The sequence below is a fragment of the Chiloscyllium punctatum genome, chromosome 36, assembly GCF_047496795.1.
Source record: "Chiloscyllium punctatum isolate Juve2018m chromosome 36, sChiPun1.3, whole genome shotgun sequence".
Taxonomy (NCBI): Eukaryota; Metazoa; Chordata; class Chondrichthyes; order Orectolobiformes; family Hemiscylliidae; genus Chiloscyllium; species Chiloscyllium punctatum.
In genome coordinates this window covers 20,995,302-21,112,918 of record NC_092774.1, presented here as the reverse complement: position 1 = coordinate 21,112,918, position 117,617 = coordinate 20,995,302, and the positions used below count along the sequence as shown (strand labels likewise).

The 117,617-nt window shown below is 46.8% G+C and overlaps 2 protein-coding genes and 1 non-coding gene across 7 annotated transcripts in view; 2 read left to right on the top strand and 1 right to left on the bottom strand.

Moving 5' to 3' along the window:
• The first annotated feature begins 44,308 nt into the window (after window positions 1-44,308).
• On the top strand, window positions 44,309-44,380 carry trnam-cau (transfer RNA methionine (anticodon CAU)). The gene has a single exon. It is a non-coding gene; the product is annotated as a tRNA-Met (tRNA).
• A 7,896-nt stretch (window positions 44,381-52,276) lies between these two features.
• Window positions 52,277-85,582, top strand: LOC140460850 (uncharacterized). 3 transcript variants are annotated; one of them, XM_072555542.1, is made up of 2 exons: window positions 52,277-52,355; window positions 81,382-85,582. In XM_072555542.1, the coding sequence occupies exon 2, from the start codon at window positions 81,733-81,735 to the stop codon at window positions 83,074-83,076; it is 1,344 nt and encodes a 447-aa protein (XP_072411643.1). In that variant the 5' UTR covers window positions 52,277-52,355; window positions 81,382-81,732; the 3' UTR covers window positions 83,077-85,582. The 3 variants fall into 3 exon arrangements, with proteins under 3 accessions (XP_072411643.1, XP_072411641.1, XP_072411642.1); XM_072555540.1 differs by lacking the exon at window positions 52,277-52,355 and adding an exon at window positions 67,127-67,283; XM_072555541.1 differs by lacking the exon at window positions 52,277-52,355 and adding an exon at window positions 79,888-80,031.
• Window positions 85,583-112,670: 27,088 nt separating this feature from the next.
• The window catches only part of LOC140460859 (uncharacterized), an 8,847-nt gene continuing 3,900 nt past the window's right edge, over window positions 112,671-117,617 (bottom strand). For all 3 annotated transcript variants that reach the window (XM_072555554.1, XM_072555555.1, XM_072555556.1), the window contains exon 2: window positions 112,671-117,617. This exon is cut by the window's right edge and continues 547 nt beyond it. In XM_072555554.1, the coding sequence (XP_072411655.1) occupies window positions 116,834-117,617 (784 nt within the window). In that variant the 3' untranslated portion in view covers window positions 112,671-116,833.

The window sequence follows — 117,617 nt, the reverse complement described above, 5'->3', positions numbered from 1 at the left end:
TTCACAATTTATACAGTTTAATTGAGTCTCTTTCAGTACTTCCCCATTTACTTCATTGGCCTAGCATATTACGTGTCAAACCTATCACTATTCCTTACTGTATTCTGCCCTGCCTAGCTGTGCTCCGCCCTTGTTTACTTCTCCCACTACTCTAAGCCTGGTGCTCCTCACTCTTGTTTGTTTTATCCCTTATTTGCAACTAACTTGGCTCGTTCTGGTGCCTACGTGAGGGCAATCTGCTTAGCTGGTATGGCTTAGTGTTCTTTTTCCTCCTTATCTACTTGTCCATAACATATTCCACCCTAATCTTAACTTTTGCATGCAAGTTTTAGCTAACTCAGCTCTTTGTAACTTAAGCTCTTTGCTGAAACAATTATACAATTGTGTAAGTTAGTTCATCACCTTGCAGAAGCAACACTGCTTTACCTATATTTCACAATTTTCCCCTTTTTTAAAATTAACATTTGTTGTCTTCTGCATTTTCCTTATATGCCGCCTCCAAGTTGGCGAGCATCATCCCGAGATTTCACTTATTTTGGAAATCTTCCCGAGGTCACTTCTTCCCCCTTCTCCCCGATTGTTCTTAAGGGACATTTGTGAGGCCAAAGCTGTTTCAATCAACCTTTGGATTAGCCCCCGTGTGCAAGGTATGATACAGCATCCTTACTGCGGTCAGTATTCCTACCACCACGATCAAAGAGGTAAGGACTGAAACCACCACAGCCTTCCACTTCCCAAACCACAATTCTAGCCACCCGGTGAGTGATGTGTTGATTCCTGAGTTTTCGGCTAGTTCTTCCACCAGGGTTGTTAGGCCTTGCAGGGCCGGAGTAATAGGCCCATCTGGGGCTGTGTTATTTGGAATAAAGGTACAACAGCTCCCTCCTAACATTACACACACACACACACCCTTTTTCTGCGAGGATCATATCTAGGGCCATTCTATTCTCCCAGGCCATTCTGCTAGTTGCATCAAGTTGTTCGGCTAGACCCTTAATTGTGTCTCTGGTGTAATTGATAAACCTTTGCTGATTATAGAAAATATAATTTATCCAGTCCACATTTTTGTTGACTCTTACCCACTAGAAAAGGCTGATTCAAAACCTGCTGTGATCTGGTTACGAGCCTTGAACTCATCGGGTACCCCTCTTGGGACTCCTATAGAGCCTAGATATACCTGATCATCAAACGAAGTATCCAATAGTGATTCTTACTCCGTCCCCCTTTCTTTACCATCTCTTTCTTTTCAAATGCCAGGCTGAACAGGATTGCCAATTGCACAATCGCACGCATGCCCCTCCAATCTGGAGGTTGGCTGGGTCTCAATATTTTCCCTCTGCAGTACCACCACAGATGGTTAGCACCGCTGCCTCACAGCGCCAGAGACCTGGGTTCAATTCCCACCTCAGGCGACTCTCTGTGTGGAGTTTGCACATTCTCCCCGAGTCTGCGTGGGTTTCCTCCGGGTGCTCCAGTTTCCTCCTACACTCCAAAGATGTGCAGGTCAGGTGAATTGGCCATGCTAAATTACCCGTAGTTAGGTAGATGTAGGGGTATGGGTGGGTTGCGCTTCGGCGGGGCGGTGTGGACTTGTTGGGCTGAAGGGCCTGTTTCCACACTGTAAGTAATCTAATCTAATCTAATCTAATCTAATCTAATCTAGATCCGCTCGGGAGAATTCCTAATGCTGAGTAGTTCCCTCCCTTTTGCACCACATACTCAATTTCGGTACATGGTTTCAGCTCCCCCAAATATCTGGACCTCGCCTGTTTACACACGATGTGTGATTTCTGACCACGGCAGAAAACATGGGGGGCGTTTTTAAATCTTCCTTCTTTAAGGGAGGGAACATTAATAAGAAGGGACATACAATCTTTATTACTCCATGCAGTCTCATCCTGCATGGGGGGCTATCATGAATGTCATGCCCCTACTGTCTTGCTTCAACCCAAGCAGAAAGGGGACTACTTGGGCCATCGATCTCCCAGAGGCACATACATAACATTGCTTTTATTCAAACTTTTCACCGTGTACTTTATCCATTCAGCCCAGGCATTTGTATCCCCATATCCTGTTTCTACTTCAATGGTCTGCTTTAAGTCCTTTACCGCTACAGTTTTTATCACCTTATTACTATTCATTTCTTCTACTCAGGTTCCATCTTTTACCTGTATATTGAAACAACATCCCAAGAAATCCTTCCCGTCTGCTTTCATCTCAATCCCAAATGTTTTGTTTAATTGGACCTGATAGGTTTCTCCCCCCAAAACCACTTCATACCATGAGGTTTTCTTTATTGTTAAATATATCGGGTTACACTTTTTATCGGGACAGTCAAGAGCTGGCCGGAAGGGACCCCGGTGTACTGTAACGAGTGGATTAATCAAGAGATCACCTTCACGGTCTTCCTGCTTCCGCCATCCTTTACATCTTCCATCCCAAAGATACCCCCTTACACTGCTCTCTCCAAGACACTTCCTTCCCGTCAACCCCACCCCGTGCCCCCCTTCTGGGCCTTTTTCATAGAACTTAAGGTGTATCTCTGAGTTACTTTATTGCCTCTGACTTCTTACATCCCCGCAATCCACTAAACGCAATCCATCTGTTTCTATGACTTGTGGATTTGTACTCTCTGGAACTGTTATTACTAAGTAAGACAACCACACCAGGGTCTGACAAAATCCTAGGACTAGAAGAGCTAATATAGTGTACCTGAACATTCCCCCCATTCTACAATGGTACTGAAGCACCAAGAGACTTAGCATACATACTACAGAAACTATCCTGCATTTGCGCTCGCACTGCCACTGTATAATCAGTTGTTTAAAGTCTTTTTAACTTGAGTTTAAGTGGTTCTTTTGTCGATTCGGTTGTCCAGACTTCTCTCTCAACCAGAGATTCCACTGGCCCCTTAATCCGAGTGTAGTGAATCCAGCCTTTCTCTGCCGTTCTTATCACTGTTTCAGTAGTTAGGAATGCCTGGTATGGCCCCTCCTAGTCCGGTTGCAATTTGGTCTCTGTCCCATGATTTGACTAGGACCCAATTCCCTGGTTGGATCGGATGGACAGTGAGTTCAAGGGGTAGAGTCTGTGCCAACAAACTCTGTTTCCTGAGGAAAGATAAGGAGGAAGACAAGCCCAGTATATACTTCTTTAAGAACAGATCTTTAGTTTCCAGGGTCAGCTGTTCCCCTTTTGTTCCCAGATAGGGAAGGCCAAACAATATCTCATAAGGGGACAGCACCAAATCTTTCCTTGGGGCCGTACGCACTCACAAAAGGGCTATAGGTAAACACCTAGTCCAAGGGAGTCTGGTTTTTATTACTAGTTTAGATAACTGCTTCTTGAGTGTCTGGTTCATTCTCTCAACCTTCCCTGATGAAGGGGGGTGCCAAGGAGTGTGGAACTCCCAGGACATTCCTAACCCCTTCATCACTCCCTGGAGTACACTGCAAGTAAAATGAGTTCCCTGATCCAAATCTATACACTCTACTATCCCGTATCTGGGGATTTTGTGTTCAAGTATTATCTTGGACACCCCACTTGCGGTGGCAGTGGCTAAAGGATATGCCTCCAGCCATCCAGATCGGTGATCAACCATTACCAGCATATAACTCAGTCTTCCCACTCGGGGTAATTTGGTATAATCTACCTGGATGTTCTGAAATGGTCTTAGCCCACTTTCTCTCCCTCCTGGGACTTGTTTCCTTAACACCTTCTTGTTTACTTTTTTGCATGTTCCCTTTGCATCTATATTTCCTTCAGACTAAATCACACATTGCTTGCACTCCCCAGTGACTCCCCTGATGTAAGACAGCCATAATCTCTCACATCATCATTTTATTCAACATCTCCCCCCATTGGGTAACATCCAGGACCCATCCGTTGTCTTTGCAGCTCCTAAATCTTTAAGTTCCTTTTCCTCCTTTGCAGTAAACAACGGAGCACCCTGAAGATCTGGAATTGCAGGTATTAGGGAGTATATCGCTGCTCCTTGTGGATTCAGGGCTGCTTCTTTAGCTCCCTCATCGGTCGGTTTATTACCTCTTACTTCCGGTTCATTCCCCTTCTGATGTCCGTTTATATGAACTACTGCTATTTCTCTCGGGAGTAACAGAGATTCCGGCGTTTGTTTTATCAATTCCTCATGAGCTAGTTCTTTTCCTCTGCTATTTATCAGTCCTCTTTCTTGCCAAATTTTTCTGAAGGTGTGTACTACTCCAAACACATATTTGGAGTCTGCGTACACCGTTCCTTCCTTGTCTTCTAAGGCTCTGAGAGCTCTTTCTAGGGCATAGAGTTCACAAGTTTGGGCTGACCAGCCACTAGGCAGTCTTTCAGCCTCAATAACGCTTCCCTCTGTCCCATCTACTACACCATATCCATTGTGCCTTTACCCTCAATCACCCAGGAGGACCCGTCGATAAACAACCGAGCTCCCACATGTAACGGTACGTCCCTTAGGTCCATCCGCACATTAGTCTGATATTCAATAATATCAAGGCAATCGTGTTCTAGATTGCCAAGAGCCACCCCCTCTCCCCGCCACAGAAATGCAGCTGGATTTAAGCAACTGCCTGTGACTAATGCAAGGTCATTCTGCTCGATTAAGATCGCCTCATATTTCAAGATCCTAGACTCTGTGAGCCATTGTCCTGCTTTCTGATTTAGTATGGGTCCGTACCTGGTGTGGGGTGCTGACTATAAAGGCTCCCCCAAAAGTAAGTTTCTGACTTTCCTCCACCAATAAGGCTGTTGCTGCCTGTACACACTCTGGCCAGTAATGTAGCTTTCCATTCTTTAATTAACAATGAATTAATGTAGTCATGTTTTAAGTTAGCTATGAATCAATATGACAGGTCACTGAGAATGTGTGAAGGAATCCTGCCAATTAATATCGAATTAGGCTAATACAATTGATTTATTATAAATATTAATAATATAAGATTAGATTACTTACAGTGTGGAAACAGGCCCTTCGGCCCAACAAGTCCACACCGCCCCGCCGAAGCGTAACCCACCCATACCCCTACATCTACATTTACCCCTTACCTAACACTATGGGAATTTAGCATGGCCAATTCACCTGGCCTGCACATCTTTGGACTGTGGGAGGAAACCGGAGCACCCGGAGGAAACCCACGCAGACACGGGGAGAACGTGCAAACTCCACACAGTCAGTCGCCTGAGGCGGGAATTGAACCCGGGTCTCAGGCGCTGTGAGACAGCAGTGCTAACCACTGTGCCACCGTGCCGCCCATAAAGAATAATATATCTAATTAATAATAAATATCTATAATAATAAATAAAATAATCATTATCTGTATTTCAGGGTGGAAACCCAACAAGTAACTAAAACATTTTTAAAAGTGTGCTCTGCTGCTTTATCCTTCTTATTGCATCATTCTCTTCCCTTCTGTAATTGATCTTCTTGCCTTTATTTTCATTTTAACGTCATTTAACCAATTTATCAATTTATGCTTGTCTAACTTTAAACCTATTCCTAACTATACATTTTGGAATCTTACTTGTCATAATCTGAAAGCTAATTTTAGGACGTGAATTTTCAGCTAATCAAAAATTGCAAGAGGAGAATAAATAAATAGGTGATTTGTCTCGTTCATGTGTCTACAAAAGAAATAATGATTGATATACCACCCTATTCCTCGATATGTTTGGCTGTCCCTATTTTCCAAAGGTTGGAATGCTGGGTGACAGCAGTGCCTGTTTAACTCAGGCAGTAGACCTTTTTCATCGTTAGGAACGACCCAGAGTTGGAGGTGCTACCATAGCTGATGTCAGGGGGTTTGGGAGAAACTGTTTATTTTATGAACCATTTCAATTCAACCTCATCCTTGCCGTTCAAATACTAATTTTCCACAGAGGGTGATTCATGTGTGGAATGAACTTTCTGAGGAAGTGGTGGATGAGGGTATAGTTAAAAGCCATTTGGAAGGTGCTGAGATTGGAAAGGGTGTTGCCCCGTGTTATTAAAGAGGACCAGACAGGCTTTATAAGGGGCCATAGGTCCTCTAATAATATTAGAAGGTTGCTGAATGTGGTCCAAGTTTGTCAGCAACGATCGATTCAGAGGTTGGTGATTTCCTTAGATGCAGAGGAAGCGTTTGACTGGGTGGAATGGTCTTATCATTTTTATGTCTTAGAACAGTTCGGGTTGGGTGGAGTCTTTGCTCAGTGGGTGGAGGTTTTATATCACCACCCTCTGGCCGTAGTCATCACCAACGGGGTGAAGTCTGGGAATTTTACAATTGGTAGGGGTAGTCGGCCCCCTCTTGCCATTGTTGTTTACGTTGGTGATGGAACCGCTGGCAGAGGCTATTCGTCAGAACGTCCACATGTTAGGGTTAGGGTTAGGGTTTGTTTTGTCTGTGGGCGGCACAGTGGCTCAGTGGTTAGCACTGCTGCCTCACAGAGACCCGGGTTCAATTCCCACCTCAGGCGACTAATTGTTTGGAGTTTGCACGTCCTCCCCGTGTCTGCATGGGTTTCCTCCGGGTGCTCCGGTTTCCTCCCACAGTCCAAAGATGTGCAGGTCAGGGTGAATTGGCCATGCTAAAATTGCCCGTAGTGTTAGGTAAGGGGTAAATGTAGGGGTATGGGTGGGTTGCGCTTCGGCAGGGCGGTGTGGACTAGTTGGGCCGAAGGGCCTGTTTCCACACTAAGTAATCTAATAACCGCTCCGGAAGTGGGATCGAAGGCACACAAGATTACACTGTATGCGGATGATGTCCTTCTGTTTTTATCAAACCCAATGACCTCCGTACCCCATTCGATACAATGTATCAATTCATTTGGGGCTATATTTCAGGATGTAAGATTAACTTTGCATAATTGGAGGCTATGCCTTTGGAGATCTTTTCTGGTTTTTTTTCAGGTTAGGGATTTCATCCAGAACGAGACTACGCTTCTCATTAAGCCCTACAAGCCCGATACAGAGAGGTTGTTGCTACGTTCCACAAGCACTCTTTCGATTAGTGCCCTTCTATCACCTGCTGGGTGGCAGGGCCTGGCAGGATATTAACCGTTCATGTGAGGTCTGGGACAAGAGCTAGGAGTGGAGATCTCGTCTGAAACATAGGAAAATATATGGCAGAATACTTGAAAGATAATCTGTAATAGGACATGCACTACGCAGTTAAAAGTTCTACACAGGGCTCATCTGGCACCAGACCGTCTGGCAAAGTTTAAAAAAGGGGCATCTTCAGTGTGCGCCAAATGTATAATCAGTGTAGGTACTCTTACCCACTGCTTCTGGACATGGCACAGGCTACTGGAGCACTGAGGCAGGAGAGATAGGGAGGGTATTGAGGACTGAGGTCAAAGTAGACCCAATATCTCTCCTCTTAGGTCTACCGAATTTACAATCTTAGATGGGCATGGGAAGAAACTATTTAATATTCTTGCATACTGTGCACGGAAGAATATTCTGATGAATTGGGTGTCTGAGAACCTGCCGGGCTTGCTGGGATGGCAGAAATTAATTATGGAACACATTCCCTTGGACATTTTTACAAACATGGTGCACCACACAACAGATCATTTTTATAAGACATGGCAGCCCTTCTTGAGTTATTGGAGATAGATTCGTCAGTTGTCTTAACTAGGGCGTTTGTTTAACCAGGATGGTTAGATTTGGGAAGCCCTGGGCCCTGGAGGGGGTCTCCTGAGTTAATATGGGTACATATACAATGCTCCCATTCCTTTGTTTGGAACCATTGCGCTGAGCATAGTTGTTCTGTATTTTGTGGTTTTTTTTGTTTGTTTTTTGCTTTTGTTTCTTTTTTTTGGTGTTGCTTTGCACAGTGTTAGGGTTTGTCTTGTATTAAACAGTAGGTTAATAGTTAGGGAGACAGTAATTGTATCGTAATTTGTGTTTTTGTCTTTTTATTGTATTGATATTTGTTATTGACTGTATTTTTCAATAATTTTATATGTTTGGAAAGTTAAAAAAAATTTGCTAATAAATTTATTTACAAAAAAAAGCCATTTGGATAAGTACAGGAATAGGAAAGTTTGGAGGGATACAGGTCAGAAGCAGGCTGGAGAGATTAATTTAACTTGGGATTATGGTTAGCATGGACTGGTTGGACTGAAGGTCTGTTTTCATGCTGTATGACTCTATGGCAGGTTCATAATTCCTTGAAAGTAGAGTCGCAAAGTAGACAGAATAGTGAAGGTGGTTGGTACACTTTGCTTTATTGGTCATGTTGTGGCTGTACAAGAAATGAGTTAGGCTTCCTTTGGAGCATAGCAAGCAATCTTGGTACCAGTGATCCCACCCTGACACCCCATACACCAAAGATCCTGACTAAAATCGACTGGGACACAGGACAAAATCATAAAATCCTTGCAGTGCAGAAAGAGGCTCTTTGTCCCATCGATTGCATTGGGTACAAGAGTTGGGAGGTCAGGCTGCAGCCGTACAGGACTTTCGTGAGGCCACTTTTGGAATATTTCATTTGATACTGGTCTCCCTGCTAGAGGATAGGAAGGATGTTGTGAAATTTGAAAGAGTGCAGAAGAGATTGAGAAGGAGGGCACCAGGGTTGGAGGGTTGTGGTATAAGGAGAGGCTGAATATGAAAGAGCTGTTTTCCTGGAGCATCAGAGGTGGAGAGGTGACCTTATAGTTTTATGAAATCATAAGGGGCATGGATAAGGTAAATAGGCAAGGTCTTTTCTCCAGGGTGGGGGTGTCCAAAACCAGAGGGCATAGGTTTAGGCGAGGGAGGGGAACCATTTAAAAGGGATCTAAGTGGCAACGGTTTCACGCAGAGGGTGGTGCGTGTATGGAATGAGCTGCCAGAGGAAGTGGCTGGTACAATTACATTTAAAAGTCATCTGGATGGGTATGTGAATAGGAAGGGTTATACAGATATGGGCCAAATGCTGGCGAATGTAACTAGATTTCCACAGGATATCTTGTCAGCATGGATATGTTGGATCGAAAAGTCTATTTCAGTGCTGTATATCTCGATGTATGTTTGATAACAGATGATGCATTTCTGTTAATGTAAATACTGTATTGTTATAAATCATAGCTGGGTACTATTACTTAGATGTAAGGGAGAGAGAATTCCTCACATTGGGCACTATAAGAATGCTGGGAAACCCCTATTTCTGGTTTACTTTCTAATGAATAAACATTAACCACAAACACCAACTGAGCAGTTATTTCTAATTTTGTTTCACTTTTCTTGTTTTATTCCCCACCACAATGACACTGTGTCTGGATCGTTGACAGGCTGGGAGACTGTGGGTTGAGTCCTGACCGACTAAATGTTTTATTGTTCTGGAAGGTGTAAAGGGGGTCAAAGCTTCAGCAGAAATCCAACAGAGCTGAGAACAGACTCTGTGGGAACAGGGAGATCAACAAAGGACAGAGAAATCAGGACCTGAAATCCGAGCTGACACCAGACGACCATGTTATCAGTGCTTTGATTAACAGTGCCAATCCTCTACCTTTACCCAGCTTCCCATTTGACTTGAATGACACGTAACCCCTCGATATTCAGGATCCAATCCTTGTCATCCTGAATCCATGTCTTTGTAAGGATTCTCATCATAATTATTCTTTTCAATGTGTTGCAGTCAATTCATTCACTTTTGTTACAATGCAGCACACATTCAGACACACAGTCTTCCGTTTCAACTTTTGAGTTTTAGAATCCAGTTTTGATTGCTGGTACGTTTACTCTCCTTGCCCCTTTCGATCATTCTCTGATGTTCATTTTCCACATCACCACATTGCTCACCTGCCTTGATTTGGATTGGCCATGCTAAATTGCCCAGTGTCCAGGGATGTGCAGGTTAAGTGGGTTAGACAATGGGAAGTGCAGGGTTTTAGTTTCATTGTAATAGAAGCAGGAGTAGGCCATTTGGCCCATCGAATCTGTTCTGCCATTCATTAAGCTCATGGCTGATCGATTCATCTCAGCTCCTCCTACCCACATTATCCCAACTACCCTTCATTCCCCTACCATGCAAAAACCCATTCAACTGTGTCTTGAATCTATTTAATGAAGCTGCTTCTACTGCTTCCATGGGCAGATATGGATTCACTGGTCTCTGGAAAAAGCAGATCCTCCTTATCTCTGTCTGAAATCTACTCCCCCTAAATCTTGAGGCCATGTCCCCTCATCCTAGTTTCACTCACCAGCAGAAATGACTGGATGTGGGTGGGGGGTTTATATGGCATGCTCTGAGGGGTCGGTGTGGACCTGATGAGCCGAATGGCCTGCTTCCACACCGTAGGGCTTCTGAGATTTACCGCAGTTGTACTTGCCCTGGATCACAGCACCCAGAACCACCCACCTTCTGCAAATCAATCGACAAGTCCTGAAGATCTGGGCTCCCCTGGCAGGCAGCTCTCTCTCTGTTCCGCGATCAGTCAAAAAACACTAGCAATTCAGACTGGTTCTGTAAGATTTCACACTTTACTTTACAGCCAGGTACTGGTTGTCTAGCAACAGAGGTTAAACACTTCTGTGTCCCTCAGAGAAACTGCGCACATGGCTCAAGACAAAGACATTTTTATATCTTTTTTGAAAAGAAGTACAGCCACAGTTACACAGTAGATTCAAACAATTACCAATCAAATTTAATAAAATGACATTATTGACAGCAACTTAACCCAATGATATTTCCTGGGAACCAACCTTGCTTTACACATCCAAGCACCTTTATCTCCCGACACTATGTTCCACATCTGCACTTGCAAGGTCAGTTAGGATGGCTAGTAATATCTTATCTAGTCTAGTTATTTCTATGCTGCAAAGGAAACATTATCTGCTAACCTTTGTTAAAGCACACAATGGTCAAATCCGGAATGTAGCTTTTAAAATGTAGCCACTTTATACAGCTTTTAAGCAGAATTGTCAATTTCAGCCATATTGTCATGTTGTTGTCTATGTTAGTAAGAGCTCCTGACAACAGCCTGTATTCAGATTTCAGATCTTCAGTCCTACCCTGCCCTCTCATATGTGTGTTATCTAACTGCTTCATCGTTTTGAGTGAATACAACCCACACCATCCGCTGCTGCCAGTAAACTTTACAACGCTGATGGAACAATAGTAGCTGCAGTACCTTCAGGACCTGCAGTACTGAAAATCGTAAGGCTTCTAACGATACCAGTTACTGATTCACCGCTCCTTCTGACGCACAGCATTGGAAACACAGTGTTGGAGGCTGACAGAAATAAGTAGTTTTAAACAAAGACCCACCTAACACTTCACTGGGCTCCCCACTCAGCACACTTTGCTTACTGTTGGTAAACCTTAGAGCACTTCATCCTTATAGCCCAAGCAGTGGTCCATATAAGCACCAACAACATACACAGGAAGAGTGATGGGGATTTAAGGCAGAAATTCAGGGAGCTGGGCTGTAAGCTGAGATATAGGACAAAACAGAGTTGTTATCTCTGGTTTGTTGCCCGTACCACATGCTAGCGAGGTGAGGAGAGAGAGGAGTTGGACATGTGGCTACAGGAGTGGGGCAGGAGAGGAGGGTTTTGGATTCCTCGATAATTGGGGCTCTTTCTGGGTAGGTGAAACCTCTATAAACAGGATGATCTTCACCTGAACCAGAGGGGTACCAATATCCTTGGAGGGGGGAGGTGGGGGGGGGAAGTGGAACTTGCTATTGCTGTTCAGGTGGGTTTAAACTAATTCAACAGGGGCATGGGAACCTAAATTGTAGTTTGATTATAGAGGAGGTTGAAAGTAGGAAGGTCAGAAATAAGGTTTCAGGGGTCATAAGAGGACCAAGTTGGTTTGAAATGTGTCTATTTCAACACCAGGAGTGTCCGGTATAAGGTGGGTGAACTTGCAGCATGGGTCGGTACCTGAGATTTCAATATTGTGGCCATTTCAGAGACATGGGTAGAGCAAAGACAGGAATGGCTGTTGCAGGTTCCGGGATTTAGATGTTTCAGTAAGAACACAGAAGATGGTAAAGGGGGTGTGACATTGTTAGTCAAGGACGGTATTATGGCTGCAGAGAGGATGTTTGAGGACTCGTCAACTGAGGTAGTATGGGCTGAGATTAGAAAATAGAAAGGAGAGATCACCCTTTTGGGGAGTTTTCTATAGGCCTCCAAATAGTTCCAGAGATTTAGAGGAAAGGATGGCAAAGATGGTTCTGGATAAGAGCAAGAGTGACAGGGTAGTTGTTATGAGAGACTTCAACTTCCCAAATATTGACTGGGAATACTATAGTTCAAGTACTTTAGATGGGTCAGTGTTTGGCCATTGTGTGCAGGAGGGTTTTCTGATACAGTATGTAGACAGGCCAACAAGGGGCAAGGCCACATTAGATTTGGTACTGGGTAATGAACCCAGCCAAGTGTTAGATTTGGAGGTTGGTGAGCAATTACAGAAGATTTAGGATGCAGAGGATGGGGAAGGAAACTGCAGGAGATGGGCACAATAGAAATATGGAGATTACTTAAGGAACAGCTACTGTGCATGTACCTGTCAAACAGGGAGAAGTTGTCAAGCGCAGGAGCCATGGTTTACTAAGGAAGTTGAATCTCTTGTCAAGACGAGGAAGAAAGCTTATGTTAGGATGAGATATGAAGGCTCAGATGGGGCAATTGAGAGTTACAAGATAGCCAGGAAAGACCTAAAGAGAGAGCTAAGACGAGTAAGGGGGGGACATGAGAAGTTGTTGGTGGATAGGATCAGGGAAAAACCAAAAGCTTTCTATAGATATATAAGGGATAAAGAATGATTAGAGTAAGATTAGGGGCAATCAAGGGCAGTGGTGGGAAGTTGTCCGTGAAGGCTCAGGAGACAGAGGAAGCACTAAATGAATATTTTTCATCAGTATTCACACTGGAAAAAGACAATGTTGTCGAGGAGAATACTGAGAAACAGATTAGAGACTAGATGGGATTGAGGTTCACAAAGAGGAGGTGTTAGAAATTCTGGAAAGTGTGAAAATAGATAAATCCCCTGAGCCGGATGGGATTAATCCGAGGATTCTCTTGGATGCCAGGGAGGAGATGGCCGAGCCTTTGGCTTTGATCTTTATGTTGTCATTATCTACAGGAGTAGTACCAGAAGACTGAAGGATAGCAAATGTGGTTCCGTTGTTCAAGAAGGGGAGCAGAGACAATCCTGGTAATTATAGACCAGTGGACCTTAGTTCAGTTGTGGGTAAAGTATTGGAAAAGGTTATAAGAGATAGGATTTATAATCATTCCGATAGGAATAAGTTGATTAGGGATAGTCAACACAGTTTTGTGAAGGGGAAATTGTGTCTCACAAACCTTATTGAGTTCTTTGAGAAGGTGACAAACAGGTAGATGAGGGTAAAGCTGTTGATGTGGTGTATATGGATTTCAGTAAGGTGTTTTTTTTTGTAGATTACTTACAGTGAGGAAACAGGCCCTTCGGCCCAACAAGTCCACACTGACCCTCCGAACAGCAACCCACCCAGACCCATCCCCTTACACTTACCCCTTCACCTAACACTATGGGCAATTTCGCATGGCCAATTCACCTAACCTGCACATCTTTTGGACTGTGGGAGGAAACCGGAGCACCCAGAGGAAACCCACGCAGACATGGGGAGAATGTGCAAACTCCACACAGACAGTTGCCCGAGACAGGAATTGAATCCGGGTCTCTGGTGCTGTGAGGCAGCAGTGCTAACCACTATGCCACCGTACCATTTGATTAGGCTCCACATGCTAGGCTACTGCACAAAATACGAAGGCATGGGATTGAAAGCAATTTAGCAGTTTGGATCAGAAACTGGCTAGCTGAAAGGAGACAGAGGATAGTGGTTAATGGGAGATGTTCGTCCTGGAGTTCAGGTATTAGTGGTGTACTGCAAGGATCTGTTTTGGGTCCACTGATGTTTGTCATTTTTATAAACAAATTGGATGAGGTTGTAGAAGGATGGGTTAGTAAATTTGCGGAAGACATGAAGGTTGGTACAGTTGTGGATAGTGCCGAAGGGTGTTGTAGGTTACAGAGGGACATAGATAAGCTGCAGAGCTTGGCTGAGAGGTGTCAAATAGAATTTAACGCAGAAAAGTGTGAGGTGATTCACTTTGGAAGGAGTAACAGGAATTCAGAGTACAGGGCAAATGGTAAGATTCTTGGTGGTGTAGATGAGCAGAGAGATCTCAGTGTCCATGTGCATAGATCCATCAAAGTTGCCGCTTGGGTTGATAGGGCTATTAAGAAGGCATATGGTGTGTTAGCTTTTATCAGTAGAGGGTTTGAGTTTTGGTACCATGTGGTCATGTGGCAGCTGTACAAAACTCTGCTGTCAATGCAGTCGCACTTGGAATACTGCATACAGTTCTGGTCACCGCATTATAGGAAGGATATAGAAGCTTTAGAAAGGGTTCAGAAGAGATTTACTAGGATGTTGCCTGGTGTGGAGGGAAGGTCTACGAGGAAAGGTTGAGGGAGTTGAGGTTGTTTTTGTTACAGAGAATAAAGTTGAGAGATGACTTAATTCAGACATAAGACAATCAGAGGGTTAAATCGCTTGGACAGTGAGAACCTTTTTCCTAGGTTGATGATGGCTAGCACAAGGGAACATAGCTTCAAATTGAGGGGCGATAGATATAGGACAGATGTCAGAGGTAGTTTCTTTACTCAGAGAATAGTGGGGTGTGGAACGCACTGCCTGCAACAGTTGTAAGCTCGCCAATTTTACAGGCATTTAAACGGTCATTGGATAAACATATGGACGAGAATGGAATGGTGTAGGTTAGATGGGCTTCAGGTTGGTTTCACAGGGTGGTGCAAAGAGGGCAGGAGGGCCTGTACTATGCTGTAATGTTCTATGCTCAAGATATCACCATTTAAACAATGCACCTCCTTCCTAATTTTTTCACAGTAAAGCCTATAACTTCACCTTGTGTATTAGATTTGCCGTGTCTTTGCCAATTGGGACAGCTCCTTGGATACTGCCTGGCCTGCTGTGTTTTTTCAGCATCACATTTTTCAACTCTGGTCTCTAAGCATCTGCAGTCCTCACTTTCTCCTTGAATGTAGATTTCTCCAGTTTCCTCATTTCCCCTCCCCTCTCCTTATCTCAGTCCCAACCCCCGGATTCGGCACCACCCTCTTGACCTGTAATCTTCTTCCTGACCTCTCCGCCCCCACCCCCTCTCCAACCTATCACCCTCACCTCCTTCCACCTATTCCCAGTGCCCCTCCCCCAAATCCCCTCCCCCCTAACTTTTATCTCAGCCCGCCTGGCACACCAGCCTCATTCCTGAAGAAGGGATTACGCCCGAAATGTCGATTCTCCTGCTCCTCGGATGCTGCCTGGCCTGATGTGTTTTTTCCAGCATCTCACTTTCTCCCAATTGGGACACAGACCAGGACCAACTTTTCCAGAATCTGTCCTCTCCTGGATTCACTCCCATTCCATTCAGTTGCTGCGAGTCAACAATTAAACCCCAGAATGAAAAAAAAGTAAAACGGGGAGGGTGAGAAAAGAGAATGTTGTCCTCACAGATGTTGGACAGAGGAAGGAAGTTGCAATCTGGGGTGAAGCTCAATCTTCATTCAGAGAGAGAGGGGAGGAGCAGCTTCAGAAGCTCATGGTCCAACTTCCGCATCTAGACAATAGAGAGCTCTGATTGGCTTCTCGGCCTTTTGGCTAAGATCAAGTGTCTGTTCTTATCAGGACAGGTGTCGAGTTGCGAGTCATCAGAGCTAGTGAAGAGATCATTGCTGGATCGTGATTGGACGTTGGAGGATCGTTTGGTTGTGCTGACCTGCTCTTGGTGGATCTTCATGCTGGCTTCGGCCTAATGCCAATTCAGGGACCAGCCAACCTCAGAGCTATGGCCTCGACAGCTGCCCGCAGCCCTGGGCAGGGGGTTCGAAACACAGTCAGGGTGACTGTGAAGAAGATTGAGGATCGTACACCACTCGACCGCACCCTGTTTATCAAGAAGGTACTGTTGGGATGCTGTGGGTTCACTGCAGCGGACGTGTATTGTCTGCAGGATTTCCCTGGGGCAGGCTACTTCGATGTGACCTTCAGAAGCGTGAAGCAGTGTGAACAGCTCCTGAAGGTCTTCAAGGAGAGCCACTGTTTTCCATCTTGTCAGTGACCCCACTGTGTGTGCTTCCTGCACAGAGGAATTGGGTTGTTACAATCCATATGTACAACCCCTACATTCCAGCGGCTGATGTCCTGACCTTCCTGGGAAGGTACGTCCAAGTTGAGGGAGAAGCCACTGATGTGATCGACCCCTTTGGGATCTGGACCAGTAAGCGGCAGGTCAGGGTAAGTCTGAGGGCCGATGATAGTGGGAACATCCTCCACCCACCCTCGAGCTTCGCAATTGGAGGGAGCAGAGGCTACCTGACATATGCAGGGCAGTCGAAAGTGTGCCGAACCTGCGGGAAGTCGGGACACGTGGCGGTGGATTGCAAAGTGACCATCTACAGGAACTGCAAACAGGAGGGTCACTTGACTAAGGACTGCCAGGAAGAAAAGAGCTGCAACCTGTGCGGAGAGGCGGGCCACATGTATAAGACCTGCCCAAGACGGGGGGGCCCCACTTACACACAGATGGCTGGAGGTGGCAATGTGAGCCGTGGACCCCCAAAGACCAGTAAGGTCCACCCGGAGAGCAAGGAAACGGAGTCTGGTGGCACCCAGAAAGAAGAACAGGCTGGAGTGGAGGAGGCGGCAGCCAGCGGAGAGACACAGCAGCTGATCCTAGCTCTAGCCGGGCAGATGGAAGAAATGGAGGAGGAGGTAATCAAGCAGGCAGATGAGTGGATACCTGTTAAAAACAGGAAGAGGAAATCTTGCCAGGTCCCCAAAGCCTCCCAGCAAAAGGGGAAAAGACAGCTGCACGAGGGAGGGACGGCCAGCTCTTCGGAGGGGGAAGATGGACGCAAAGAAGGCCATCACCACCAGAAGAAGAGACAGAACGCCGTCGGTAAAGAGGAGGGCATTTCCTCCCAACCAGGAAACAACGGACCCCCCGAAGTCCACCCTCCACCCAGTGAGCACCAGGAGGTACCCACTGGCCCACAACTACAGGCAACCGAGATCTGTGATCCTCTGACAGTCCCATTGTCAGACACAGAACTGGACAGGGAGGACCCTTGCCTTGGCTCAATGACACCAGAGCGGGTAAATGACCCCAGTGAGGAGCTGGATAGCTACCTCAGCCCAGCGAAGGTCCAGCAGTTCGTGCTTACCTTGGGGATGTAGACAGCCACCCCAGAGGCAGGACAGTCAAATGGACAATGGTAACCCCATAAACTGGGGGTTAAAGAAGTTTCATTTGCTTTCATATAACAGGGCACCCACTCAGTAGGTGGGTTCCGCTGAAGCCACAGCTAAATACCAAGAGACTGGATAGTTAATAAAGGTAACTGTTAATAGGATAACTGTGAATTCGATTGATTCAATCTGTGCTTTGTAATGTTAAGACATGCAATGTATATAACTATGAACGACATGGAAAATTGTACAAGTACCAAAGATTTATTTATATGAATAAAGTATATTTTGAAATTTAAAAAAATAGAGAGCTCTGGTTGGCTTCCGATTGGCCCATGGAAAGACGGTCGCGAGCCATTTCTGCGGACACCCAAGGCGCATGTGCATTGCTTTGCTGACACCGGCGAACATGCGCAGTCCTTACTGACACCGAGGAGCATGCTCAGTGTGTTTTGCTGAGAGACTGGTGTTATTGACAAATTTTAAGTGTCCGATCGCCAATCGGATAGAAAAAGCTGGAGCCACAAATTTCTCCCCCCTTTGGCTCGACATTTTATTCCTTTTGCATGTTGGCTGGCTGCCCAACCTTTGTATGTCTTTTCCCCCCAGGATACGGGAGTCCCAACCTAGAGGGGCAGAGGTTTAGGGGCAAGAGGGAAAAGGTTTGAAAGGGGGACCTCAGAGGCAACTTTTTCAAGCAGAGGGCAGTGCGTGTATTGAACAAACTGGCGAAGGAATCTGTCAAGGCTGGTGCAATTGCAACATTGAAAAGGCATCTGGATGGGTACATGAACAGGAAGGTTTAGGGTAAGAGGGGAAAAATAAATATGTGGACCTTTCCACACTGTAGGTAATCTAATCTAATGCTGGCAAATGGGTCACCAGATTAATTTAGGATATCTGGTCGTCGCGGACCGAAGGGTTTGTTTCCATGCTCTACAACTCTATGACTCTCTTTCTATACAATTGAAACCAATTCCACAAGACTAGGAAAAGGCCATTCACACTTTACAGTCTATCCTGAACTGTGCCCTAACTGCGCATACTTCCATGAAAGTTTCAGAAAGATTTCTGCAGCTTTTTTTAAAAAAAACATGCTTTCAGACTTAAATGATATATTCAGAAATATCATTAAAGAAATTCTCAATTTTAAAAATCAGCCATTTGGTGGGTGTGTGTGTGTCAGGGAGAGAAAGGAGGGGCTGCAGAGTGTGAGGAGAGAGACAATGGGGGGGATGCAGAGTGGGGAGAGAGAGAGAGTGGGCGGGGGCAATGGGTAGGGAGAGAATAGATGGGAGGGGAGACACAGTACAAATCCAACCTTCCCCCTGGACCGCTGTCATTGTCCCACGAAGTGGAACCCACTCCTCCCACAGTAGTTTTGGGGCAATCATTTCTCAATATACACATGGCTAAGGCAGTAGGATCATAGAATCTTGACAGGCCTTTTGGCCCATCGAATTCACACTGACCCTCCAAACAGCATCTCACCCAGACCCACCCTATTACCCTACAGCCCTTCAGTTGCCCATGGCTAACATACCAGAGGCTGCACATCCTTGGACACATTAGCATAGCCGATCCCACCCTAAGCTGCAGATATTTCGACTGTGGGAGGAAAATGGAGCACCTGGAGGTAAACCATGCAGACACAAGGGCAGAATGTTCCAAATTCCACACAGACAGTCCCCTGAGGATGGAATCGAACCCAGGTCCCTGGCCCTGTGAGGTTAACCTGCCCCTTTACGCCCAACGTGTCTCACCCTGGCTTCCAGCTCCATATCTGAGCCCAAGGTCCTCCAGCCTGTGTTTGCCCTGGATCACAGCATCTAGATCCTCCCACATTCTGCAAATCGAAAGACAAGTCCCACCCTGCCCTCTCCAATGTGTGTTGCATAACTGCTTAACTGTTTCTTGTGGCTGATAGCCAAGTTTGGAACACATGAGGATGGCCTCAACCTTGGGTTCATGTCACATTACAGGTGACCCAACTATACTATACACTCGGCCTCTCACACACTTGTGCATACCCTCTCTCATACACAGGCTCTCTGACACATACATACACCTCACACACTCACCCACACACACATCCTCTCACATGCTTATATTCCATCACACACACAATTTACCCAGTATGCACACAGGCAAACACACTCTCTCTTTCTCTACTCTCTCATGCATGCACGCGCATGCGCACACACACACAGAAGTTATGGGGTGAATTTACATTTGCAGGATTGTCACAGAGTCATGGAGATGTACAGCACGGAAACAGACCCTTCGGTCCAACCCGTCCATGACGACTAGATATCCCAACCCAATCTAGTCCCACCTGCCAGCACCCGGCCCATATCCCTCTAAACCCTTCCTATTCATATACCCATCCAACTGCCTCTTAAATGTAGCAATTGTACCAGCCTCCTCCACTTCCTCTGACAGCTCATTCCATACCCGTACCATCCTCTGTGTGAAAAAATTGCTCCTTAGGTCTCTTTTATAACTTTCTCTTCTCACCGTAAACATATGCCTTCTAGTTCTGGACTCCCTGACTCCAGGGAAAAGACTTTGTCTATGTATCCTATCCATGCCCCTCATAATTTTGTAAACATCTATAAGGTCACCCCTCAGCCTCCGGCACTCCAGATAAAACAGCCACAGCCTGTTCAGCGTCTCCCTATAGCTCAAATCCTCCAGCCCTGGCAAAATCATTGTAAATCTTTTCTAAACCCTTTCAAGTTTCACAACATGCTTCCAGCCGGAAGGAGACCAGAATTACACGCAATATTCCAACAGTGGCCTAACCAGTGTCCTGTACAGCCGCAACATGACCTCCCAACCATGTACTCAATACTCTGACCAAGAAAGGAAAGCATACCAAATGCCACCTTCATTATCCTATCTACCTGCGGTTCCACTTTCAAGGAGCTATGAACCTGCACTCCAAGGTCTCTTAGTTCAGCAACACTCCCTAGGACCTTACCATTAAGTGTATAAGTCCTTCAAAGATTTGCTTTCCCAAAATGGAGCACCTCACGTTTATCTGAATTAAACTCCATCTGCCAGTTGTCAGCCCATTGGCCCATCTGGTCAAGATCCTGTTGTAATCTGAGGTAATCCTCTTTGCTGTGCACTACACCTACAATTTTGGTGTTATCTGAAAAATTATTAACTGTACCTATTATGCTCACATCCAAATCATTTATGTAAATGACACAAAGTAGAGGACCCAGCACTGATCCTTGTGGCACTCCACTGGTCACAGGCCTCCAGTCTGAGAAACAACCCTCCACCATCACCCTCTGTCTTCTACCTTTGAGCCAGTTCTGTATCCAAATGGCTAGTTCTCCCTGTATTCCTTGAGATCTAACCTTGCTAATCAGTCTCCCATGGGGAACCTTGTCGAACGCCTTAATGAAGTCCATATAGATCACATCTACCCCTCTGCCCTCATCAATCTTCTTTGTTACTTCCACAAAAAACTCAATCAAGTTTGGGAGACATGATTTCCCACACACAAAACCATGTTGACTATCCCTAATCAGCACTTGCCTTTCCAAATACATGTACATCCTGTCCTTCAGGATTCCCTCCAATTTCCCACCACCGAGGTCAGGCTCACTGGTCTGTAGTTCCCTGGCTTGTCCTTACCACCCTTCTTAAACAGTGGCACCACATTAGCCAATCTCCAGTCTTCCAGCACCTCACCTGTGTCTATCGATGATACAAATATCTCAGCAAGAGGCCCAGCAATCACTTCTCTAGCTTCCCACAGAGTTCTGGGGTACATCTGATCAGGTCCTGGGGATTTATCCACTTTTATGTGTTTCAAGACATCCAGCACTTCTCCACTGTAATATGGACATTTTGCAAGATGTCACCATCTATTTCCCTACAGTCTATGTCTTCCATATCCTTTTCCACAGTAAATACTGATGCAAAATACTCATTTAGTATCTCCCCCATTTTCTGCAGCTCCACACAAAGGCCACCTTGCTGATCTTTGAGGGGCCCTATTCTCTCATTAGTTGCTCTTTTGTCCTTAAAGTATTTGTAAAAACACTTTGGATTCTCCTTAATTCTATTTGCCAAAGCTAGCTCTTGTCCCCTTTTTGCCCTCCTGATTTCCCTCTTAAGTATACTCCTACTTCCTTTATACTCTTCTCAGGTAAAAACAATGACTGCAGATGCTGGAAACCAGATTCTGGATTAGTGGTGCTGGAAAAGCACAGCAGTTCAGGCAGCATCCAAGGAGCAGTAAAATCGACGTTTCGGGCAAAAGCCCTTCATCAGGAATAAAGGCAGAGAGCCTGAGGGTGGAGAGATAAATGAGAGGAGGGTGGGGGTGGGGAGAAAGTAACAGAGTACAATAGGTGAGTGGGGATAGGGATGAAGGTGATAGGTCAGGGAAGAGGGTGGAGTGGATAGGTGAAAAAGAAGATAGGCAGGTAGGACAAGTCATGGGGACAGTGCTCTTCTAAGGATTCACTCAATCTATTACATATGCTTCCTTCCTTTTATGAACCAAACCCTCAATTACTTTAGTCATCCAGCATTCCCTATACCTATCAGCCTTCCCTTTCACCCTGACAGGAATATACTTTCTCTGGATTCTTGTTATCTAATTTCTGAAGGCTTCCCATTTTCCAGCTGTCCCTTTACCTGTGAACATCTGCCTCCAATCAGCTTTCAAAAATTCTTGCCTAATACCGTCAAAATTGGCCTTTCTCCAATTTAAAACTTCAACTTTTAGATCTGGTCTATCCTTTTCCATCACTATATTAAATCTAATAGAATTATGGTCACTGGCCCCAAAGTGCTCCCCCACTGATACCTCAGTCACCTACCCTGCCTTGTTTCCCAAGAGTAAGTCAAGTTTTGCACCTTCTCTAGTAGGTACATCCACATACTGAATCAGAAAATTGTCTTGTATGCACTTAACAAATTCCTCTCCATCTAAACCCTTAACAGTCCCAGTATATGTTTGGAAAGTTAAAATCCCCTACCATAACTACTCTATTATTCTTACAGATAGCTGAGATCTCCTTACAAGTTTGTTTCTCAATTTCCCTCTGACTATTAGGGGGTCTATAATACAATCCCAATAAGGTGATCATCCCTTTCTTATTTCTCAGTTCCACCCAAATAACTTCCCTGGATGTATTTCCAGGAATATCCTCCCTCAGCATAGCTGTAATGCTATCCCGTATCAAAAATGCCACTCCCCCTCCTCTCTTGCCTCCCTTTCTATCCTTCCTGTAGGATTTGTATCCTGGAACATTAAACTGCCAGCCCTGCCCATCCCTGAGCCATGTTTCCATAATTACTATGATATCCCAGTCCCATGTTCCTAACCATGCCCTGAGTTCATCTGCCTTCCCTGTTAGGCCCCTTGCATTGAAATAAATGCAGTTAACTTTATTAGTGCTACCTTGTCCCTGCCTGCCCTGACTATTTGACTCGCTTCTGTCCTCAATTGTACCAGTCTCAGATTGATCTCTTTCCTTACTATCTCCCTGGGTCCCACCCACCTCCCCCCACCTCCCCCCACACCACCTACTAGTTTAAATCCTCCTGAGCAGCTCCAGCAAATCTCCCTGCCAGTATATTAGTCCCCTTCCAATTCAGGTGCAATTTGAGTAGAGGCGGATAGCCAAGTTTGAAACACACGAGGATGGCCTCAAGCGAGACCTTGGGTTCATGTCACACAACAAGTGACCCAACTACACTGTACACTCTGTCTCTCACACTCACACACACACACACTTACATACTCACACATCTGTGCATACCCTCTCTCATACACACACATACACCTCACACACACAATTTACCAAGCACGCACACATGCAAACACACTCTCTCTCTCTCATGCACGCACACAGACAAGTTTTGGGGTGAATTTACATTTGCAGAGTTATATTTGCAGATATATTCTATTTTGCTCAAAAAGCACACAATCTACAGACATTCAATCCATGTAATATTTTATAAATTCCGACTTTGGAAATAAACCAGTCAAAATTGGGATAGAGATAGACTCTAACCTCACACCTTTCATACACTGTCTGAGCTGAGATGTCACTTTTTTTCACCTTAACTTATCCTAAAAATGTGAGTTAAAAGAAGTTCTGTGATTTACATATTAATAAACAGAAACCTGCAACCCATTCCAAAAGATGAAAGACTTAACAACAATCCAAATTTGTTCAATATATAATTTCAGTTGCATGACACTGTGATCTTTTGCTGTAAATTCTGTGTCTTATGATCCTGCTCCACAGCTACCAGATGAAGGAGCAGCGCTCCGAAAGCTAGTGCTTCCAAATAAACCTGTCCGACTACAACCTGGTGTTGTGTGATTTTTAATCTTTGTTTCCAGTGAATACAGCCCACAAATTATTCAATAACGAGAGGTCATGCTTTCAAGGTGGGAGGTGGAAAGTTTAAGGGGGATACACGCGGCAAGTACTTCACACAGTGTCTGGTGGGCATTTGGAATGCGTTGCCAGCACGTGTGGTAGAGGTAGGCACGGTAGACTCATTTAAGATGCATGGACAGATGCATGAGTCGGTGGGGAGCAGAAAGATACAAATGCTTAGGACTTGACCGACAGGGTTAGACAGTACATTTGGATCGGCTCAGGCTTGGAGGGCCGAAGGGCCTGTTCTTGGGCTGTTAAATTTTCTTTGTTCTAAATCCTGCTGGTGCCAATAAACTTTACAACGCCGATGAAATGATGCAGAATCTGCAGAGATGAGAAACTTACAATTTCTAACCATACTAGCTACTCATTCACTGTTTCTTTTGATACATGACATTGGAAACTTACTGCTGCAGCCTGAAACAAATGTACGCTTTTAAACAAAAACCTGTTGGATCTCACAGCTTTCAATGTCTGAATCTGACAGTAAGTTCAGGTAACAATTATCGCGATCCAACTTTGTTACATCTTCGGATCTCCCCAGCTAAAAGGTGTACAAAGGCTTTTTCAACAGCTCAACCTCAAAGCATACACAATCCCCACCCTACTTCCTTTACTATTGGTCAGCACTGAGTTCTCCCTTTGTAACTGGATCCTTGGTACAGCCTTCACCTGTAGCAATTTCAACTATACACTGTATCCAAGTAAATTTCTCCCCAATCATTTGCCAGGGAGGGAGGGCAGTCAAGAGTCAACCACACCGCTGTGGGTCTGGAGTCACGTATAGGCCAGACCGGGTAAAGGATGCAGCTGGGATGACTGAGTGAATCCCTTTCCACAACGGCAGTTTCCTTCCCTAAAAAGGGCAGGAGTGCATCCGATGTTTTTTTTTCCCGTCGAAAGTGGTTTCCTCATTAGATGCTGAACTCCAGATTCCTGACTGAATTCCAACTCCACAATCTGCCACGGTGGGATTTAAACCCATGAGTCCCCAGAACCGGGTTTATCGTCCAGTTGGTAATGGCACTCAGCCGTCACTCCTTCAATCTTCCCTGCGATGGCACATTGATAGAAACAAACTCAATAAAATTTGAGACAAGACCAACAAATCTGGAAACGAGACAATTTATTACGGACTTGCAAGTACGGGCTGCAACTGCACAAAGTAATTGAGCAAATTCGAACTCAGGTTAGTATACAGTTATACTCTTTGAGCTGAGTGAGGTCATCTCTCCAGACTCCTAATGACCCAATCTCTCTTACTGTACCAGACCACTGCCCAGCTGTGCTCCACCCTTATTACTTCCCCCTTCCCCAGGTTGGCAACCTTCCTTTCTGTAAGTGCTGACACGTACATTTATTTTTGTCAAGATCTGGTTTAACATTTTGTATCAATTCTGCTGGTACGTTCCACCCTCGGACATTTCATTAACTTGTATCGTTTTGTATCGCTCAAGCATTTCGGTTGTCTCAGCTTTTTGCTGAAAGCATCATTTTACAAAAATAACTTTTTGTTATAGTAATTACACACCAAAGTTAGTATTTAATTAACCACAATTATACACTGAAAAGTCCCTAAATACCTGCAGGGTTAATAGTTCTCTTGCTGTATGCTTTTTCTATATCTGCAAGAACAACACTTTTTTACCCATTTCTAACAACATGAACCCACTGGTGCCTCTGCAGGTGGGAGGAGCTGGTGAAGCACTGACAGCAGGTGAACGGCCTCTCCTGGTGTGTCCACAGGTTGCACATTTGACTGAATGCATTCCTGCACTCCGGGCAGATGAATGGTCTCTCCCCAATGAAGGCCTGCTAGCGCGTCAGGAGGGTGGAAGAATCAACGAATCCTTCCCGTGCACAGAGCAGGTTAACAGTCCCTGGCGGTGTGATTTTGATGCCCCAAGCTGAATAAATCATTAAAGTGCCTTTCACAGTCAGTGCCCTGAATCTCCCTCACTTGGGTATCTGTGCCTCAATGTTCTTCCTGCCACACCAGTATCCAAAATCTCTCAAGCTAACAAAAAACAAACATTTCTTCTCAATTGGAATGGCTGCTGATATTCAAGTCCCAATGAATCAAGTCAGAAGTTCATGTATCATTTACTTTCAGATTTCTTTCTGCAGGTCTTCCTGCAAAAGAACATCACAAAATAAGCGATCACTGTCAGTACAGTTAAAGAAATATAACATAGGTGACAATTCCTGTAGATTGCCACATACCTGCTGATCACATATCATCCAGGACACAGGAACCTGAAAACTCTCACATAGCCTTAAGTGTGTATGGAGGAAAACTTCATTTAGGTGACAATGACCTGGAACAAGCTACTGAGAAAGGTGCTGGAAATGAAGCTGAATCAAGGACATGATAATAACATGTGGGGGCTGCTTGAGAAAAGAAAACCAGTAAAGTTCCAGTAAAGTCCTTCTGTCCTATTCAATGAAAAAGATGACAAGAAATACAGGATGTAACTCCATTACTACATTAGAAAGTGAAGAATAATTGCAAAGAAGCTTTTACAACAGCCAACAGTATCAGATAGACACCACATGAAGCAACATTTTATGTCAATGTGCCAATCCCTTAAATGCTGCTCAGTTCCATGAAAAACTACTCTTTTAATTGCGAACATGCAGAAAGAAGCGATCGTTTTCCAAGGTGCAAACTGTATTCAAATCAATGAGCTAAACACAGGGAAAAAAGTGAAAATACCTTTAAGAGGGGCGGAGAGCACCTTTGCAGAGTCTGCTCCCTCCCTGCATTCACTACAGTTGTCAAAAGTGAACAGTGCTCTCTCTTTCTCCCCCTCTCCCAGGATGAGGAATGCAAAGGGGGAAGACATTGCTTTGCTCCCGGATGTTGCCCAGAGGGAAGGAGTTTCACTCTGAAACTGACAGGGCTACCACCGGCTTGTGACGTCAACAATAAGGGGGTGGAGACTTCCTGAAGAGGCCAATAGGAGCCGCGGTGCTGGCCGCTGACATCCCATGCTCCAAGCTGCTGTCTGCCATTTGCAGCTGCCCTGTGTCACACAAGACTGTTGTCCTGGAATGTAATATTAAGCAAATTTCATCTTTTTGAAAGATCATGTTAGTTTTGGTTCCTTCATATGTAAATCACAGGACTTTTTAAAAGTTACATCCTCAAGATAGCTTTAACAATAGGTGCCATCTCAGCTCAGATAATGCATTGAAGATGTGAGGTTAAAGTCTGTGTCCCAATGTTTTTACACTACCATGCCCCTCATGATTTTATAAAACCCTAATGTCACCCCTTAGCCTCTGGTGCTCCAGGGAAAACAGCCCCAGACTTTTCAGCCTCTCCCTATAGCTCAAATCCCCCAATCCTGGCAACATCCTTGTAAATCTTTTCCAAACCCCTTCAAGTTTCACAATAACCTTCCGATAGGAAGGAGACCAGAATTGCACGCAATATTCCAAAAGTGGCCTAACCAATGTCCTGTACAGCCACAACATGACCTCCCAATTCCTACACTCAATGCTCTGACCAAAAAAAGGAAGACATACCGAATGCCTTCTTCACTATCTTATCTACTTGTTTCAAAGGGAAACTCCCTCCCTCTGGGCAACATCTAGGAGCAAAGCAATGTCTCCCTCTTTCCGTTCATTATCCTGGGAGGGGGAGAGGGGAGGGGCGAGGGGAAAGGGGAAGGGGAAGGGGAGGCTGTTCACTTGAAGCAAGGGAAGAAGGAGTGAGTCCAAGGGAAGGAGATTCAGGGCCTTTAGGCCCCTTTTAAATCTTTCCCTTCTCACTTTATACCTACCCCCTCTAGTTTTGGACTCCCACCCTGGGGAAACGACATTAGCTATTCATCCTAACCATGCCACTCATGATTTTTTAACCTCTACAAGGTCACCCTTCAACCTCTGATATTCCAGAGAAAACCAGCTGCAGCCCATTTATCCTCTCTCTTTATCTCAAACCCTCCATCCCTGGCAACATCTTTGTAAACTTTTTTTCTGAATTGTTTAAGTTTAAAACCCTTCCTGAAGCAGAGAGAACCCAAGCTGAACACAGTATTCCAGAAGTGGCCTCACCAATTCGGAATATCTGGTCGGCATGGATGTGTTGGACCGAAAGGTCTGCTTCTGTGCTGTTGAGTTCTATGGCTGTATGGCAGGGATGTAACCCATGTCCACATTCCTTTCTCCATTCTGCCACTTGTTGTGTGGCTCAGACCATGGGAACCTCAGTTGGTCACCAAACCCTGACAATGTCCAAATACCTTGGGGCATTTCTGACAAAAGCTACCGGGATTGTAAGCCGCCGCCAGAAACTTCATTTTTCCTAATTGTCCAACCTTCAGCATCGGACAAGCTTTCGCTGTTTCTCATGTAATCATCCTGACAGCCTCATTGGAAGGGAGAAACCGGAGCCAATCTTTACATGGGGTAGATTTTCTCTCCGACTCACAGCAAGTGAGGACTGCAGATACTAGAAAGTCAGTGTCAAAAAGTGTGGCGCTGGAAAGTGATGAAGGGCTTGTGCCTGAAATGTCTCCTGCCCCTCGGATGCTGCCTGACCTGCTGTGCTTCCTATAGTGCCACACTTTCCAACTCAAATTTCTTCACAGTGTCAAACATTTCAGGTATACACCTCTTGATGTCACTGCATGTTCCAAATCATTAAAGGTCTCTTAATAGATGCTCAACTGACCAGTGAATGACTGATCTCTTGAATTCTAATATAAGTCACACCCACACAGGCAAAGGATTTAAAAATTCCCTACTGTGTGTGACTGGAGAGGTGTCTCAGCAGATGGGATGATCGACTGAAGGCCTTCCCACACACGGAGCAGGTGAACGGCCGCTGCCCGGTGTGAACCCACTGGTGTATCTGCAGGGCGGAGGAATCCGTGAAGCCCTTCCCACAGATGGAGCAGGAGAACGGCCTCTCCCCGGTGTGAATGTGCTGGTGGGTCAGCAGGGCGGTCGAATGGGTGAAGCCCTTCCCACACACTGAGCAGATGAATGGCCTCTCCCCAGTGTGGACCCGCTTGTGTCTCTGCAGGCCACACGAATCAATGAACCCCTTCCCGCAGACGGAGCAGGTGAACGGCCTCTCTCCGGTGTGAATGTGCTGGTGGGCCTGCAAAGTAGACAGCCGGGTGAAGCCCTTCCCACAGACGGAGCAGGTGAACGGCTTCTCCCCGGTGTGGACCCGCTGGTGGGTCACCAGGGTGGACAGCTGAACAAACGCCTTCCCGCACACAGAGCAGGTGAACGGCCTCTCTCCAGTGTGACCACGGCGATGGGATTCGAGCAGACACGGGAATTTGAATTCCTTCCCACAGTCCCCACATTTCCACGGTTTCTCCATGAAGTGGGAATCCTCGTCTCTCTCTCTCTCTCTCTCCAGCTTTAACAATCCATTGAAAGACCACTCACACACAGAATGTCCCTTGCTACCGCGAATGGGGTGTTGTTATTTTAGGCTGCATAACTGGTTAACGCTCTTCCCTCAGTCATTTCACTGGGACACTCTCACTCAGGTCTGTGTGCCTCAGTCTCACTGATGTTTGAAACCTTTCAAAGCAGGCAGGACAGAAGAGAAATAATAAATCCTGTGAGATTCAAAGGTTGATGATTTCCCAAGCCAATGAATCGATTGTCTCCATCAGATCGTGTTTTGCGATTTCTGTCTGCAATTCCTTCCCTTATCAAATCCTGTAAAAGTTGATTACATAAGCCATTACCATCTGCACAGGATAGAAATTCCAAACAGACAATGCTGGTTCCTGTGGAATACTCTTTCTCCTCTTCTTCCCCCCAAAATATGAATCTCCATACCACAGTCTCCCTTCATTTTCACCATGTCTGTGCTGCTGTGGCCTTAACTTCATTTCCGGCCTGTTCTCCATAACCTTTTTCCCCCTAGTCACTCAAAGTTTTCTTCAATTCAGCCTTGAATACATTCAAAGAGCCAACCTCTATTACTCTTTGTGAGGGAGCATTGCAAAAACGAACAAGAGAAAATATATTCCTCATTTCTGCCTGAAATGGGATACCTCTTATTTGTAATCTGGGTCGAGTTCCAGATTCCTTGACAAGGGATCATTTTATCTGGATCTACCCTGACAAGCCCCCTACCCACCTCAGAATTCTATTGGTTTAAATAAGGTCATCTCTTATTCTTCTAACGAGTCAGGAAGCTGCCTGACCTGCTGTGCTTTTCCAGCAACACACTCTCAACTCACATGCTTCTAAACCCCAGTGCAGAATTGGAAAGTTTACAGATGATGTGAAACTTGGAAACACTGTACACGGTTCTCTGGTACAGTCTCTAAGGCAAAGTGCTGACTTTAAGACCAATCATTGTCAGCATGCTTCTTGTGCAATATCAGCCCTTTTGAGATTTAGTATCTTCCAACCAGGCTGATCACAGCAAGACGACAAGTTTCAACAGTGTGCCTTTCTTCAGCAAGGTTCAAGATTGTGGTTTGCGTCAATCTTCTGGCAAGTTTGAAGAAAGGCTGGGCCTTTCTTTCACTGGAATGTATGTAGTGGAGGCAAGAAGTCTCTCTCAACGGAGAGAGACTGTTAACCTGCCCCGAGTGCGGGAAAGGCTTCAGTCAGATGTGCAACCAGTCAATGCAACAGCGGGTCCACAGGGGAAAGAGGGTGTTCGTGTGCCCCGTGTGTGGGTGGGGGTTCAGTCAGGTGGGGAATCTGCGGACGCACCAACAGACCCACACGAGGGAGAAGCCAGTCACCTGCCCCTTGTGTGGGAAGGGATTGCCTTGCTCGGCTGCGTTGCTGAATCACCAGCAGCTCCATATTGAGGAGAGGTCATTCACCTGCCCCGAGTGCAGGAAAGGATTCATCGATTCTTCCGGCCTGCTGACCCACCAGCGGGTCCATACCGGGGAGAGGCCGCTCACCTGCTGTCAGTGCCCCAGCTCCTCCCACCCTGAGTTCATGTACAGGGGGGATTGAAGGAGGGACGGCCGAAGTGCCAATATTGACTGGACTATCAACCCAGTTCTGGAGACCTCCGGCTTCGAATCCTGCTGCGGCAGAATTGCAATTCAGTCAGAAATCTGGAGTTCAGAAGCTAATGATGAAACCATTTTAGGGTGGAAATGAAACCCTATCTGATTCACTCTTGTCCTTTTTAAGGAAAGAAACTGCAGTTGCGGAAGAGGATTCACTCAGTCATTCCAACTGCTTCCTTGACCCGGTCTGGCCTACACATGACTCTTGACACAGCAGTGTGGTTGACTACCCCCCGCCCTGGCAAATGAGCAGGAGAAATTTACTTGGATACTGTGTATCGGTTGAAATAGCGGAGTGAGGCAATACTTCCTCCAAGTTAAGGCTGTACCAAGGATCCAATTGCTAAGGGACAACTCAGTGCTGACCAATAGTAAAGCAAGTGGGGTGGGTCGGATGGGTTGGGGAGTGTGTGCGCTTGGAGCTGGAGCTGTTTTAGATTTTAAAAGGCTCCTTTTTGAGCGTCTTTTTGCTGGGGAGATCTGAAACTGTAACAAAGTTGGGTCATAATAAAAGTTCCCTGAACTTACTCTCGGACTCAGACTTTGAAATGTATGGGATCCAAGAGGTTTTTGTTTTAAAGTTGCTCATTTCTTTCATCCTCCAGCATTAAGTTTTCAATGTCTTTTATCAGGAGGAGCAGTGATTCAGTTGCTAGGATCATTACAAACTGTAAAGTTTTTCATCTCTGTAGGTACTGCATTATTTCATCAGCATTGCAAAGTTTCCTGGCAACAACAGTGGGAGGTGGGGTTGTGTTCACTAGAAAAAAGTTAAAAATCACACAACACCAAATTGTAGTCGAACAGGTTTATTTGGAAGCACGAGCTTTTGGAGTGCTGCTCCTTCATCGGGGAGCTGTGGAGCAGTATCATAAAACACAGAATTTAAAGCAAGATTACAGAGTCATGCAACTGAAATGATATATTGAACAAATCTGGATTGTTGTTCCATCTTTCACCTTTTAAATCGGGTTCCTTTCATTAATATGGCAATTCCAGAACTTATTTAAATTCACATTCTTGAGATAATTTATGGTTCTATAAAAAGAAGTGACATCTTTGAATCGCTGAAGCCCTTGCCACACTCTGGGCAGCTGAAGGGGCCTCTTCCCGGTGTGGACCGACCGGTGCCTCATCAGGTGGGAGGCACTGGTGAAACCCTTCCCGCACTCAGGGCAGGAGAACGGCCTCTCCCCGGTGTGACTGCGCCGATGAATCTCCAGGGCAGACGGGACAAGGAAGCCTTCCCCGCAGTCCCCACACTTTCCATGGTTTCTCCAGGGGGTGGGATTCTTCGGGTTTCTCCATGGGCGAAGGTTCAGCTGCACATAAACGCGTGTACAGCCCCTCTCCTCGCCGTGAATTCCTCTCCCCAGGCCGTATAACTGTTTCAGGCTCCACACTCAGTGCGCTCTAACAGTAGGGTCTCTCATCCAGAGCCACTGATGCTGAAAACCGAACGAAACAGTAACTAAAAAGCTTTGCTCCTTCTCACAGAATCATACTTGGAAATCGTTGTGGTCCCAATGGATTGAGTGACTGTCAGACCATTGAGGTGAAAGTGAGGACTGCTTCAGCACACCACCCTGTTCCCTGTAGAGCACCTCTGCCTCAGGCTTGTTGCAGTGTTTCAGCGATACAAGTTTGCACTTGGGTACCCTACAGCCCTCCTCAATATTGAATTCAATAATTTCAGGGCCTCAAGTACCCCATATCTTAGCTCTCTACCACGCACACAAGGCCTTGTTATCACATAGTCTGCCATTACACACCACCAATTGTTAGCCACTAACAGTCTCCTTTAACCCTCCCAGATAGATCGTTATCAACTCCTTTCTCTGTTCAACCGTTCTTATCTCACTTTGGGCTCTACCCCTATTTACTCCGTCCGCCTTCCTCCCACCCTCTCTTCTGTCTATTAACTGATATTTTCCCAATCACCATCAGTTCTGTGGAAGGGTCACCGGATGTTTCTTCACAGATGTTGCAAGACCTGCTGAGCTTTTCCAGCAACTACTGTTTTTTTTTGTTTCAGATGTACAGCGTCAGCAGTCATTTCAGATTTTATTTGGAGAGGGTTGGACATTGTTGAGAGAGGGGGTGAGACAGAGCAGCCATGAACCGTTGACCTCCGTTCTCAAGTTATAACGTAATAAAACCATTGCAGTTCGATCAATTTCCTTAATCCTGCATAACGGCGACCATGGGGGTGTTGCAGCGCATCTGAGTCCAGATCAGTAGGTTGCGTGTTCAAATCACGTCAGGCTCATCTCATTGTGTTTAATTGAAGCTCAATTTCTGGTGTGTTTCAAATCAAGAAATCAGATCTCCGCTGACGTTGTGTAATGTTCTGTTGCACAGACGTAAGGCGGCTATGTAAATGTAAAGTTTGTCTAAATTGCCACTTTCGGTTGGTCGAACTGACCGTTCACTCAGAATCACAGAATGTGATGCAGCCCACCTTACTCTGCTGGTTCTACACAATGAGTAAATGAGTGCCTCTCTTCATATCGTAATCTTGCCCTCACCCTGTAAATCTCGACATTGTTACTTTGAATATGACCATCCCGAATTCCCTGTTATGTCCATTGAATCTGCCTCTTTGTCACTGTCAAACCTGATTTCCTGACCCCAACCACTCCCTGTGGGAAAGTGTTCTTCCTAATATCACTTTTGCTACTTTACCTAATGACTTTAAATCTCTACCTAATCGCTTTCGATCCTTTCAGGCGTGCGAGCATTTTCACCAAATTGTTTCCTCTGTCTCGACTCCTCGTGCCTTGGAAAACTTCAGTCAGGCCAGCTTTCAACCTTCTGTTCTCCAAGGAGAACTGTCCCAACTTTCACTGCTGACATTCCTCAAACACGGCATCATTAACGTCAACCTGTTGAGCGCCGTCTCCAGTCACTTCACTTCCCGCTTCCTGAAATTTCACCCTCAGAACTGAGCAATAATAAGACCATAAGACCATAAGACATAGGAGTGGAAGTAAGGCCATTCGGCCCATCGAGTCCACTCCGCCATTCAATCATGGCTGATGCGCATTTCAGCTCCACTTGCCAGCGTTCTCCCCGTAGCCCTTAATTCCTCTAGACAACAAGAACCTATCAATCTCGGCCTTGAAGACATTTAGCGTCCCGGCTTCCACTGCACTCCGTGGCAATGAATTCCACAGGCCCACCACTCTCTGGCTGAAGAAATGTCTCCGCATTTCCGTTCTGAAATGACCCCCTCTAATTCTAAGGCTGTGTCCACGGGTCCTAGTCTCCTCGCCTAACAGAAACAATTTTCTAGCATCCACCTTTTCAAAGCCATGTATTATTTTGTACGTCTCTATTAGATCTCCCCTTAATCTTCTAAACTCCAACGAATACAACCCCAGTATCCTCAGCCGTTCCTCATATGCTAGACCTGTCATTCCAGGGATCATCCGTGTGAATCTCCGCTGGACACGTTCCAGTGCCAGTATGTCCTTCCTGAGGTGTGGGGACCAAAACTGGACACAGTACTCCAAATGGGGCCTAACCAGAGCTTTATAAAGTCTTAGTAGTACATCTCTGCTTTTATATTCCAACCCTCTTGAGATAAGAGACAACATAATGCAGCTGGAGGATTCATTCCGAGTCGGATTGCGCGGGACGAGCAATGTGAAACACTTGCTTTCACTTTGCACAAGTGTTTCCCTTTGCCGTGTTTACTGCCATGGTAGCTGTGCCCCATCCCTACTTCAGGCAGCGCGGTCTGTTTTGACGAACCTCCTTTTTGAAAAACTTGATCGCGCATTTTTGCACAAGTCAAATTAAGACACGAGAGTTGGTCGGGGATTTGAACCGCGAATCTCTCGCGCGTCTACAAAAAAAGCAAAAGCCCCAAAGCAAGAATCATACGCCGAGAGCCCTCGCACCAGAGACTTACTCACTATGAAATATATTCTACATTACTCCAGGAATTGCATGCAGCAAAGAGTTTCCAAAACGTCTGCTTCTCATCCGGTCTCCCAGGACCCGGGCTCTCTCCACTGGAGGATAATTACATCATTTCTATTTCTACATTTTTCTCCACCACCCGAGTGGCCAGGAACAAGCATTGCCCTCCTCAACAAATGGTACAGAGAACAGGACAACACCACTCAGACCTCCACAAATGTCCTACTTGATATGTCTACATTAGGCCAGTATATCATCGTGAGACATTTATTTCACATCTTCAAAAATGTTTTGGGGAAACGGATGCGGATGTAAGGTATAGGTAAAAAAGCCAGCTGGAGGTATTAGGCACATAGCAGAGGATGGTTTCGACCCATCGACCTCTGGGTTATGGGCCCAGCACGCTCCCGCTGCGCCACTCTGCTACATAACTTACTGCTTTTCCAGAGACGTAATCAGCTTTTCATCTGGCGTGTGGCGGGCATGTTCGAGATTGATGTCAAAAGATCTTCACTGCTGTCGTGTACTACGCTATTGCGCAGATAAATCGCCTTTGTGCAAATACAAACTTAATCTAAGTTCCCACATTCTGCTTTTCGAGCTGAGATTTCGCTCAGAATCACACAATTTCAAAACTCACCGTGTTCAAACGTAAACTCAGAGCCCACAATAGCGAACGTCCGGGAGGAATCCTTCCAAACTTTACCTGGTGAAGTTCGGTTTGATGGCTGTTGAAGTTTAAGTAGAGGTTTGCCTCGAGGCCGTTTAATGTGGAGGATGTGTTCCCCATGTAAACTGATAATGGTCGGCCATCCCAATGCAGGGCTGCACTGACCCTCAGGGAGGTTTCTGTCATAAACTGGGCCGCACGTCATAGGACATGCCCGGTCACGGCCTGCAGCCATTGTGACACAATAATGATGCTGCCCCCCCCCCCCCCGCCGGAACATGAATATGAATTAGTCGTGGATCACGTGGCACTGACTCATCCAAATGAATCTTATTCCATCTCCAGGGTCTTGTTTGAGGGAGGAGGTAAATGGGCAGGAGTTACACCTGCCATTTCTGCGGAAGGGTCCCCGGATCTTCACAGATGCTGCCAGACCTGCTGAGCTTTTCCAGCAACTGCCGTTTTGTTTGTTTCTGATACTCAGTATCCGCAGTTATTTCAGTTTGTATTTAGCGAGAGTTGGAAATTGTTTAGAGAGACAGAGCGAGAGAGGGAGTGAGACAGAATAGTCATGAACCATTGACCTCCATTGTCAGTGGCGAGTGGGACCCCAGGTGTAACGCCTGTCCACTTGTACAACGGCGATATATCGGCACAACAGCGGAGTACACAACAACAGGAAAGATCTTTTGACATCAATCTCGAACGTGCATGCCACACGCCAGATGAAAAGCTGAATAATTCTCTGGGAAACCTCCAGAGGTGCATAGCAGAGTGGCGCAGCGGGAGCGTACTGGGCTCATAACCTAGTGATCGATAGAGCAAAGCTATCCCACTCCATCTGTTGAGCAGCTTTCTCCTATACTGTCCTTTACCTTGGCTCCTTATTCATTTCCCCCAAAATCTTTGAAGATATGAACTAAATATCTCACGCTGATATACTGGGCCTAATGTAGAAAGTTGAGGTGGCGCATTTGTGGTGTTCTCCTGCTCTCCGTACCATTCGTTGGGGAGGGTTGTCCCTGGTTACAGCGGGTGTTAGAGAAAAATGTAGAAACAGAATGATGTAATTATCCTCCAGTGGAGAGAGCCCAGGTCCTGGGAGACAGAATGAGAAGCAGATGTTCTGGAAACTCGTTGCTGCATGCAATTCCTGGAGTAATGTAGAATGTATTTCATAGTGAACCAGTTTCAGCAGGGAAGAGAGCTCTCGGCATATGATTCCCCCCCCCCCCCCCCCCCCACTTTGGATCTTTTGCTTTTACGTAGACGTGCGGGAGATCCCCGGTTCAAATCCCCAACCAACTCTCGTGTCTTAATTTGACTTGTGCAAAAATGCGCGATCAAGTTTTTTCAAAAAGAAGCTTCGTTAAAAGTAGGGATGGGGCAGAGCTACCATTGCAGTGAACACTGCAAAGGGAAACACTTGTGCAAAGTGAAAGCAAGTTGCTCGCCCGCGCAATCCGACTCCGAATGAATCCTCCAGCTGCATTATTGCTCAGTTCTGAGGGTGAAATTTCAGGAAGCGGGAAGTGAAGTGATTGGAGACAGCGCTCGAACGTTAATGGTGCCGTGTATGAGGAATGTCAGCAGTGAAGGCAGATTGGAAAGTTGGGACAGTTCTCCTTGGAGAACAGAAGGTTGAAAGCTGGCCTGATTGAAGTTTCTGGATTAGAGTGGTGCTGGAAAAGCACAGCAGTTCAGGCAGCGTCCGAGGAGCAGGAACGTCGACGTTTCGGGCAAAAACCCTTCATCAGGAATTGAAGTTTTCCAAGGCATTAGGAGTCGAGACAGAGGAAACAATGTAGTGAAAATGCTCCCACGCATGAAAGGATCGAAAGCGATTAGGCAGAGATTTAAAGTCATTAGGAAAAGTAGCAAAAGTGATATTAAGAAGAACGCTTTCCCACGGTGAGTGTGGCTGGGGCCAGGAAATCCCTGTTTGACAGTGACAAAGAGGCAGATTCAATGGACACAACAGGGAATTCGGGATGGTCATATTCAAAGTAACAACGTCGAGATTTACAGGGTGAAGGCAAGATTACGGTTTGAATAGAGACACTCATTTACTCATTGTGTAGAACCAGCAGAGTTCTGTGATGCTGATGCATCTGTGATGCATCACATTCTGTGATGCTGAGTGAACTGACAGTTCGACCAACAGATTGTGGCAATTTAGACAAACTCTATATTTGCACAGCCTCCATACGTCTGTGCAACGGCACATTGCACAGCAACGATGGAGATCTGATTTATTGACTTGAAACACAACTGAGAACGGAGGTCAACGGTTCCTGGCTGTTCTGTCTCACTCCCTCTCTCACTCTGCCCCTCTAAACAATTTCCAACTCTCTCTAAATAAAATCTAAAGTAACTGTGGATGCTGTATATCCGAAACAAAAAAACAGTAGTTGCTGGAAAAGCACAGCAGGTCTTGCAGCATCTGTGAAGAAACATCCGGTGACCCTTCCACCGAAATAATGTTGATTGGGAAAATGTCGGTAAATACGCAGAAGAGAGGGTGGGAGGAAGGCGGACGGAGTAAATGATAGATGGGGTAGGGCCCAGAGTGAGATAGGAACGGTTGAACAGAGATAGGGGTGGATAACGATCTGTCTGGGAGGGTTAATAGCTGTTAAAGGAGACTGTTAGATGGTGTGTCATGGCAGACTAAGTATATCAAGCCCTGGTGTGCGTGGTAGAGAGCTAAGATATGGGGTACTTCAGGCCCTAAAATTATTGAATTCAATCTTGACGAGGGCTGTTGGGTTCCCAAGTGCAGAATTGTTTCGCTGGAACCCTGCACCAAGCCTGAGACAGAGATGCTGGACAGGGAACAGGGTGGTGTGCTGAAGTGGCAGGCAACGGGAAGCTCAGCGGGCAGAACGTAGATGCTCTGCGAAGCAGTCACCCAGTCTACTCTTCGTTTCTCCAATGTCGACAAGAGCACATGGTGAGCAGCGAATGCAGTATAGACTCGGTTGTGGAAAGTGCTGCTTCACCTGGAAGGAATGTTTGGGCCCTTGGATACTGAGGAGGGAGAGGGAAATGGCCAGGTTTTACACCTTCTTCCACATTTTACTGGCTTTCTTTTCTCAAGCATTCTTTTCTTTTGTCATGTCCTTGATTCAGCTCCATTTCCCAGCATCCTCGTAGGCAGCTTGTTCCAGCTCATTGTCACCAAAATGAAGTTTTCCTCCAAATACACACTTAAGGCGATCTGACCGCATGAGGGTTTTCAGGTTTCTGTGTCCTGGATAATGTGTGATCGGCAGGCATCTGGCAATCTACAGGAATTGCCACCAATGTTATATTTACGTGATCACTTATTTTATGATTTTTTTTGCAGGAATCATGCAGAAAGAAATCTGAAAACAAATAATACGTCAACTTCTGACAGAGTCACTTGATTCATTGGGACCTGAATATCAGCAGCCATTCCAATTGAGAATAAATGTTTTTGTTAGCCTGAGAGATTTTGGATACTGGGTGTGGCAGGAAGAGCGTTGAGACATAGATACCCAAGTGAGGGAGATTGAGGGCACAAACTGTGAAAATCGTTTTACTCAGGTTGGGGGATAAAAATCACACCATCAGAGACCAGGGACTGTATACCTGTTCTGTTTGTAATTGCAGCTGGCTGGCGAATCCAGAGCAATACAATGACAGCCCCCCCCCCCCCCCCCCCAACACACACAGGCACACACACACACACACACACACACACACACAATGTAGAATCGTAGTAGGCACAATGTGGGGACTGTGGGAAAGGATTGCTTCCCCCTTCGGTGCTTGAAACCCACAACAGCATTCACACTGGGTAGAGGCTGTTCATCTGCTCCATTGTGGGAAGAGATTCATCGAATCTTCGACCCTTCTGACGCACCAGCGGGATCACAACGGAGAGAGACTGTTAACCTGCCCCGAGTGTGGGAAAGGTTTCAGTCAGATGTGCAACCTGTCAATGCAACAGCGGGTCCACAGGGGAAAGAGGGTGTTCGTGCGCCCCGTGTGTGGGTGGGGGTTCAGTCAGGTGGGGAACCTGCGGACGCACCAACAGACCCACACGAGGGAGAAGCCAGTCACCTGCCCCTTGTGTGGGAAGGGATTGCCTTGCTCGGCTGCGTTGCTGAATCACCAGCAGCTCCATATTGAGGAGAGGTCATTCACCTGCCCCGAGTGCAGGAAAGGATTCATCGATTCTTCCGGCCTGCTGACCCACCAGCGGGTCCATACCGGGGAGAGGCCGCTCACCTGCTGTCAGTGCCCCAGCTCCTCCCACCCTGAGTTCATGTACAGGGGGGATTGAAGGAGGGACGGCCGAAGTGCCAATATTGACTGGACTATCAACCCAGTTCTGGAGACCTCCGGCTTCGAATCCTGCTGCGGCAGAATTGCAATTCAGTCAGAAATCTGGAGTTCAGAAGCTAATGATGAAACCATTTTAGGGTGGAAATGAAACCCTATCTGATTCACTCTTGTCCTTTTTAAGGAAAGAAACTGCAGTTGCGGAAGAGGATTCACTCAGTCATTCCAACTGCTTCCTTGACCCGGTCTGGCCTACACATGACTCTTGACACAGCAGTGTGGTTGACTACCCCCCGCCCTGGCAAATGAGCAGGAGAAATTTACTTGGATACTGTGTATCGGTTGAAATAGCGGAGTGAGGCAATACTTCCTCCAAGTTAAGGCTGTACCAAGGATCCAATTGCTAAGGGACAACTCAGTGCTGACCAATAGTAAAGCAAGTGGGGTGGGTCGGATGGGTTGGGGAGTGTGTGCGCTTGGAGCTGGAGCTGTTTTAGATTTTAAAAGGCTCCTTTTTGAGCGTCTTTTTGCTGGGGAGATCTGAAACTGTAACAAAGTTGGGTCATAATAAAAGTTCCCTGAACTTACTCTCGGACTCAGACTTTGAAATGTATGGGATCCAAGAGGTTTTTGTTTTAAAGTTGCTCATTTCTTTCATCCTCCAGCATTAAGTTTTCAATGTCTTTTATCAGAAGGAGCAGTGAATCAGTTGCTAGTATCATTACAAACTGTAAAGTTTTTCATCTCTGTAGGTACTGCATTATTTCATCAGCATTGCAAAGTTTCCTGGCAACAACAGTGGGAGGTGGGGTTGTGTTCACTAGAAATAAAGTTAAAAATCACACAACACCAAATTGTAGTCGAACAGGTTTATTTGGAAGCACGAGCTTTTGGAGTGCTGCTCCTTCATCGGGTAGCTGTGGAGCAGTATCATAAAACACAGAATTTAAAGCAAGATTACAGAGTCATGCAACTGAAATGATATATTGAACAAATCTGGATTGTTGTTCCAGCTTTCACCTTTTAATCGGGTTCCTTTCATTAATATGGCAATCCCAAAACTTCTTTTAATTCACATTCTTGAGATAATTTATGGTTCTATAAAAAGAAGTGACATCTTTGAATCGCTGAAGCCCTTGCCACACTCTGGGCAGCTGAAGGGCCTCTTCCCGGTGTGGACCGACCGGTGCCTCATCAGGTGGGAGGCACTGGCCAAGCCCTTCCCGCACTCAGGGCAGGAGAACGGCCTCTCCCCGGTGTGACTGCGCCGATGAATCTCCAGGGCAGACGGGACAAGGAAGCCTTCCCCGCAGTCCCCACACTTTCCATGGTTTCTCCAGGGGGTGGGATTCTTCGGGTTTCTCCATGGGCGAAGGTTCAGCTGCACATAAACGCGTGTACAGCCCCTCTCCTCGCCGTGAATTCCTCTCCCCAGGCCGTATAACTGTTTCAGGCTCCACACTCAGTGCGCTCTAACAGTAGGGTCTCACATCCAGAGCCACTGATGCTGAAAACCGAATGAAACAGGAACTAAAAAGCTTTGCTCCTTCTCACAGAATCATACTTGGAAATCGTTGTGGTCCCAATGGATTGAGTGACTGTCAGACCATTGAGGTGAAAGTGAGGACTGCTGCAGCACACCACCCTGTTCCCTGTAGAGCACCTCTGCCTCAGGCTTGTTGCAGTGTTTCAGCGAAACAATTTTGCACTTGGGTACCCTACAGCCCTCCTCAATATTGAATTCAATAATTTCAGGGCCTGAAGTATCTTAGCTCTCTACCACGCACACAAGGCCTTGTTATCACATAGTCTGCCATTACACACCACCAATTGTTAGCCACTAACAGTCTCCTTTAACCCTCCCAGACAGATCGTTATCAACTCCTTTCTCTGTTCAACCGTTCTTATCTCACTTTGGGCTCTACCCCTATTTACTCCGTCCGCCTTCCTCTCTTCTGTCTATTAACTGATATTTTCCCAATCACCATCAGTTCTGTGGAAGGGTCACCGGATGTTTCTTCACAGATGCTGCAAGACCTGCTGAGCTTTTCCAGCAACTACTGTTTTTTTTGTTTCAGATGAACAGCGTCCGCAGTCATTTCAGATTTTATTTGGAGAGAGTTGGAAATTGTTGAGAGAGGGGGTGAGACAGAGCAGCCATGAACCGTTGACCTCCGTTCTCAAGTTATAACGTAATAAAACCATTGCAGTTCGATCAATTTCCTTAATCCTGCATAACGGCGACCATGGGGGTGTGCAGAGCATCTGAGTCCAGATCAGTAGGTTGCGTGTTCAAATCACGTCAGGCTCATTGTGTTTAATTGAAGCTCAATTTCTGGTGTGTTTCAAATCAAGAAATCAGATCTCCGCTGACGTTGTGTAATGTTCTGTTGCACAGTCGTATGGCGGCGATGTAAATATAAAGTTTGTCTAAATTGCCACATTCGGTTGGTCGAACTGACCGTTCACTCAGAATCACAGAATGTGATGCAGCCCACCTTACTCTGCTGGTTCTACACAATGAGTAAATGAGTGCCTCTCTTCATATCGTAATCTTACCTTCACCCTGTAAATCTCGACCTTGTTACTTTGAATATGACCATCCCGAATTCCCTGTTGTGTCCATTGAATCTGCCTCTTTGTCACTGTCAAACCTGATTTCCTGACCCCAACCACTCCCTGTGGGAAAGTGTTCTTCCTAATATCACTGTTGCTACTTTACCTAATGACTTTAAATCTCTGCCTAATCGCTTTCGGTCCTTTCAGGCGTGCGAGCATTTTCACGACATTGTTTCCTCTGTCTCGACTCCTCATGCCTTGGAAAACTTCAGTCAGGCCAGCTTTCACAACCTTCTGTTCTCCAAGGAGAACTGTCCCAACTTTCCAGTCTGCCTTCACTGCTGACATTCCTCATACACCGCACCATTAACGTCGACCTGTTGAGCGCCGTCTCCAGTCACTTCACTTCCCGCTTCCTGACATTTCACGCTCAGAACTGAGCAATAATGCAGCTGGAGGATCCATTCGGAGTCGGATTGCGCGGGGCGAGCAATGTGAAACACTCGCTTTCACTTTGCACAAGTGTTTCCCTTTGCCGTGTTCACTGCAATGGTAGCTGTGCCCCATCCCGACTTTTGACGAACCTCCTTTTTGAAAAACTTGATCGCGCATTTTTGCACAAGTCAAATTAAGACACGAGAGTTGGTTGGGGATTTGAACCGGGGATCTCTCGCACGTCTACATAAAAGCAAAAGATCCAAAGTGGGGGGGGGGGGATCATACGCCTCTGACCTGCTGAAACTGGTTCACTATGAAATACATTCTACGTTGCATGCAGCAACGAGTTTCCAGAACGTCTGCTTCTCATTCTGTCTCCCAGGACCTGGGCTCTCACCACTGGAGGATAATTCCATCATTCTGTTTCGACATACTTCTCGAACATCCGCTGTGGCCAGGGACAACCCTCCCCAACGAATGGTACGGAGAGAAGGAGAACACCACAAATGCGCCACCTCAACTTTCTACATTAGGCCCAGTATATCAGCGTGAGATATTTAGTTCATATCTTCAAAGATTTTGGGGGAAATGAATAAGGAGCCAAGGTAAAGGACAGTATAGGAGAAAGCTGCTCAACAGATGGAGTGGGATAGCTTTGCTCTATCGATCACTAGGTTATGAGCCCAGTACGCTCCCGCTGCGCCACTCTGCTATGCACCTCTGGAGGCTTCCCAGAGAATTATTCAGCTTTTCATCTGGCGTGTGGCATGCACGTTCGAGATTGATGTCAAAAGATCTTTCCTGTTGTTGTGTACTCCGCTGTTGTGCCGATATATCGCCGTTGTAGAAGTGGACGGGCGTTACACCTGGGGTCCCACTCGCCACTGACAATGGAGGTCAATGGTTCATGACTATTCTGTCTCACTCCCTCTCTCGCTCTGTCTCTCTAAACAATTTCCAACTCTCGCTAAATACAAACTGAAATAACTGCGGATGCTGACTATCAGAAACAAAAAAAAAACGGCAGTTGCTGGAAAAGCTCAGCAGGTCTGGCAGCATCTGTGAAGATCCGGGGACCCTTCCGCAGAAATGGCAGGTGTAACTCCTGCCCATTTACCTCCTCCCTCAAACAAGACCCTGGAGATGGAATAAGATTCGTTCGAATGATTCAGTGCCACGTGACCCATGACTAATTCATATTCATGTTCCGGGGGGAACAGCATCATTATTGTGTCACAATGGCTGCAGGCCGTCACTGGGCATGTCCTATGACGTGCGGCCCAGTTTATGACAGAAACCTCCCTGAGGGTCAGTGCAGCCCTGCATTGGGATGGCCGACCATTATCAGTTTACATGGGGAACACATCCGCCACATTAAACGGCCTGGAGGCAAACTTCTACTTAAACTTCAACAGCCATCAAACCGAACTTCTCCAGGTAAAGTTTGGAAGAATTCCTCCCGGACGTTCGCTAATGTGGGCTCTGAGTTTACGTTTGAACACGGTGAGTTTTGAAATTGTGTGATTCTGAGCGAAATCTCAGCTCGAAAAGCAGAATGTGGGAACTTAGCTTAAGTTTGTATTTGCACAAAGGCGATTTATCTGCGCAATAGCGTAGTACACGACAGCAGTGAAGATCTTTTGACATCAATCTCGAACATGCCCGCCACACGCCAGATGAAAACCTGATTACTTCTCTGGAAAGCATGCAAATGGTATAGCAGAGTGGCGCAGCGGGAGCGTGCTGGGCCCATAACCCAGAGGTCGATGGATCGAAACCATCCTCTGCTATGTGCCTAATGCCTCCAGCAGGCTTTTTTTTTCCTATACCTTACATCCGCATCCGTTTCCCCAAAACATTTTTGAAGATGTGAAATAAATGTCTCACGATGATATACTGGCCTAATGTAGAAATATCAGGTAGGACATTTGTGGAGGTCTGAGTGGTGTTCTCCTGTTCTCTGTACCATTTGTTGAGGAGGGCACTGCTTGTTCCTAGCCACTCGGGTGGTGGAGAAAAATGTAGAAACAGAAATGATGTAATTATCCTCCAGTGGAGAGAGACCGGATGAGAAGCAGGCGTTCTGGAAACTCTTTGCTGCATGCAATTCCTGGAGTAATGTAGAATATATTTCATAGTGAGCGAGTCTCTGGTGCGAGGGCTCTCGGCGTATGATTCTTGCTTTGGGGCTTTTGCTTTTTTTGTAGACGTGCGAGAGATCAGCGGTTCAAATCCCCAACCAGCTCTCGTGTCTTAATTTGACTTGTGCAAAAATGCGCGATCAAGTTTTTCAAAAAGGAGGTTCGTCAAAACAGACCGCGCTGCCTGAAGTAGGGATGGGGCAGAGCTACCATTGCAGTGAACACTGCAAAGGGAAACACTTGTGCAAAGTGAAAGCAAGTGTTTCACGTTGCTCGCCCGCGCATGCGACTCGGAATGAATCCTCCAGCTGCATTATTGCTCAGTTCTGAGGGTGAAATTTCAGGAAGCGGGAAGTGAAGTGATTGGAGACAGCGCTCGAACGTTAATGGTGCCGTGTATGAGGAATGTCAGCAGTGATGGTAGATTAGAAAGTTGGGACAGTTCTCCTTGGAGAACAGAAGGTTGAAAGCTGGCCTGATTGAAGTTTCTGGATTAGAGTGGTGCTGGAAAAGCACAGCAGTTCAGGCAGCATCCGAGGAGCAGGAACATCGACGTTTCGGGCAAAAACCCTTCATCAGGAATTGAAGTTTTCCAAGGCATTAGGAGTCGAGACAGAGGAAACAATGTAGTGAAAATGCTCCCACGCCTGAAAGGATCGAAAGCGATTAGGCAGAGATTTAAAGTCATTAGGAAAAGTAGCAAAAGTGATATTAAGAAGAACGCTTTCCCACGGTGAGTGTGGCTGGGGCCAGGAAATCCCTGTTTGACAGTGACAAAGAGGCAGATTCAATGGACACAACAGGGAATTCGGGATGGTCATATTCAAAGTAACAACGTCGAGATTTACAGGGTGAAGGCAAGATTACGGTTTGAATAGAGACACTCATTTACTCATTGTGTAGAACCAGCAGAGTAAGGTGGGCTGCATCACATTCTGTGATGCTGAGTGAACTGACAGTTCGACCAACAGATTGTGGCAATTTAGACAAACTCTATATTTGCACAGCCTCCATACGTCTGTGCAACAGCACATTGCACAGCAACGATGGAGATCTGATTTCTTGACTTGAAACACAACTGAGAACGGAGGTCAACGGTTCCTGGCTGTTCTGTCTCACTCCCTCTCTCACTCTGCCCCTCTAAACAATTTCCAACTCTCTCTAAATAAAATCTAAAGTAACTGTGGATGCTGTATATCCGAAACAAAAAAACAGTAGTTGCTGGAAAAGCACAGCAGGTCTTGCAGCATCTGTGAAGAAACATCCGGTGACCCTTCCACCGAAATAATGTTGATTGGGAAAATGTCGGTAAATACGCAGAAGAGAGGGTGGGAGGAAGGCGGACGGAGTAAATGATAGATGGGGTAGGGCCCAGAGTGAGATAGGAACGGTTGAACAGAGATAGGGGTGGATAACGATCTGTCTGGGAGGGTTAATAGCTGTTAAAGGAGACTGTTAGATGGTGTGTAATGGCAGACTAAGTATATCAAGCCCTGGTGTGCGTGGTAGAGAGCTAAGATATGGGGTACTTCAGGCCCTAAAATTATTGAATTCAATCTTGACGAGGGCTGTTGGGTTCCCAAGTGCAGAATTGTTTCGCTGGAACCCTGCACCAAGCCTGAGACAGAGATGCTGGACAGGGAACAGGGTGGTGTGCTGAAGTGGCAGGCAACGGGAAGCTCAGCGGGCAGAACGTAGATGCTCTGCGAAGCAGTCACCCAGTCTACTCTTCGTTTCTCCAATGTAGACAAGAGCACATGGTGAGCAGCGAATGCAGTATAGACTCGGTTGTGGAAAGTGCTGCTTCACCTGGAAGGAATGTTTGGGCCCTTGGATACTGAGGAGGGAGAGGGAAATGGCCCAGGTGTTACACCTTCGGCGGTTACAGGGCAAAGTGCCAACGGGGCAATGGCCGGGTGATGGGAGTGAAGGAAGAGCCAACCCCAGGTGTAACTCCTGCCCATTTACCTCCTCCTCCTCCTCCCTGGAGATGGAATAAGATTCGATTGAATGATTCAGTGCCACGTGACCCATGACTAATTCATATTCATGTTCCGGGGCCCAGCATCATTATTGTGTCACAATAGCTGCAGGCCGTCACCGGGCATGTCCTATGACGTACGGCTGGGAGGCTTGCGCCCAGTTTATGAAAGAAACCTCCCTGAGGGTCAGGCAGCCCTGCATTGGGATGGCCGACCATTATCAGTTTACATGGGGAACACATTCTCCACATTAAACGGCCTCGAGGCAAACTTCCCTTCCTTCTACTTAAAGTTCAACAGCCTTCACCAAGTGAGTTTGGAAGAATTTCTTCCGAATCTTTGCTAATTATTTCTGTGGGCTCTGTGTTTACGTTTGAACATGGTGATTTTTGAAATTGTGTGATTCTGAGCGAACTCACAGGGTGAATAGCTGTTAAAGGAGACTGATGGTGGCTAACAATAGGTGGTGTGTAATGGCAGATTATGTGATAACAAGGCTTGGTGTGCGTTGTTCAGGGGCGAGGACATCGGGTAGTTCAGGCCCTAAAATGATTGAATTCAGTATTGAGACTGGAGGGCTGTAGAGTCCCCAAGTGCAAAATTAGGTGCTCTTCGATATATGCTTACGCTGAGCTTCGCTGAAACACTGCTGCAAGTCTGAGACATGTTGGCTAGAGTTGAAATGTGTGTCGCTGGAAAAGCGCAGCAGGTCAGGCAGCATCCGAGGAGCAGGAGAATCGACGTTTCGAGCATAAACCCTTCTTCAGGAATGAGGCTGGTGTGCCAAGCGGGCTGAGATAAAAGGTAGGGGAGTGGGCGCTAGGAATACGAGAGGTGGAAGGAGGTGCTCGGAACAGGGTGGTTTGTTAAAGTGGCAGGCAACTGGAAGCTGAGGGTCTTTTTTGCCAGCGGGATTCTGCTGCCAAAGAACAAAGAAACAAAGAAATTTTACAGCCCAGGAACATGCCTTTTCGGCCCTCCAAGCCTGAGCCGATCCAAATGTCTAAACCTGTCGGCATTTGTGTCCCTCTGCTCCCCACCTACTCATCGATCTGTCCAGACGCATTTTAAATGATTCTATCGTGCCTGCCTCTACCACCTCTGCTGGCCACGCGTTCCAGACACCCACCACCCTCTGTGTGAAGTACTTGCCGCGTGTATCCCCTTAAACTTTCCACCTCTCCCCTTGAAAGTGTGACCTCTCATTATTGAATCCTTCACCCTGGGAAAAAAAAGCTTGTCTCTATCCACCCTGTCTATACCCTTCATGATTTTGTAAACCTCAATCAGGTCCCCTCTCAATATCCTTTTTTCTAATGAAAATAAACCTAACCTACTCAGCCTGTCTTCATAGCCAGCACCTTCCATACCAGGCAACATCCTCGTAAACCTTCTCTGTACCCTCTCCAAAGCGTTCACATACTTTTGGTAATGTGGCGCCCAGAACTGTACACAGTATTCTAAATGCGGCCGAACCAATGTCTTGTACAATTTTAACATGACTTGCCAAGGTCTCATACTTAATATCCCGTCCAATGAAGGCAAGCATATTATATGCCTTCTTGACCACTCTATCCGCCTGTGCAGCAACCTTCAGGATACAATGGACCTGCGCTCCCAGATCTCTCCGCCCATCAACTTTTCCCAAGGCTCTTCCATTCATTGTATAATTCGCTCTAGAATTAGACTTGCCTAAATGCATCACCTCATATTTGTCTGGATTGAAAGCCATCTGCCACTTTTCCGTCCAACTCTCCAGTCTATCTATATCCTCTTATTTTCTCAGACAGTCCCTTATGCTTTCTGCTACTCCATGCGAAGCAGTCATCCAGTTTATGCTTCGTTTCCCCAATTTGGACGAGATTGTGAGCAGTCACTGCAGTAGACTAGGTTGTGGGAAGTGTAGGTTAAGTGGCTGCTTCACCGAGAAGGTATGTTTGGGCCCTCGGATAGTGAGGAGGGAGAGGGAAATGGGCTGGTGTTATACATTCGGCGGTTGCAGGGGCAAGTGCCGTGGGTCTATGGGAGGTGGGTGTGCAGTGTTGGGAGTGAAGAGTGGACTCCTCTCTCATGTAAGTCCCTGGAGATGGAATAACTTTCCACTGACTGATTCAGTACCACGTCAGCCATGTCTAATTCATATTCATGTTGCGGGGCCAGCATCATTATTGCGTCACAATGACTGCAGGCTATCACCCCTGTGACGTCACTGTGACAGGGTCAGGCAGCCCTGCATCCGGAAACATTGGGATGGCCAACCATTATCAGCTCACAGGGGAACACACCTCCACATTAAACAGCCTCGAGGCAAAGTTCCCTTCCGTCTACTTAAAGTTCAAGACCCATCAAACCGAAATTCCTCAGGTATGCCTGGAAGCATTTCTTCCAGATGTTTGAATCATTATTCCTGTCGACACTTGCGTGACGTTTGAACACGGCGAGAAACATCGGTTTCTCAAACTAGTGCCTGAACTGCTCGACCAATTCTCAAAGCAATGATAGTGCTCCAAAACCGCAGCCTGATTCCAACCGAGAAAGACTCTATTCGGCTCGGTCTGTCCATGTTTCAAAAGAGAGTCACAAGTGAAACTGCGGAAATGGCAGACAGGCTGCCGTATCACTTTATATGTATCCACACACCAGGGATGGTTGGTGATATGGATGTGTCTGCGGTGTCTTGGATCTGACTGTTTACATGTCTCCACAATGACTGTCCCAGCCTTTACTTTGGTAAAGTCACACTGATAAAGGACAATTGCTATTTCAGTAACTGTGGTCTGAAGGTGGAATTCGCTGACATTCGGGTTTCGGGATCTAACTGGCCTTTTACATCTCAGACTCTGTGGTGCAGTTAGTCAGCACGTCCGACTATTCACTAAAATATTTGAGTTGAAATGGAGCAAAATTATAGAACTAGGGCCAAACTATTCAGGGGACATGTTCAGAAGCACTTCTACACATTGGTTTTGTCAGATGTTTGAACGTCTCTTGTAGAAACGGCAGTGGACACAGGATCATTTGTCAATTTTAATTCTGTTAAACATTTTTTTTTCATTCAGCAAAGGATATGGGTCGAAGGCAGGGAAATAGAGTTAGGCCTCAGATTAGCCATGATTTCTTTGAACGTTGGAGAAGCTAAATGGCCTACTCCTGTTCCTATGGTGCTATAATTCCTATGGTGCTATAATCTTTGTTTATTTGTTTCCGGCTTGTCAATGGGGACACGACCTGCAAGAAAATATTCTCCAATTATTGTTCTGGGAACTCCGATTATGCAAATCCTTGGGATATGAGATTCTGCAACCCGGGCCTAATCTCCCAAAACACAGATCACAGGTTCAGGGAAACTGAGGGAGATTGCGTCCTGATCACGAAACCTGTGAGCAGCGTTGGTTTAATTGTCACTCACCAACTTTCTAAACGTTCTCAACTGCCTTATTTCCTTTATTTTATTTGCCTTTGCAAGTCTGAACGTGAGCATTTGGGATTAGATTACATTTAGATTAGATTATTTACAGTGTGGAAACAGGCCCTTCGGCCCAACAAGTCCACACCGCCCCGCCGACGCACAACCCACCCATTCCCCTACATTTACCCCTTACCTAACACTACGGGCAATTTAGCATGGCCAATCCACCCTGACCTGCACATCTTTGGACCGTGGGAGGAAACCGGAGCACCCGGAGGAAACCCACACAGACACGGGGAGAACGTGCAAACTCCACACAGTCAGTCGCCTGAGGCGGGAATTGAACCCGGGTCTCTGGCGCTGTGAGGCAGCAGTGCCGCCCAAAATATGTGGTTGTTTGCGTGTCAGATTTTTCTGTCAGTTTTGTTGATATTCAAGCGAATCTGCGTTCAAAATAAAGACAAAAAACAGGCAAACAACTTTGCATTCAGGAAGAGAAGCTGAAGAAACTGGATGTCAATGTTGAGAAAGAAACAAAAGCGAACTGGAATGTTAATGATTTTGCTAATTTTTAAGCAGAAAACATTGGAGCCGTGGACTTCTGCTGGTCAATTTATTTATCTTCGTGGATTCTAAGAAGTTGCCTCGCCTTGAAAAGGGAAAGTGGTTATACCCTGATAATATGTCCAGCTATCTCAGTTAGTGGACTGAAAGATTTTTTTTCTGAAGTCGCGAGTTTGACATTCTCATTGTACAATGTTCCTTTGAAACTTTGCTTTTTGAGCTGAACATTCGCTCTTTATTCCACTGGTAATTAATCATAATCGAAGTCAGTTTTTATTAATGTCCCAGTTGCTGGTTTATGAGGGAACACTGGGAGTGAATGGGAGACAAGTTTATAGGTGTGGCTTAATGGTGGCACATGACACTTGTCTCGAGGCCAGTCAGTGGCTCAATAACAGAATTAGAATGAGGCAAAAGGGAGGACTGCAGATGCTGGAAACCAGAGTCTAGATTAGAGTGGTGCTGGAAAAGCCTGACGAAGGCTTTTTGCCCGAAACGTCGATTTTCCTGCTCTTCGGATGCTGCCTGACCTGCTGTGCTTTTCCAGCACCACTCTGATCTAAACAATGAATTAGAACGGTCAAGTGCTCGGGGAATCAATACCCGTCCACATTAAAGAACACTGAAACGAGTAGGATACGATTCATCTCGAGGAGGGAAATTAGGAAACGTCTTTGTACACTATGTCTCAGAGGAATCATTGGCTGTGCTGTGTTTCATTTTACTTGGAAAGCTTATGGAACCACTTGGTTGTGGCTTGATCTGGAACTCTGGTCTACTTATTTGTTATCGAGATCTTATATAGGCTGGGGAGCAATTCCTGTACATAAAGAGGAGGAGTGTTGAATCAATTAGACAAGAAGACTTGATACAGCAACAACAGCCTGGAGGAGGACATGGAGGATACACATGGAGGAGGACTAAAGGACAGGGAGAGGTCAGGAGGTCTGTTGAGGGGTGGTCAAGGAGCAACCTGCCAAGGCGCTTCGTGTCACTGGACTCCACGGAAATGCTCATGGGCCAGAGATGACCTGTTAGACAGTTTTCGTGTCTCAGAAAAAAAATACGTTTCCCTGTCCAAAATGGTAGAAATATTTAATGGTTCAAATGGGAAACCTGAAGAAAGAGTCACTCCTGTATTCTCTATGCTGAATAAACCAACACCCACTACCAGAAGTAATGTTTCATGCCATTTTGCAGATGACCAGCTTCAAGATATTTGGTAGACTGATATATGTTGTAGTAACTAAAATGCATGAAAAATCCTTTTTTTTTGTTCTACGTCCAGCAATCTGACAAGACACAGTTGATCTGACATTTCATCATCATGGAGAACAAATGACCAGAGGCAACATTTAACGTTGGTAAGGTGTGTGTTTACCAATTTAATGCTATTACTGTCACATTGCAGTTACGTAGAAGAAAAATCAACACAAGCTAACCCGAGCCTTCAACGGCGATGAGCTTTCCCAATGGACGCTGCTGAAAGTCAATGTCTCCGATGTATCTACCAGGGAAACAATGCGCAGGCGCAATGTTAAAGGGGACACTGAGCATGCGCGGAAAGACGAATGGCCATGCTGGGGTTGGTCGTTCCCCAGATCCACAAACAATGAGGGTATGGCCCTGGAAACAGCGAATGCTCTGGCAGTCTTAGTGAACACGTCAGGTAAGTGTCTTTCAACCCTCAGTAAGGAAGTTATCTCTCCCTCTGTCCGTGTTCACAGCGGGGGCTCGGGTTTAAAGGCGCCAATCTTTATTGGGACAATGTGTGTGCAGCGCGGCGCATGCGCAGCTACCGTCTTTGGAGGGGGGGAGAGTCACAACTTGTCAATCCAGCTGATTGAGGCAAAGCTGTGGCAAAGAAGGAAGGAACAGGCAACACATCCTGCAACAAAAATAGAAATTGCTGGAGGGACTCTTGCAGGTCTGGAACCGTCTATGGAGAAAAGCAGAGTTAACATTTCGAGTCTGGTCCAAATTCTTCGTCAAATCCTGCACTCCAGTCCCCTCGACTATCCAGCTCCATGTGTTCAAAGACATGTGGCTCTGTTCAGTTACACACGAAGAGCCGCAGGGGAAGGGGTGATTCACGAAAAGCAAATTCAACCTAAACTTCATGTCTAGATCTGAAAGATTCACCTGATTCAGCACGACCTGAACATTATTGGCCTTTGAATGTATCAAGAGAAACTGTGTCTGTGGACGTCGATTTCAAACATCCGTAAGTCTGGAAACAGAGCGAGAAAAAACATCCACACGTGCCCAAATGGGGTGTCTCCTAACTTTGGAAAGAACATTAGCCAGTGATTCAGCCTGAAAAGAAACAATACCATTCCTAGTGAAAGGTAAACCCCCCCCCCATGTTCTGTGTGAGCTCCAAGCTTCAACTGATCCAACTGGAGAAACATAAGGATTAGTGAGTTTTGAAAAGATTTGTAGCTCAGGTTGAGGTTCTGGATGTAAGTTTGCTCGATGAGCTGGAAGGTTTGTTTTCAGACGTTTCGTCAACCTTCTAGGTAACATCATCAGTGAGCCTCCGGTGAAGCGCTGGTGCTATGTCCCACTTTCTATTTATGTAATTCAGTTTCGTTGTGTCGGTAATGCCATTTACTGTTCTTTTTATCAGAGGATGATAAATGGGATCCAATTCGATGTGTTTGTTCAGACAGTTCCGGTTGGAATGCCATGCTTCCATGAATTCCTGTGCATGTCTCTGTTTGGCTTGTACCAGGATGGATGTGTAGTCCCAGTCAAAATGGTGTCCTCCTTCATCTCTATGTAAAGATGCTCGTGATTGTGGGTCATGTCTTTTTGTGGCTTGTTGATGTTCAGATATCCTGGTGGCCTAGTCATCTGCCTGGTTGTCAAAGTAGTGTTTGTTACAAAATGTGTGAGGTATTTTGTAAATAAAGTTTGTTTAGCTTGTTGTCTGCATAGGGTCTTTTAAGTTCATTAGCTGGGTCCACAGTAGGGAGAGGCCATTCATCTGCTCTGAGCGAAGTAAGGGATGCATCAATTCTTTCAGCCTGCTGACCCACCAGCAGGTCCACAGCAGGGAGAGGCCATTCACCTGCTCTGTGTGAGGGAAGACATTCACTCAGGTAGGCAATCTGCAGACCCACCATAGGGTCCACACTGAAGAGAGGCCATTCACCTGCTCCATGTGTGGGAAGGAGTTGACATGCTCAGCTAAGCTGCTGAACCACCAGCAGATCCAGCACTGGGGGGCAGGCCGTTCACCTGCTCTCAGTGTGGGAAGGGATTCACCCCCTCCGCCCACCTGCGGAGGCACCAGCTGGTTCATGGCAGATGGAAGAATTGGAATTCGGACAGAATTCTGGAGTTCCAAATCTCATGTTGAAATCATTTTGGGGGGGAGAAAACTTACTTGGATACAATGTGTAGGTTGAAATTGCTGAATGAGGCAATACTTCCTACAAGTTTAGCCTGTGCCAAGGGTCCAAATACAAAGAGGCAACTCAGCTGACCAACAGTAAAGGATGTGGGTAGGGGTTGGGGTGAGTGTGTGCATTTGGACCTTGGGCAGTTATAGAGATGTACTGCACGGAAACACTCTTCGGTCCAACCCGTCCATGCTGACCAGTTATCCCAACCCAATCTACGACCACCTGCCAGCACCTGGCCCATATCCCTCCAAACCTTTCCTATTCATATACCCATCCAAATGCCTTGCAAATGCTGCAATTGTACCAGTCTCCACCACATCCTCTGACAGCTCATTCCACACACGTACCACCCTCTGCATGAAAACGTTGCCCTTAGGTCCCTTTTATATCTTTTCCCCTCTCGCCCTAAACCTATGCCCTCTAGTTCTGGACTCTCCAACCCAGAGAAAAGACTTTGTCTATTTATCCTATCCATGCCCCTCATAATTTTGTAAACCTCTATAAGGCCACCCCTCAGCCTCTGACTCTCCAGGAAAAACAGCCCCAGCCTGTTCAGCCTCTCCCTAAAGCTCAAATCCTCCAGCCCTGGCAACATCCTTGTAAATCTTTTCTGAACCCTTTCAAGTTTCACAACATCTTTCCGATAGGAAGGAGACCAAAATTGCACACAATATTCCAACAGTGGTTTAACCAATGTCCTAACCAACATGACCTCCCAACTCAATACTCTGACCAATAAAGGAAAGCATACCAAACGCCTCCTTCACTATCCTATCTACCTGCAGCTCCACTTTCAAGGAGCTATGAACCTGCACTCCAAGGTCTCTTTGTTCAGCAACACTCCCTAGACCTTACCATTAAGTGTATAAGTCCTGCTGAGATTTGCTTTCTCAAAATGCAGCACCTCGCATTTATCGGAATTCAACTCCATTTGCCACTTCTGGTCCATCTGGTCCAGATCCTGTTGTAATCTGAGGTAACCCACTTCGCTGCCCACTACACCCTCCAATTTTGGTGTCATCTGCAAACTTACTAACTGTACCTCTTATGCTCACATCCAAATCATTTATATAAATGACGAAAATTAGAGGACCCAGCAGTGATCCTTGTGGCACTCCACTGGTCACAAGCCTCCAGTCTGAAAAACAACCCTCCACCACCACCCTCTGTCTTCTACCTTTGAGCCAGTTCTGTATTCAATTGGCTAGTTCTCCCTGTATTCCGTGAGATCTAACCTTGCTAACCAGTCTCCCATGAAGAACCTTGTCGAATGTCTAACTGAAGTCCACATAGATCACATCTACCGCTGTACCCTCTTTGTTACTTTTTAGATTAGATTATTTACAGTATGGAAACAGGCCCTTCGGCCCAACAAGTCCACACCGACCCGCCGATGCGCAACCCATCCAGACCCATTCCTCTACACTTACCCCTTCACCTAACACTATGGGCAATTTAGCATGGCCAATTCACCTAACCTGCACGTTTTTGGATTGTGGGAGGAAACCAGAGCCCCCGGAGGAAACCCATGCAGACACGGGGAAAATGTGCAAACTCCACACAGTCAGTCACCTGAGGCGGGAATTGAACCCGGGTCTCTGGCGCTGTGAGGCAGCAGTGCTAACCACTGTGCCACCGTGCCGCCCACTTCTTCAAAAAACTCAATCAAGTTTGTGAGACATGATTTCCCACGCACAAAGCTATGTTGACTATCCCGAATCAGCCCTTGCCTTTCCAAATACATGTACATCCTGTCCCTCAGGATTCCCTCCAACAACTTGCCCACCACCGAGGTCAGGCTCACTGATCTATAGTTCCCTGGCTTGTTCTTACCACCCTTCTTAAACAGTGGCACCACATTAGCCAACCTCCAGTCTTCTGACACCTCACCTGTGACTATTGATGATACAAATATCTCAGCAAGAGGCCCAGCAATCATTCCTCTCACTTCCCACAGAGTTCTAGGGTACACCTAATCAGGTCCTGGGGATTTATCCACCTTTATGTGTTTCAAGACACCCAGCACTTCCTCCTCTGTAATATGGACATTTTTTCAAGATGTCACCATCTATTTCCCTACAGTCTATATCTTCCATATCCTTTTCCACAGTAAATACTAATGCAAAATACTCATTTAGTTTCTTCCCCATTTTCTGTGGATCCACACAGATCTTTGAGGGGCCCTATTCCCTCCCTAGTTACCCTTTTGCCCTTAATGTATTTGTAAAAACCCTTTGGATTCTCTTTAATTCTGTTTGCCAAATCTATTTCATGTCCTCTTTTTGCACTCCTAATTTCCCTCTTAAGTTTACTCCTACTTCCTTTATACTCTTCTAAGGATTCACTTGATCTATCCTGTCTATACCTGACATATGCTTCCTTCTTTTTCTTAACCAAACCCTCAATTTCTTTAGTCATCCAGCATTCCCTGTACCTATCAGCCTTTTCTTTCACCTTAACAGGAATATACTTTCTCAGGATTCTCGTTATCTCATTTCTGAAGGTTTCCCATTTTTCAGCTATGCCTTTACCTGCGAACATCTGCCCCCAGTCAGCTTTTGAAAGTTTTTGCCTAATACCGTCAACAACTACCATCCTCTGTGCGAAAAACTTGCCTTGCACACCTCGTTAAACATTCCCCTTCTCAACTTAAACTTATCCCCCCTAGTATTTAGACATTTCCACCTGGGAAGAAAATTCATTCTATCCACGCCTCACTTAATTTTATATCCTTCTATGAAGTCGCCCCCTCAGCTTCCAGTGTTCTAGTGAAAATATTCCAAGTTTGTCCAACCTCTCCTTCTCATGAAAACACTCCAAACAGGGCAACATCCTGTTAAATCTCTTTGCACCTTCTCCAAAACGCCCACATTCTTCTTATTATGTGGTGATCAGAACTGTATACAATACTCCAAATATGACCTAACTACATTTATACAGCTGAAACATGACATGGCAACTTTTGCACTCAATGCCCTGACTAATGAAGGCAAGTATGCCATACACCTTCTGTACCACCCTATTCACTTGTATTGCCACTTCCAGGAAGCTATGTACTTGTGCTCCAAGATCCCTCTGTATCTCAATGCGCCTAAATGTACTGTATACTTACCTTTTGCATTAGACCTCCCAAAATGCATTACATCTCATTTACTTGGATTAAACTACATCTGACACTTTTCCAATCCAGCCTTTCTATATCCTGCTGTACCTTTGATGGTAGACCAGCAGGAGGCTGGAAAAACACAACAAGCCAGGCAGCATCAGGAGGTGGAGAAGTCAACGTTTCAGGTATAACCCTTCTTCAGGACTGGGGGTGGGGGTAAGGGGAGCTACAGGTAAGGAGGTGAGGGGCAGGGTTTTGGGTGGGGAGAGGGGCGGAGTGCTGAGGTAGTGATAGGTGAACACAGGTAGAGGGTACAGCCTGGTTGGTGGATGGGAGGAATGAATCTAGTTGGTAGCTGGAAGATAGGATCGGTCAGAGGAATGGAAGGGAGAGGGGTGGCTGGAAAGAGAGTCGGGGAAATGGAGAAGGCAGGTTATTTGAAATTGGAGAACTCAATGTTGGGTCCTCCAGGCTGTCGGCTGCCCAGGCGGAAGGTGAGGTGTTGTTCCTCCAATCTGCGGTCTGATTCACTGTGGCAAAAGAGGAAGCCGAGAATGGTCATGTCAGAAAGGGAGTGGGAAGGAGAGTCAAAATGGGCGGTGACTGGGAGGTCAGGTCGGCCCTATATATATAAAACAAAAAGCTATTTTTGCTGGGGAGATCTGAAGCTGTAACAAAGTTGGGTCACAATAGAGGTTACCTGATCGTACTGCCGGGCTCAGACTCTCATTGAATTCTATGAGATCAAAAAGGCTATTGTTTTAAAGCTGCTTAATTTTTTCAGGCTCCAGCACCAAGTTTCCAATGTCATGTATCAGAAGGAACAGTGAATGAATAGCTAATATCGTTAGAAATTGTAAATTTTTCAGGAGTGCAGGTACTGCACCGTTTCATCAGCATTGTAAAGTTTACTGGCAGCACCGGGAGGGGTGGGCTGTATTCACTAGACAATGTGGAGGAGCCGGTGTTGGACTGGGGTGGACAAAGTTAAAAATCACGCAACACCAGGTTATAGTCCCACAAGTTTATTTGGAAGCACTAGCTTTTGGAGTGCTGCCCCTTCATCAGGTAGCTGTGGAGCAGGATCATAAGACACAGAATTTATTGCAAACGATTACAGTGTCATGCGACTGAAATGATATATTAAACAAACCTAAACTCTTGCATTTTCACAATGGATAGCAGGTTTCAGTTCATTAATATGTAAATCCGAGAACCTCTTTTAAGTCACATTCTCGATGTAACTTCAGGTTTAAAAAGAAATAACATCTCAGGGCAGACAGTGCATGATAGGTGTGAGGTGAAAGTCTTTCTGTATCCCAATCTTGAGTCAGACTGGTTTTATTTCCAAAGTAGGAATTTATAAAATATTACATGATTGACTCCCAGCAGATTGTGTGCTTTTTGAGTAAAATAGAATGTATCTGCAAAAATAATTCTGCAAATGCAAATTCACCCCGTAGACTTAGGGGTGTGTGTGTGCGTGCATGAGAGAGAGAATGTGAGTGTGTGCATGAGAAAGTGTGTGTTTGCGTGTTTGCATGTTTGGTAAAGTGTGTGTATGTGATGAAGTATAATCCTGTGAGAGGGTGAGAGTGTGGGGGGTGTATGTGTGTCTGTCGGAGAGAGAGCCTGTGTATGAGAGGGGATCTTTGTGTGTGTGTGAATATGTAAGAGTGTGCACGTATGTGTGCTTGTGTGTCTGTGTGACAGGGACTATACAGTGTAGTGGGATCACCTGTAGTGTGACATGAACCCAAGGTCTCGGTTGAGGCCATCCTCATGGCTTTCGACCTTGGCTATCAGCCTCTGCTCGGCCACTAGGAACGATTAAGCGGTCACGCAAACATATTGGAGAGGGTAGGGTGGGACTTGTCTTTCTATTTGCAGAAGGTGGGTGGCTCTGGATGCTGTGATCCAGAGAAAACACATGCTGGAGGACCTTTGGCTCAGAGAGATGGAGCTGGAAGCCAGGCTGCAGACACATTGTGGGGGAAAGGTGGAAATTTAACTGGACTCTTTATTCTGGGAGATAGTCATTCCCCTGCAGACAGAAGCTTCTGATTGGGTGAGTGGCCAGTGTCGGCTGGGTGTGAGCGCAAGTCTGGCAGGTAAGGGGGATCTGAGAGAGGGCTGCAGGGGGGAGGAGCTGACTGGCTGGGTGATGGGAGTTGAAGAGGGAGTGGTGGTGGTAAGGGACAGAATAGTGACAGGGATTCTCTCCGTTCTCTGCAGCAGGAGGCCTCAGTGCCTGTCTGGTGCCAGGATTCAGGAACCGATTGCTCAGGGCTGACGAAATGGGAAAAGCAAGGCTGCAGCGAGTGTGGCCCAACAATGTCAGGAGGAGAGAGCCTGTGCTGAGGGCGCATGAGAAGTTGGAAGCTACAAAGACACAGCCGAACCTCAAAGCTCTGGGAGGCTCTGTGGTTAGCACTGCTGCCTCACAGCGCCAGGGAGCCAGGTTCGATTCCACCCTCTGGTGACTGTCTGTGTGGACTTTGGCACATTTCCTCACCCTTGCATCTTACACGGGTTATCACCAGTTGCTCCAGTTTCCTCCCACAGCCCAAAGATCTGCAGTTTAGGGTGGATCGCCGAGCTGAGATGTGCAGGTTAGGGTGGGTTTGCCGTGGGGAACTGCAGGGCTGTAGGGTAAGTGGGTGGGTCTCGGTCAGGTGATGTTTGGAAGGTTGGTCTGAAGATGATGGGCCGAATGGCCTGGCACGGTTATATGACTCTACTGCCTTAGCCATGTGCCTATCGAGAAATGATTGCCCCAAGTCTACTGTAGAAGGGGTGGGTTCCAGTTCGTGGGACACTGACACCAGTCCTGAGGAAGGTAGGATTTGAGCTGTCACTCCCCCAACCCTCTGCCCCCCTGTCCATTCTCTCCCCACCCACTGCCCCGCCCCGCCCCACCGTTCTTTCCCTCCTCGCACTCTGCACCACCCCATTCTCTCTATCATCACACTCTACACTTACCAATGCTCTTTGGTCACCCATTCTTTCTTTCCTCTTCATTTTCGGATTCCCCCCCCCTCCCCCCTCTGCTGCTTTGTCCATTCTCTCTCCCTTCTCCCCCACCCATCCTCTCTCATGCCTCAAAGCCCTCTTTGATCGCCGTATCAGGTCCTTCTCAAGAAAGAGAATGAATTGATGGTGATGACTCTACCTGGGAGACAGGGATACGCAAGAAATGGCTAATGTTTAAAACTAAGAATAGCTAAAATGATATATTCAGAAACATCGTCAAAGTCTGAAAACTTGTTCAATTTTTTCAATAAGCTGCAGACGTGTTTCTGAAACTTGCATTGAAATAGGCGGGTAGAGACATACAGCGCAGAAACAGACCCTTCAGCACAACCTGCCCAGGCTGACCAGATATACTAAATTAATCTAGTGACCCATTTGCCAGCTCTTGGCCCATATCTCTTTCAACCCTTGTTATTCATATATCTCCAGGTGTCGGGTGACAAGGGTTTGGAGATGGAGGAGGCCCAGGACCTGCGTGTCCTTGGTGGAGTGGGAGGGGGGAGTTGAAGTGTTCAGCCAAGGGGAGGTGGGGTTGGTTGGTGCGACTGGCCCAGAGATGTTCTCTGAAACGATCCGCAGTAGGCGTCCTGTCTCCCTGATGTAGAGGAGACCACAACGGATGCAATGGATACTGTAGATGACATCGGTGGAAGTACAGGTAAATTTCTGTCAAATGTGGGAAGATCCTTTGGGGCCTTTGACGGAGGTGAGGGAGTGGTGTGGGTGCGGGATTTGCACTTCCTGCAGTGGCAGGAGAAGGTGCCGGGAGTGGAGTGTGGGCTGGTGGGGGAGCGAGTCACGGAGGGAATGGTCTCTCCAGAATGCTGATAGGGGTGGGGAGGGACAAATACATCTGGTGGTGAGGTCCATTTGTAGGTAGCGGAAGTGGTGGAGGATGATGTGATGCATGCGGAGGTTGGTGGGGTGCAAGGTGAGGGACATAGAGGTTCTGTCATTGTTGCGTTTGGAGAGGTGGGGTTCAAGGGCGGAGGTGTGGGAAGTGGAGGAGATGTGTTGGAGGGCATTGTTGATCACATGGGAAGGCAAATTGTGATCTTGGAAGAAGGAGGCCACCTGGGATTTGATTGGTTCCCAGGATGACCAATGTGGTGGAGGAGGAGGGATGGCATTTTTACAAGAGGTAGAGTGGGAGGATATGTAGTCTAGGTAGCTGTGGGAGATGGTGGGCTTGTAGTGGATGTCTATGGTTAGTCGGTCACTGAACATGGAAATGGAGAGGTCCAGGAAGGGGAGGGAGGCGTCCGAGATAGTCCACGTCAATTTGAGGTCAGGGTGAAAGGTGTGAGTGAAGTTGATGAACTGTTCAATCTCCTCAGGGGAGCACTAGGTAGCACCGAAGCAGTCATCGATGTAGCGGAGGAACAGATAGGGGGTGGTGCCAGTGTAACTGCAGAAGATGGTCTGTTTCACGTACCTGAAAAAGAGGCAGGCATAGCTGGGTCCCATGCAGGTGCCCATGGCTACCACTTTGGAGGAAGTGGAAGGATTAGAAAGAGAAGTTGTTAAGGGTGATGACCAGTTCAGCCAGGCAGATGATGGTCTTAGTGGAAGGGTACTGGGTGGGATGGCATTAGAGGGAAAAACAGAGGGCTTGGAGGCCTTCATCATGGCAGATGGATGTGTAAAAGGACTGGATATCCATGGTGGAGATGAGGCACTGGGGTCCAGGGAAACACAAAACTTGGAGGAGGTGAAGGATGTGTCCCAAACGTAGGTGGGGAGTTCCTGGACTAAGTGGTACAGGAAGGTATCAAGGTGGGCAGAGATGAGTTCAATTGGACAGGAGGAGGCTGAGACAATGGGTCGACTGGGGAAGTCAGGTTTGTGAATCTTCTGTAGGAGGTAGAATCCGGTCGTGCAGGGTTCACGGACAATGAAGTTGGAAGCTATGGATGGGAGATCCCCAGAGGTGATGAGGTTGTGGATGGTCTGCGAGATGATGGCTTGATGATGGGAGGTGAGGTTGTGTTCAAGTGGGCAGTAGGAGGAGGTGTCTGTGAGTTGGCGCCTGGCTTCAGCGGTGTAGAGGTTGGTGCGCCAAACTGCCACTATGCCCCTCCTTGTCTGTGGGTTTGATGGTGAGGTTGGGTTGGAGTGGAGGGCTGCGTGTTGTGAGAGCAGGTGATTGGAGTGGGTTCAAGTGGTAGATGTCATGGCAGAAGATAGAAATGAAGAGGTCAAGGGTAGGTAACAGGCCACCACAGGGTGTCCAGATAGATGGGGTGTGTTGAAGGTGAGAGAAGGGGTCCTCAGTGGGTGGGTAGGAGTCTTGATTGAAGAAGTGGATTCAGAGGCAGAGGTGGTGGAAGAAATGTTCAAGGTTGTGACGCATGTCAAACTCATTAATCTGGGAGCATAGAGGGATGAAGGTGAGGCCTTTGCTGAGGACTAAACATTCATCCTCGGTGAGCGGGAGATCTGGAGGAACAGTAGAAACAGGGCAGGGCTGGGAGCGAGGACCTGGGTGTGGAGCTGGACTTGGGTGTGGGGACGGAGACAGTCCCTTGAGTGGGCATGATTATAGCATCAGGCGTGACATCACCAACAGAAGTGATGCTAAAATAGGGCGTACAACATTGTCCATTGGGCAGGACTGACATCACATGTGACAGGACTCTGCAACCACATGGGATCAACGTGGATTTCACCAGTTTCCTCATTTACACCCCCCCCCCCCCCCCACATTATCCCAGTCCTAAGCCTCCAATTTGGCACCACCCTCCTGACCTGACCCATCACCTTCTGGATTAGTGGTGCTGGAAGAGCACAGCAGTTCAGGCAGCATCTGGCTGTCCATCACCTTTCCCATCACTCCGCTCCACCCTCCTCTCTGACCTATCACCTTCTCCCTCACATTCATCTACCTATCGCATTCTCACCTCCTTACCGCCCAGCTCCAATCCTTTCCCCTAGTTAGAGGGACGGACAGGCGGTTCTGTGGACATGGGCGAGACTCTCGGATGGTTTGTTGCCTCCCAGGTGCTAGGGTCCGAGACGTCTCGGACCGTGTCTTCAGAATCCTTAAGGGGGAGGGTGTGCAGCCAGAAGTCGTGGTACACATTGGCACCAACGACATAGGTAGGAAGAGGGGTGGGGAGATCATTCAAGAGCTCAAGGAGTTAGGCTGGAAGCTAAAAGCTAGGACAGACAGAGTCGTCATCTCTGGGTTGTTGCCGGTGCCACGTGACAGAGAGGCAAAGAATAGGGAGAGGGTGCAGTTGAACACGTGGCTGCAAGGATGGTGTAGGAGGGAGGGCTTCAGATATTTGGACAATTGGACTGCATTCTGGGGAAGGTGGGACCTGTATAAACAGGACGGGTTGCACCTGAACCAGAAGGGCACCAATATCCTGGGGGGTAGGTTTGCTAGCACTCTTCGGGGGGGTTTAAACTAATTTGGCAGGGGGATGGGATCCGGACTTGTAGTCCAGCAAGTAAGCTAGCTGTGTGTCAGGATGTTCAAGACTCTAGGGAGGCTGTGGAGAAGGTAGCACTGACAGGGAATACTTGCGGACACAGAGATGGGCTCAAGTGCGTATAGTGCAACGCAAGGAGTATCAGAAATAAGGTGGGTGAACTTAAGGCGTGGATCGGTACCTGGGACTACGATGTTGTGGCCATCACGGAAACATGGATAGATGAGGGACAGGAATGGCTGTTGGAGGTTCCTGGTTACAGATGTTTCAGTAAGATTAGGGAGGGTGGTAAAAAAGGAGGGGGGGTGGCATTGCTAATTAGAAATGGTATAACGGCTGCAGAAAGGAAGTTTGAGGGGGATCTGCCTCTGGAGGTAGTATGGACTGAAGTCAGAAATAGGAAAGGTGCAGTCACCTTGTTGGGTGTTTATTATAGGCCCCCCAATAGCAGCAGAGATGTGGAGAAACAGATTGGGAAACAGATTTTGGAAAGGTGCAGAAGCCACAGGGTCGTAGTCATGGGCGACTTCAACTTCCCAAATATAGATTGGAAGCTCTTTAGATCAAGTAGATTGGATGGGGCGGTGTTTGTGCAGTGTGTCCAGGAAGCTTTTCTAACGCAGTATGTAGATTGTCCAACCAGAGGGGAGGCCATATTGGATTTGGTACTCGGTAATGAACCGGGACAAGTGGTGGGCTTGTTAGTGGGTGAACATTTTGGTGATGGCGACCACAATTCTGTGACTTTCACCTTGGTTATGGAGAGAGATAGGTGCGCACAACAAGGAAGTTTTTACAATTGGGGGAAGGGAAATTACGATGCTGTAAGACAGGATTTGAGGAGCATACGTTGGGAGCATAGGCTGTCAGGGAAGGATGTGGTGGAAATGTGGGACTTTTTCAAGGAGCAGATACGACGTGTCCTTGATATGTATGTACCGATCAGGCAGGAAAGAAATGGTCGTGTGAGGGAGCCTTGGTTGACGAGGGAGGTTGAATGTCTAGTAAAGAGGAAGAAGGAGGCTTACATAAGGTTGAGGAAACAAGGTTCAGACAGAGCAGTGGAGGGATACAGGATAGCCAGAAGGGACCTGAAGAAAGGGATTAGGAGAGCTAAGAGAGGGCATGAAAAATCCCTGGCGGATAGGATCAAGGATAACCCCAAGGCATTCTATGCGTATGTGAGAAACCTGAGAATGACGAGAACGAGGGTAGGTCCGATCAAGGACAGTGGTGGGAGACTGTGTATTGAGTCGGAAGAGATAGGAGAGGTCTTGAACAAGTACTTCTCTTCAGTATTTACGAACGAGAGGGACCGTATTGTTGAAGAGGAGAATGTGAAACGGACTGATAAGCTAGAAGAGATACCTGTTAGGAAGGAAGATGTGTTGGACATTTTGAACAACTTGAGGATAGACAAGTCCCCCGGGCCTGACGGGATATATCCGAGGATTATGTGGGAAGCAAGAGAGGAAATTGCAGTACCGTTGGCAATGATCTTCTCGTCTTCACTGGCAACTGGGGTGGTACCAGGGGACTGGAGAGTAGCGAATGTTGTGCCCCTGTTCAAAAAAGGGAATAGGGATAACCCCGGGAATTACTTCTTACTTCTGTGGTAGGCAAAGTAATGGAAAGGGTACTGAGGGATAGGATTTATGAGTATCTGGAAAGACACTGCTTGATTAGGGACAGCCAGCACGGATTTGTGAAGGGTAGGTCTTGCCTTACAAGTCTTATTGAATTCTTCGAGGAGGTGACCAAGCATGTGGATGAGGGTAGAGCAGTGGATGTAGTGTACATGGATTTTAGTAAGGCATTTGATAAGGTTCCCCATGGTAGGCTTATGCGGAAAGTCAGGAGGCATGCGATAGAGGGAAATTTGGCCAATTGGATAGAAAACTGGCTAACCGGTCGAAGTCAGAGAGTGGTGGTAGATGGTAAATATTCAGCATGGAGTCCAGTTACAAGTGGAGTTCCGCAGGGATCAGTTCTGGGTCCTCTGCTGTTTGTAATTTTTATTAATGACTTAGAGGAGGGAGTCGAAGGGTGGGTCAGTAAATTTGCAGATGATACAAAGATAGGTGGAGTTGTGGAGTTGTCCATTTTGGAAGAACAAATAAGAATGCGGAATACAGGGTTAATGGTAGGGTTCTTGGTCAGGTGGAGGAACAGAGGGATCTTGGGGTCTATGTACATAGATCTTTGAAGGTTGCCACTCAGGTGGATAGAGTTTGTAAGAAGGCCTATGGAGTATTATCGTTCATTAGCAGAGGGATTGAATTCAAGAGTCGTGAAGTGATGTTGCAGCTGTACAGGACTTTGGTTAGGCCACATTTGGAGTACTGTGTGCAGTTCTGGTCGCCTCACTTTAGGAAAGATGTGGAAGCTTTGGAGAGGGTGCAGAGAAGATTTACCAGGATGTTGCCTGGAATGGAGAGTAGGTCGTACGAGGATCGGTTGAGAGTTCTCGGCCTTTTCTCGTTGGAACGGCGAAGGATGAGGGGTGACTTGATAGAGGTTTATAAGATGATCAGAGGAATAGATAGAGTAGACAGTCAGAAACTTTTTCCCCGGGTACAACAGAGTGTTACAAGGGGACATAAATTTAAGGTGAAGGGTGGAAGGTATAGGGGAGATGTCAGGGGTGGGTTCTTTACCCAGAGAGTGGTGGGGGCATGGAATGCGCTGCCCGAGGGAGTGGTAGAGTCAGATTCATTGGCGACCTTTAAGCGGCATTTGGATAGGTACATGGATGGGTGCTTAATCTAGGATAGAAGTTCGGCACAACATCGTGGGCCGAAGGGCCTGTTCTGTGCTGTATTGTTCTATGTTCTATGTTCTATTTGTGTCTCAGCCCCCCAGCGTCATTCCTGACGAAGGGCTTATGCTCAAAACATCGATTCTCCTGCTCGGCTGCGCTTTCCCAGCACCATACTCTCGACTCTGATCTCCAGCATCTTGCAGTCCTCACATTCCCCTATTCAGATTGCCTTTTAAATTTTGTCATTGTACCAGCCTCCTCCAATTCCTCTGGCAGCTCATTCCATACATACACCACCGTCTGCGTGAAAAAAGTTCCCCCTGAGGTACATTTCTCCCCCCTGAGGTACATTTCCCCCCCCTCTCACCCTAAACCTATGCCCTCTATTTTTGCACTCCCTCTACCTTGGGGGGGGAAAAAAAAGAGTTGAGCAGCCAGACAAAATTCAAAAGGAGTAAAATGTCAAGCCACGGGGAAAAATAAATTTGTGGCTCCAGCCTTTTTTTTTTCCCCCCTCTCTGCTGTTGGGATTTGGACACTGAAAATCAATCAGTAACAGCATCTCCACAGAGCACACTGGGCATGCGTCTGGGTGTCAGCAAGCACTGCACGTGTGCGTTGGTGTCAGCAAGATACAGCGCATGCGCCTGGCGGAAATGCCCCGGCGACTTTCTTATGGAGAGACCCGGAAGACCGGAAGGAGTCGGGTCCTCCTGTCAATCAGAGCTACCCCTTTGTCTGAATGTGTGGTTGCAACATGAATGTCTCGAATTGCTGCTTCTCTCTCTCTCTGTGAATGAAGACTGAGCTTCTCCCCAGACTGCAACTTTCTTCCTCCGTCCAAGCATCTGTGAGTACAGACTCTCTCTCTCTCTTCACTCCCCCTTTTCTATTTCTTTTTTTTAATTATTATTATTCCGGGGTTCAGCTGTTGACTTGCACGAACTAAAAGGGAAAGGGAGTGAATCCCAGGATAAGTCTCTGGGAAAAGTTGGTCCAGGTCTGTGTCTCAATTGGTAAACACATGGCAAATGCAGTGCCACTATAATGTGAAGTTATAGCCTTTGCTGTGGGGGGGGGGAAAAAGACAGAAAAGGCATGGTTTAAATGGTAATATATGGGGATGTGGGGAAAGTGAGGACTGCAGATGCTGGAGGTTGGAGTTGAAAAGTATGACGCTGGAAAAGCACAGCAGGTCAGGCAGCATCCGAGGAGGATGAGAGTCGACATTTTAGGCACAAGCTCTTAATCGGGAATGGTGCGTGGATGTACAAAGGGGCCTCAGCATCCTTCTATACCAGTCACTGCCAGTTGTCGGACAGGTGCAGCAAGCAATGATCACGGCAAGTGGTCTGTTAGCAAGAGGAGTTGAGTTCAGAAGTGGGAATGTCTTCCTGCAGTAAGATTAGATTACTTACAGTGTGGAAACAGGCCCTTCAACCCAACAAGTCCACACCGACCCTCCGAAAAGCAACCCACCCAGCCCTATTACCCTACATTTACCCCTTCACCTAACACTACGGGCAATTTAGCATGGCCAATTCACCTGACCTGCACATTTTTGGACTGTGGGAGCACCTGGAGGAAACCCACACAGACACAGGGAGAATGTGTAAACTCCACACAGTCAGTCGCCTGAGGTGGGAATTGAACCCGGGTCTCTGGCACTGTGAGGCAGCAGTGCTAACCACTGTGCCGCCCATTGAATAAGGGAGTCATTGAAAATATTCAAGGCTGAGTTAATCTGAATTTTAAACAATAAAGAAGTGGATGTTTATGGGGGAAGGCAAGAAAATGGTTTTAAGGCTATAATAGAACAGTTACAAAATCATACAGCACAGAAACAGACCCTTCAGTGTAACAAGTCCATGTTATGTTCTTAATCTAAACTCGTCCCACCTGCCAGTGTTTGTCCCCATACCCTCTGACCTTTTCCCATTCATGTACTTATCCAAATGTCTTTTAAATGTTGTAATTGTATCTGCATCCATCACTTCCTGTGGACATTCATTCCACACACAAACCACTGTCTGCGGAGGGGAAAAAAAGGTGCCGCCTCATGTCTTTTTTAAAATCTTTCTCCTCTCACCTTCAAAATTTGCTCGCTAATTCTGAAACCCCCATTCTAAGGAAAGAAGTTCCACTCTTAACTTGCCGTTCACCTCCTCTGTGCCCCCCATGATTTTATAAACCTGAATAAGGTCACCTCTTAACCTCCTATGCACTGTGGAAAAAAAGTCCCAGCCAATCCACCTAGATGTAGGTATATACATATCCAGTTATGAGGTGTTCAGTGCTGGTGCAGGATCGAAAGGCCAAATGACGTATTCCTACTTCCAATTCTCTCAGTCTGTGTCCAGCTCAGCAAGATATAGGAGCAGAAATTAAGCCATTCAGGTCTGCTCCACCACTCAATATGTTTCTCAATCCCATTCTCCAGCTTTCTGCTGTTGACATTCAAGAACCTGTCGCAGTCTTAAATCTGAGTGACCTGGCCACCACAGCCTTCTGTGGCAATGAATTCCAGCACTATCTGGCTGAAGAAGTTTCTCCTTATCTCTGTTCTAAAAGGTCTTCCCTTTATTCTAAGGGTGGTGTGTGCTGTCAAGTCCGAGTCTGTTCTCCCAGTTGAAACATCTTCCCAATGTCCACTCTGTCCAGGCCTTTCAATTCTGTGTGTTTTAATTAGACCCCCCCCCCCCCGAGTGTGGGCCTGTTAATCAACATGAACTAGACTCTTCAGGATGAGCTATGGCAGAGATTAGGTTTAGCAAAGTGAGAATAGGGAGACAAAGTGTGGGATGGAGATTTTCAGCTTTCAGGGAATGAGAGGGGAAAGGAAGTTTGATATAAATAAGAATTGATCAGATGGGTTGAGGAGTGACAGATGGATTTTAATTTAGATAAATGCAAAGAGACCTTGGAGTGCAGATTTATAGTTCCTTGAAAGTGGAATTGCAGGTAGATAGAATAGTGAAGAAGGTGTTTGGTATGCTTTCCTTTATTGGTCAGAGTATTGAGTATAGGAATTGGGATATCCTATTGCGGCTGGACAGGACATTGGTTCGGCCACTGTTGGAATATTGTGCTCAGTTCTGGTCTCCCTGCTACAGGAAGGATGTTGTGAAACTTTGAAAGGGTTTGGAAAAGGTTGTTGCCAGAGTTGGATGGTTTGAGCTACAGGGAGAGGCTGAATAGGTCGGGACTATTTTCCCTGGCGTGCCAGAGGCCGAGGGGTTACCGTATACAAGTTTATAAGGGGCGTGGATAGATTGAATAGCCAAGATCTTTTCCCAAGGGTAGGGGAGTCCAAAACGAGGGAGAGAAAGAAAGAAACCAACACCTGCTAACTGACACAGTAGTGAATCTGCATAATAACTGGACATTGGAGTATGTCTCAGAAAAATTAAAAACAGCAAAATTGACAGCTGACCTTGGAGGAACCTGTGTGGGAGAGATCAGGTACAGATATAATGTTTAATGTGTAACCTTGCTGTAAGTCTGCAGAAGTGAACAGAGTGGGTTCTTATTTATGTTTTATTGAAATCTCTCCCTTGATTAAATTTTAAAAATATAAACCATAAGTACTGAGTTAGCCTGAGGCACTGTTTTTTAGAGCAAAAAGATGGTATTATTTTCTTGGTATGTCCAGTGTGGTGGAGCAAAGATGGCCTTTCGTAGAGTGATATGCTCTTTTGTTGGATGTGGTAGGTTAGGTAGAGTTTCCATGTTATTGTTGATTATGTTTGCAGTAAGTGTGTTTGGTTACAAATCCTATTGGATCGCATGGAGCAGTTTGAGCAACAGTTAGAGGCAATGAGGAATTTATAAGAGCTACGGAATGTGATGGATGGCAGTTATCGCAAGGGAGAAAAGTCGTAGATGCAGTCAAGTAGATGGGTTAACCCCAGGAAATGTACGAGGGGTGGGCAGATAATGCGGGAGTCTCCTGTGGCTATCTCTATTTCAAGCAAGTATGCTGTTTTAGAAAATGTAGGTGGTGGTGGACCCTCAGGGGAATGTAGCACATGAACAGCCAAATTTCTGGTGTTGAGACGGGTTCTAATACGATGAGAGGTACATCGGGATCCAAGCGATTGATTTATTATGATAGGGGACTCTCTTCTCAGAGGTACAGAGAGATGTTTCTGCAGCCAGCAGCGAAAAATCAGAATGGTGTGTTGTCTCCCTGGTGCCAGGATCAAGGATGTCTGAGGGGGTGCAGAATGTTCTCAAAAGGGAGAGGGACCAGCAGAAGGTCATTGTGCACATTGGAACCAATGATAAAGGAAGGGAAAAAGATGAGATCCTGAATAGAAAGTTAGGCAGGAATTTAAAAAGGAGGTCCTCGAGGGTAGTAATATCTGGATTACTCCCCGTGCTACGAGCTAGTGAGGGCAGGAATAGGAGGATCGAGCAGATGAATGCATGGCTGGGGAGCTAGTGCATGGGAGAAGGATTCACACTTTTGGATTGTTGGAATCTCTTCTGGGGTAGAATTGACCTGGACAAGAAGGATGGAAGGGGACTAATATACTGGTAGGGAGATTTGCTGGAGCTGTTCGGGAGGATTGAAAGTCATACGTTGGTGGTGGTGGGACCCAGAGAAGTAGTGAGGAAAGAGATGAATCTGAGACTGGTACAGTTGGGAATGTGAGCAAGTCAAACAGTCAGGGCAGGAAGGGACAAAATAGAGAACAAGGTAGGACTGATACATTAAACTGCATTTATTACAATGCAAGAGGCCGAACAGTGATTGGAGATGAACTCAAGGCATGGTTAGGAACATGGGATTGGGATATCATAGCAATTATAAAAACATGGCTCAGGGATGGAGAGGACTGGCAGGTTAATGTTCCAGGATACAAATGCTACAGGAAGGACAGAAAGGTGGGGGGGGGGGGGGGGGGGTGGGGACAAAGAGAGGACAGGGAGTGGCATTTTTGATAAGGGATAATATTGCTACTGTAATTAGGGAGGATATTCCTGGCAATACGTCCAGGCAAGTTATTTGGATGTAACTGAGAAATAAGGAAGAGATGATCACCTTATTGGGATTGTAGTACAGACCCCCTAACAGTCAGCGGGAAACTGAGAAACAAATTTGTAAGGCGATCTCAGCTATCTGTAAAAATAATAGGGTGGTTGTGGTAGGGGATTTTAACTTTCCAAACAGACTGGGACTGCCATAGTGTTAAGGGTTTAGATGGAGAGGAATTTGTTAAGTGTGTTCAAGACAATTTTCTGATTCAGTATGTGGATGTACCTGCTAGAGAAGGTGCAAAACCTGACCTACTCTTGGGAAACAAGGCAGGGCAGGTGACTGAGGTGTCAGTGGGGGGAGCACTTTGGAGCCAACGACCATAATTCTACTAGTTTTAAAATAGTGATGGAAAAGGTTAGGCCAGATCTAAAAGTTGAAGTTCTAATTTGGAGGAAGGCTAATTATGATGGAAGATGAGAAACCTTCAAAAATGAGATAACAAGAGTCCAGCGACAGTATATTTCTGTTAGTGAAAGAAAAGGCTGTAGATGTAGGGAATGCTGGATAACTAGAGAAATTGAGGGTTTAAGGTAAGAAAAAAAAAAAATTATTGTCAGGTATAGAGAGGAGGAGTCGAATGAATCCTGAGAAGGGTGCAGAGGCTGTAGGACTGTACAGAAGAGGGAAATACAACATATAGGACGTACAGTACAGGCCCTCTGGCCCTCTGTTGCAAAACCTGTGAAATTAATCTGCCCATCTAACCTACACTGTTCCTTATTATCCATATGTATGTCCAATGCCCATTTAAATGCCATTAATGTCGGTGAGTCTACTACAGTTGCAGACAGGCCATTCCACGCCCTTGCTACTCTGAGTAAAGAAACTAGCCCTGATACCTGTCCTAAATCTATCACTCCTCAATTTAAAGCTATGTCCCCTCATGTTAGCCTTCACCATCCGAGGAAAAAGGCTCTCACTGTCCACCTTATCTTACCCTGTGATTATCTGATACCTCTCAACCTTCTCCCCAATGCAAACAGCTTCAGTTCCCTCAGAATTCCTCGTAAGATATTACAGAGGAGGAAGTGCAGGATGTCTTGAAATGCATAAAGGTGGATAAATCCCCAGGATCTGATCAGGTGTACCCTCGAACTCTGTGGGAAGCTAGAGAAGGGATTGCTGGGTCTCTTACTGAGATGTTTGTATCGTCGATAGTCACAGGTGAGGTGCCAGAAGACTGGATAACGTGGTGCCACTGTTTAAGAAGGTAAGGACAAGCCAGGGAACTGTAGACCAGTGAGCGTGATGTTGGCGGTGGGCAAGTTGTTGGAGGGAATCCTGAGGGACAGGATGTACATGTATTTGGAAAGACAAGGACTGATTAGGGATAGTCAACATGGCTTTGTGTGTGGGAAATTATGTCTCACAAACTTGATTGAGTTTTTTGAAGAAGTAACAAAGAGGATTGATGAAGGCAGAGCGTAGATGTGATGTATATGGACTTCAGTAAGGTGTTCGACAAGGTTCCCCATGGGAGACTGGTTAGCAAGGTTAGATCTCACGGAATACAGAACTGGCTCAAAGGTAGAAGACAGAGGGTGGTGGTGGAGGGTTGTTTTTCAGACTGGAGGCCTGTGACCAGTGGAGGGTCACAAGGATCGGTGCTGGGTCCTCTACTTTTTGTCATTTACATAAATGATTTGGATGCGAGCATAAGAGGTACAGTTAGTAAGTTTGCAGATGACACCAAAATTGGAGGTGTAGCAGACAGCGAAGAGGGCCAATGGGTTGAGAAGTGGCAGATGGAGTTTAATTCCGATAAATGCGAGGTGCTGCATTTTGGGAAAGCTGGACTTATATACTTAATGGTAAGGTCCGAGGGAGTGTTGCTGAACAGAGACCTTGGAGTGCAGATTCATAACTCCTTGAAAGTAGAGTCACAGGTAGATAGGATAGTGAAGGAGGCGTTTGGTATGCTTTCCTTTATTGGTCAGAGTATTAAGTACAGAAGTTGGGAGGTCATGTTGCGACTGTACAGGACATTGGTTAGGCTCCTGTTGGAATATTGCGTGCAATTCTGGTCTCCTTCCTATCGGAAAGATGTTGTGAAACTTGAAAGGGTTCAGAAAAGATTTACAAGGATGTTGCCGGGGTTGGAGGATCTGAGCTATAGGGAGAGGCTGAGGCTGTTTTCCCTGGAGCACCGGAGGCTGAGGGGTGACCTTATAGAGGTTTACAAAATTATGAGGGGCATGGATAGGGTAAACAGGCAAAGTCTCTTCCCTGGGTCGGGGAGTCCAGAACTAGAGGGCATAGGTTTAGGGTGAGGGGAAAGATATGGGGCAACTTCACTCAGAGGGTGGTGCGTGTATGGAATGAGCTGCCAGAGGAAGTGGTGGAGGCTGGTACAATTACAGCATTTAAGAGGCATCTGGATGGGTATATGAATAGGAAGGGTTGGGAGGGATATGGGCCAGGTGCTGGCAGGTGGGACTAGATTGGGTTGGGATATCTGGTCGGCACGGACAGGTTGGACCGAAGGGTCTGTTTCCATGCTGTACATCTCTATGACTCTAAGACCGTCCCTCCATACCAGGCAACATCCTAATAAATCTCCTCTGAGCCCTTTCTAAAGTTTCCATGTCCTTCCTATAATGATGTGTCCAGAACTGAATGCAATACTCTAGGTGCTGCTGCCTTACCAGTGTCTTGTACAGCTGAAGCATGACCTCGTGGCTCTGAAATTCAATCTCCCTACCAATAAACACCAACACACCATGAGCCTTCTTAACAACCCTATCAACCCGGGTGTTAGCTTTCAGAGATTTATGCACCTGGACACCGAGATCTCTCTGTTCATCTACACTGCCAAAAATGTTACTATTAGCCTAGTACTCTGCATTCCTGTTACTTCTTCCAGAGTGAACTACCTCACACTTTTCTGCATTAGACTCCATTTGCCACTTCTCAGCCCAGCTCTGCATCTTGTCCCTCCGTAACCAACAACATCCTTTGGCACTGTCCACAACTCTACCCACCTTCGTGTTACCCGCAATTTGACTAACCTATCCTACCGCATCCAGATCACTTATAAAAATGACAAACAGCAGTAGGCCCAAAACAGATCCTGTGACACACCACTGGTCACTGAGCTCCAGGGCGAATGTTTCTCATCAACCACCAGCCTCTGCCATCTTTCAGCTAGCCAATTTCTGATCTAAACTGCTAAATCATCTTCAGTCCTGAAATTCCATTTTTGTGCAGCAGCCTATCGTGTGGAACCTTATCAAACTTTACTGTCCACATTTACCACATTGACTGCTTTACCTTCATCTACCTGTTTTGTCACCTTCTTGAAGAACTCTAAGGTTAGTTAGGCACGATCTACTCTTCACAAAACTGTGTTGACTATCCCTAATCACCCAAATTATTCCTTTCCAGGTGATTAAAAATTCTGTCTCTCATAACCTTTTCTAACACCTTACCCACAACCGAAGTAAGGCTCACTGGCCTATAATTACCAGGGTTGTCCCAGCTCCCCTTCTTAAACAAGGAAACATTTGCTATCCTTCAGTCTTCCGGCAGTACTCCTGTTGACAATGATGACATAAAGATCAAAGGCTCTGTAATCTTCCCCCTGGCTTCCCAGAGAATCTGAGGATAAATCCCATCCGGCCTAGAGGTCTTATCTATTTTCAGATCTTCCAAAATTGCTAAAACCTCCTTTTTGTCAACTGCAATCCTATCTGATCTAGAATCCTGTATCTCTGTATTCTCACTAACATTGTCCTTTTCCAATGTAAATACTGTTGAAAAGTATTCATTAAGCGCTTCCCCATATCCTCAGATTCCATACGCAACTTCCCACTACTGTCTTTGATTGGCTGTAATCTTATTGTAGTTATTCTTTTTTATTCCTGATATACCTGTAAGAAGGAGGGCAAAACGAGCCATGAGATAGCTTTGCCAAATAGGGTTAACGAGGATCCAAAAGGCTTTTATAAATACCCTTTTGTCATTAGTGTAACTAGGGAGAGAATCGGGCCCCTCAAAGATCAGCAAGGCAGCCAGTGTGTCAAGCCACGGGAGATACTAACTGAGTGTTTTACATCAGTGTTTCCTGTGGAGAAGGGCATAGAAGATGTAGAATGTGGAGGAATAGATGGTGACATCTTGAAAATGTCCATATTACAGAGGAGGAAGTGCTGGATGTCTTAAAACGCATAAAAATGGATAAATCCCCAGGACCTGACCAGGTGTATCCTGGGAAGTTAGGGAAGTGATTGCTGGGCCCTTTGGTGAGATATTAGCATCATTGACAGTCACAGGTGAGGTGCCAGAAGACTGGAGGTTGGCTAATATGGTGCCACTGTTTAAGAAAGGTGGTAGGAAAAGCCAGGGAACTGTAGACCAGTGGCGGTGGGCAAGTTGTTGGAGGGAATCCTGAGGGACAGGATTTATATGCATTTGGAAAGGCAAGGACTGATTAGGGATAGTCAGCATGGCTTTGTGCGTGGGAAATCGATTGGATTTTTTGAAGAAGTAACAAAGAGGATTGATGAGGGCAGAGTGGTAGATGTGATCTATATGGACTTCAGTAAGGCGTTCAACAAGGTTCATCATGGGCGACTGGTTAGCAAGGTTAGATCTCGTGGAATACAGGGCGAACTAGCCATTTGGATACAGAACTGGCTCAAAGGTAGAAGACAGAGGGTGGTGGTGGAGGGTTGCTTTTCAGACTGGAGGCCTGTGACCAGTGGAGGGCCACAAGGATCGGTGCTGGGTCCTCTACTTTTTGTCATTTACATAAATGATTTGGATGTGAACATTGGAGGTATAGTTAGTAAGTTTGCAGATGACACCAAAAATGGAAGAAGGTTAACTCGGGTTACAACAGGATCTTGACCAGATGGGCCAATGGGCTGAGAAGTGGCAGATGGAGTTTAATTTAGATAAATGTGAGATGCTGCATTTTGGAAAAGCAAATCAGAGTAGGACTTATGCACTTAACGTTAAGGTCTGAGGGAGGTTTGCTGAACAAAGAGACCTTGGAGTGCAGGTTCGTAGTTCCTTGACAGTCGAGTTGAAGTAGATAGAATCGGGCGGCACGGTGGCACAGCTGTCTCACAGCACCACAGACCTGTGTTCAATTCCCGCCTCAGGCGACTGACTGTGTGGAGTTTGCACGTTCTCCCCGTGTCTGCGTGGGTTTCCTCCGGGTGCTCCGGTTTCCTCCCACAGACCAAAAATGTGCAGGTTAGGTGAATTGGCCATGCTAAATTGCCCGTAGTGTTAGGTGAAGGGATAAATGTAGGGGAATGGGTCTGGGTGGGTTGCGCTTTGGTGGGTTGGTGTGGGCTTGTTGGGCCGAAGGGCCTGTTTCCACACTGTATGTAATCTAATCTAATCGTGAAGAAGGCATTTGGTATACTTTCCTTTATTGGTCAGAGTACTGAGTATAGGAGTTGGGAGGTCATGTTGTGGCTGTACAGGAATTGGTTAGGCCACTTTTGGAATATTGCGCAATTCTGGTCTCCTTTCTGTTGGAAGGATGTTGTGAAACTTGAAAGGGTTCAGAAAAAATTCACAAGGATGTTGCCAGGGTTGGAGGATTTGAGCTATAGGGAGAGGCTGAATAGGCTGGGGCTATTTTCCGTGGAGCGTCAGAGGCTGAAGGGTGACCTTATAGAGGTTTATAAAATCATGAGGGGCATAGATAGGGTAAGTAGATAAGGTATTTTCCATGAGTTGGGGGAGTCCAGAAGTAGAGGGCATGGGTTTAGGGTGAGAGGGGAAAGATTTAGAAGGGACCTAAGTGGCAACCTTTTCACCCAAAGGGTGGTGGGTGTTTGGGATGAGCTGCCGGAGGAAGTGGTGGAGCATTTAAAAGGCATCTGGATGGGTATATGAATAGGAAGGGGTTGAGGGATATGGGCCAAGTGCTGGCAAATGGGACTGGATTAGGTTAGGATAATTGATCGACATGGTTGAGTCTGACTGAAGGGTCTCTTGCTGTGTTCTACGTCTGCATCAGTCTTCTTCAGGACTCTGAAACTGTTCGTGAAAATTGCTTCAGTAATCTGCCCAGTATTAAGACCATGAAAAGCAGGACCAGAATGAGGCTATTTGGCCCAGCAAGCCTGCTCCAACAGTCAATTATGGCTGATATCTTTCTCAACCCCATTCGGCCGCTTTCTCCTCGTAACCCTTGATCCCCTTACTAATCAAGAACCTACCTACCTACCTCTGTCTTAAATGTCTTCAATGGCTTGGCCTCTACAGACCTCTGCAGCAATGAGATCCACAGATTCATCACCCTCTGGCTGAAGAAATTCCTTCTCATCTCAGTCCTACAGGGCATTCCTTCACCTTGAGTCTGTGTTCTCGGGTCCTAGTCTCTCATTGTAGTGAAATCATCTTCTCTACATCAACTCGTTCCAGTCATAGAGTCACACAGTGAGGAAACAGACCCTTTGGTCCAATCAGTCCATGTCGACCTTAATCCCAAACTAACATAGTCTCACCCTCCTGCACTTGGCCCAATATCCCTCCAAACATTTCTTCTTCATGTACTTATCCAAAAACTTTGACTGTACTCGCATCCACCACTTCCTCTGGAGGTTCATTCCACACAAGAACCACACTCTGTGTAAAAATGTTCCTCCTTGTTTTGTTTTTAAATCTTCATGTTCTCACCTTAGAAATATGTCCCCTAGTCTTGAAGACCCTCAGCCCAGGGAAAAGATCCCTAACCTTATCTCTACTCCCCATGAATTCATAAATCTCTATGATGAGGAGTCATCTGGAATTGAAACATTAGCTTGCCCTCTCTGTGGGGACGCTGCCTGACCCGCTGTGATCTCCAGCACTTGTTTTCAGGGCAGATTCCAGCATCTGCAGCAATATGCTTGTAAATTTTGTACCCAGTTGGCTAGCTTTCCCCGGACCCCGTGAGATTTAACCTTACTCAACAATCCACCATGCAGTGCAGTCAATAAAGTTCCCACCACCCACTTCTTTCAGTATACGTGGGCAGTATGGTGGCTCAGTGGTGAGCACTAGTGCCTCACAGCATCAGGGACTCTGGTTTGATTCCAGCCTCGAGGTGAATATCTGTGTGAAGTTTGAACGTTCTCCTCATGTGGCTATGTGGGTCTCCCCTGTGTGCTCTGGTTTCCTCCCACAGTCCAAAGATGTGCAGGTTTGGGTGAATTGGCCATGTTAAATTACTCCTTAGTGTGCAATGATGTGAAAGCTAGGTGCATTAGTCAGGGGTAAATGTAGAGTAATAGGGGAAGGGGAATGAGTCTGGCTGGGTAACTCTTCAGAGACTTGTGTGGACTTGTTGGGCCAATTGGCCTGTTTCTGCACTGTAGAGATTCTATATGCCATTCCCCCACCTCCAGAGTCGCAGAGCTCTTTGCTTTTCCTATGGACAGGGTGGGGGAGGGAAAGCAAATGTTTTACGTGGGAGGAAGGTTTGGTGAGTGTGAAGCGAAAGTTAAAACACAGTGCTTTGCTTGAACTCCAGCTGAGTGACTTGGGGAGTGGAAAAGGGAGGTAAGCAGTGGTTAGCACTGCTGCGTCACAGCGCCAGGGACCTCGGTTCGATTCCTCACTTGGGGCAACTGTGTGGAGTTTGCACGTTCCCCTCCCCCGTGTTAGGGTGAGAGGGGAAAGAGACCTACGGGGCAACTTTCTCACACAGAGAGTGGTACGTGTATGGAATAAGCTGCCAGAGGAAGTGGTGGAGGCCACTGTAACAATTGCAACATTTAGGAGGCACTTGGATGGGTATATGAATAGGAAGGGTTTGGAGGGATATGGGCCGGGTGCTGGCAGGTGGGACTCGATTGGGTTGGGATATCTGGTCGGCATGGACGGGTTGGACCAAAGGGTCTGTTTCCGTGCTGTACATCTCTATGACTCTATGGCTCTATGACTCTGTGTAGGTGAGGGTGAATTGGCCATGCTAAATTGTCCCATAGGGTCCAGGAATGTGCAGGTTATGTGCATTAGTCAGGGGTAAATGTATTGCAGTAGGGGAGGGGAATAATGCGTCTTGGTGGGTTACCCTTCGGTGTGGACTCGTTGGGCCGAGTGGCCTGTTGGCACACTTGTGTATGAAGGCAAGGGATTTTTCTAATCTCTGCCATCCTCGCCTTCTGTTCAAGGACAGCGCAGGCGCAGTGTGGGCCGGCCGGCCGGCTGGCTGTCCGGAGCAGGCGCAGTGCGGGCCGGCCGGCCGGCTGTCCGGAGCAGGCGCAGTGCGGGCGGGCCGGCTGGCTGGCTGTCCGGGGCAGGCGCAGTGCGGGCGGGCCGGCCGGCTGGCTGTCCGGGGCAGGCGCAGTGCGGGCGGGCCGGCCGGCTGGCTGTCCGGAGCAGGCGCAGTGCGGGCGTCAGCTGTTGCCTTCACCCCGCCCTCTTCACCCCCCCGATTCAGTCGCTCCATTGTTAACGTCACAACGCGGAAGTGGCCCTGTCAGTTTCAGAGGGAGACTCCCGCCCTCTGGGCAGCTCCTCATCCTGGGGGAGAGAGAGGGAGGGGGAAACCTGTTCACTGGTAACAACTGGAGTGAATCCAGGGAGGGAGCAGACTCTGCAAACTCGGGTATGTGTCTTAATTACCCGGGTAGGGAGGGATAGAGATTGGGAAGGGGGAGGGGTAGAAATCTCTTCTGTTCTTTAATGCACCCAATTCCCATAAATAAATGCAACAGGTACAAGTGCAGGGCATGCAATATTCCTCATTGCAGCTTCAAGCCGGCTGCAACGGTTTTGCATCCTCTGTTCTTCCTCCGCCTTGGCTGTAGTGCATTCAGCTTACTTGCCCCATCCCCACCCCCAACCCCGAGGCGTTGATGCTTTCAGGCTAACTCTCAAAAGTTCGGTTTCTCCCTCCATTCTTTCCCGGTTGTCTTTTGTGGGTTTTTAAAAAAAACTTTCTAAATCCTCTGAGTATAGGAATTGGGAGGTTATGTTGTGGGAATACAGGACATTTGTTAGGTTACTTATGGAATATTGTGTGCAGTTCTGGTCTCCCTCCCTCCTGTCAGAAGAAATGTGCGAAACTTGACAGTGCTCAGAAAAGAGTTACAAGGATGTTGCCAGGGCTTGAGGGTTTTAGATGAATAGGCTGGGGCTGTTTTACCTAGCACTCTGGAAACTGAGGGGTGACCTGACAGACCTTTATAAAATCATGAGAGGCATGGATATGGGGGAAGTCCAGAATGAGAGGGTAATAGGTTTAGGATTGGTAGGAGCAAGATTGAAAAGGGACCCAAGGGTCAACTTTTTCATGTGTGTAAGGAATGAGTTGCCAGAGGAAGTGGTGGGTGCTGGTACAATTATGACATTTAAGAGGTATCTAGATGGGTATATGAATAGGAATGGTTTTAAGGGATAAAGTGCTGGCAAATGAGACTAGATTAGGTTGGGATATCTAGTCGGCATGGATGAGTTGGACCGAATGGTCTGATTCTGTGCTGTGTATCTCTCTGATTCTGGCTTGCCACTAACGTTTGCCACGTCTGTATTTGAGTTGCTCTCTGGTGTCCGTGTCAATGCCTTGTCTCATTTCCCCTTTTCCTGGGGATGTTAACCATTTTGTGTCTGGTTGTTTCTCAAGAAGCTGCATTGTAGATTCATCCTGAATTGACAAACGTGTTTTTTTCACTTCCCAAAATCAGACCTGCTCACTCTCCGCAATATCCCAATGTTGTGAAAGATGTTAACTTTCAGGTGGGTTTATCAAATTCAAGAGCTTTTCTGCCCCCATAAGAGCCTGAATCAGCACCTTCAGGAGAATTGGTTAGAGCAGAGCGAGAATAGGAGGGGAGAGAGTGGGATGGTGCTTTCGATTTAGTGGATTAACAAAAGAAAAGAATCTTCTGTCGAAAGTAGAATTGCTTGTTCTGAATTTCTACCCTAGACTCAGTGATGACTTTTGTAATCTTTTTAGAGAACTTGAAGATCTGAAGACGGAAGTTTCAAAATCAACATTGACTCTCCTGCTCCTCGGATGCTGCCTGACTGCTGTGCTTTTCCAGCGCCCCACATTTTGACTCTGACTCTCCATCAATGTCTGACCGTCACTCAATCCATTGGGACCCCAATGATTTTCAACCGTGATGCTGTGAGAGGGAGCAAGGTTCCTGTTTCAATACGTTTTCAGCGTCGCTGGCACTCGATGAGAGGCCCAACTGTTAGAGCGCACTGAGTGTGGAGCCTGAAACAATTATACGACCTAGAAAGGGTAATTCACGGCGAGGAGGGGCTGTACACGCGTTTGTGTGCGGCTGAAGGTTCAGCCATGGAGAAACCGGAAGAATCCCACCCCTTGGAGAAACCATGGAAGTGTGGGGACTGCGGGAAAGGCTTCCTTGTCCCGTCTGCCCTGGAGATTCATCGGCGCAGTCACACCGGGGAGAGGCCGTTCTCCTGCCCTGAGTGCGGGAAGGGCTTCGCCAGTGCCTCCCACCTGATGAGGCACCGGTCGGTCCACACCGGGAAGAGGCCCTTCAGCTGCCCAGAGTGTGGCAAGGGCTTCAGCGATTCCTCCACCCTGCTGTCCCACCAGCGAGTCCACACCGGGGAGAGGCCCTTCGGCTGCGCAGAGTGCGGGAAGGCCTTTACCCAGTTCTCCCACTTCCAGACCCACCGGCGGGTCCACTCGGGCGAAAAGCCCTTCTCCTGCCCCGAGTGCGGGAAGGCCTTCAGCAATTCCTCCGTCCTGCTGATCCACCGGCGGGTCCACACGGGGGAGAGGCCCTTCAGCTGCCCCGAGTGCGGGAAGGGTTTTGCACAGGCCTCCAACCTGCTGGCCCACCGGCGAATCCATACCGGCGAGAGACCGTTCACCTGCTCCGAGTGCACCAAGAGCTTCAGCGATTCCTCCACCCTGCAGGCCCACCGGCGGCTCCACACGGGGGAGAGGCCCTTCAGCTGCCCCGAGTGCGGGAAGGGCTTTAGTCAGGCCTCCCACCTGCTGACGCACAAGCGGCTCCACACTGGAGAGAGGCCCTTCAGCTGCCCCGAGTGTGGGAAGGCCTTCAGCAATTCCTCTGCCCTGCTGACCCATCGGCGGGTGCATACTGGCGAGCGGCCCTTCCCCTGTCCTGAGTGCAACAAGGGCTTCAGTGATTCCTCTGCCCTGCTGGCCCACCGGCGCCTCCACACGGGGGAGAGGCCCTTCAGCTGCCCCGAGTGCGGGAAGGCCTTTATCCAGGCCTCCCACCTGCTGGCCCACCGGCGGGTGCACACCGGCGAGCGGCCCTTCCCCTGCCCCGAGTGCGGGAAGGCCTTCGGCAATTCCTCCCACCTACTAGCCCACCGGCGGGTCCACACCAGGGAGAGGCCCTTCCCCTGCCCCGAGTGCGGGAAGGCCTTCAGCAATTCCTCCCACCTGCTGGCCCACCAGCGGGTCCACACGGGGGAGAGGCCCTTCCCATGCCCCGAGTGCGGGAAGGGCTTTACCCAGACCTCCCACCTCCAGACCCACCGGCGGGTCCATACTGGGGAAAAGCCGTTCGCCTGCCCCGACTGCGGGCAGAGATTCTCATCATCCTGCAGCTTGCGGAGGCACCAGCGGAGGCGCCAGCATTCCCAACAGTCGGATTCTGCCGCTGACCCTGCTGTTGGTCCCCCTCAGGACTGAACCTCCTGCCCGTCCTGACAGTGGGTGTGGTGGGAGAGTCAGTGGGTTTTTTTTTGTTGTTTTCTGCTGGACTGCCCAACCCCACAGCGGCTCAGTGGTTAGCGCCGCTGCCTCAGGGCGCCAGGGACCTGGGGTTTGATTCCACCCACAGGGCGTGCCTGTCTGTATGGAGTTTGCATGTCCTCCCCGTGACTGCATTGCTGGGGGTTGAAGGGTTTGAGCTACAGGAAGAGGCTGAATAGACTGGGGCTGTTGTCGGAGGCTGAAGGGTGACCTGAAAGAGATTTATAAAAATCGTGAAGGGCGTGGGTAGGGTAAATAGACAGACAGGATCTTTTCCATGGGCCGTGGGAACCCAGAACTAGATGGCATAGAGGGGAGTGCATGTATGGAATGAGCTGCTAGAGGAAGTGATGGAGGCTGGTACAATGACAGCATTGAAAAGGCATCTGGATGGGGACAGGGATAAGAAGGGTTTAGAGGGATATGGGCCAAGTGCAAGCAAATGGGACGAGATTAATTTAGAATATCTGGTCAGCATGGACAAGTTGAACAGATGGGTCTGTTTCCATGCTGTACGTCTGTATAACTACAGGTTGTGATGTTAGTTTTAAAATTGTTCAATCCTGTTGAGCTCACTCCCTGAAAGATTTGAAATGAATCCCTCCAAGAGATACTGTTTAAATATGCTGAGTTCGACATGACCCTAGAATTGAAAAAGTCAGAAGTCCGCACACCAAGGGGACCAGAACTAATCACAATACTCCAAGTGTGGTCTCACCAACATCTTGTATAACTGCAACATAACTTCCCAACTTCTATACTCAATGCCCTGACTGAAGGCCAGTGTGCTTTAAGCTTTCTTCACTGCCCTGTCTACCTATGTTGTCGGAAATGGAGGACCGACTCCAAACTGGATCCACAATCCAGCTGACGGGTCAGGAAATTGCTTCCTTTCTCGAGACGAGTCTCCTGGAGAGAACTTGCTGGCTGGCTGACTGTGATCTACTGAACCTCTCAGTGCGCTACTGCTCTCAGTTGTCTGGAGGGGGTCCACACACAAGGTGGGGCTCGAAACTTTTACTTTCCCATCTGTTTGGGATTGACCCCCCCCCATTCATTTGAGTCATACAGCCCAGAAACAGATCCTGCAGTCCATGATCCGCAACTAAACTAGTCCCACCTACCCCCTCCTGGCCTGTAGCCATGGGGATGCACAGCACAGAAGCATTCCCTTCAGTCCAACACATCCGTGCCCACCAGATATCCTAATGTAATCCAGTACCATTTGTCAGCCCTTGGCCTATATCCCTCTAAACTCTTCCTATTCTTACACCCATCTCCTGTATCTTTTACGTGATGACATTGAACCAGCGTGGTTCCTGTGGCAGCTGACTTCATACACGCACAACCTCTGTGTAAAACACTTGCCCCTCCCTTTCGAATCTTTCCCCTCTCACTTTAAACCTATTCCCTCTGGTCTCCCTACAAACCAGGTAAAAGACCTTGACTATTTACCCTATCCATGCCCCTCATGGTTAGTAAACCTCTATAAGTTCACCCCTCAGCCTCTGATGCTCCAGAAAAAACATCCCCAGCCTATTCAGCCTCTCCCTTTCCCTCCAAACTCTCCTGTTCATGTTTTTTAAATGTTGTAATTGTACCTGTGTCCTCCACTTCCTCTGAAAGTTCGTTCCTCACGTGAACCACACTATAAAAAATTTGCCCCATGTCTTTTTTTTTTCAATTTCTCTCCTGTCACAGTAAAAATGTGCCTTCTCTCTTGAAATCCCCCACCCTAAGGAAGAGATAACCACCATTAACCCAACCTCTACCCCTCATGTTTTTATACATATCATCTCTCGACCTCCTCTGCTCCAGTGGAGAAACACCACGGGGCTGCATGGTGGCTCAGTGGTTAGCACTGCTGCCTCACAGCTCCAGGGACCCATGTTCGATTCCAGCCTCGGGTGGACTGTCTGTGTGAAGTTTGCACATTCTCCCGTGTCTGTGTGGGTTTCCTCCGGGTGCTCCGGTTTCCTCCCACAGTCCAAAGATGTGCAGGTTAGGGTGAATTGGCCATGCTAAATTGCCCATAGTGTTAGGTGCGTTAGTCAGAGGGAAATGGGTCTGGGTGGGTTACTCTTCAGAGGGTCAGTGTGGACTTGTTGGGCCGAAGGGCCTGTTTCCACACTGTAAGGAATCTAATCTAATCTATCCAGCCTCCATTCCAATTTGCTAATTCTGGCGCAGTGATGATTTCGCCTCTTTCTGTGTGTCAAGGATCTCTTGTTTCTCAGCCAATTCAGTGCCTCTGAAGTTCACCTGTTTATAAAACAAATTGCACCTCCATTTACTTAAAAATGTTTGTTTTCCATACAAAGTCAGTCCTGGTTGGAAAATGGCAAGTGGCAATATTCCCATACGCTGCTTCTGACCAGGTTTGTAAGTTATGTTTTGAGATGTATGAGTAAAACTTGACAATAAAAGATTAATGCAGCCTTTATTTATTACTCATTATTAAACACACTTTCTCCATTCACAGATGTGATTGAGAGGCTTCTCTGACCCTCTGATTGATAGTGGACTTTGTCAGGAATTTGAGAGTCACTGTGGCTCTGTTGTAACACAGAGGAGGGCTCTTTCAGACAGAATGCATCATGCAGAAAATTCTCCCACGTCAGATGAGCAAAGTCAATGTGTTTGTAACAAGTTGTGAAACTTGAAAGAGTTCAGAAAAGATTTACAAGAATGTTGCCAGGGTTGGAGGATTTGAGCTATCGGGAGTGGCTGAATAGGACACTGACTGTTTTCCTTGGAGCGCCAAAGACTGAGGGGTGACCTTATAGAGGTTTATAAAATCATGAGGGCCATGGATAGGGTAAATAGGCAAGGTCTTTTCCCCAGGGTGGGAGAATTCCAAACGAGAGGTTATAGGTTTAGGATGAGATGCGCAAGTATTGAAAGGGCAACTTTTTCTCTCACAGCCTGGTGCATGCATGGAATGAGCTGCCAGAGGAAGTGGTGGAAGCTGGTACAATTACAGCATTTAAAAAGCGTCTGGATGGTTATATGGGCCAAATGCTGGCGAATGAGGCAAGGTTAAGTTTGGATATCTCGTCAGCATAGACGAATTGGACCAAAGAGTCTGTTTCGTGCTGTACATGTCTACGTCTCTATAACTGGTCAGATAGGTTCTCTCACAAAGAAAATGTCAGTAACGCTGGGTTTCGGAGATTGGTTGAGGCAATGTGGTAGTTTTAGAGACTTAGACATGTACAGCACAGGAATAGACCCTTCAGTCCAACCTTTCCATACCAACCAGATGTCCTAAATAACAGCCATTCCTCACCGTGGAATCAGAGGAGGCATTCCTGACAGAAGGCAGCACAGAATATTCCAGAAACATGTAACCTGGCTGTATTCTGAGAGACTAATTTTTTTTTTGTTATATATAAGTAGCACAGTGGTTAGCACTGTTGCCTCACAGCGCCAGAGACCTGGGTTCAATTCCCACCTCAGGCAACTGTCTGTGTGAAGTTTGCACATTCTCCCCGTGTCTGCGTGGGTTTCCTCCGGGTGCTCCGGTTTCCTCCCACAGTCCAAAAACGTGCAGGTTATGGTGAATTGACCGTGCTAAATTGCCCGTAGTGTTAGTTGAAGGGGTAAATGTAAGGGAATGGGTCTGGGTGGGTTACGCTTCGGAGGGTCGGTGTGGACTTGTTGGGTAGAAGGGCCTGTTTCCACACTGTAAGTATTCCACAAGAATCTTGATTCATTCCAGAATAGTAGTTAGAAAGAATTTATTCAATTTGTTAATAGTTTGGTTCAGTTGTTCACCATTAGACTGGGATAAATACATTTTGTTTGCTTTTTGTTGATTTTAAAGAGTCAGGGATTTATTTTTATCAGTGGAACAGGTTACACACACTAATTTTATGGATTATAGGGTGACCTGCTCCTCTTTGGGTGTTTTGGTTAGAGATCTTAGGTGGGGGGAGGTTAACCTTCTCTTTATAACAGTATTGACGTGCCGTCCTGCTGAATGCAATGGAGTCAGTACTAGTCCCAGCCCCTCGCTCTGGTTGTGGGTGAACCGCTTTTATTTGGCTACTGTCTCAGAAACCAACTGTTGAAACAATGATTTGCGCTTTATTGCATGTAGCAATCAAAACTAAAACCCCTCAAGTAAGCAAGTTCAGCCTCACCCGCCAACTTGGCTACCCCCTGATCGATGGTGGAATTTAGCTGGGTTTCCACCAAAAGTGCCCATTTCTGGAAGTGCCCTGGGGTTCGACGCAGTGTTGTTCTTCCAAGTGCTGCTGCTGTTGTTGGAGCTGAATTCTGGTGGAGTTTCCTCGCTTTCAAATTTGTGATGTGACGTTGCTTCAGATTCTAACACTACCTCCCCATACTTCTGGAGACCTTGGGTCTGTAGCTTACCTTTTTATCCTTGAGGGTTAGCTGTGTGTTTGAAACAGCCTGTCCTGCAAATAACCCCTTTTATGTTAGGACCTTCCTTCTACAGGCAGACTTATTTGTCCTTTTGTGACATGGTCAGTAAACACAGTATCTTGTCTGTTCCAGGAAACAACTCATTGTTTTGCCTTCTTCCCAGGAATGGTTAACTAGCAGAAATTAGGCCATTCAGCCCATTGAGTCTATTCTGCCATTCTGCTCAACCCCATTCTCCCCCTAACCTCTTGATCCCCAAGAATGATTGAATCTGCTCCACCATTCAATGGGCTGATTGGCCTAAGTTCTGCTCCTACAGTCTTACGATATAGCAGTTTCTCAATGGCCCTTTCGTTTCTTGGTCCAGAAAGAATTATTGCTGACTCATGAAGTTAGGAAAGTTCTGGAGTTTTAGGACCACACAAAATTCCTCTTTGCCTCCTCCGGGAGTAACGATTCTTCCTGGGATACTGGCAGTTCCTGAAATCCCTTGGTATCCCCAAATACAATCAGTGTGTCGGGAAATCTCTCTGCTGCCTTTGTAGAACAGAAGGATTATGAGGAGAAAGTTCAGAAATCCAAAGTGGAAAGAGACTTGGGAGTTCTAGTTCAGGATTCTCTTGAGGTAAATGTGCAGGTTCAATCAGTAGTTAGGAAGGCACTTATTTTGACAGTTCTTGAATTGAAAAACAGGGATGTACTTCTGAGGCTCTGCAAGGCTCTGATCGGGCCACATTTGCAGTATTGTGCGCAGTTTTGGGCCCCATATCTCAGGAAGGATGTATTGGCCTTGGAGCGTGTTCAGAGGAAGTTCATGAGAAAGGTCCCAGGAATGAATAGCCTGACGTAGGAGCAATGTTCGAGGGCTCTGGGTCTATACTTGGAGTTCAGAACAATGAATGGGGACAACAGGGTTGAGAAACTTATCAGTCGTGATTGAAATGGTGGAGCAGATTGGATGGGCTGAATGGCCTAATTTCTGCTCCCACGGTCTTATGATATGCTCATGTGTGGAGGGGGAAAAGAGATGAAGAGGGGAATACAGTTAAGGGAAAGCTGGATATAAACATCAGGGCGAAAGGAAGAGAAGGTAAATACAAGAATTGTATGTTAAATAGCAGAACTGGAGGCACAGTGGTTAGACTGCTGCCTTACAGCGCCAGAGCCCCAGGTTCAATTCCCACCTCAGGCAACTGACTGTGTGGAGTTTGCACATTCTCCCCGTGTCTGCGTGGGTTTCCTCCGGGTGCTCTGGTTTCCTCCCACAGTCCAAAGATGTGCAGGTTAGGGTGAATTGACCATGCCAAATTGCCCGTCTTGTTAGGTGAAGGGGTAAATGTAGGGGAATGGGTCTTGGTGGGTTGCTCTTCGGAGGATCGGTGTGGACTTGTTGGGCCGAAGGGCCTGTTTCCACACTGTAAGTAATTAATCTTAAATAAAATCTATGGAGCACTGTCATACAAAGGGATCTGGGCATATGCATCCCTTAAAGTGGCAATGCAAGTGGGTACAGTGGTTAAGGTGGCATACATCACACTTGCCCTCCTTCAGTGTAACAGTTAACGTATTATGGGTAATAATATTTATTTCAGCCCCATTTGGAATATTGCATGCAGTTCTGGTCATCACGCTGCCGGAAGGCCGTGGATGTGCTGGGAGAGGGTGCAGAGAGGGTTCACCAGGGCGTTGCCTGGTCTGGAGGGCTCTTGTTAGAAGGAGAGGTGGGATCAATCCGGGTTGTTTTCACTGGAAAGACAGAACCTGAGGGGGGACCTCAATAAAATGAAGAGAAACACAAATTAGCTGGATAGATATGGCAAAGTGGTTAACACAGCGCCAGGGACCCGGGTTCAACTCAACCCTCAGGGCAATTGAGAGTGGAGTTTGCACATTCTCCCCCTTGGGACTCCTCCAGGTGCTCTGGTTTTTCTCCCAAAGATGTGCAGGTTAGGGTGGATTAGCTGTGTGAAGTTACCCATAGTGCCCAGGGGTGTGCAGGTTAGGATGAATTGTCCATGCTAAATTACCCATAGTGCCCAGGGATGTGCAGGTTAGGATGAATTGGCCAAGCAAAATTACACACATTGTTCAGGGATGTGTAGGTTTGGTGCATTAGTCAGAGGTTAAAAAGAGCAATAGGGGGTAGGGGTCTAGGTGGGTTACTCTTCAGAGGATTGATGTGGACTTGTTGGGTCAAATGGCCTGTTTCTACACTGTTGGATTTCTATGGTAGAGGTTTTTTGTCCCCCCAGGGTGGAAAGATCAACTCTTAAGAGGGCACAGGGTCAAGGCGAGCAGGGGGAGAAGTGGAGGGGATGGTTTTTCACACAGAGGGTCGGTGGGTACCTAGAACACACTGCCAGTGGAGGTAGTGGAAGTAGGCACCTTTTAAGGTGTATCTTGATAGACACATGAACGGGAGGCGAACAGAGGGATAGAAACCACACATGGGCAATAAATACTGGGTCTAAGTAAGGATTAAGAATTGGCATAGGCTTGGGGGTTATGGAGGTGCCTAATCCAAATAAGAAGGGCCTGTGACTCTGCTGTAATGTGTTGATACAGGTTTCCCCCCACAATCCAAAAGTAGAGCGAAATGGCATAAAGCAAAGAAGCAATTACCATTAATTAATTTATATAACGCTTTTTCTCGTGAAAGCAAGAATCCTCTATGGATTTCCTTTGGTTAGCAGCAACAGGTACTAATGTCGGTCTTTCAGGGATACCTGTATGCTGATATTGGGGAGAGTGAAGAAGAGGTGTGGGGGGGAGGAGGCTCAGTTGGAGCGTAAACACTGACAGAGACTGAATGAGCTGACCCTGTGCTGGAGATTCAAAGGGACAGAGACAAAATTCTGAGGGGCATGGATAGGGTAAATAGGCAAAGTCTTTTCCCTGGGGTTGGGGAGTCCAGAACGAGAGGGTTTAGGGTGAGGGGAAAGATGTAAAAGAGACCTTAGGGGCAACTTTTTCACACATGTGGTACGGGTATGGAATGAGCTGCCCGAGGAAGTGGTGGAGGCTGGTACAATGGCAACATTTAAGAGGCATCTGGATGGAGACATGAATTGGGAGGATTTGGAGGGAGCTGGCAGGTGGGAGTAGATTGGGTTAGGATATCTGGTCGGCATGGATGGGTTGGACCAAAGGGTCTGTTTCCGTGCTGTACATCTCTATGACTCTAAATGGACCTGTTTCAAATCTACCTGCTGTGGCCAGACAAACATTATGCTCCTTCCAGAATAAAAAAAAATCCTTCATCTGCTTCTGCGGATCATATCCGTAGGGAAGGTGCAGTCCCAGGCTCAGAGAGTGTCAGCCCTCACTGGAAGCAAAGTGGGTGTGAGAGCGGCCCCTTCCACTTCACCCACTAAACGGGGTTCAGGTTGTGACTCTCAATGGCAGTAACAGCAGAACCCAAACCCAAACCCTTCCCCCAGCCCCACCCTGCACACCATCTCACTTGTGAAGTTGCTGGTGCCTCTGCAAGTTGCACAACTGGGTGAAGCCCTTCCCTCACACTGAGCAGATGAACGGCCGCTCCTTGGGGTGGATGCGCTGGTGTTTGCACACGGTGGGGGAATCACAGAAGCCATTGCCCCACACAGTAGCTGAGTTTCTTCTCCTCGGTGTGGACGTGGAAGTGGAGCAGCAGCTGGTACGGCCGGGTGAAGCCCTTCCCCCAGACGGAGCAGATGAGTGGTTTCTCCCCGGGGTGGACCAGGTGGTGATGTGACTGAGTGAAGCCTTTCCCACACTGAGTGCAGGTGAATGGCCTCTGCCCGGCCTGCAAACGCTGATGAATCTCCAGCACAGGAAAGGAAACCGATCTCACATTCCCCGCATTTCCACGGTTTCTCCATTTTTTTAGATTAGATTCCCTACAGTGTGGAAACAGGCCCTTCGGCCCAACAAGTCCACACCGACCCGCCGAAGCGCAACCCACCCATACCCCTTACCAAACACTACGGGCAATTTATCATGGCCAATTCACCTAACCTGCACATCCTTGGACTGTGGGAGGAAACCGGAGCACCCGGAGGAAACCCACGCACACACTGGGAGAATGACTGTGTGGAGTTTGCACAGTCGCCTGTGGAGGGAATTGAACCCGGGTCTCTAGCGCTGTGAGGCAGCAGTGCTAACCACTGTGCCACCATGCCGCCCATGTTGCGGGTGTCCTCATCTCTCTCTCCGGGTTCAACGATCAGTTGAAAACTCACTCATGCTTGCAGCTTGTGTGCAGTGTTACTAGCGAATCCTCTGATAATTGGAACACACTCACAGTCTGGAAAGCTTGTTCCAGTGACTACTCTGGTGTGTGGGTATGCGTGACTCTGATTTTCCCCTTACACTGACGTTTCAAACCTAATGAGGCAGACAGACAGACAGACCACCTCCTCATTTTCAAGGCCATCAGGAAACCTGTCCAGGTGAATCAAGTGACTGTCAGACTTTGACATGATGTTTGGTCTGAGATTTCTGCCTCCAAATTCTTCTCTTGTAATATTCCCGTGTCAGTCCGTGAGAGCAAACCCGAACACACAATTCTAGTTTCTGTGGAAAATTCTTTCCTCTCTTAATCCCCAAGATCTTTGTGTAGATCTATATGTAACTGTAAACCAGCGGGGTAATGGGGCAGACTGCATACCTCCACAAAGAGCTGGTATGCTTTCAAGTTGTTGAATATACCTCGATTGTGCAGTATTGGTGTTCTTACTGTAGGATATTATATGCCTTCAGTACAATTTACAAAGCTATAAATAGATGTAAATGATGCTCTTGGAACCATGACCACCTGTTCAAATATGTAGCATATAACCCACTTATCTCTGTCCTATATTAACACACGGTTTTCTTAAATCTCAGACTTCTGGTAAAGCTACCATTTCAAGTGTGAATGTTTGGACTTTTTCGATGTCATACCGACTATTACTGGATATACACCCAGTACTACACTAGGACTCCTGGTCAGTGACATGAGGCATATCTTTATCCTCTTACAATTTTCTGTTCCATAAAGGTTTCGACGAATGCCAATGTTTTTACCAGTCTTAGGTCCAACTCGTCCATGCCGACCAGATACCCAAACATTAATCTAGTCGCGTTTGCCAGCACTTGGCCCATATCCCTCTCAACTCCTCCTGTTCATGTACCCATCCAGATGCCTTTTTGTGGAAGCTGTTTTGCTAGCCTGCTTGCCAGTTGCTGACCTGTTTGCCAAGCCACCAGCCAGGAAGCAGAGGCAGCTCTTTGCTTAGCTGGCTTCCTTACCTGCAGCCACCAGCTCAGCAGAGGTCAAAGCCACTTGCCAAGCAAAGCCCCAACCCAGGCAGACGGTATTAATGGGGGGGGAGTATTTGCAGTGTGGATTGACTCAAGGTCTGAAAACAATAGCCCGTTAAAGAGTGCTGATGAAGAGGACATGCTGCAAGAGCCTTCCAGAAGAGGAAATAAACCCTTTGATAAGGGATAGTATTACTGCTGTAATTAGGGACGATATTCCCGGGAATACGCTCAGGAAAGTTATTTGGGTGGAACTGAGAAATAAGGAAGTGATGATCATCTGTTTCTCAAGAAATATCATTGGATTAGCCTGCTGTCAGGTCATGTCACCTTATTATAGTTGATTGGACTTTTCTCATAATTAAGGCTGTGCTGTCTCTTAAAAAACACATAAATAATGTGTAAGTTTCGAATGTAATTGCGCAACTTCGCCACGGACCCCAGAAGCTTTAACCTCTGTGTTGCTGGACAGAATTGCAACAAGGTGCCTTACTTTAGTAAACCAATGACCTTGTGTTGTACAGATTGCATCCCATTGATGATTTGACCGATCTCGGACTGAAAAGGCCCCTTAAGGGGTGGGGTTCATATCTTCACCCTCAAATTCTGCCTAAGTCTCCACTCTGCCAATTTTCCTGGCTTAGGAATAGGGAGGATAGGAGTGTTGCAGGGGCTAGTGGGATGCACCAGGATTCCTTGCTGTAGGTGGGAATCAATAACTGGTTTTACATCTTTGTTGACAGGTGACAAATTGTACTATCTGATAGACGATGGCCCCATGTTTCACAGTGACCATATGAGGCAGAGCTGATGTAATGAGGTCTGCATCATTGGAGTGCTGTGCCCACAATGAAGGTGGCACAACGTTGAGCAGTAAGGGGAGGGGGAGGGCAGTGGGGTCTGCAAGGTAAAGGTCACATCCTCGGACAAGGGAAAACAACACACACAAAACTCCTGTCCTAAGCAGGCAATCTGCATGGAGTCAGGATCCAGGAGTTTAAATTCCTTTGGCAAACTGCAGAGTCTGTGCACCATGGGCCCCAAATCCTTTGGGTGCCACAGGGCTTCAACTATTGGGAAACATGAGGGAATGAGGTGGGGTTATTTTGGAAAAGCATTCTTTGTTTGGCATGCTGCAAGCTAATCCCTCCTTACCAACGTAACACAGGCCAGTCAACGTCAGTGTAGAAATCAGATTGAGATAAGGGTCTGTAATAGCGGAATAAGACGGGTCAGGTTTGTGAAGGTAAGTTGCAGTGCAGTGAGGCCTGCACAGAAAGAGGCCGGTCTGAACGATCCAGTGGAGGAGGGGGGTCATGGGAGACAGAGGGATGTACAACAAATGCAGGAGGGAAGAGGTCAGGACAAGCATGTATAGGGTTGCCTGGAATTGTCCACACATAAAGGGAGGGAATAGGAGAGGACGAACACAGAACAGTGGCCACAGCGGCCTGTAAAATGGGGTAATTAGAGTCAAGGTGAGGCCCTGTGGAGAGCAGTGAATGGAAGCGTTCAGTTTGCAGACAGTCTGTTAATCGAGAAGGGCAAGCGGACAAGAAGGGGAGATTATAACCGTGTTTCTAGTTTTTCTCTTTTAGCTTCAGCAGAAGCTGCTGGAGTTTTGAAAGAAGTACAACATTTCTTTTTCCTCTCTCAACACTCGAAATTGACTCCACCTGAAACTGGTGTGTGGGATAGTGTTCAAGTAACAACCAAAACTCGCTGAGTGGCGAAAATAGCCTCTTTGTTCAGCAATCACAGCACAAGGTCGAGGCAGTGATGGAACCTCGAAATACAGTTCTTACAGGAGCCCCTTTATACACAGTTCTTACATATTATTACTATAGTGTTACATTTTTAATCTGTAGTACACAAGGTTTGAAGGGCTTCTGTCCTGGGAGACAGGGGATGGATTAAAAATGTGCTAAATGCTAGCTACTATTCATAATCTGTCCAGTCTGCTTGCATAATTAGAAATGTTCGTTCTTTCGTCTTTTACATTAGTAGATGAGTTAAAAATACAAATACTCAGTCTACATGCTCTAAATAAGTTAGAATTGCAATAAAAGATGGGTAGTCCAAGATGGAGGATGGGAAAAATTTCTGGCTGTAACAGCTGCTCCTTTTTTGAGGTATTTTAGGAGCTGGAGGTGATTTCCTCGAATTCCAGGAGCAGCAATTACTGTTTTAGATGCTGTTGCATTGTTTTGGTACTTTGGGGAAAAAAAAGTCAGAACAACAGCAGTTTTAAAAGGGAGAAGGACAGACAAAGGAAGCACATGGCGAGGACAGTGCGGGAGAGAGAGAGAGAGAGAAAAAGAAAGAAACCCACATTGCTAACTGACAAAGTTAGCTATTCCTGTGTTTGCTGTTAAATTCATGTATTGCCGGACATCGGAGTGTGCCTAGGAAAATTAAAAAACAATGAAATTCACAACTGATCTTGGAGCAACCTGTTGGGAGAAGTCACAGCACAGATACAGATAAGTAGGTGTTTTAAGCGTGGTCTTAAATTAAGTCTGCCGTAGTGAGTAGCTTTCTTTCTTGATTATATGTTTTATTGAGCTATGTCTCTTGATTAAACTTAAAATATAAGCCGAAAGTATTAATTTAACCTGGAGCAGTGTTTTGTAAAGGAGTCAGACAGTGCTATTTTCTGTGTCTGTAGATTGAAAGAAGCAAAAATGGCCTTTAGTACAGTAGTGTGCACTTCTTGTCGGGTGTGGAAGTTTAGGGAGAGCCTATGGGTTACTGAGGATTATATCAGCAATAAATGCCATTGGTAGCGAATCCTATCCGATCGAATGGATCAGTTTGAGAGGCAGTTAGAGGCAATGAGGAATTGACATGAGCAAGGGAATATGATGGAGGACAGTTACAGGAAAGGGGGGCAAGTCTCAGATACAGTCACACAGATGGGTTAACTCCAGGAAAGGTAAGAGAGGTAGGTAGTGCAGGAGTCTTCAGTGGCTATCCCCATTTCAAACAGGTATGCTGTTTTGGAAAATGTAGGGGGTGATGGATTGTCAGGGGAATGTAGCACGAACAGCCAAGTTTCTGGTATGGAGGCTGGCTCTAATGTAATGAGAGGTACGTCAGGTTCCAAGTGATCAATTGTGTTAGGGGATTCTCTAGTCCGAGGTACAGACAGATGGTTCTGTGGCCAGCAGCGAAAAGTCAGAATGGTGTGTTGCTTCCCCGGTGCCAGGATCAAGGATGTCTCAGAGAGGGTGCAGAATGTTCTCAAGGGGGAGAGGGGCCGGCAGGAGATCATTGTGCACATTGGAATCAATGACATAGGGAAGGGACAAGGTTGAGATTCTGAAGGGAGATTAGAGAGTTAGGCAGGAATTTAAAAAGGAGGTCCTCGAGAGTACTAATATCTGGATTACTCCCGGTGCTACGAGCTAGTGAGGGCAGGAATAGGAGGATAGAGCAGATGAATGCATGGCTGAGGAGCTGGTGTATGGGAGAAGGATTCACATTTTTGGATATTCCCAGAGATACATACAGGGAAGTTATTTGGGTGTAACTGAGAAATAAGAAAGCAATGATCACCTTAATTGAGATTGTATTATAGACCCCCTAATAGTCAGCGGGAAATTGAGAAACAAACTTGTAAGGAGATCTCAGCTATCTGTCAGAACAATAGGGTAGTTATGGTAGGGAATTTTAACTTTCCAAACATAGACTGGGACTGCCATAGTGTTAAGGGTTTAGATGGAGAGGAATTTGTTAAGTGTTACAAGACAATTTTTTGATTCAGTATGTGGGTGTACCTACGAGAGAAGGTGCAAAACCTGACCTACTCTTGGGAAATAAGGCAGGGCAGGTGACTGAGGTGTCAGTGGGGGAGCACTTTGGGGCCAGTGACCATAATTCTATTAGTTTTAAAATAGCGATGGAAAAGGATAGACCAGATCTAAAAGTTGAAGTTCTAAATTGGAGAAAGGCCAATTTTGATAGTATTAGGCAAGAACTTTCAAAAGCTGATTGGAGGCAGATGTTCACAGGTAAAGGGACGGCTGGAAAATGGGAAGCCTTCAGAAATGAGATAACGAGAGTCCAGAGAAAGTATATTTTTGTCAGGGTGAAAGGGAAGGCTGGTAGGTATAGGGAATGCTGGATGACTAAAGAAATTGAGATTTTGGTTAAGAAAAAGAAGGAAGCATATGTCAGCCATAGACAGGATAGATCGAGTGAATCCTTGGAAGAGTATAAAGGCAATAGGTGTATACTTGAGGAAAATTAGGAGGGCAGAAAGGTGACATGAGATAGTTTTGGCAAATAGTTAAGGACAATCCAAAAGGTTTTTACAAACACATTAAGGACAGGGAGAGAATAGGACCCCTCCAAGATCAGCAAGGCAGCTTTTGTGGTGGAGCCACAGGAGATGGGGGAGATACTAAATGAATATTTTGCATCAGCATTTACTGTGGAAAAGGACATGGAAGATATAGACTGTAGGGAAATGGATGGTGACATCTTGAAAAATGTCCAGATTACAGAGGAGGAAGTGTTGAATGTCTTGAAACACATAAAGGTGGATAAATCCCCAGAACCTGATCAGGTGTACCCTAGAACTCTGTGGGAAGCTAGGGAAGTGATTACTGGGCCCCTTGCTGAGATATTTGTATCATCGATAGTCACAGGTGAGGTGCCAGAAGACTGGAGGTTGGCTAATGTGGTGCCACTGTTTATGAAGGGTGGTAAGGACAAGCCAGGGAACTGTAGACCGGTGAGCTTGACATCAGTGGTGGGCAAGTTGTTGGAGGGAATCCTGAGGGACAGGATGTACATGTATTTGGAAAGGCAAGGATTAGGGATAGTCAACATGGCTTTGTGTGTGGGAATTCATGTGTCTCAAACTTGATTGAGTTTTTAGAAGAAGTAACAGAGGATTGATGAGGGTAGAGTGGTAGATGTGATCTGTATGTGATCTATAAGGCGTTCGACAAGGTTCCCCATGGGAGACTGATTAGCAAGGTTAGATCTCGCGGAATACAGGGATATTTGGATACAGAACTGGCTCAAAGGTAGAAGACCTTTTCAAAGGTGGTGGGGGAGGGTTGTTTTTCAGACTGGAGGCCTGTGACCAGTGGAGTGCCACAAGGATCGGTGCTGGGTCCTCTACTTTGTGTCATTTACATAAATGATTTGGATGCGAGCATGAGAAGTACAGTTAGTAAGTTTGCAGATGACCCCAAAATTGGAGGTATAGTGGGCAGCGAAGAGGGTTACCTCAGATTCCAACAGGATCTGGACCAGATGGGCCAATGGGCTGAGGAGTGGCAGATGGAGTTTAATTCAGATAAATGCGAGGTGCTGCATTTTCAGAAAGCAAATCTCAGCAGGACTTAAACATTTAATGGTAAGGTCTTAGGGAGTGTTGCTGAACAAAGAGACCTTGGAGTGTAGGTTCATAGCACCTTGAATGTGGAGTCACAGGTAAATAGGATAGTGATGGCGGTGTTTGGTATAATTTCCTTTATTGGTCAGAGTATTGAGTACAGGAGTTGGGAGGTCATGTTGCGGCTGTACAGAACAATGGTTAGGCCACTGTTGGAATATTGCGTGCAATTCTGGTGTCCTTCCTATCGGAAAGATGTTGTGAAACTTGAAAGGTTCAGAAAAGATTTACAAGGATATTGCCAGGGTTGGAGGATTTGAGCTATAGAGAGAGGCTGAGGCTGTTTTCCGTGGAGTGTCGGAGGCTGAGGGGTGACCATATAGAGGTTAACAAAATTATGAAGGGCATGGATAGGATAAATAGACAAGTCTTTTCCCTGGGGTTGAGGAGTCCAGAACTAGAGGGCATAGGTTTAGGGTGAGAGGGGAAAGATATAAAAGAGACCTACGGGGCAACCTTTCACACAGAGGATGGTACGTGTATGGAATGAGCTGCCAGAGGAAGTGGTGGAGGCTGGTACAATTGCAACATTTAAGAGGCATTTGGATGGGTATATGAATAGGAAGGGTTTGGAGGGATATGGGCCGGGCGCTGGCAGGTGGGACTAGATTAGGTTGGGATATCTGGTCGGCATGGACGGGTTGGACCAAAGGGTCTGTTTCTGTGCTGTACATCTCTATAACTCTAAAGGATATTAACCTGATTACTGCAGCTGTGTGGCGAGATCTATTTATTATTTGCCGGTATAAGTTTCATTCATTCATGAAACCTCATACAAACACTATTTTATCAGTTAGTTTCTTAAAGGGATAATGGCTCAGTTCAAAGGTATTTAACAGATAATGTTTTGTGGAGACTTGATGGGGACGGTGTTGTTCTGTGTGCTGAGGTTATCAAACCCTGTTACACGCAGTGTAAAAGTGTGGAAATGCAGTGATGGGTTTGAAAGGGTTGTTTTTAAATTTGGATAATACAGAACTGCGGTTTTATTAATGAAAGAGACAGTGTTATCGTAAATACCCCTGTAACAGGTTAGTAAAGGGTTGTGAATGAATGAACGAATGAATGGAAATCATTCCATTCATGAGCGGCAGGGACCCGGGTTCAATTCCCACCTCAGGCAACTGTCTGTGTGGAGTTTGAACATTCTCCTCGTGTCTGAGTGGGTTTGCTCCCACAGTCCAAAGATGTGCAAGTTAGCTGAGTTGGCCATGCTAAATTGCCCATACTCTTAGGTGCATTAGTCAGGGGTGAATGTAGGGGTCAGGGATGAATGTTGGGGAATGGGTCTGGGTGGGTTGCTCTTCAGAGGGTCGGTGTGGACTTGTTGGGCTGAAGGGCCTGTATCCACACTGTAGGGAATCTTTAAAAAAAATCTGGTAATTATGAATAAAGTGAACTGTTGAGTGAGCGAATAAAGATAACCTATAACACATCATCTCACACTGGTCTCCTAAAAGCTGGAAATTAATTTCTAGGATCTTTGCGGTTCTAGAGTTATCAGGTTTGACACCACAGAAACAGACCCTTTGGTTCCAACCCTTTGGTCCATGCTGAATATAACTCCAAATTGAACTAGTCCCACCTGCCTGCTCTTGGCCCATTTCCCTCCAAACCTTTTCTATTCAAGTACTTACCAAAATCATCAGAAATACCAAGGAATTCACTCTTTCTCAGCCTTTATTTCCAAAAATAATTAGGAGTCTGACTGCCCACCCTCTCACCCTAAACCTGTGCCCTCTCGTTCTGGACTCTTCCCAACTAGGAGCTAGTAGGGGTCTCTCTGCTGCTGGATTACCTGAATTTGCCTCTTTGTTTTTCCCCCAAGGGGTGTGTTTATGCTATTTTAATATATTGGAACAGTTCATTAGTAATAGTTACTGCATCTACTATTCTGTTAAGTTTTCCAATCGAGTTACGTTATTCTAAATTCCTCTTTCTTTGCTTGTACTTTCACAAAAGTGTTCGAATGAATTTTGTTTTGTTTAACGTGAAGTAGGTAAATCTGTCACATATGCTATAAAGTGGGTTTTTGTTTTATTCATTCATGAGGATGTCACTGGCTAGACCAGCATTTATTGCCCATCCCTAATTGCCCAGAGGGCACTTGAGAGTCATCCACATTGCTGTGGGTCTGGAGTCACATGTAGGCCAGACCAGGTAAGGATGGCAGTTTCCTTCTCCAAACGACATTAGTAAACCCCTCTGAGAATTAAGCACTTAAAGAGAAGCATCTCTTGCTGTAATCTGTAAAGTATGTGTGAAAAGTGGTGTAAGCTTCTTTCAACAACTCCTGGTCGTTAAATAAAATAAATCCCTGACACTCACTTCCAAATCAGCAAGTGATCATTTACTTGTCCAACTTGAACAGAGCTGAAAATGTGTTGCTGGAAAAGCGCAGCAGGTCAGGCAGCATCCAAGGAGCAGGAGAATCGACTTTTCGGGCATGAGCCCTTCTTCAGGAAGCCCCTCTTCGGGCTCATGCCCGAAACGTCGATTCTCCTGCTCCTTAGATGCTGCCTGACCTGCTGCACTTTTCCAGCAACACATTTTCAGCTCTGATCTCCAGCATCTGCAGTCCTCACTTTCTCCTAACTTGAACAGTGAACACATGAACTAAGCTGTGAACAAATCAAAACAATCCCTTCTAACTACTAACTATTCCCGAATAAAATAAGATTTTCATGGATCCACAGACTCTTCAGTCCAACTCAGCATCCATGCTGACCAGATATCCTAAATCAATCCAGTCCCTTTTTGCCAGCACTTGGCCCATGTCCCCCTAAACCCTTCCTGTTCATATCCCCATCCAGATGCCTTTTAAATGTTGTAATTGTACCAGCCTCCACCACTTCTTCTGGCAGCTCATTCCATACACGCACCACCCTCTGCATAAAAAAGTTGCTCCTTAGGTCCCTTTTAAATCTTTCCCCCTCGCCCAAAACCTAAGCCATCTACTTCTGGACTCCCAGAAAAGACCTTGTCTATTTATCCTATCCATTCCCCTCATGATTTTATAAACATCTATAACACTCTCTCAGCGGAGCAGGTAACGGCTGTCTGGTGTTTTTTTTTAAGTCGCGGTATAGTCCAGTTATTGTTTTTTTAACGGCTAAAATTTAAAGTTTTTTTTAAGTGCCTAGCGGACCCGGAAGCTGGTGTCGCGCTAGCTTACCTGGGAAGGTTGTTTTTCTTATAAAAGCGCGCAGGCGAGGAACCCAAGGCACTACAGGGGTAGAGCCTCCCACCCGCCCTCCTCCTCTAACCTAATAATAAGACCCGTTGTGGTAAGCAGGTAAGTGCTGCATTTTGCTTGTTTGTTTCTTTAGATCTAGTTTTTAAAGTTTACCTTTTAGAGGGATGGCAGCAAAGGCAGTGCAATGTTCCTCTTGCAACATGTATGAGGTGAGGGAAGCCATTAGCGTCCCTCCTGATTACACTTGCAAGAAGTGCACCCATCTCCAGCTCCTCCAAGACCGTGTTAGGGAACTGGAGCTGGAGTGGGATGAACTTCGGATCATTCGGGAGGCAGAGGTGGTCATAGATCGGAGCTTTAGGGAAGTAGTAACTCCGAAAGTTATAGACAGATGGGTGACAGTGAGGGGGACTGGGAGGAAGCAGCCAGTGCAGGGACCCCCTGCAGTCATTCCCCTCAAGAACAAATATACCGTTTTGGATACTTATGGGGGGGATGACTTACCAGGGGTAAGCAACAAGGTTCAGGCCTCTGGCACGGAGCCTGTCCCCATTGCTCAGAAGGGAAGGGTGGTGAAAGGTAGAGCGATAGTTATTGGGGACTCAATAGTTCGGGGCACAGATAGGCGGTTTTGTGGGGGCAACAGAGACTCACGATTGGTATGTTGCCTCCCAGGTGCAAGGGTACGTGATGTCTCTGATCGTGTTTTCCGGGTCCTTAAGGGGGAGGGGGAGCAGCTCCAGATCGTGGTCCACGTTGGCACCAACGACATAGGTAGGAAGAGGGGTGAGGATGTTAGGCAGACTTTCAGGGAGCTAGGTTGGAAGCTCAGAGTTAGAACAAACAGAGTTGTTGTCTCTGGTTTGTTACCCGTGCCACGTGATAGAGTGTCGAGGAATAGGGAGAGAGAACAGTTAAATGCGTGGCTACAGGGATGGTGCAGGAGGGAGGGATTTCGGTACTTGGATAACTGGGGTTCTTTCTGGGGAAGGTGGGACCTCTATAAACAGGATGGTCTGCACCTGAACCTGAGGGGCACCAGTATCCGTGGGGGGAGGTTTGCTAGTGCTCTTGGGGGGGGTTTAAACTAACTCTGCAGGGGCATGGGAACCCAGACTGTAGCTTTAGGGTGCAGGACCTGGCGTGTAGGGAGGTTAGGAACAAGGCATCAATCTCAAAGGAGGGTGCCTGTAAACAGGAAGGTGGCTTAAAGTGTGTATACTTCAATGCCAGAAGTATACGAAATAAGGTAGGTGAGCTTGCAGTGTGGGTTGGTACCTGGGACTTCGATGTTGTGGCCATTACAGAGACGTGGGTAGAACAGGGACAGGAATGGCTGTTGCAGGTTCCAGGGTTTAAATGTTTTAGTAGGGTCAGAGGTGGGGGTAAAAGAGGGGGAGGTGTGGCATTGCTTGTCAAGGATAGTATTACAGCAGTAGAAAGGGTGATGGATGAAGACTTGCCATCTGAGGTAGTTTGGGCTGAGGTTAGAAATAGGAAAGGTGAGGTCACCCTGTTAGGTGTTTTCTACAGGCCTCCTAATAGTCCGAGAGACGTAGAGGAAAGTATTGCGAGGATGATTCAGGAGAAGAGTGAAAGTAATAGGGTGGTTGTTATGGGGGACTTTAACTTCCCAGGTATTGACTGGGAAAGCTATAGCTCGAGTTTGTTAGATGGGTCGGTGTTTGTCCAATGTGTGCAGGAGGGTTTCCTGACACAATATGTAGACAGGCCAACAAGAGGTGAGGCTATACTGGATTTGGTTCTAGGTAATGAACCAGGCCAGGTGTTAGAATTGGAAGTAGGTGAGCACTTCGGGGGCAGTGACCACAACTCGGTGACTTTTACTCTAGTGATGGAGAGGGATAAGTGTGCACTGCAGGGCAGGAGTTATAGCTGGGGGCAGGGAAATTATGATGCGGTGAGGCATGACTTAGGATGTGTGGATTGGAAAAATAGGCTTCAAGGGAAGAACACAAATGATATGTGGAGATTGTTCAAGGAACAGCTAATGGGTGTCCTTGATAAGTATGTACCTGTCAGGCAGGGAGTAAAGGATCTTGTGAGGGAGCCGTGGTTTAACAAGGAATTGGAATCCCTTGTGAAAGGGAAGAGGGTGGCCTATGTAAAGATGAGGCGTGAAGGTTCAGTTGGGGTGATTGAGAGTTATAAGGTAGTCAGGAAGGATCTGAAGAGAGAGCTAAGAGCAGCAAGAAGGGGACATGAAAAGTCCTTAGTTGGTAGGATTAGGGAAAACCCAAAGGCTTTCTATAGGTATGTCAGGAAGAAAAGGATGACTAGGGTAGGAATAGGTCCAGTCAAGGATAGTAGTGGGAAGTTGTGTGTGGAGGCGGAGGAGATTGGTGAGACACTAAATCAATACTTTTCATCAGTATTCACTCAGGAACAGGACGTTGTTGCCGATGTGAATACTGAGTCACAATTAATTAGAATGGACGGCTTTGAGGTATGTAGGGAAGAGGTGTTGGAAATTCTGGAAAGGATGAAAATAGATAAGTCCCCTGGGCCTGATGGCATTTATCCTAGGATCCTCTGGGAAGCTAGGGAGGAGATAGCAGAGCCATTGGCCTTGATTTTTATGTCATCGTTGTCTACGGGAATAGTGCCAGAAGACTGGAGGATAGCAAATGTGGTTCCCTTGTTCAAGAAGGGGAGCAGGGATAGCCCGAGTAACTATAGGCCAGTGAGTCTCACTTCTGTTGTGGGCAAAGTCTTAGAGAGAATTGTAAGGGATAGGATTTATGAACATCTGGATAGGAATAATGTGATCAAGGATAGTCAGCATGGTTTTGTGAAGGGCAGGTCGTGCCTCACAAACCTTATTGAATTCTTTGAGAAGGTGACCAAGGAAGTGGACGAGGGTAAAGCAGTAGATGTGGTGTATATGGATTTTAGCAAGGCGTTCGATAAGGTACCCCATGGCAGGCTAATGCAAAAACTACGGAGGTATGGCATTGAGGGTGCACTAGAGGTTTGGATTAGGAATTGGCTGGCTGGAAGGAGACAGAGGGTAGTAGTTGATGGTATAGGTTCATCTTGGAGCGCAGTTACTAGCGGTGTTCCACAAGGATCTGTTGTGGGACCATTGCTGTTTGTCATTTTTATAAATGACCTGGAGGAGGGGCTTGAAGGCTGGGTGAGCAAGTTTGTGGATGATACGAAAGTCGGTGGAGTTGTGGACAGCGAAGAAGGATGTGTCAGGTTACAGTGGGATATAGATAAGTTGCAGAGCTGGGCAGTAAGGTGGCAAATGGAATTCAATGTAGCTAAGTGTGAAGTCATTCACTTTGGTAGGAGTAACAAGAAGATGGATTACTGGGCTAATGGTAGGCTACTTGGTAGTGTGGATGAGCAGAGGGATCTTGGTGTCCATGTACACAGATCTTTGAAAGTTGCCACCCAGGTAAATAGTGCTGTGAAGAAGGCATATGGTGTACTGGGCTTTATTGGTAGAGGAATTGAGTTCTGGAGTCCTGAGGTCATGTTGCAGTTGTATAAGACTCTGGTGTGGCCTCATCTGGAATATTGTGTGCAGTTTTGGTCGCCATATTATAGGAAGGATGTGGAGGCATTGGAACGAGTGCAGAGGAGGATTACCAGGATGTTGCCTGGTATGGTAGGAAGATCCTATGAGGAAAGGCTGAGGCACTTGGGGCTGTTTTCATTGGAGAAAAGAAGTTTATGGGAGATTTGATAGAGGTGTACAAGATGATTAGGGGTTTAGATAGGGTTGACAGTGAGAACCTTTTTCCGCGTATGGAGTCAGCTGTTACTAGGGGACACAGCTTTAAATTAAGGGGTGGTAGGTATAGGACAGATGTTAGGGGTAGATTTTTTACTCAGCGGGTTGTGAGTTCATGGAATGCCCTGCCAGTAGCAGTGGTGGACTCTCCCTCTTTATGGGCATTTAAACAGGCATTGGACAAGCATATGGAGGTTATTGGGCTGGTGTAGGTTAGGTAGGCTTCAGTCGGCGCAACATCGAGGGCCGAAGGGCCTGTACTGCGCTGTATTTTTCTATGATCTATAAAGTCACCCCTCAGCCTCCAATGCCCCAAGAGAAAAATAGCCCCAATTAATTCAGTCTCTCCCCATTGCTCAAACCCTCCAACCTTGGCAGCGTTCTTGTAAATCTTTTCTGAACCCTTTCAAGTTTCACAACATCCGTCCTATAGCAGAAAGCCCAGAATTGCGTACAGTTTTCCAACAGTGGCGTCACCAATGTCCTCTCGGAAGAGAATTTTTAAAATATATTCACAACCATCATATTACTACAAGGAAATCAAGTTAGAGAGTGTTGTGCTGGAAAAGCACAGCCGGTTAGGCAGCATCCGAGGAGCAGGAGAATCGACTTTTCGGGCATAAGACCTTGATCAGGATTCCTGCCCGAAACGTCGATTCTCCTGCTCCTCAGATGCTGCCTGACCTGCTGCGCTTTTCCAGCACCACACTCTCGACTCTGAATCTCCAGCATCTGCAGTCCTCACTTTCTCCAAGGAAGCCAAGTTAGTTTGGCATGACTTTCCCATCGCAATTTGTTTTGGCTGTCCTTTATCAATCTATGCTTTTTCTGTTTTAAAAAAAAATTTGTGGGATGTGATTGTTGCTAGCACATTTGCTTACCATCCCTCATGGCCTTTGGACCAAGTAACTGACTACAGACTGGAAGGCAGTTGAGAGTCAACCACATTGTAGTAGGTCTGGAGTCATGTGGTGTGTGCGCACGTGCGTACAGGGTTAATTTCCCTCCCTGAATAGGACTGTTTCGCAAAGTCAGTAATGGTTGGAGAAACGCAACAGTTCCGGCAGTATCTATGAAGAGACGACAGTGTTACTGTTTTTGAGTCCAGTGGCCCTTCAAAACTTGCCTGGGTTCAAAACATTAACTATTTTCTCTCCACAGATGCTGCCAAATCTACTGCAATTCTGCCTTTCGTTTCTGATCTCCAACATCTCCCAATCATTGTTTTAGCCAATAATGGTTTCCTGGTTGCCAGGACTGAGACAAACTCTCACTTCCAGATCTTTCTATTCGTTGAACGTAAATTCCACTCGCAGCCATGATGGGATTTGAATGTTTGTCCTCAGGAGACCGGGATCTCTGGGTTACTCGACCAGCATCACTAGATCACAATCACTGACAATTTTCTCCTGAATATTTCCCTCTATTCATTCATGGCACCTTGTCTCCCAGAAAAACCAAATGCCATTTCAGAGGGCAGTTAAGAGTCAACCACATTACTGTGGATCAAGAATGACACATTCACCAAACTGGGGAAGGACTAAAGATTTCCTTTCTTAAAAAGATTATTAGTGAACAAGATAGGTACCCATGACAATTGATAAGATCACCAAAGTAGCAATAAGCTTTATATTCTAGATATATTAATTGATTTCAAATTTGAAACTCCAGACGTTAAATCTAGTAACAATGCTAAAATGCCACCAACTCCCTACAATCTCTAAGTATCCCAACACTGACTGGCCTGGAGTTGCCAGTTGTATCCCTTTTCCATTTATTATTTACTATTTAATTCAGTCCATTGAGTCGACTCTGCCATTTATTCAGATCACAATTGTTCTGGGAAACATCAACTCCATTTTCCTTACGTTTCCCCCTAATCCTCGATTCCCTTTATTGATTAAAAAAATCTATCTCAGCCTTGAATGCACTTCGCAACCAGGCTCAACAGCCCTCTGCAGTAACAAGTTCCACAGATTTACTGGCCTCAGGGGAATTTCCTATCTATCCTAAACATGCAATCCCTTATTTGGAGATTAGATTAGTTTCCCTACAGTATGAAAACAGGCCCTTCGGCCCAACAAATTCACACTGACCCTCCAAAGAGTAACCCACCCAGATCCATTCCCCTACAAAACGCTACAGGCAATTTTAGCATGGCCAATTCACCTGACCTGCACATCTTTGGACTGTGGGAGGAAACCGGAGGATACCCACGCAGTCACCGGGGGGTGGGGGGAGAGTGTGCAAACTCCACACAGTCAGTCACCCGAGGTGGGAATCGAACCCGGCTCCCTGGCACAGTGAAGCAGCGATGCTAACCACTGAGCCACCATGCCGCCCTCTGGTTATTCCCTCTGGTCCTAGACTCACCCACAGAGGTAAACTTTTCCACATTTAACCAGTCAAGTCTCCTCAGAATCTTGTATGTGACAATACAGGTTACCTCTGGTTCTTCTACCTTCCACTAAGACAGGCCCAACCTATCACTTTTCCTCCTAAGACATTCTTTCCCTATCTGATATCATCCTGGTCAATCTTCTCTGGACTGCCTCCAATGCCAGTATATCTCTCCTTCAGTACAGGGCCAAACTGTTCACAGTATTCAGTTGTAGCCTGACTGGTGCCTTACATAGGATGCACTACTTCTTTCTTTAAATTACTTTTTCTCCAAAAATGACAGGAAAACAAGGTGCAATCACAAGCAATAAACAAAATCTCAACCACCCTCCCTACGGCACAAACTTCCCCCAAAAATATAAAGAAGAAACGACAAGCAACCATAATAAATATATCCACATACAAAGCACACAACATAATAAATTAAATCCGTAGTAACAAAAAGAAAACAAAACAAGAAAAACAATCCCCACCACAGAAGACACATCAATCTGGAACTGTTAAAAAGACAATACCATCAGCATATGAAAGAAAAGGGTTCCAAATTTTCGTAAATTTGTTAGAGGAGCCAGATAAGGATAGTCTAATCTTTTCTAATTTAAGAAAGTATAAAACATCTCCAACCCAGTCTGTATGTGTAGGCAGAATTAGGGATTTCCATTATAACAAAATCTTCTGGCCAATAGATTAGTGAATGCTTTCATGTTTTTATTTTAAGAGGAAGGAAGATGAGGTAAAGAGGGTGACACCCCAAAAGAGCAGTATTAGCATTAGCAGTAAGATTTTTGCCAGATACCTTATATAAGGTGTCAAAGATCTACTTAAAGAAGGGCAAAGACAGAAGATATGCATACAATTTGCTGGGGTCTGTTGAGCTTTGGTGTACTGGGCGTGGTGTAGAATCTTGCATTGAATAAAACAATGTTTTGCACAGATAGCAATTCTGTGCATCCTTTGTAAAACCTCATCCCACACATCCAGAATTACCTCTTCCAAGATCTGCCTCCCAGACAGCTTTAATAGAATCAAGAGAATCTGAGCATACTTTATGGATGTTTGAATAAATAGCCCCCTTTAATGAAGAAAACAGTTCCAGAAAGATGTCAAAACCCGATCCATTAGGAAGCGCAGGGAAACCCTGACATAAACTGATGGACAAAAGTGTGAACTTGGTGGTCTCTAAAGAATGGATCTGGGATAGGGTTGGGGGGGTAGGGGAAATGAGGAAACTGGTGAAAAGATTCTGGGTAATCCAAGATGGAGGACAGGAAAAATTTCTGGCTGTAACAGCTGCTCCTTTTTTGAGGTATTTTAGGTGTTGGAGGTGCTTTCCTCGAATTCCAGGAGCAGCAATTACTGTTTTAGATGCTGTTGCATTGCCTTGGAACTTTGGGGAAAAAAGTCAAAACAACAGCAGTTTTAAAAGGGAGAAGAGCAGACAAAGGAAGCACATGGTGAGGTCATTGCAGGAGAGAGCGAGAACCTAAGGAAGGGCTCATGCCCGAAACGTCGATTCTTCTGCTCCTTGGATGCTGCCTGACTGGCTGTGCTTTTCCAGCAACACATTTTCAGAGAGAGAACCTGCACAGTTACTGCCTTTGCTGTTTTGAATTCATATATCGCTGGACGTCGGAGTGTGTCTGGGAAAATTAACAAACAGTGGAATTCAAAACTAATCTTGGAGGAACTGGTTTGGGTGATGTTCACAGCACAGATAAATTAATCGTTGTTTTAAGTGTGTCCAACAGAAAGGCTGCAGTAGTGAGTAGAGTGGGTTCTTTCTTGATTATATGTTTTTGGAGATATGTCTCTTGATTAAACTTATAAGCCATAACTATTAATTTAACGTGGGGCAGTGTTTTGTAGGGGAATAAGACGGTGTTATTTTCTGGGTCTGTAGATTGTGAAGGAGCAAAAAATGGCCTTTAGTACTTCTTGTCAGATGTGGAGGCTTAAAGAGTTTAAGGGTTACTGCGGATTATATCTGCCATAAATGCTGTTGGATGCGAAGCTTATCAGATCAAATGGATTGGCTGGAGATACAGTTAGAAGCGATGAGGAATTTGCACCAGCAACAGTATGTGATGGATGGCAGTTATAGGAGGAGGGCAAGCCTCAGATACAGTCACACAGATGGGTTAACTCCAGGAAGGGTAAGAGAGGTAGGCATCTAGGGTAGGAGTCTTTTGTGGATATACCCATTTCAAACAGGTATGCTGTTTTAGAAAATGTAGGGGGTGATGGATTCTCAGGGGAACGGAGCACAAACAGCCAAGTTTCTGGGATTGAGACTGGCCCTAATGCAACGAGAGGTACATTGCCATCCAAGAGATCAATTGTGTTAGGGGATTCTTAGTCCGAGGTACAGACATTTCTGTGGCCAGCAGAGAAAAAGCAGAAGGGTGTGTTGTTTCCCTGGTGCCAGGATCAAGGATGTCTCAGAGAGGGTGCAGAATGTTCTCACGGGGGAGAGGGGCCAGCAAGAGGTCATAGTCCACATTGGAACCAATGACATAGGAAGGGAAAAGGTTGAGACTCTGAAGGGAGATTACAGAGAGTTAGGCAGGAATTTAAAAAGGAGGTCCTCGAGATTAATATCTGGATTACTCCCGGTGCTACGAGCTAGTGAGGGCAGGAATAGGAGGTTGGAGCAAATGAATGCATGGCTGAGGAGCTGGTGTATGGGGAGAAGAATTCACATTTTTGGATAATTGGAAGCTGTTTTGAGGTAGTAGTAACCTGTACGGATTGCACCTGAATTGGAAGGGGACTAATATACTGGCAGGGAAATTTGCTGGAGCTGCTTGGGAAATGCGCAAAAGTGAGGACAGCAGATTAGATTACAGTATGGAAACAGGCCCTTCGGCCCAACAAGTCCACACCAACCCGCCGAAGCACAACCCACCCATACCCCTACATTTACCCCTTACCTAACACTAGGGGCAATTTAGCATGGCCAATTCACCTAACCTGCACATCTTTGGACTGTAGGAGGAAACCGGAGCACCCGGAGGAAACCCACGCAGACACGGGGAGAATGTGCAAACTCCACACAGTCAAGTCGCCTGAGGCGGTATTTGAACCCGGGTGTCAGGTGCTAACCCCTGTGCCACCATGCTGCCCAATTCTGGAGATTCTGGAGATCAGAGTCTAGATTAGAGTAGTGCTGGCAAAGCACAGCAGGTCAGGCAGCATCCGAGGAGCAGGAAAATCGACGTTTTGGGCTTAGTGGTTAGCACTGCTGCGTCACGGCGCCAGGGACCTGGGTTCAAGTCCCGCCTCGGGCAACTGACTGTGTGGAGTTTGGACATTCTCCCCGAGTCTGCGTGGGTTTCCTCCGGGTGCTCCGGTTTCCTCCCACAGTCCAAAGATGTGCACGTCAGGTGGGTGGCCATGCTAAATTGCCCGTAGTGTTATGTGCATTAGTCAGGGGTTAATATAGGGGAGTGGCTTTCTCTTTGGAGGGTCGGCGTGGACTTGTTGGGCCGAAGGGCCTGTTTCCACACTGTAGGGAATCTAAAAAAAAAACGGTGAAGCGGATCGGTGGGAAGGAAGATGGACAGGTCGGACTGACCACAGGAAATGTAAAAGTTAACTGTATAAAAAATACAAAGCAGAAATGAGTAAAATGTAAGTATAATAAAATAAACCACACCCCCATACAGTAGGTACCATTTAAATAAGTTAATAGATACAAGCCTTGAGCAAATCCAGCCTCCAGCCGGACCCCCCGCTTCTTGGAGCTCGGACCTTCCTCCAGCTCCGGGGGGTTGTTGAGCTCCTGGGCTCCAGCCGCCGCCGAAGAAGAAGCCGCGGGCGCCGGCTCTCTCTCCTCCACCGCCACCATCTAACCTCTCTATAGTCAGCTATGCCTCTACTGAGGGCCACACTCTCTCAGAACTGCAAACAACCCCTTCTATACTATATTCTAAGAAGAATTCATACTCTCAACAAACACCATCTCAAACATCAAAAACTGTAAGTACCACAAACTTTTATAACACCCACCTCCATAACCAACGCTCCGCAAACATTCCAGAAGCTTCCCCTGGCCTCCGGCACAGCTCGGCCGCCATCAGCCATGAGGCCGGTACAGCCACCATCCCCACGGTGATCGATGATGTCACTTCCGCCCCCATCGCAGCCACTTCCTACCTGCACATCCACCAATGTCATTTATTGTATCCGTTGCTCCCGATGCGGTCTCCTCTACATTGGGGAGACTGGGCGCCTCCTAGCAGAGCACTTTAGGGAACATCTCCGGGACACCCGCACCAATCCACCACACCGCCCCGTGGCCCAACATTTCAACTCCCCCTCCCACTCTGCTGAAGACATGGTGGTCCTGGGCCTCCTTCACCGCCGCTCCCTCACCACCAGACGCCTGGAGGAAGAACGCCTCATCTTCTGCCTCGGAACACTTCAACCCCAGGGCATCAATGTGAACTTCACCAGTTTCCTCATTTTCCCTCCCCCCACTCTACCCCAGTTCCAACCTTCCAGCTCAGCACCATCCTCACGACCTGTCCCACCTGCCAATCTTCCTTCCCACCAATCACCTTCAGCCCCACCTCCATCCACCTATTGTACTCTTAAGCTACATTCTCCCCAGCTTCCCCCACCCCATTTGTCTCTCCACTCCGGAGGCTCATTCCTGATGAAGGGCATTTGCCCGAAACATCGATTTTCCTGCTCCTCAGATGCTGCCTGACCTGCTGTGCTTTTCCAGCACCACTCTAATCTTGACTCTGATCTCCAGCATCTGCAGTCCTCATTTACACAGAGGTTCACACAGGCGTCACTGCCTCTGCCCCTTCCCATTCAACAGGAGAAGGATCAATTTAACACAATGGGCTCTTGGGGTAGAGGGGGAAAGAGTCCCATGTCCAGGAGGAAGGTGTTGCCATGCATTCATTCAAGAGGGAAGGGCTCAATTTAATTTAATGCGCTCTAAGGACACAGTGGAAGCATCCCATTTTAAGGAAAAAGGTATGTTATTTTGTGGCACAGCCCGAGGGCCAGGTTGAAATCCTATTGCTAAGCGATGTGTCCTGCTCAATCAAATATTTTTAGTCATAGTCCAACAGGTTTATTTGAAATCACAAGCTCTTGGAGTGGAGCCCCTTCCTTGGGGTTGATCATGAAAACTAAAGCGTAGGAAACAGAATTCAGATAAACGATCAGCAATAGATGGTGATGAAAGACAGAACATCTTAACGATCAATTATCTACTCCCAATCCTATTTCTGATCTACTTAATACATAACAAGTTGTGTGTTTTCCAAATATTAGTTTTATTTCCATGGTTTAAAAATGAATATTTAACGACAGGCAGTTTTATTTCCTTGCTCAGTTGGCCATATATGACCCACAACAGTTTATATGGCACTGTTAATATCATAAACCCTTTCATGAGATATCATAGGAGCAATTCATAGTGTCAAATTTTGTTTGAGTCACTCAAGTAGATACGAGAACAGAGAAGGCATCCTGCAGATATTGGGAATCTAACTAATCTAATCTAAATTAATCTCTCTCTGTCCCTCACTCTCTCTCTCCGTGGGCGGCACGGTGACACAGCAGTTAGCACTGCTGCCTCACAGTGCCAGAGATCCGGGTTCAATTCCCGTCTCAGGCGACTGTCTGTGTGGAGTTTGCACGTTCTCCCAGTGTCTGCGTGGGTTTCCTCCGGGTGCTCCGGTTTCCTCCCACACTCCAAAGATGTGCAGGTCAGGTGAATTGGCTATGCTAAATTGCCCGTAGTGTTAGGTAAGGGGTAGATGTAGATGTAGGGGTATGGGTGGGTTACGCTTCGGCGGGGCGGTGTGGACTTGTTGGGCCGAAGGGCCTGTTTCCACACTGTAAGTAATCTAATCTAATCTAATCTAAACGTCATCAACCTGAAATCTCAACTGGAGCAGATGAACAGCCCCAATCAGGGAACTCATTCCGATGTCCACCTGACCGACCTAACGATAGTCACCAGAGTACCTGGTACTGCTCTTCACCGAACACTGCAATTACTTTCCTCTTCAGTTTAATGATCCAACTCTCTTTTGAATGCCATATTTCAATCTGACTCCAATACACTCTCTCGCAGACCATTCCAGAGGTTGAAGTATGTTCGATCATTAACGAATTAAGTTTTGGATTTCTCCCAAAGGCACTTTGTATGGACTCTTGCTTCCATTCATTTGCAGTAAGTTCTTCACATGGACAAATTTGCAACTTTATGGATTTGTTCAAATTTGATAAACATATTGAGATGGCACGGTGCTTAGCAGTGCACCCTCACAGCGCCAGGGACAATTCGAGCCTCAAGTGAGTGTCTGTGTGGAGTTTGCATGCTCTTCCTGTGTGCATGGGCTTCCTCCCACAGTCCAAAGATGTGCAGGTTGGGTGGATTGACCAGGCTAAATTGCTCAGTGATGTGTAGGCTAGGTGGATTAGCCATGGTAAATGCAGGGGGAATGGGGTGATTCTGAGTGGGATGCTCTTTGCTAGGTCAGTGCAGACGTAATGGGTCAAACAGCCTCTTTCTGTACCATAGGAATTTTATGCATCTCTGTCTGATTTCTCACACATGCTCCTTTCTGAAAGGGACATTTTGCTGTCATGTGTCTATATTTTCACACATACCTCTCCCTTAAGTTTGCACGAAGTCCCCCCATTTTGTTGTATTTCATCTCACATTCCCCCCTTTCCATTCCTTATCCAATTTTTTCCCCATTACCTTGTCTTATAATCCTCTTTACATAGTATTGTCAACTGACTAAGATCTAGTTACCATGTCTGCAAAGTAGAAGATGAAAATGCTTTTTTTCTGATCCCATACTTTAGTGAATCCATTACGACAGCTTGTTAAGGTCTCTTGCTAAAGAGGACCCTTAATATACTGCATCTGTTTAGGTTAGGTTTTCTGGCCAGCATAGACGAGTGGGGCCAAAGGGTCAGTTTCGGTGCTGTGCATCTCTGTGTCTATCGGATAGGGGCCAGGGGGCAGACAGATGGCACTAGTTTAGTTGGCGATCATGGACGTGTTGGACTGAAGAGTCTGTTTCCAGGCTGTGCATCTCAGTGACTATGACGACTGGATACGGGGCCAGGAGCAGACAAGTGGCACTAATGTAGTTGGGGACCATGGACTGGTTGGACCGATGGGTCTGCTTCCAGGCAGTTTGACTGCATAGCACCGAATGAATAGGGATCAATCCCAAAAGAGATGATAAAGTAAAGGTTTCGGTACCACATTCGATGCAGGTGTGTGAACCCCTCTAGATAACGGAGGGCAGAGGGGGAATGCAAGGTTCAGTAGATCAGACACAGTCAGTCAGCAAGTTCTCTCCAGGAGACTCATCTCAAGAAAGAAGGCAGTTTGCTGTCCTATCAGCTGGATTGTGGATCCAGTCTGGAGTAGGTCCTATATTTGAGATCATAGGTAGACAGGGCAGTGAAGAAAGCTTAAGGCACACTGGCCTTCATCAGTCAGGGCATTGAGTATAGAAGTTGGGAAGCTATGTTGCAGTTACACAAGATGTTGATGAAGTCACATTTGGAGTATTGTGACCAGTTTTGATCACCTTGGTATGTGACTTCTGATTTCTTCAACTCTGGGTTTGTGTTGAACTTGATGGGATACTTTGTCTCAGTCAGCATCTATAAGCAGTATCGCTCGGAGGGATTCATTTGAAACCTTTCAGCACGTGAGCTCAACTCGATTGAACTTTTCAAAGTTACTCGATTTTAAAACTTACCTCAGGACCAGTAATCGTAGAGATGTACAGCGTGGAAACAGACCCTTCAGTCCTACTGGTTCATGCTGACCAAATATCCCAAATTAACCGAGACACATTTGCCAGCACTTGGCCCATATCCCTCTAAATCCTTCCCATTCATGTCCCCGTCCAGATGCCTTTTAAATGCTGTCATTGTACCAGCCTCCACCACATCCTCTGGCAGCTCATTCCATACACACACCACGCTCTGCATGAAAATGTTGCCCCTTGGGTCCCTTTTAGTGGGCGGCACGGTGGCACAGTGGTTAGCACTGTTGCCTCACAGCGCCAGAGATCCGGGTTCAATTCCCGCCTCAGGCGACTGACTGTGTGGAGTTTGCACATTCTCCCCATGTCTGCGTGGGTTTCCTCCGGGTGCTCCGGTTTCCTCCCACAGTCCAAAGATGTGCAGGTTAGGTGAATTGGCCATGCTAAATTGCCCGTAGTGTTAGGTAAGGGGTAAATGTAGGGGTATGGGTGGGTTGCGCTTCGGCGGGGCGGTGTGGACTTGTTGGGCCGAAGGGCCTGTTTCCACACTAAGTAATCTAATCTAAATTTTTCCCCCTCTCACACTGAACCTATTCCCTCTAGTTTGGGACTCCCCCCACCCCAGGGAAAACACCATGTCCATTTACCCAAACCACGCCCCTCACGTTTTCACAAACCTCTCAGTCACCCCTCAGCCTCTGAAGCTCCAGGGAAAACAGCTCCAGTCTATTCAGCCCCTCCCTGTAGATCAAATCCTCCAACTCCCGACAACATCCTGGTAAATTGTTTCAGGTACAGAAGTCAACAATTTGGATAAATAGCCAAAACGCTGACTTCTCCACCTTCTGATCCTGCCTGGCTCGCTGTGTTCTCCCAACCTCCTGCTTGCCTACTTTGGGTTCCTGCAGCTGCAGTCTTATTGTTTCTAACGGATGACAGCAGACTCGATGGGCCGAATGGCCTCACTTCTGCTCCGATGATCTTGTGGTTTGTGTGGATCGTTTCAGTGGGAACGTGCAGTCCCGGGCTCGACCAGCAGTAGCACCCACTGGAAACAAAGCTCAAAAGAATCATAGAACCCCTACACAGTGTGGAAACAGGCCCTTCGGCCCAGCAAGTTACAACTGACCCTCCGAAGAGTAACCCACCCATACCCATTCCTCCTACTCTTTTACCCCTGACTAATGCACGGCACCTACAAAGCCCTGAACACTACAGGACAATTTAGCTTGGCCAATACACCCCAACCTGCACATCTTTGGACTGTGGGAGGAAACCCATGCAGACACTGGGGGAGAATGCGCAAACTCCACACAGTCAGTTGTCGCGAGGTGGAATCAAAGCCACGTGCCTGGTGCTTGAGGCAGCACTGCTAACCGCTGAGCCACAGTGGGATTTTGGGGTGTGCTTGCAGTCCAGCAGAAAACAAAAAAAATAAAAACAAAAGCCTACCGACTCTCCCACTATCAGAGCAGGCAGGAGGTTCAGCCCTGGGGGTGACCCACAGCAGCGTCACCGGCGCAATCTGGTCGTTGGGAACACTGGTGCCCCCGCTGGTGCCTCTGCAAGTTGCAGGACAACGTGAACCCCTTCCCACACTCGAGGCAGGGGAAAGGCTTCTCCCCAGTGTGGACCCGCTGGTGCCTCAGCAGGGCAGAGGCCTGGGTGAAGGCCTTCCCACAGTCAGGGCAGCTGAAGGGCCGCTCCCCAGTGTGGACCCGCCGGTGGGTCAGCAGGTTGGAGGCCTGGGTAAAGCCCTTCCCGCACTCGGGGCAGGAGAAGGGCCGTTCCTCGCTGTGGACCCACCGGTGCTTTAGTAAGTCAGAGGAATTGCTGAAGGCCTTCCCGCACTCGGGACAGCTGAAGGGCCTCTCCCCGGTGTGGACCCGCTGGTGGGTCAGTAGGTGGGAGGAATTGCTGAAGGCCTTCCCACACTCCGCGCAAGTGAAGGGCCTCTCCCCGGTGTGGACGCGCCGGTGGGTCAGCAGGACGGAGGCCTGCGTGAAGGCCTTCCCGCACTCGGGGCAGGTGAAGGGCCTCTCCCCGGTGTGGACCCGCCGGTGGGTCAGCAGGGCAGAGGAATCGCTGAACCCCTTCCCGCACTCGGGGCAGGAGAACAGCCTCTCCCCGGTGTGGACCCGCTGGTGCCTCAGCAAGGCGGAAGAATTGCTGAACCCCTTCCCACACTCGAGGCAGCTGAAGGGCCTCTCCCCGGTGTGGACCCACTGGTGCCTCCTCAGAGCAGAGGAATTGGTAAATTCCTTCCCA

Bases quoted from the DNA above. Each gene is read 5' to 3' on its own strand.
- LOC140460850 (XM_072555542.1), top strand. From the start codon at position 81,733: ATGGAGAAACCGGAAGAATCCCACCCCTTGGAGAAACCATGGAAGTGT.